The sequence below is a fragment of the Arachis hypogaea genome, chromosome 15, assembly GCF_003086295.3.
Source record: "Arachis hypogaea cultivar Tifrunner chromosome 15, arahy.Tifrunner.gnm2.J5K5, whole genome shotgun sequence".
Lineage (NCBI taxonomy): Eukaryota > Viridiplantae > Streptophyta > Magnoliopsida > Fabales > Fabaceae > Arachis > Arachis hypogaea.
The window spans coordinates 159,285,427-159,411,664 of NC_092050.1; the positions used below are offsets into that span (position 1 = coordinate 159,285,427).

Consider the following 126,238-nt stretch of genomic DNA (forward strand, 5'->3'; position numbering starts at 1 on the left):
AATAAAGAAAAAAAAGAAAAATAAAAGATAGGTTGTCCTAGAAAACAACCCGTTTAGAAGAAAGAATTTTCCCGAATTTAAGCTACTAATATAGTTTATAATATGGTGTAATTATTTGGTTATTGATGGCCTTTGATACAATAGCTTATTAAAATTATCAATTATATGAAAGCTTGAGTTATGGCTTGCATAATTGCATATCATAAACTAAACATTTAGTTTAATAAAAAGTGTTATCTATATATTAAAAATTAATTATTAAATCAACTATTAAATATTTATTATGTATATGTGTTACTTCAGATATTTTTAATATATATTTTATATAAATAAATAATTTAATAGTTAACTTTTTTATACACATATAGTATGATTGGACTTTGATATGTGCATTGCATATAGGAGTACATTATATCCAACAAACATATTGGATGCCTTTAAAAACTTTTTATCTTATTTTAATGGCTATTGTAAGATTCAACTAAAATAAATTTATACAACCATAATCAAAGGAATCAACCCAGATATTATTAGTTTATATTTTCAAGTGAAGACACATGAATTGCGTGGCTAAAAGTCTATGAAGCACGGAGACTTTGCTGAGTTGCCGTGTCTGCGTGTCGGACACATTTCGGACATGACACTCACCGACACTCGTTCGATACGCGTGTCTGTTGTGTCCAAACCGTGTCTCAATAAAAAATAAAAAATTCTTCTCCAGACACACTTGGACACACCTAAATACCATCACGTGTCAGCGTGTCCGGTCTTATTTTTAATATATATTCTTAAAATAAATTTAGATATAGTATATATTATTATTTATTAAAATAAAAAATATTTTAAATATTTGATATAATTAAAATAAGACATTAAAAATAATTTAAAAATTAATTTATATTTTAATATCAATAAAATATTAAAATATCATTACGGTTTATTTAAAAAATACTTTATATTTTATATATATGCGTGTCCCCGTGTCATGTAAGATTTTAAAATTTGCGTATCAGCGTGTCCCGTATCATATCGTGTCCCGTGTCCGTGTCAGTGTCCGTGCATCATAGCTAAAAGCATTTCATTCTAAAATCGTCATGGAATTCATTAGTTGGATAGAACTTATAAGAATCCACTAGGGGGCCAGGGATGCATTATGAATACAGAATTGAAAATTTGCAACTAGTTTAATTTTATCTTTGGGAATAGTTTAATTTTTAATGTATGGTGCTCCACACATACAATCATTATTTACCAGTCAATTTCTTTGGAGATATTATTATTCAGTGCACAGCAAGGGTACGGCGTAAGCAAGAAGCATAGTATGTGTGTGTCATGCATGTGTGTTTTTATCCAAATAAATAATGGAGCTAGCCTAAGGGGGCCACCGTGACACATTATTTAAATGAGAATCAAGATAATATAAATAATAACAACAGTAATAAAAAGTAATTTAACCAAATAATGAACCTATTTTCTTTGTTAAGAAAATGGCTATTGGCTATGGACTAGCTAGATATATATACTTTGTGAAAATGGTAGGTCACTGCAAGAAAACTGACAAAGCGACGGATTATTTGTGGCGACTTGTGAAACCATCGCTAAACGGTTTGCCAGCGGCCGTATAGACAGTAGGTTCTGATAAGTGATAAGGGTAGCAACAACAATCCTATATGCAAATATCTAATCCGGTCGGATAGGATTGAGTATAAAACAGGTTGATTTACGGGTCAAATAGGGTATGAATTGATACTTAATCCTATTTAGAGGCTAGAATATTAAATTAAAAATTTTTTGTTTATATAAAAAATCTTTAATCACTAAACCAGGATTTTTAATTAAAATTTTAACATTTTTGTATATATAAAAGCTAAATTTATTTAGTGATATATAAATATTAAATTATAACTCCAAAATCTCATCAAATTATTGAATATTATATTTTGTTTATGGCTTACAGATAGAGTCGAATAGAGTTAGGGCTAACATATAAATCCGTGAGTAAGGTACGATTGAGTTTTAGTACAATAATTAACTCACAGATGGGATTAAAATTGAGTCTAAACTCTTCTCTATCTTACTTATGCCATTCCTAATTTCTGCTGTCGCTGGACTTCCGCCACCAAATCCAAATAATTAATTAGTGTATCATAGGGTGAAAACTTAGGTACAGTTAACTTTATATGAAGTTGATAGTTGAGAGCCGTTAGATGACAATTTAGTCAAATCTATCAACTCATTTAACGATTCTCATTAATCAACTTCACATAAAGTTAACTGCACGTGAGTGTCCACAGTATGACATATGTGCGTATTAATAAATAAAAGTATCGATAAGTATACATTAATAATAATATATATAGCTGTATAGGACCTGATTTTTCCTTTTGTTTCTTTAAGTATTCTCTTTTTAATATCTTTATAAGTGATGTTCAAAAATATAATGATTACTCATGTGTGTACATTGATAAAGCTGTTCAGTGCATCAGTACTTTAGTGAATCAACCTAGTTTTGCATAATTTATAGCTCTTTAGAGTCCTCAAAAGACAAAGGATTTGTATAATTATATAAAATTCTAAGTTTAAACCTCATCCTATTGATATCCGCATAGAAGTGCAGGTGGTTTGTGCTATGAAGTGTTTGCATCACAAACACCACTTCGTCTTTGATAAGCCTAAGAAGTTATCATCTTTCCATTAGCTAAATAGGTGCAAGGTGCCTATGGCCCAATAAGTGGTCCTTTAGCATTTTATTTTTCTAATATTGTTTTTCTTTTGTCCATCTGAGTTGAAAGCTATTTTGATGATTCAATCATAATAGTGGGTTTGTTTGACCTAAATTTATATTTGTATGAATTGACCTTGTCCTATAACTATTATCATTGGGAAAATTTTCAGGTATACGGTGTTTCAGTAATTTTTAACCGTTGATTTTAATTATAAAAAGTATATATAATATATATAATTAAAATAACGATTAAAAATTACTGAAACACCAGTGTACCGGTATACTTGAAAACTTTCCTTATCATTGTCCCCCAAGGTTTTTTCTTTTTCTTTTTAAAGCTCATATAAGTTGTTATTAGGAATTTTAAATCACTCCTTTTTTAATTATTCTCTAAACAAATAAATTTTGTGTTTTCAAGAATAAAATATATATTCCAATTACATCCAAAAAAAGGGGAGAAATAAAAAATATACACATCTCTCCAAATATATCAGGCTTTTTTTTTTCTTTTTATATGTAGTAGTTGAGGTATATAGCATTTTTTTTTTGAAATTATATCCGTAATAGATAAATAATACATACATAAATTATTTGAATCATAGTGTACATGGGTTGGACCTCCAGAGGGGTTTGTTTCTGTAAATGGCATATATGCTGTTCTACTTTTGAATCATGTTCGTGAAGCTTATCTCTTAATAGATTCGCCTATAGATCTTCTTAATTACTAAATGATTTTATGTTTTTGGTTTTCCTTCTTAAAAATGTTAATCTCTTTACTTCAATTAGCATTTAGGATGGTGTTTAAGAATATGAGGATAATAAATATTATGTTCATGTTTAGAGTTTTGACCTTTGCTTGAGATATGCACAGTGGAGCCAAGCAAATGAATGAATGAGTATGAATGTATTCTAGTGAAACCTTCACAGATTCCAGATGCTAACAAAAAAGTCATAAGAAAAGAACAAGATCCTTATCCATATGGAGGTGGTGGTGTTCCTAAAAATGTCAAAATTTGACTCAGAAAACTCGACTGAAATTATTCCTAGTTCACTTTGTGAGAAAATTCAACACGCATACACACATATTTGGTCCATGAACTTATCTCCACCAAAGATATCTTCTCCTTTTGACAACATAGACTTGGTGTGCCCGATTTCAAACAAATTAGAAACAAACACCAAGGAAAGAGTTTTGCTCAACACACACACCAGATTGGTAGAGTGGTAGGCAAATCCAAACTGGGATCAAATGGTCATTGTAATCCTAGGCTAAAACTTAAATGATCTGAACAGCATTTCACACAATCTTAAACTTAAGCCTACTTTTAATGGAAACTTCATAATTAAAGCCTTTGATATTGCATACTAATTACATTTAAGAATGCAGATACAGTAATACATGTGTAATTTCAACAAAAACTAGTGAGCTTCAGTGCTATGTAGTTTTTTCATTATAATTCTGCAGCAAAATTCTTCATACACTCCTCAAACATTCACAATCTTATTTGGAAAGCTATCAAATAACAAGTTAAGACATATATTCTTTTCCCAGTAGCTCAAATTCTACACAAATTGCTTACAAAGCTGTACTGAGTACTAATAATAGTACAGGGTCATGAACTAATTTTCAAGAAGCAGTTCAAGGAATAGCATCCTATAATCCTATTTTCACATGTTAAAAGATAAATTAACATATCAGCTTATATCATATAACTAAGCTATCACAGGGCCAATTTGATTAGAATCAAGTCCATAGCCCATACTTAGCTTGAAGGTTAAGATTCATCAGCATGATCATAAAACACCAAACTGCTAGTTTTCTAAATTGTAAACATCTAAATCAAGCTTATCAGAGCAACATCAGCGAAAATCTTGCAAAGAGAAAAAGTAATAATAACATATAATGATACAATTTTCAAGTTTACAACACAGCAAAGAGTTCACAATTAACAAAAACAATAATAAAAGCTCATCATCATCATCATCATCAACATACATACCCTTGAAGCACAGAGAATGATCAAGGCACAGCATTGAGCCTCCCTTCAAACACGAAACCTCGGTACAGCCCTTCGCCGTTTCCCGGCAAGTGATCGATCCACCGCCACTCTCCTCCTACCTTTCTGCTGCTCCCGGACCGATCCCAAAGCGCCAATTTCTTCCCGATCCGCTTCGCCGAGAAGCAAACCCTGTCTCCGCCTCCAAAAACCTTGAACTTGCTGGACTCCCTGAAGCACCGGAACATCTCAGGCGGCATCCTCCCTGCCTCCTCCCAGTCCATCGTCGTCAAATCAAGCCGAAGAATCAAGATCGTCGAGCACGGCGCGTTCAGTGAGAACGACGACTTCAATCCCCCAACCATCAGCACTGTCGCGCGACCTCCATCGCCGCCGTTGTCTCGAACCAGTCTCGGCCTCTTCAATATATCAAACACGTCACCCCACTCGTGCCGCTCCAGCCTGCTCCACGTCTGAAACGCCGCGTGTGGCGGCGCAGCCGCCGCAAAGAGCTTCCACTGGTTCCGCCACGGCGAGCCGACGTCGCAGAGCGCAAGGACGCGGTCTCCGACGAGGACCGGACTCCGTGGCTTCGCGGGAAGATTGGAGGAGAATTTCATCCACTGGTGGTTGTTGTCGCCGGAGAAATAGAGGGCGGCGAGTTCGGTGAGGACCATAACGCGGTTAGAGGAGTCAACGAGGACGGAGCCATGGCGCGACCAAGCGGAGCCGAGGTGAGGGAGGAGGCGAAAGTGGCGCGTGAGTGGATTGCAGGCGATTAGGGATTTGGTGTTGTCGGAGGGGGAAAGAGCCCAGAGGTAGAGGAGGCCGTGGGAGGAGGCGACAGGGTTGGGGTTTCGGAAGGGGAGGAAGGTGAGGGGGAAGCGGAGCCAGCGGTTGAGGTCGGGGTCGAAGAGGTGGAGGGAGGAGGAAGGGTGGTGGTGGTGGTGCGGGTGGCGGAGGGCAAGGAGGTGGAGCGGAGGGAGGGTGGTGGAGAGGAGGGTGAGGAAGGAAGGCGTGGAGAGAAGGGCGTTAAAGAACTTGGAGAGTGTACGGCAGATTATGACCTGCCGGAGTGGGAGGCTGGAGAAGATCTGCTGCAGTGTGTCCTGTGGGAGGCGGTAGATCAGCGGGTCGTCTTCCTCCATGTCGTGGGGGCAAACAGGTAATTAAACTAGTGTCTCATGTCAACTACTACTATAAGCTAAATGCCTAAACCTAAGTTCTTTTTTTGTTATGGGTTAAAGTTTTCAAAGACGTGAGTGAGAATGTGTTATTTTGTTGTCCAGTTTTGGTGGATATATGGACTGACACATACCCACCTGTATCAGTTCCACTATCCAATAACTACATCACTACATCCATTTTGTACTTCCTCTCTAAAAGGGGTAATCATCAAATGAGGATGCCACCCAAAAAAAAAAGGGTTAATAGTTTTCCATACATAAATTTTAATTTTTAAGTTGAATTATATTATTGTTATTGTATTATTTAGATTATTTCTTAAAAACTTCTATTATTCTTTCATTTTTATTCATGGATAAATATAAATAAGATCCATAATGAAAGTAAAGTATGAACTTGGCATGTATACAAATAGATATGGGAATTGAAAATTATTTCCTCAACTACTTTTCTCTCAAATAATATTTTTAAGTATAATTAGACTAATGTACACATTTATTTTCTCAAAATATCTTACAACATATATAATTTATAAAAATTTTATTTTCTTAACTCCAAAAATTGAACTCATGACTTTTGAGATTTAGTATTATATATATTTATCATTTTAATTAATTTCTCAAAGTTGGATAATTATCATAGAAATCTCCTACTATTAGATGATAAATTAAAATATTACACAGTTGGGAAATTATAAATCTCATAAAAAAACGTGTTCAATACTTTATGCAATTAAAATTTTTCATATTATAAGTTATTTGGATAATCTAATAGGAAGAGATTTATTATATGATAATTTTTCATGGTCCGGCTTAGGTACATATATTCTTTCCTCTCTCTTTCCTTTGTTTACAAACACTAGTCTTTTAGTCACCAAAAAAAAAAAACACTTGTCTTTTGGAAATTTTTATTAACGCGTTATTAGTAGTAAAAAGTTTATTTTTTTAGTTCGCTGATTTTAAAATATCCACATTCAAGTTTACTAGTGGTGGTTAGTTGAACCCATTCATACTTTTCTCATTATTTATCTTATTTTTCTTGTTTAACAAAAATAAAATGTTTTGTTTCCATCAAACGCAAAAGGATGGAATTGTTGCACTAAAGGATGGATTTGAAAATATAAGTTATTGTATAAGATGTCATGTGTATTATTTTTGCCAAGATATCAAATATAAAAATGTTCTGATGTACATAAAAAAAGAAAAGTTTAGGGGTCAGCAGTTTTGTTGATTTTTGGCCAGCATGTAGCCAGCAGAGAAAGGTGAGTCATTAGATGAAATCTCACACCAATCTCACACCATTAGATCATCATTGATGACTATTTGATGGCTACCAATCACAAAAGTTATTGGCCCTAGCATTGCTCCATAAAAAATTCCAAACTCTGATTCTATTTGCTCTTATTTCTCAAGTGCTGGGTATATTGCTTCTACATTTAAGGTATAAACTCTTCAAATGTTATTTGTATATATATCCCCAATACATAAAGAAAAAGATAAATAAACCTCTAATTTTTTAATTTGAAGACATATAAATTTTTGACTAATTAAAAATATAAAAACGTTTTTTATTTTTTAAAATGTGAAATATTTAAGTTTTTTTTATCTAAAATATATAAGAATAAATAAATCCTTCAAAGAGATTTAGATATCTCGTGTTTTAAAAAATGAGAAACCTTTTTGTATTTTTTGTTAATCCAAAATTTATTTATCTTTAAAATAAACGATTAGGAACTTTTTTGTCATTTTCTTCTAAGAGAAAATCTCAAGGGATAGTCATTTTATTAAAATTTAGTTAACATTTAACTATCAAGAAAAGAATATGTAATTCTACACCATTAGATATAATTTCACACTATTAAAAATACTAATAATGATTAATTGATAGTTATAAATCACAAAATATGCTGGCCCTATCAGTACTGTTTTCTCTAATACATAAATTATAATTAAATACAAGAAAGGTGAGATTAACTTGAGTTATACTTTACATGAATACTAGATAGAGTTTATAATATATTAAACTAGTTAGTCACAGCATCTTAACAAAATTTTGCAAGTGATCTACCAATAATGCATGCTACATTTGTCAAATTTTTATACTGCTAAAAAATCCTGAATATCTCTCATGCAGCTATAAAGTAGAAATTCTTTTGCAGCATAAAATATTGCACACGTTTATGGTGCAATTTTATTACTAGTTTTTATCAACAAAAGCATTATTGATAGGATTTAGATCTTCTAAAGTTTGAATTTCACTTTAGAGAGTAAAGTGTGATCTCTCACCATTGATTTCATAGGTGGACCAATAATTGATGAGTACTCACTTTACATCAGAAATTTTCCCATGTTTTCCATGAAAATCTACAGTGTCTTAGTCAAAATTTTGATGTATAAGTACACGGTACTAACCTTCAAACTTTACCATCACACAGAAACAAAACACATTCTCATTATACAAATCCTAAGTTCCTAACATTACATAACAATGGCCAGGATTTCTTCATTTCTTGCACTCTTTTTCCTTCTCTTTGCATTTACCATAAAATTTAAGTGTGTCATTGCAGGTACTGTGTTTGATACAGATAATAGCCCTGTAAAAAATGGCGGCAACTACTATGTTCTTCCAGTTTCTGAGGGTGAGGGTGGTGGAGTTACCATTGCTAGCATTGGTTTGAAACTCCCTCTTGCTGTTGTCCAAAATCCCTCACAGAATATCCTTGGATTGCCGGTTACTATATCGAATTCGGACGGAACAATGGTCATCCAAACAGACGGATTTGTTTCTATCAAGTTCACCAATTTAGGTGACTCATCCACTTGGATTGTTGTCTTGGATGACTCTGCCAATATGTGGTATGTAGCCATTGGCAATGCTCAGGACTACTTGAGTGATCGAATTCGAACCGGGAGTTTCAAGATTAATTACTATAATGATGGTTACAAGTTTGTTTTCTGTAGTGATAGCAATACCTCAGATTGTGAAGATGTTGGGATATACACTGATGGTTATGGAAATAATCGTTTAGCTCTCAATGGAGCAGCATTTGCAATTCAGTTCCAGAGTGTGGAGAAAGGTCTTGCAGCCTATTAATTAGTATTTTCTTCTGTTATTATAGATTATGATCATGAATAAAGATTAAAAAAACCTTGTATTTGATGTAATGTTTATAAATCTTAGGTGCTCTGAGCTATAATCAAAGCCACTTCAGTTTGTTATCCCAAGTTTAAGAATTGTTATGTTTCACTTTTTATTCAATGTTAAATTATGTAGTGAATGTAAAATGTGTTGAGAAGAAGGGAAGCATATAAAGGTGTTGTATAATTTGAAGTGCACTATTTTATTGTTACTTTCTTTATTAGCTATCATCTGTTACATACTGCTATATATAATTATATACACTATGCAGCTATTTCTCTAAGGGTTGGTCTATTTCTTTGAAACTGATAAAGAATGAAAGAGAATGCACTAATCCTTAGAGAATAGTTGAATCTTGTGATTGGTTATCTTGCTCCATAGACAACTCTAGTTGTTCCTGATTTTCCTTTGCTGTGTAAGCTTCAATTGTTTGCTTTCTGGATACTAAGAGGAATAGGTTTTTTACAGTGGCTCCACCAACACAGGATACTTGTTCTTTGGCATCCTCACAAGTGTTGGTTGAACTGAATTATCTCTATCTAGAGGCTTCCACCTGTGACATCAACTTTGATTATATGCATAGTGTATATATAGAGAACATAAATAAACAAGGAAAAATGGTTAATATAGGTCTGAAATGAGATTATATTCTCCATTGCTTTGTGATCTTACTTGTATCTGGTAACAAGGTGGTGGATGAAGACACAGATTTCAATCTTGGCAAGGTTCATTCCAGGACACATACGTGGTCCACTACCAAATCCAAGAAAGCTGAAAGGCCTTAAGGGCTCCTGAAATTTTTAAAAAGATTAGTATTTTGTTTTTGTATATATTGATCCATGTGAACAGTCTCACTGTAGATATAATACATGATAAAATTCAATAGTGTCGTTTAATTCATGCAGCCGATTACATTGATCCAAGAATGCAGAAATTAGTGTAAGTAAGGGGTAATTAGGAGTGCCTTGAGAAGGAAGGAACTTACATCAAATCTTGAGGGGTCAAAGTTTTGAGGATCTGGAAACACTTCAGGGTCATGGTGTATAGAAACAACATCAAGATTAACTGACCAACCTTTCTTAATTTTATATCCTACACAATCCAACATCAACTTTGTATGTTGCAAAAATCACAACCATTTCAATAGGACACAAGAATCACAGATGTTTTGTATGTAATGTCATACCATCAACTTCAAAATCCTGGGATGCTTTTCTTGAATACCAAGGCAATACCGTCGCTCGTCGAAGGGTTTCGCTGATCACCTGGAATTCAAATTTGCCAATAACTAAGATCAATTGTGAAATCTTAGAAGCTAGAATGGAAGCTCATAGACTAATATGTATACATGTTATGCTCACTTTGGCTGTGTAAGGCATGTTATTAACTTCAGACCATGTAAGATCTGTTCCACTCTTTCTATTTGCAATGATTCCTCTATGTTCCTCCTGCAAAAGAAATCATGCATTTAACATATCGAAAACTATTCAAACCACAGAACAGGACACTGAGACAGAGACACGAAAATGTGTTTAGACCCTGAGTTGTTCAAGGACATGAGGATTTTCTTCAAGAAATTTGATGAGCCATGTTAGAGCAGCAGTTGTGGTATCATGTCCTGCAACCAACAATGTTAGGACATTGTCCTTCAACTGTTTGTCAGTGAGTTTGTTCTCATCATCTTCTCCTTCTGTTCCTCCTTTGCTATGCTTCATGATCAAGGACTCCAAGAAATCTTGCTGAAACTCCTGCCCACTTCTTCGCCTCGCAATTATAGAATCCAACATCTCATACATCCTATCTCGAGCCTGCGCATGAACATCAATGTCTCTGAATCAAATCAATGGAAATGCAGTCATCAGTGGCCAGTTACATAGATTTTGATACCTTGATACCGCGATGGAAAGCAGTTCCTGGAAGCTTGATAGGCATGGAGGAAAATGAAGAAGAGATAATCTTGAAATTTGACCGAAACTTCTCTTGTTCCTCACTTGTTGGCTCTAAGCTCATGATCATATGTCCAATCACTTTCAGAGTAAACTGTAATGTTCAAATCAAATTACTTAGTCCCTCTAATTTTACTAAATTTTTAATTAGGTCTCTATACTTTTTTTTCGATTGAGTCCGTATACCATATTAGATTTTGTAATTAAATCTCTGTCGTGATAAAACAGAATATTTTGTTAAATAAAACGAATATGACTAACATTTGATACTTGACTGAATATTCTATATAGTTTAACAGAATATTCTGTTAATTTCAACATTTTTGTCACAGTAGAGACTTAGTTACAAAATTTGATATGATATAGAGACCTAATTATAAAAAGTATAGAGACTTAATTGAAAATTCGGTAAAACTATAGAAATCAACAGAATAATTAAACTTTTATTATATCCAATTCAGTTAAACTTTAATTGAATCTTTAAAGTTTGAACCACTAACTCTATCTATTCAATGATCAATCGAGTTTTCAAAACCTTGGTAAAATATAATAAAGTTCTATTTTTTTTTTTCGCCAAATGATGAAAACAGAAAGCGATAATGTCACTCAACTGTGGAAGCTTCTTCAAGAACAAGGACTTTTCTTCCTTGCCAATGATCCAAGGTTTGCATTGCTTGAGTATTGATGAAATGGAAATATTTTTTAAGGCCATCAATTGACAAAGGTTCAGCAATAAGCCTCCTTAGCCTCTTGTGTGGATCTCCATTGGTTTGCAACAAGCTAGTGGGGCCAAGAACTTGTTGGCCAGTGTAGAACAAGTTCAAGCTCACAATCCCATCCTTGCCAGTTAGTAATATCTTGCTTGCTTCTCTCCCTGTCATGAACACTGTGAACCTCCCCAATACAAAGCTCTTGAATACCTTTCCATATCTATAACAAGATACAAATCAAAATGAAAATGTATATCAAACAAGCTCTAAAATTCTTTTCTTTTCTTTTCTTTTTTTTTTTCCATTTACTCTTAGGCAACTTAAAAAATATTAATTTTTATAACATTCTAAAAATATGAAAGAAAGTAAAAAGGATGTGATATTTTCAAAAAATTATACTAAAACCAAAAATGAAAACAAAATGTGATCGATGTCTACATCAATGTGAGGCTAATTTTTTTTATATGGAAAAAATATTAGTGTTTTCTTTAGAAATGACATTATTTGGTGTAATTACAGATGGGTAGATTTTGGAAGTGAAAAGTCAACATGTGAAGGGACGTGTTACAACACATGGAGGGGCGTGACAACATCCCAGCCAACATGTGGGGGCATGTTGAAATACGTAGGGGGAGTGTTGAATATTTCCACAATACTGTAATACACTTCAAATGTCAATATTTAAACAAAACACTATCACCACTTCCATATTAAAAATAATTTCTATCAATGTGAACCCACTTTTTTAGTACAAAATTTGAAAAAATAAAAAAACCTTTTATTTTATATTTCTTTTTCTCTTTGTTTCTCCTACTACATAATAATCATCAAGACAGAAAATAGGTACACATAACATTATGATTGGTATATATATAATGGTATAATGTTGTAAATTGTGATGCTATGTGTTATGACTCGATTAATATTGGGCTGCTTAATTAGTTGGTTAGCATATTAGAGTTAGGAATATAAATAAAAATATTGAGTCATTGTATGACCACAATGAATTAATGAATTGATATTGAACTGTTACCTTTGTTGTCTGTTGTGCATGAAGCTAAAGATACCGGATGGACTTGAAAAGTCAGAGATGAATGAGAGAGTCTCACCCAAAATTGGCCATCCAAGGTTTCCTGGGATGCCTTTCATTTCCTTAGGAGAACGTGTAACATACATCAACACCACAATTGATACTACAAACAATGAAAGGATCAAGAAGATAACCAAATTGATGACCCCCATTATTGTCATCATTGTGAATTTGATCAATGAAATGTTTCCAATGTCACTACACAAACATTGAACACTTTGCTCAATACCAAGTATTTGAATTTTACTTGTATATATGCCGCCGTCCAAGTACTGCAGGCCAATGTTAATAGTTTCAGAAAGGTGACGACATGCATGCATAGTGTTCCAATATTCCAATGTTCTTTATTGGTATCTCCACTATGAATCATAGAGAGTCTTTCATTGTTCTTGGTGGTGTCATATGATGTTGATTGCTAAGTTGACACAAGCTTGTTTGGTGGCAATTCATGACATCTTTGAAAAATGCAAATAATGTTCAATTTGCCGTCCTTGGGAAAGCTATATATTAGTATTATTTTTAAAATGGATATAACCAATCAATAATCATTTTTTCTTTTTATTGAAAAGAAAAAAATTTGACCTACACTAAGGGTCGAAAATATGATGACCTACTCAATTGAATTTCTTGATTTTCAAGAGGTTTATAAAACTTTACAACTATAGCCAACATAATGAATATTCCTCTAACAAAAAAAATGAAAATAAAAAATAATGAATAGTCAATGGTTTCGGCTCCATAGATAAGACCTTCACAATATCCTGAGTCAAATATATATATATAGTCTTGTGAGTCCAATAGTCAATCATGCTTTTCGCTATATCCAATGTACACAACAATGAACGTTATATTACTACATTATGCAACAAAGGAACTATGTAACTTTGAATCCTTATCTTTTATGTGCCTCACTCTTTTTCATATATAAAGAGTAGGGCGGCAACAGTCTCAGACTACAAGGAACAAGGTCCATATTTTGGAGTTATTATAAGGCCATCCTTGTCTTGATCTTAATAAATAATTATTATGATAATAACATTTGAACCAAATAATGACAACTCCTAGGTAGCGTTTGGTGGATAGACAGAGACGAAAAGACTGAGACTGACAAAGACTTACAGAGATTGAAATAAATCTTAGTATTCTGTTTGGTGCAAAGTGGAAGACAGAAATTGAAACAAGAATGAAACTCTAATTTAATTTGTACATAGGGTAAAATTAGAATTAATTAATTGAAACGAGAATATTTTAGATATAAAATGTTATTAAAGTTTCAGTCTCCATCTCTAAAAACTTTAGTCCCATGTGTTCCTACTTTTTAGAGGTACTGAAATACTAAAATTTTAGAGACAGGACAGAAATTTTAGTATCAATCTCTGAACCAACAAACATAATACTGAGTTTCAGTCTCTACCTCAAAACAAACGCTACCCTAGGAAATATCTTCAAAAGCAGTTATGATATTGTTAAATTTACATGACAAACTTGACCAGAATAATTCCTACAATTATTGGCATAAGACACAATCCTTATTGAGATATAATTAATCTTTTAATATTAGTTAGCTTTATCAAAAGTTTAAACTTTCATCTCCTCACCGACACTTGTTGATGTTGATTTAAATAACATCAATGTAGGTGGCTGATGTTGAACCATGTTTCATTTTTATAGATTTTATTATTCTTGCTAAATAATAATTTTCAATGAAAGTCTTAAACACTAGTAATAATGACTTTTTCCAAATACTGATTAAAGATATATATATATATATATATTATTTAATTATTTTCCCAGTAGAAATTACATAAAATCATGCACTTACCACAACCTGCTATGTAATTACCAGAAGCTGTTACACTTGATTCACCATCTACGATCATCTTGTCCTTCTACATCTCTATGTTAAATTGTGACTTCAACAACAAGGAATCATAAATCATATTTCACATGATATACTTCTAAGAAACTGAAATGTACAAGGATACCCTTCACAAGCTTCACATGTCATACATATATATATATATATATGTGTGTGTGTATATAATGTACAAGATACATTACTTGAGATGAATATTCCCTGTAACAACCTTTTTTACTTCATTCAACTATGAGCTACTTCTTCTGATTGAAGTCCATGAAGCTCGGGCGTCGCTGCCCGTGCTGCCCTTGGAAAGGCTGATCAGAGGGATGAGGAGGCACGCCGACCTGCTGCTGTTGCGGCGGAGGATGATTACTCAGCTGTTGCATGGCTAATTGAGAAGCCAATTGAGAGAACATACCACCAAAATTATGGTTACCACCACTCATAGCACCCAAGCGGTTACTCTGTTCTCTAAGGCGCTGCAATTCTTCCTTCAATGCCGAATTGAGATCTGCGAGCAAGCATACGAAAAGGCAACCGATGACTTCTTTTCCAAGAAACTGAAGATATTTTATGTTAGGATTCTCCAATTATAGTGCACAATTTTGGAAACTGATGAACTTGAAGTACATAAGATCATTGATATTAAAAAAAAACAGTGAAATGATTGAGATTTGTTATTTATTGAATTCAATATCCTATTATGATAAAGCACAAAACCATGAATATACCTTCTCTAAGCTGTGCTTCTTGTTCCATAGCCTCCAACCGCAGTTTGAGCTCCTTATTCTCCGCAGTTAAATCCGTCGTGTCTCTCTGCATCGCGCGAGATATTGTACAAGAATTGGAAATAACTAGAAATATCGAAAAAAGTAATGCTACAGGCTGAAAAATCCGACAAAATTCAGCTAGATTTCGCAGACTACACATCCATCTCAGAGTTAATGAGAATAACATCTTATTTTGCTGAAAATGTAGACAAAAATGCAGGGAACCATTTCACTTTCATAAATATAAATGCAGTTACAAGGCTTCAAGTTTATAACTGTTACTAAGTTCCTAAAATGCTAATTCTTTTTCCTAAGGACCTTTTTTTTTTGGGAAATAATTCACAACTGATTTCAGCAGTATCTGTTTGGTCCTTTACGAATAAATAAACATAAAAGATTTGTGTGCTAACTGCTAAGAGGAAAAATGCAAGAAAAACAGATATGTATTGAATAATTCTTGTCATTTCATGAAAGGAAAAAATGTTTAGAACCCCACAAAGGAAAAAGCAGAGTGAGATATTTTTGTAGGGTTTCCATAAATAGTTGTGACCACAAACCTAACAATCTGTATAGAAAGAATGTATATCTACATCACTGTTAAAGATAGATTAATGAGGGGGCCTCCATCATCATTGATCAATCAATCAATCAAACACTAGTAAGAACAAGTTACCAAATTTTGATGTTCATCTAAAAAGTTACACAAAGTGAGAATGAAAATAAAATGAAAGGACATGATAGATAGAATGATACAAACCTGGAGCATGGTAAGTTGAGCAGAGAGATTAGTTGCTTCAGTCTGAAGAGTCTGCACCTTCTTCTCAAGCTCACTTGTGTACCGAATCTTTCTCTCCTTTGATCTTGCAGCTGATTGTCTATTTGCAAGAATCCTACAAACACCAACAACCATTTTTCATTTACATTATTATCATTTTATTAATTAGCATCATAAATTCCGCTTAAACTATTAATAGCTTTTATTGAATTAATAATAATAATAATAACAAGAGGTGTTATGCAAATGCCAAGAAGCAATAGCTCGAATGACATAGTCTCCCCATACTCAATTAAGAGGTTGCGAGTTCGAGTGTCTATATCTTCGGTAAAAAAAAAAAAGGTGTTATGCAAATACTCGAATTCAGTTATGAATTCAGTTAAGAAATCAGTTACTACGTATTTGTAGACTCAAAAGATATGAAGAAGAAGAAGGAGGAGGAACCTCTTGGCTCGCTTGGGGTCAATAAGAGCAAGCTCAGCGAGCTTATCAGGTGCCATGGCTTTCTTCACACCATCCATCATCGATGACTCAGCTTCAAACGACGTCGTTGATGATCCATCCATCGAATTACTATGCCGGTGATGCCCAACTCTTCTCTCTCCTCCTCCACCGCCACTTTTCCCGCCTGACTTCTCCTCTCCGGAGCCGCCGAACCCGAAGCCATCGAAGAAGTCCGAGTCGACTGACAAGCTCCGTAGGTGCCCGATCGGAGCACCGCCACCGGCTCTTCCCATCCCGCTCTGACCGCTAGACTCATCGGAATCGATAGCCATGGGGATTCCGCCGCTTGCGGTGGCGGGGGTCGGAAGTGGAAGAGGAGAAGGGAGGTTGGAGATGTCGAGGTCGGAAGGGTCGAAGAGGAGGAGGTCGTCGAAGTTTCCGGCGAAGCGGAAAGAGGTGTCGGAGTGGGAGCGGCGGTGGTGGGAGCCTCGCTCCGGCATGCGTTCTATCTCTACGGTGGTGGCCGGAGGTGGCTTTCCCATGAACTTCGGGTCCATCTAAATAATTATTAGTAATAAAATAAAACAAAAAAAAATAGAAATAAGAAATAAGAAGTATATATATCTCTCTCTTCTTCTTTTTTTTTTTTTTTTTTTAATTTGTTGAGAAAGTGGAAAAAAGTGAGTGATAGAAGAAGAAAGGAAAGAAGAAGAATAAGAAGGAGGAGGTTGTGGTTGTTGTTGGGTTGGGTTGGGTTGGGTGGGTGGTTGTGTTTGTAATTTTGTATGTTAGAGGAAAACCAAGTAACAACAGCAGACATAACACATTTGACTTTCTTTTCTTTGTTGGATGCCAAAAGTTTAGGGGAAGTGTCCTTTCCTCACTGGGTCATCAAACTATGCATTATCTCACTTTAGAAATCAATCAAATTACTATTATCTGAATGTGAATGTGGCTATGCCCTTGTTCTTTTGGCTTCCCTTTCTTTTCATTACTTTTTTTCTCACTTTAATCACTACCCTCTTGAGGAAAATATACACCAATACTATACTTCTAGCTTTTAATCAACATTCCAATCCCTTAATTTATTTAATTCTATTACAACATATAAAGGTGACTATTTTTTTATTTATATTTATATTTGATCTTCTCAATCACTTTTTCCATCTTTTTATACCAAATTCGTAAACTTTAGAAAATTCCACTCGCTTTTCTTTCTCTCTCCCAAGGGAAAAAAAATGCAATTCCTCGTCTCCAAAGCCAAGATTCTTAGGTGTTGTATGATAGAGAATTCTCTCCATAGTGAAGTATGTGATAGATAATGCCACACAATGACATCAAGGGATAACCATCCCTAAAGGAGGCTTTTTTTTTTTTTGGGCTACCATAACCATGGCCATTCTTGATATCAGAAAGCATATTGGGTATAGTCCTTCATTGTGATATTTTGGGCTATAATGGTTTTTTCTGGTCAGTTAGTAGAGATGTTTAAATTTAGTCCATCTTATTATTGGGCTTCTCCATAATAAAGGTGTTGGAACCATTTATATCAAGCCCAATCCAATTCCAACTTTCAACCAAGAAAAAAATATATAATTACACTTGAGAGTTCCATTTGCTAGCACTACTCCCTTTTTTTTTAAAATATTATTTATATATTAAAATCGACCACTAAAATTAATTATCATATATTTTTATATAAATATATATATAATTTAATTTATTTTAAATATATATTTTATATTTTAATATGTGTTATATATTAGTCACTAAATTTGATTTTAGTATCAAATATGATTGTTTTTTTTTTTTTTGGAAGAGGAAAGTTGTTTAGTGTGTTAGCAGAGAAAATGCCGTGACCAAAGAAATTCAATAAAGTGTTAATACATATAATTAGATATAAATTTAATTTTCAGATATTTTACCGTCGGTATAAAAGAATTTTATATATGTAACTAATCGTATATTATCACTTATATATAGACTTATTCTTAAATATTTTTTATTAAATAAAGAGTGTTGCAATTTTTGTTAATTAAATAAATTTTATCTCTTTATTTATTATATTTTACATCAATAATTTAAATTTATAATTTTAAATTTATAGTTAAGATTTAATAATTCAGAGTTTAAGATTTACGATATAGATTTAGAATTTAGAATTTAGCATTTATAATTTACAATTCCGAATTTAAAAAGTGCTGTACTTTTTTTTTAATAATACATTAGCATTTGTCGTAAAAAGTAACTTATTTTAGAATTTATCGTCTAATTTATAGGATTATTCTGGGTTTATTGATTCTTTAGTGTTAAAAATTCGAGATATCATGTCTTGAAATAGCGTGGTGATTTTCGATTGATCTTAAGAGATGTAAATACAGTAGCAGACATCATGGCAAAAACTGCAATGAAGATCTTTTCTTTCCAAGTAAAACTTCTATTGCTTTGGAAAAAATTTGAGAATAGTATTAAATGAAACTGTCTTTCTTAAGCAGTTTTTTATTTATTTTTTCTTTCTTAGTTGTTGTTTATTTTCTTTTAAGTCATCCAAAAAAACATTACTAGTATGTATGTGTGTGTTATAGATGAAACGCATCTGATAACTTTGAACATGGATGGCATATTACAAATGGAATCCATTTATGATTCACCGTGGAATGCACTAAACTCTATCAAGCAGACAAAAGCATAAAATGTTAATTAACTATTTTGGCCTACTAATTAACCCGTACACGCATTTTATATATGTCGTCGTTATTTATTGACTTAATAATAAAAGTGTCCATCTATTTATCCATCTATCTTAATGTTCTGTCTATCACTCTATCTACAAATTCCAACAAACAAAATGTCATGGAATTCGATTTGGTCAACTCTAGACAAGATAAGACTCCATGGCTCCTTATCATTTGCCACAACATAAACTACTTTATTGCATTCTTTTGAAGGTTAATAATTAAAAAAACAAAACATTGTGATCATTCATCATTGCTAAGGGTACGACTCAACATTGTACCCTAATTAAGGGGCATGCAAATGGCCCAATACTGCTCACTCTCTCTTACAATACAATAACATAAATATATAATTATTTCTGCATTTTTTTTATTAATTTAAGTTTTTAAATTAAGTAATTGATGTCAAAAAATTATTTTATATATTTTTAGTGCCATATGACATTATAAAACCAATAATACTGATCAAGCTAAGGTTAGGGTTAACAATGGGTAGGGTAGGGTAGGGTTTGGATCCTATTTTAATTCTATCTGCGGGTTAAAAATTTTATTAAAACTCTACTCTACCTTATTCGTGGATTGAGAATCTCTTAACCCTAATCCTATCCGTACCCTAAAATTCTAAATCCTACCCTATCCTATCCTATCCGCAGAAATATCAAATTTTTTTAAAGTAAATATAAAATTCAATTATTTTAAATTTTATACATAGTAATAACATAAAAAATAAAAAAAACTAATGCTCTAAATTACTAAATTAACTAACTAGTTTTGTGATTGTTCATTTATTGTAAGTCATTACATAAGAGATGTTATGAGTTCAACTTTTACTTTCTTCACTATATACCTAATTTTTAAAAAATATGTATTATATATGAAGTGTGTATAGAGTAGGATAGGGTACACCCTAAACCCGTACCCGACCCGCAGCGAGTCGAGTAGCCTACCCTACTCGAACGGGTTGGACCGAATTGGGTACCCGTGGGTAAGGTATGAATTGCCAACCCTAATCAAGACATAGATTATATTGATAGTGGTATTTTCTATTTTATTAGTAAATTATTTATATATATGAAAGTCTGTAAAAAAAAATTGTATATATAAAATTAACATATATACTATAGAAATTAAAGTTATGTCTAAATACGGCCATTCGTTTATTTAATTATTTTTGTTCAAGCCAGAAAATAGAAGAAAGAATGAATATAGAATTATAGATACATAAATAATATACATTTTGGCATAGGTTCAAAACTATCTTTTCATTTTTATTAGTTTTCTATTTTAATTTGCAATTTATTCATCAAATAAAGTATATATGTATACTTCTTGATAAATGTTATTACTGGTTATTAACAGTTTAACACATCACTGAAATTGTAATTTATACAATTATTTTTTAAACGAAATACACAAATTAAAAAAGTTTGTACATGTAAAAAGCAGTAATTTAATAAAGTAAAACCTACATATATACATAAATGATTAAGGAATCTTGCTAAGTAGTTAGTGAAATTTCATCTTTTTTGCATGCTATAGAATAGGATCTTTTTCTTTTTTTCGTTTTGAGCCTTTCTTATCCAACTTTCTTGGTTCTTTTTTAAGAGTTGGACTAATATGGTAGGATTCCTTACCTTGTTCGTGTGATGTTCATGCATTTCTTTGACCACCCATAAAACAACAATATAATAAATTTAAAAATATTATTATTCGTACACTAAAATTAACTACTAAAATCAGTTATCAATATATTTATATATAAATACATATATATAATTTATTTTTAATATATATTTATATTTCAACATATATTTTATATTAAACTAACTTTAATGAGTGTTTTGATATACACGTAACATAATCGTCTCTATGGTTGTTAATTAATGCCATGCAATAATTGTCACCATGCATTATTATTCTTGAAAACCTCTCATTCACCTTTCTATCTTTCTTTCTTTCTTTATTTCTTTCTTTTCATTTTCTTTTCTTTTCTATTTGTTTATGTAATACAAGAATAATATGTAATAGTGTATCATACATATACCTTTAAATTTATGTCAAGATGTCTAATAAAAGATAGGAATCTCCAACTTTAAATTAATTGAAAATTGAAAGGCGCAAGGTCCTTATTGAAACAAATGTGCAAACTATATAGTTTAAAATTGCCTTATATATATATATATATATATATATTTAAAAAATGTTTTAACATTTAACGAAACATCATGCAACTTTAATTTATTCATTATTAGTCACATTCTCTTTATTCGAACTTGACTATCACAGTGTCTTCAATCAAGCTTAGCTTTTCTGCTTTAATTAATTTTGTTTACTTTTTGTTTTGCTTTATATAATAGTTGGAAAACCATTAATAAGATTCTTAATAATATTGTTTACGCCATTTATCTGATCAAATATATAGCTTATAGCTTATATGATGACATTTTGGGGGTAGTTAATAAAACTATTTTGAGGACCAATAAGCAAGCATCATAGCAGTCGTATGCTTTAATTAATTAATTTAAATCAAGCATCATACCAGTTGGGGGTAGTAATAGCAATGTGATTAAAGATCAAGATCAAGATGATGTGAATAGTTAGTGTTGTTTGTGAGGATTCTGTTTTAGGACTTACTGATATAATAAAATCGGAAATATTAGAAAAACAAAAAATAATCAATCTAAATAATTTAAATTTATTTTATTTAATATTTATTTATGGTAGAATTCATTAAATAAAAAAAAAGATAATAAGTTTAGAATTATGAATGGTTAGTTGCTATATATAGTAGGTTATAGCAGCAGCATGTAATTACCAATCATAATACTCAATACAATCACAATCATTCATTATTCTCTCTAATCTCATTACTCTCTTCTCTCAAAATCCTATTAATATGTATGGTATGAAATTTGTTCAAGTAGTTATTATATTTAAAATAAAAATATTTCTACTTAAAAAATCAGTTAACAAATTAGTCTTTATATTTTTATGTATAAATACATATATTATTTAATTTATTTTTAATATATATTTTATATTCTCACGTATATTTTATACAGATAGTTGATTTAATGACTTATGTTTTATATACATCTAACATAACTGTAGTTAAAATTTTTTATGTTTTAATGACTTATGTTTTCAGAGTATTAAAAGAAAGTGTTGAAATAAAAAAAAAAAAAGGGATCACAAGAACCTTTTGTTATATATATATATATATATATATATGCTACTAATTAAAGGGCTATTATAGAGTATATCTTCATTTGTTCATTCTTTCATTGTTAGTGCAAAATGACAATGAAATCACAACAATAAAATATGTTTAATGAATTTTATTTGGTAATTATTCGGTCATAAAATCACTTATTATAAATGATTAGGTTATTAAGAAGAGTTATATAAATAATTTAATCATATTAAGTGTACATACATCAAAATCAATTTTTAAAATTAATTACTAATATAAAATACATATTAAACATAACTTAAATTATAATATATTTATACATAAATATATAATAACTGATTTGATGTTAATTTTTAACATACACATAATATTTTTATAAATAATTATATTTTTATTAGCAATTATTGTTTATAAACACTTCTTATTTTAGTACCTCTATAGTTTAAACTTTAATTAGTTACGAGATTTAATTAATTAATATACAATGCCACAATTAGCATGTTCAATAAATCATTAAACAAATTAATCTATACAGAACTTTTTGACATTATAGGATATTTGCTTCCAATAATTCTTGAGTGGAAATTAAAAAATTAAAATACCAATGTACTATACTATGTGTATGCTACTATAATGTATTTTAAAGATGTATCTGATAATTATATTATTATAACAAGAAGTAATTAATCAACTTAGTTAATCACATACACCAATAAAATGTAAAGTTAATGGATGTCATTATTATTGTAGATAATAGAATCACCTTTACTTCTCTGGGGACTTGCTTTAGAATTATTGTGGAAATCAATAATATAATGAGACAAAGTTTGTGGACCTTAGCTTATTGAATTAATCCTCACCAGTCTCATCCATTGAGCACAAGTTGGTGTCACCAAAATAGTGGAAGTAATGTTTGAAGTGCAAATCAAAATCAATGAAAATTGAAAAGAAAAACTTTGGTTTATGTCTCTGATTGGAAGAGATATTGGTATTCGTGTGGAATGCACACTCCCTCCCATTATTTATTTAAATTATCTAATTTTCTATTCCAATCATGCAATTGTTTTTTTTTTTTTTTTCTTTTTTCCTCACAATGCTTTTAGTGCTTTCCTCTTCAGCACTCCATATAAATCTTGCTTAGCTATTGAGCGCTTTTCCCCCTTCATTAATTAATTACTTCTATTTTTCAAGTTAGATTAGGTTTTGATGGGCCATTAAAATAATTTAAACAACTTATATCAAGTTTGAAGGCACTATAAGAAAATTTCACTTGCTCTTCCTATATAGACTGTAATCATTATGAATATATATGTAGATGTGAAACGAGAAAGATTTTTTTTTTTTTTTTGTAATTTTAATTTTAAGGTGAAGAATGTTTGTTATAAATTTATAAATATTTTAGATACACGTTAAAATTAATTACTAATATAGAATAATATATTTTAAAATATAAAGAGTATATCAAAAATAAATTAAATTATATATTTTTGTTAAATATATAATAACTGATTTAATAATTAATTTTTAGTGTGTATATAATATTTTTATAAATTTATATAAGCAAATTTATTTTTAAGAATATTATATACATACTAAAAATTAATTATTAAATTATTTTATATTTATATATAAATATATGTATTATTTAATTTATTCTCAATATTTATATTATATTTTAATATATATTCTATACAAGTAATTAGTTTGTGGTGGACACGTAAAGTAATTGTTTATTTTATAGTCACACTACTTATATATATTTGAAGTATATATCCATGAACTTAATTACATTTGTTACGGCCTGAAGCTAATTAAGATACATGAAGTGAGTCAATATATATATTATTGACGGAATTTTTTTAATTTTAATATCTATTTATGAGACAATATTAGGTGCTTATGCACGATTACAATATCTAAAATTAATTCTACCAACAAATATAATCTGATATTTCACTAACAAATTGGTACAAGTCACAAATCATCATCAGTTCTTAGTAGTGGTTCAAGACTTCAAGATATGATTGGGTTGATTACCCTCTCGGTTTTCTCCAAATAAAATATCTTCAACTTGAAACACACTAAGAGTTGAATAGTAACCAACCATTATCTAGTATTTGGATATATATTGTTGCTAATATATCCATTGATCAATATCAAATAATTTTACAGCTGAGTATCAATATATAATTCGAAAAATCATACAGAGACATCAAACTGTAAACTTTACCTACATATATCAATACTAATGTCTAATAGATTGTCTAAATATTTTTTCTTAGAGTCTTTCCCCCTTATGGTAAAAATATAATTATCTTTTCTTGCACTATTTTATGTTCTTTCTATTATTCCTTTTCACCCGAAGTAACTAGATTCCAAGCCTACTATGGTCAATATTAATGAGTGTAGTGTTAGATACTAATTTGTCGCAGATTAAAATTTTATTTAAAAATTTATTATTGGCCAATAAATTATTATATGTATAGAGCCAAATTGAAATTATCTATACTTGATTAAGCGAACTAGTGAACTAATTACTAGATCAACCCAAATTAACTACTCACTAAGCACATATTAAATGAGTAGTATGGTTATATATTTTATTATCCCTTATAAATTTTTTGGTTTACCCAAACGGTATCTTTCAACCCGACAAGTTAAAGATTAATCTATCGCAGATCTGAGCTCTATTTAAAAGTTTGCTGCTGACCAATGAGTTACTACATGTACAAGGCGAAATTCGAACTTCCGACACTTGCTTAAGCGAACGAGTGAGCTGATCACTCGACCAACCCAAATTGGTTATCCCTTATAAATAATCATCATTTAAATAAGAACATTCCGGTAAGATTTTTGTTTGAATATTATTCTCATAAATATTTGAAGTTGTAGACTATAATTTGAAAGCTAATAATAAGGACTCATCATGAAAAGAATATTTATATATTAATTAGCATAATGTTCCTATAAATATTAAAAATTTAATAGAAAAAAACATCTTTTCTTATTAAGAGAGTTTAGTATTTCTTCAAAAATAAATAAACATTAAAATTTTAATAAATTAATTATTCCACCTATTAAAATACATATAAATTAGCAAAAAATTAACTACCGTACTTATCGATGGATACCCCAAAAAGATTTGATAATGGCAAATTAAAGTATGTACTATATTCCACTATGTGTTATCATGATGATGAAAATATTACATGCTAACTCATCAACAAATGCATATATATATATATAATCCAACAATAATATAAGCCCAAGAATCATTTCCAATATTTCAGCAATATATTATTATGAGTGAATCATTATTCATCGTGACATAAGTCGTTATAATAGCATATTACACGTTACATGCATACATAACATACATACCCTTTTATATGCTTAAGATTCGTTGCTTTCAACCGACCCATAAATTATATATATATTAGGAACAAAAACAAGCATTACTTTACACCTTAACTAAATAGGAATCACATGATTTTTGCTTTATTTACAAATGCAACACGAAATCCTGTTGTTCTTGCTGTATTGTAACTGAAGAAACAAGGATAATGCACCTTTTTTTTTATTCCCTTGTGTTAAGTTGCATTTGCATATGACATTATATGTATCAATATCATCAATATCTTTGTCCCTTGTGTGGTTCATGCCTTCTTTGTGACTCATCTCATGAACTTTGGGTTTGGTAAAACTTACCTTAATTAATTTTATTTGGAGATAAATTACATGACGTATATACTTTGATCTCTATTAATTCTCTTCTCTCTATGGCTATTATTTGTCTCTAGTTGAATTATTATTATTTTATATACTCTTTTTATTTATTCCTTCCCAATTGGAATGTATATAAATATAGCATATGTTATGTACTAAAACTATATTTAATAGTGCTTTGTTTTCTCTTCATCATTCTCTCACTAAATAAAATTATTGAATTGTTTCTGGGATTCAATATACTATTGATTGGTGTGTAAAGTTTTTTTATCTGATCAACATTGCCTCCCATTTATGATTTGTAACTTTAAAAAAGAGGTACTATACTACTACTCTTTCTTTTTCTTTTTTTTAGTGAACAAAAGCATTATTGATATCGGTCCCTCTATGTTACCAACAGTATTTCTGTCAATTTCTGCCAACTTTTATTTATAATTGTGTTTAATGAAAGTGTCTTCGTGGATGTGTCTAATAAAAATGTCTTTTTTATGACTGTGTTTAATAGAAATATCTTTATAGATATATTTTCTTGATGTATTTTTTATATATGTGTTTAAAATATAATAATTAATTATTATTGATAATAAGTTGGCAGATAATATGTTTGTACCCTATATTTTTTCTATTGATATATAGTAATTTTGACTTTTTTTTTTTTTTGGTTCCCTGTTATGAATTACATGCCTAAAGTTATTTTAGGGTTTATACAGCAAGAAAACCCTGTAAAGCAAAAGGTTCAATATTCAATTGTTTAATTTGCAGTAAACTAAACGCAGTTTCAGTAAATAAACTACCTAATCACATTCATATCCATTAATAATAACTATGTTAATACATGAGTAATAAACTTTGCCTTAAATAATCTTCAGTCTAGCTTTTTCAATTCTTTAATAAGTGAGGCAACATTTACTATATTATTATATACCAATTTTAGAATTATAGTTGGGTTAGTTGTGTTTGAAAAATATATTTAATTAGTTTGTATTGCTTTTTGATATATTTTAAAGTGTACCTTTTTTTAAAAAAATAATGCATTTTTATTATATTTGGTTTTTTTAACAAGATGTGTTCTTTTGATAATAAATGTATATTATTTTAGAAGAAAAAGTATAAACTTTAATTTGTACTAAACCTTAGGAATAATGTTTTTAAAAAAATCACAAATATTAAGAACAAAAAATCTACTTTATTCTATATTTTATATTTTAATATATATTTTATATAAATAATTAATTTTTTTATACATATAACATAATTACTTTTTTTACATTGCATTTATTATTATATCTAAAAGTAAATTGCATATAAATATCATTTAACAATAATACTAGAAAGACAATATCTAAAGTTACTTTATATAACATAATATTTATAATTTTATATATATACTATCCGTATTTATATATTTATTACGTCTAAAATTATATAATTATTCTAATAATAATTAATAAATAATAAAATAAAATTTGAGGAAATGACAAATAAGTCCCTAATTTTTTGTCCCGTAGACATTTTCGTCCCTAACCATTAAAAAATACTTTTAAGTCCCTGACATTCACAAAACTTAGACGGATCAATCCTCTCTGACGGAGGCATTTGGACGGATCAGTCCCTGACAGAGGCATTTGGACGGAGGGACTGATCCGTCCAAATTTTGTGAAGGTCAGAGACTTAAAAGTATTTTTCAATAGTTAAAGACAAAAATGTCCATAGAACAAAATGTTAGAGACCTATTTGTCTTTTTCTCTAATTTTTTACTATTTGAACTGATTTTATTATTATTATTATTATTGATGATTTAAATAGCAATTAAGAAATGGTGGTATGGAAAATGTTTTTGGCTTTTGATGAGTGGGTTTGTCCCACATTGGCCTGCAACATAGACAAAATTTTCTTCCATAAATACCCTTCTTCATAGCGTGTGTCAACCACACTACTCTCTCCACACACACACTCTTCATCTTCTTCTTCATTCATTATTTTCTATATTCATCAAGAGTTTAATTTCTTATTACTCTTTTCCATTTTCATGGCATCAAATCAGGCTTCCCTCAATCACACCAACAAACAAGTCTTTCATAGCAACAACAACAATGACCTTGAGCAACAAGCAACAACAACAACACCACTTGAGATCATTGAAACCAAGAAGGAGGAAGAAGAAGAAGAAGATTTCTTTGACTACTCAAGAAGATCTCAATGGCTACGTGCTGCTGTTCTTGGAGCCAATGATGGGTTGGTCTCAACAGCATCACTAATGATGGGTGTTGGAGCAGTGAAACAAGACATCAAAGCCATGATCCTCACCGGTTTTGCAGGCTTAGTTGCCGGCGCTTGCAGCATGGCCATAGGTGAGTTTGTGTCTGTCTACTCGCAACTCGACGTTGAACTCGCTCAAATGAAGAGGGACAAAGAAAGAGGAAACAACAACAACAACAGCAACAGCAACAATTCTGATAAAGAAGAAGAAGAAGAAGAAGAAAGATTGCCAAACCCTTTACAAGCAGCAGCAGCATCAGCTTTGGCATTTTCTATTGGTGCAATGGTGCCATTGCTTTCTGCTTCTTTCATAAGAGAATATAAGGTGAGGCTTGGTGTGGTTGTGGCTGCTGTAACCTTTGCTTTGGTTCTGTTTGGTTGGTTAGGTGCTGTTCTTGGTAAGGTTCCTGTTTTTAGGTCTTCTTTAAGGGTTCTTCTTGGTGGTTGGATGGCCATGACTATTACTTTTGCTCTTACCAAGTTGATAGGATCAAGTGCTCTTTAAGGCGGAAATTCAGGTTCAGTCGACTTCACCTGAAGTTGATATCCGAAAGCCGTTAGATAATTTGACTGATTTGACTAAATTTTCATCTAAGTACTCTCAGATATCAACTTCACGTGAAGTCGACTTCACTTGAGTTTTCACCGTTCTTTAATTATTACTTACTTAAGGACTTAATCTTTGTCATATTATGTTAATTATTCTATAAACACCCTTTGTTATTTACTACCTATTTGATATATATGTTATTTTGAAATTTTAAGATATTCTTAAATCAACAATGTATTAAAGGAAGGCACTCATTTCCTTGTCTTTAATTTTTACTAGAAATGATGAGATGAGAGCATATAAGTTGAAGAAAATTAAAGTTGTGTTGTTACTTAGCATAAAATGAGGGTAAGGCTTTGTAGTGTTTCAAAGCCTTTTGTAATTTGTATACAAGAAGTGCTTCTTTTCATGTATGATAATTATATTGGTAATGAACTAAAGCTTATTATTATTATTATTAAGTTTAATTACTTTGTTGTTCCTATAGTTTCGTGAAATTTTTAATTAGATCTCTATATTTTTTTTCTTTCTAATTGGGTCTTGTACTAAATTTTTTTTTTCAATTAAGTCCCTCTTAGTAGTAATTGACTTAATGTTATAGGGACCCAACTAAAAAAAAAAGAATTGGTATAGAAACTTAAATAAAAGGAAAAAAAAATGTAAGGACCCAATTAAAAAAAAAATTGGTGCAAGAACTCAATTAAAAGAAAAAAGTATAGGGACCTAATTAAAAATTTTGCAAAACTATAGGGACAAGCAGAATAATTAAACTTTATTATTATTATTTAAAAGGTAATTACTTAGGTGACTACATAAAATTAATAATTAAAAATTATTATATAATAATTTAATAAAAATACTAAATTATCTAAATATTTTTAATGATCATATTCACGTAAAGACTTTTATGTGAGTTGTTTCCATACACTAATAAATTAAAGCAACATCACAAAAGGGAGAAAGTTCCAATAGGAAGAACATGCCAATATATGCTATGGTCACTGGCCATGTTGAATTGCTTTGCATGTTGATAATGATACAACCTTTTTTGGCATATGCTATTTTCTTGAGAAATTATGTTTGCACACTTTTTTATATTTATATCTTTTCTGTACATTTTCTTTTCATTGTATACGGAACAAAGTTTATATTTTCTCTCGCTTCTTATCAATCACTTTTAATATCACAATTAAAAAATATAAAAGAGAAATATATACAAACATAATACAAATAATATTTTTCTTTCTTATTATGTTTAGAATACCGAACATGTGGATTCGGACAGGATAGGTGTTGAGTCAACTTTTTTCTCCAATTTTGGTTCAAGATATATATATATTTAGCTTGAAATATAGAAGGACAAGGGATGTAACTTTAGTTGTTAAGGTTTTGACAATAATCTTCTTATGTCATTGGACAATATAAGAGGAATTTTTTTCAAACCCATGATGTAGACGCCATATTCTTGTATCGATATATAAATAATTGAAACTTATGATAAAGAAGTTAAATCTTGGATGCAATATCATCTTACTAGATTTGCAAATAAGATATATTAAATCTCTCACTAAACACGATTTCCCTTTCAAAGTTGCAATTATTTGTGCTTCATCCCCTAAACTGTCTCAACAGTATTAAAAGGCCACTATCCAAATAAGAGTATTGATTATATTGTACGAAGATGAGAGGAGAGATGAAAACATTCACAATCCATTACTGCATAGAGGTTCACTAACTACATAATAAGCCATTCTATTTTTATTTGTTTCGAATTCTGAAGTTTGTACAGCAAGCCAATAAGGGGTATTTGATTTTTGGAATGAATTGGAAATAAAATTTCATCGTTTTCAATGAAATTTCCACCCACTTTTTACCATCATCTAGAGGCCTTGAGAGTTCAATTATCACCAGAGCAACGAGACCCTGACAAAACGAGCATTGCTTGATATATATATCATATATGCAAGCATTTTTAGTATAATACAAATATGAATATTAATATTCCCCTATTCATAAGCCAATAACGATAAAAATTTATAAAGAAAAAAATTAATATTACAACAACTTCAACGGTAACAAAGAGATACTCAAGTTTATTCAATAACCCCCAAGAACTAAATTCTTTCTAACTGAGACGGCCAAGTGTGCATTAAAAGGGACTTTACAACTTGGCTTAAACAACAAATATAACACCACTCTTCCTTCTAAACTTTTGAATGACATGACAAAATCTAAGGTTCTTGTCGGATACACTGCTCCACATTGGACAAGGGCCTTGCACATATTGGAGAAAATTTAAGATACCCGAACCAAATTAGGTGCCTTCAAGTGCGACACCAAAGTAAATGATGAAAACTTCAACTCTTTCTTTTCAATCTTGCGGCATAGCAGGTGTTGAACCATGTTTTTCTTACCCTCTTCTGCTTCTACAAAACCACAGGAAAACGGCCCCATATAAACCCCTCAGACTATACTAGGAGGATCCCCTGACCAACTGCATACGGCACGCGGCCAGCGAGTCCTTATGCAATCTACCAAAGGTGCATGCTGAGAAGGCTCGGGTTTTGATACTTCAGTGTCTTTCCCAGAAGATTCAGTTGCTGCGGAAGAAGATGAAACTGGCACATCTGCCATGTATTCCTCAGGCGTCCATCTTGGAGGAACCGAAACTCTCAATTTCGTGAGTCTGGGTCTTTGTAATGGAGTTTCACCCCTAAAGTTTAATTGACCGCCATTTAGATCTGACTTAGCAATCCCATTAAAATGGTAGAGATAAAAAACCTTCTTACCCATCAGTCCCGATGAATCCTTCAAACCTCCCAAACTCTTGTCAAGATCCAAAATTACTTGCCAAAACTCACTCCATACAATGAAGCCTGTACCACAAAGGTGCTCAAGCTTCTCTTGTGGGAGTTTGATATTTGTTTCTCTAAGAACTTGATGGAAACCCTCCACACTAATGAAACCACCACCTCCACTCTGATCTTGGGCATCAAATGCTTTGCGTATCTGCGATTCCCTCTCTTCTAGTTCATTCTCGTTTTGAACACTTGTGTCAAGGGCAAACAGTACTGTGTAGTGGGATTCACTCCCAACAACCCATATAGGCCACTTTGGGCATTTCAAATACTGACCCACCTTGCAGAAATTAAGGGATTCTAGCAGTGTGAGAAATCCAACTTCTACACACTGGGATATACCTTTAAGAAACATTCCTCCACCTAAATCCATCCTGCCATCAAAGACATTAGGGACAGCCTGTCCACACAGCAGTAAATTCACAATTTCCTACAACAAAAAATTCGACCAAAAAGAACAACCTTAAAATATGCTATATCAGAGAATTTCAAATACACAGTAGTAAAAAGGATAGCAGCATTTTTCAATTGCCTGTCTGCAAATACCTGTGACGCATGCCCAAAAGGAGCAGTAACTAGAGGTAGGCTAGGATCATCCCTGTCAGCTTGAACCAAGTCCTACAAGAAAGGAAAATATTGCAAGCGTTAACCGGTACACATTTTAAAAATAACAACAAAAGCAAATTCACAGTTATTATTCAATGGCATTTAATCACTTAATTGGCTACCATATTTCCCAAATCTGTAAGAAGTGTAAGCTCATCCTTTTTTTCTTTTTTCTGAAACTCTAAAAAATAAGAATTAAAAATTATTTAAGCATGAAGATTTCCTATGCATAGCTTTGAATATTCAAAGCTTTTAATTACAATCCCATTCAACATTACAATTAGCCAAGTCATGGAATTCTTAAGATGCAATTGCAACTAAAAGAACATACCAGTCCCCGGGAAAGTAAAGCAGATATCAGGAAAAGCAGTGCCCCCATACGGCTTTGGAATGATGGAATCATTGCTTCAAGTCTCTTCAATGCAGTTGCTTGCGACGTGTATGTTTCAATTCTAAGAACTTTTTGCAGATCCAAGCCGGATTCTATGGAAAGACCTTCGAGTGCTTTTGCAATTACCTATTCATCAAACAAGACCTGACTTAGCAATAAGAACATCGTAGCAGGAGTATAGAACTGCAAAAGAATATTGCAACATGCTGTTGCACTACCAATATCAACAGAAAATTCAAGCTACCTCATCCCTAGAAAGATTTTCAGAATGTTGAATGTCACTCCCTAGAATGCTCAGAGTTGCAACCACAGCCCTTTCATTATTTCCACACATGAACAATATTTCACTCATGCTTCTTACAAGGGCACTGTTAAAAAAAATATTAAATAATTAATAAAACAATTAATGAAGAAAGCGCATGTTACCATTAAAGGGTATACCTGTCAACATCAAAAACTAAAAAGCAATGAAGCATGTAGAAAGACATTTGATTTTCATAACCAATGCTAATTGAGATTAATAGATGAAACGAAATGGAAGGAAAAACAAAACTTATTTGAGGACACCTTATGGTAATCTTTGTTTGATGCTTATTTAATATGCCAATGCATAAAGGTCAACAAATAAATATTTTTTTTATGAATTATATATAATGGAAGGTATTTTAGGAAATACCAAACCCCCCTCATATCCCCATTAAAACCATTACATATAATAGATATTGACATAATTTAGTACAAAGGACAAGAACTAGATCTCTAAAATTAATGCATTTACCTAGTTAACAAAAATGACTGATCAGGAATAAGTTAATCACCTTACTTTTAGATCTTCAGTAAGTGAAGAAAAAACATTTGATGGAACAGATTGACTTTTAGAAGACGATCCCCTCAAGACCCGGTTCTGTGGCATGAATAATGCATCTTTCAACTCATTACGGAAGAAAAGAATGTATTTGAGCGCAAATGCCTGCAAAGTTAAAAGGAAAAACATGTTACTTCAGCACAAAAGAAAATGCTTCTAGAAATTATATGAGTATCAGTAGAAGAAACAAATGAAGAGGAAAGAGAAAAAAAATAATGCACATTAGCACATCTCAATACATGCTCACACAGAGCCAAGCAAAATAAAACTGATATTAATTTATTGGTTGGATGATTTGGGTCAAAGCTCAAGAAACCGAGAATAAGCAAAGCAGGGCATAATTAAAATCCATTTATTTAAACCTAAAATATATACACAGGGAACACAAAGAATTCATGAAAAAAGGGCAGCCCAGTGCACAAGCATCTCGCATTAATGCAGAGTAAAGGGGAGGGTCGCACCCAAAAGGTGTAATGTATGCAGCCTAACCTTGAGGTCACATGGAGATAACTCAACCGTTACTCCAAGGATCCCCTTCTAGTGGTGTACAACAAAATTAAAACAATAACAGTAGTACCCATCATATTCAAGTTACCAAACTTCAAACTTATTATCTGAGAATGTTGAACATTGTGATATTTGGGGTATTACATATTACAATTTCAGAATGACGACACACACACACACACAAATGATGTTTGTAGCACTGGATATTAATAGGACTCGGCTTTCAATAGATGGAAGACCGGATGTCAAAACGATATTGAACAGTTACAAACAGAATTCTACAGCTTCCAAAAAAAAAAAAAAAAAAAAAACTAAAAAACGGGGACCATTACTTGTATAGCTGCCAAAACGCCACATGGCCCACCTTCATGCTGCACTAGTCCCATTGATGTTTCTGGATCAGAGCTAAACCTATAGGAAAGTTTACATGGTAATAGCATCAAGAAGTAGGCAGATAAACGTATTATAATTTAAAAGTACATGAAAGAAAGAATTCAAAACCCTTCTAGAAAAGAATGACATGCATGGTATAATTTTTTTAGACAATTAAAAAAGTAATCTATTAATGAATTATACACCACGGTGAAATTACTTGCATTCATGTGGCGTTTCTCTATCTGCACATTGGTGGCATCTATGCAAAGATCCTATTGCAGTCATTAGTTCATGTTGTGCTTCAGTGAATTTAGTTGGAAAATCATGATGAGGCTATTTTAAATTTATAGTAATGAAGCTTCTCCTTTTTGTTTTTTCTTTTTTTTCCCAGTATGCTGCATTTGTATTTTGTCTCACATGGGAAACACAAAAAGGGTGTAAATAACAAGCCGTATAAATGAATTCCCCTTCAATTTTCTTCATTGACAGCTTAAAGAACAGACCAGTTCCCTTACCTTTCTTCCATGAAAATTCACAAACAAAGGGCACAACATTATCCTTTCCATTTTGTTGAATTCAGTAAAAGCACATGCAACAGATGATTTGATACATCGAAACATCCAAACATCAAGCTTTCATAAACCAAATAACCATCTCAAAATAACTTTCCTCGCACAATTTTGGATTAAAGTCATATTTTGAACTTTAGATATACACATTGTTCAACATAGAACAAAATTCAAATTAAGCATAAGAATGAGTCCTTCAATTATTCAACCTCACCATTGGACAATAATTAAGAACTTAATTCGTGATATAAGATTGGAATTTAAATCAATTCACATTTTCAGTAACCACAATGCAAATTAACTACAAAATTTCCATATTGGAGGAAAATATAAATAAATATTATCAACAAAACTTTAAAATAAAGAATTCACCACAGAATTTAGCCATGAGAATACCTTATTCCCTGATTGCACCATTGCGCTAGAATCCCCTTTGAGACCTCACTCCCAAACACAAGGGCAAACAACTCATTCGCTTCTTCTGCAGACAGCTCCTTACTCATCAACCTCTCACTCCCACCTTCCGAACGCACGGCTTTCCCCTTTTCCTCTGTCATCACCACATCACCACCGCCCTTCCCGCCTTTACCCGCTGCCGTTGCAGTCGGCAAATCGCTCTTATTCACCGTCGCCGTCGACGTCGCAGCCATCGCCATCATCCGCTTCTCAGCGGCCGCGGCCATGAGCTCTCGTTGCATCCGTCGGCTCTTTGCCTCCGGCGACTCCTCCGGCAAACCCGATACGGCCCCTGCGACGGCGTCCCTCGGCTTGCTCCGCTTCGGCTCTGGCGGCGAGTGCTGCTGCATGCTCATCCGAATCGCCATTTGCAAATCCTCTTCCTCGCGATCCGCCATTAAATCCTCAAAAGAATTCCCAAATCGAACGAAAAACCCTAACGATCGAAATCGAAGGTTTTTCGCTTTTTCAGGGTTTGTGGAATCGAATTTGAAAGCCCCGGGAAAGGGCAATTATGGAAATCGAATGGTGAGACGGTTCTCGGCGGCGCCGTTGGCCGGTGGCGAGGAGCTAATGCTGGTTGAAACGATGTCGTTGTGGAGAATAATCTGCAGTGTTGGTTTTTTGTAGAGGAACTTGGATGTGAATTGACTATGTAACCCTGAGCTAAAGGGCATAGTGCAGCGGCTGTGAAGTAGGTGAATTAAGGAAGAATGTGAGGGTATTTTGGAGAATTCGCTGTGGCTGGTTTTGATTTTTGCAGATTTTGTATGTTGAGTGCTTCACCAGGACGGGATATGGATTCTTCCCATTAATGCAGAGAGAAGCGTTTCATGCTTCCGTCCTCCGTTTATAGGAAACAAATTTTGCACATTAATCTAATTAAATTTATAGATAATTTTTAAAATAATTTATTCGAAAATTAGTTATTTACGTATGTGGATTGGTGAAAAATTAGTTATTTATGATTTGATAAATTTAACTAAATTAATGGTTAAATAATTTAATATGTTTAACTAAATTATTATCTAACGACTTTCAATTATCAACTTCACATAAATTTAACTTATTTAAATTTTTATCATATATAAATATATAGTAATTAATTTAGTAATTTATTTTTTATGTATGTATAATATTTTTATTTAAAAAAAATCTTTTAAAATGAAAAGAATTATAAAATATAAAGTAAGTAATTAATTAATACTAAATTAATAATTTCTATCATATGTGAATTAAATTATCTTAATTTAAAAATAATTAATTTTTATTTTTTTATTTATCTAATTTTTCCACCTTAGAAGTACTCGATCATTTTGTTTAAATATTATCTTGGTTTGTAATGGCTACTTAATTGACATATTTAATATTGTGTCTGATATTGTTTGATAGAATTTAATTAAATCAAACTCGATAGATATCAATTAATTACATGAATCAACTTTGAAATACGTGGATCATATTGACCGTAATTAAATGTATCACAGACATTTAAATTAATTTTCAAAAGATTTTAAATCCAACATTTTAGCCTTTTAATAAATTTTTTATTGGATAAATTATTTTTTTTGTTTTTAATTAAATTTTTAGGGTAAAGTATATTTAAAAGTTAAAGAACATATAAATTCATTCATTTAATTTTTGTTGACCAAAATAAATATTATCTGTAAATAAAAAATGAATATAATAGATTTAACCATTTTCAAATTTCAATTAATAATATCACTTTTTTATTATATTTTTTACATGAATAAAGTAAAAGAAAAAAGATAGGGAAGACAAATAATACACAACATTACACGTGCTTAATTATGAATATATCTAAAAAATTAGGGTTTTAATTTAACTCATACAATTGTAAATATTATAATTTTAATTAAATCAACTAGTTGATTATTTTATAAAATCATACGATTTCACTAATTATCTTATGATTTTATATTTAACGTTTTTAATTACTACTCTAATTTTATATAAAATTTTCATTCCAACTATATAACTTCTAATAGTGATAAATGGAGGTAGTTGCGTTTGGGGGCACTTGTCAAATTGGGCAAGCAATGTCGTAGGTTTCTTGATCCATCTTACACGACAGCAGATCATGATAATGCATGCATATATAAAATGTATCCTCTCAATTTTTTTTAACAATTAATAGAGTTAAATTATGAATATAATTTTTTATTATTAATTTTATAAATAAGACTAAAAATAAATATAAAAAGAGAACAATAAAGAGTTAAAAATCATATTTATTCTCAAATTTTTTAACAATCGAAAAGATTCATTCCCATGCATATATATATGTAGGCAAATTTTTTTTTTGGCCTATGAACATAGTTGTCATAATCAAATCGGTGATCGAACCGATCAAATTATTAATTTACTGATTTATTAATTTTTTTTTCTTTTTTGGTGACTTACTGATTTATTAATTTAATCGATAAATTACTAATTGAATCAGTAAAATCGATCTCATATAAATAAAAAATATAAAATAATTAAAAATTTAAAATTAAAATTTAAAATATATATATTCACTAATATTTTATGAAAAATCAAGTCTCAAATTCTAAAAATAACTAATATAAAAAAACATAAAATTTATCAATAATACTACAATAATATCTTAATTTGACACAATAAAAATAATAATTAATTCAAAAGGCCTATCATCTAACTATAATATCAGTAAATTTTAAGACTAACATCAAAACAAATAACTTTAATCACAATACTAGCATTGAAATAAATCAAGCAGATTAATAAATATTTAGTAAAATTTATATTTATATTAATAATGATATATAATTAAAATATAATCAATTTAAAAAATAGAGAATACAAATTTAATTTAATTGAATTATATATTTATAAAATTATGTAATTAAATGTATACTATATAATTAATATTTGTTACATATAATGTTAAGAACCATAATGGTTGAGTGGCAAGTGAAAACTGGAAACGGGTGGAAACTAGTGGAGACATTTTAAAAAATTTTTCAAATAGACTATTTCGGTTAGATCGATTTATACCGGTTTTTGTTAATTTTGACTAGTTTATTCTAATTTTTATCGGTTTATGTTGATTTTTTTTATACGGTTCAAAAAATAAATCAAACTAACTTAAGATTTGATTTATCCATTTTTCAGTCGAACCGGTTAATTTAATTTGATTTTTATAACTATACTTATGAGTTTGGTGTTAAATTTGTGGAACTTATTTTTTATGGTAAATTTTAAATATTTAAAAATTATTATTTTTTATATTTTTTAAATTATTTTTTTTTTCTTTGGTAAGTCAGGCAACTGTATATAGACACGTAGCAAACCCCATCTATATATAGCTGGTTTTGGGAACATAGAAGGGCAATGAGTTGATAGATACCTATCTTGCTTGCACCACTCATGAATAATGAAAGCTACAAAATTAGTATTTTAAATTTGTAGCAACCATCACATTAGCACTTCATAGTATTAGAAGTTTAGAACTCATTTTAAGATGATTATAATGGCGAGTATCCATTGATAGGTTTAATGGATATTATATGTTTGAATTATAGAGGTTAAATTAGAGATATTTTAATAAATTATTATATAATTTATATTGTACATAAAGACTACATGTTATAAAGAAAAATAGAAATGAAACATGAAAAAAATTATGAAATAAAATTTTAAATGTAATTATTAACTGATCAGATAAAAATCAATAAATAAGTATAATATAAATATTTAAATAAAAATATAAAATAATTTGAAATCATGACTCATTAGCACATATATATGTGAGATAATTTAAAAAATACATCATTTTGAATTGGGTAATATTAATTGTAAAAACACATTAACTATGAAAATTATATATATGAAATTATGAATGTTATGAGTATAAAATTATAAATGTTTATGTGTGTAGAATTAAATATTAAGTTAAAGATATTTTTACAAATTTCACTGTGCAACTTATATTTTTATAAACTGACTTTTATAAATATAAAATAGAATATAAAATATAAAAATATGAATCAATTTTTAAATAAGATGGTCAAATTCAAATGCTATAATATAGAAAAAATTAATAGGATGGTTCATACTTGACAAAGATTGTGATAAAAAGAAAAAAATTAAAAAATATAAAATAATAAATAAAACTAAGGCAATGCTTATAAAAAGTCTTATACAGTGAATAAGGATTGAACATTTACAAAATTGAGATGAGTGAAAATTTTTCCATTAAAAAAAACGGAAATATTTGGTAACCAAAGAAAATCAGCCAAAATAGCCATAACTTGCCTTATTTAGCATTCATTAATTGTTGCGACAATTAATTAATGCTAAATAAGATAAGTTCTGACTGTTTTTTTTTTTTTGTCTATCTAGCATTACCAAAAAAAAAATGCTTTGTGCTCTTTGGGAGTTTTAATGTTAAAAATTATTTTGGAGAAAACATGAAAAGTGAACAAATTATATACTATAAAATAAAATCAACATATACAATAAATATGGATATGATTTTATTACTGTTAATGTAAATTATATACCCAATATAGAAATAAATGTATGATAGTTTTTAAAGAAAAATAAAATATTATTAATACTAATTAAATGATATTGATCCAGTAGTCTTCAAGGCAATTATCATATTGATATATATTCATCCAATTAATGAAAATTAAGGTTGTATATGCGTGTAAGGTATATGTTATATGTATATATATTATGTATAATAATGTATGCAAGTGATATAAATGAAGTTTTAGGCTAAAAATTCGTGTCTCCCAAACATTTTCGTATTTTTTTTTTTACTTTATCTAGTAAGCGTGTTATTTACTTTCTAAAAAGCATAATTAATAAGTTGAATAAATTAATGATATTTATAAAATATGTTTTGATTTGAATTGAATCGGATGAGACTAAATAAAGTTAGAAAAGTATATGTAGAATTCGATTTAAATTTAATTCATCCTAAATACTTGTTGTTGCTATTGAAATCTTTCACATTAGTAATGAACTTTTGCAAGGATTTAACCTAATTAGCATGGAAAAATTAGTGTGCGACTTTCTTTTTTCAAATTCTAGTGATCGAAAATTTAATGGGGGATTTTATAGAAGTTGCTAATTGGCTGAAACAAAATGTTGCATTCCACCTATAATTAATTAGCAACGAATTTTAGATATATTCGTGACACTTAGGAATACCACTTCTATTGTCGGATATTATTCGTCGCTAACAATAGTATATATTAGTTCAGTGCAATTTTAAATATTATTTTTTATTAAATTTTTAGAAGAAAAAAAATAACTTTTTTAATGTTTTGAACAATTAAAATATAAAAGTAAATATTTGAATTAATTAAATAATAATAAATCTTTAAAAAATAGACCAAAAATTAAATTTTAAAAAACACGTAGTATTTTTCATATTAGTAACCTATTTCGTCGAAAAAATTTGTCGCTAATAATGTGAAAGATAGGTAGAATAGAGAAACAATTTTGATTGAATTATTTTAGATTTAATATCTCTGTTCAGGTACTATAATATATTTTGTGTGTAAGAGGAGGAGAATATTTGAAGGGATCATGTCTGGATTTGTATACAAAAAGAGCCATTGAAAATTCCGACACGTTTACCTCTATATCTTTCAATTCTTTCTTTAATATCTTTATTACATCAAATAGTGTGAGTTTTGTTTTTCCTCTTAATATGTTTGGCTGAATTGGCTCCAAGACATTAGTTACTCCTCCATTTTTCAAGAAGTAACCTAGCATTAGCAGAGAATTATACTCAGAATAAAAGAATGCACACCGTCTTATTATGATAGAAACTTAAATGTAGTTAATTTTATATAAAGTTAATAGTTGAAAGTCGTTAAATAATTTAATAGATTTGACTAATAGTCGTTAATAGTCCATGGACGAGAGTCCCCACAGACGGCGCTAATGTTCGGTGGATCGGTTACCAGACGGTTCAGGTCAGGATCAGGGGTGAAGGAAGGGGCTCGTCTGGTCACGGTCTTCTAGTCCGAGGGCGCGAGGTCCCGAGCACTTCGTGTGAGGGGGGTGCCATCTGCAAAGACACTCCGACGCTCTTGTCAGAACACGTGCAGGCAGAATGAAGGTGGTGTAGGGACGTGACGTACCTTGGGAGAAGAGTCAGTCTTCTCCTTATATACATGTCAGTATTGGGCCCCTCTGAAGGGCAGACCCATATTCCCAAGGACGCTGTCCCATAGCTGCGAGAGAGCCATACGGGACGCGTGTCCGGGTCGGTTGAGAGGCGTGTAGTCGGGCCGGTGGAGCTCGGGTCGGGTTGACCCGCGAGAACCCATGGCCGTAACAGTGTGTTTAGGTGTGTCTGGAAAAGAATTTTTTATTTTTTATTAAGACACGGTTGGACACAGCAGACATGCGTGTCGGACGAGTGTCAGTGAGTGTCGTGTCCGAAATGTGTCCGACATGCGGACACAACAACTCAGCGAAGTATCCGTGCTTCATAGCTTTTAACTATGACCTTGATCTTATATTTTTAGATAATGTTTGTATATGATTTCCTAAAACTAAAATATATTGTTTAACCATCATCTTATTTATTTTTCTTTTTCCGAAAATCTGAGTAAGAAGGAAGGGATACGGTGATAACGAAAGAACGCAAGGATGAGAGAATGCTGACAGTGAAAATTAATTTTAGTTTACATATATTAGTTTACATATATTTTAATTAATTTTTAAATAATATAATATTTATTAAAATATATCATTAATTTTTTTATTTTAGGGTCTCACTCTAGTATAGATACGCACACAAATAAATAATATTTAATTAAAATAATTAAATATATCTCACCATTATATATCAAACTTGTATGCTAATAATAAAAATAAGGCAAACATGCCCAGATCCAAAAGTACAAATAAAAAGTCCAGAAAAAAAAAATTAAGCTAGGGTAATATCCAAATAGGAGAACAAAAAAAATTAAGAGCTGATAATGCTCTTTTACAGCTACCATCTTCCAAATTGAATATGCCAATATCATGATGCCAAACACCATTCGATGGATTTAATCCATTATCATTAAAATAGATCTTATTTCCTTTGCAATTGCTTGCCAATATCTGAATTGAAGAACTGAGTCCAACTATTAATACGTAATTCTCTAAGTTATATATTTTTGACCATACTTTTGCATTTTTATTCAATTTATAAACATCGAATCCGATAGTCTCCGTATTCGGACGCAATGTTCGCTTCCTAGAAACAATATGTCGTACGAGCATCAATAATTTTCGAGTAGTGCTAGGGAGCCAATGGCCTAAGTGTACAATGGACTAAATCTTTGATTTATGAATAAAATGAACATCACCTATACTATGCAGAATAACCATCCGGATACCAGGGATAATAAACATCTCATGTTATAAAAAATTAATTTTGGATTCACCAAGGTTCGAACTCTTGACCTTCCAAATCTGGAACTCTAATACCATATCCTGAAACCACTCATCCCAAAAGCGTAACCTGACAGTACAATGTAACACTAATAATCATATCTCTAATACTTTCTAAACCTTCATTGTACACATTGTACGCTTAGCTCATTGGCTCCCTATACTTTCTCATAATCTTCCATCATCACAACCAATCAAATATTTATAATGGAAAATTAAGGGCTCATAGCCATGACGAGGTGTCCCTTCATAAATTCTTCTCACTGGCTCTAATTTTTCCTTTGTATCAAATTCATATATCTGGAAGTCATAGCCCACTGCATATATCTTCTCTTGAAAAAATATGACATCTACAATAGACCTATGATTTGTTGGAAACTTGATCCATCTCGGGTTATTGGGCTTGTAAAAGGCCAATTTTATACCACGTCCATATATGATCACGGCCATAAAATCATTGTAACGATCATTGTTAGGTGCTGAATTCGTAATAACCTTCCAAACAACATTCATTTTATGCATTGAAATCGTATCTAGAGTGTCAACCCTATCCTCAAAATTAAGAGTGCATTTGTCACCATGAATATCAATTACATTGGGAAGAGTTGAAATTGGAGGAAGATCGACGCAAACCTTTGTAAATGGATTTAACATTTGTATGGTGCCTTCGTATATTAATACGATTATTAACCATCCATGACAAGATCCACAAATTTTGTTGTTTTGCAGCTCTGGCATTGTAAGATAGTAAATCTCCTCCTCTTCAAGGATACGGGTTCGTCTCTCAGTTAATTTTGAAATGGTACCTTCGTGTATCTTAGGTTTTTTGGAAGATCTTTTAGCAGCAGCAGTATCAATAGGCAATAGCAGCCACGGAACTTTGTTGCCACTGGGGTTCTGTGGAAGATTGAAGTTCCATTGCTTGCAAACGAATCGAAATTGAAGGTATTCTTCGTATGAATAGAACCGCTTTGTAATTTGGTTCAACAAATCTTGATGTATGCTTGCCCATTGATCAACTCCAGCCATATCTCGCAATGCTAAATTCAGAATGCTCTGGTCTCCAGAGTTTTTAGTAGGGTTAAATGAGTGTGTTACTCTCCTTTATATAAAAAATAACGGGATCGCGCGCAGGGATTTAAATTTAAATTTGAAATGCCGTTAAAACCGTTTTTTCTTTTTAAATTAAATTCAAATTTCTAACTTTAATATTATATAATCGACTAAATTTCCATTGTTGCACTGAATTTGGTGGAAGGTCTGTGGGAAGCCAATGAAGCAAAGATTGAGAAACCTTTTAATCTAGCTTGAAGGTCATTTATTTTTTCAATTTTTTGGATCATTTTTCATTCTTCGGACAGGCAATTGTTTAAGTTACTCTTACACGATGCATTCAGAATTTGTTGAAATCCATATGTTGTTAGGGTTTTACTTGTTGATATGTTCCAACAGCTACGCTGCTGCAGCTGCAAAGTCTGCTAAAGACCCTAAGAAAGCTACTACCCAGGTCACTGCAACTGCTACTGGTACAGCTACTGCTACTGTTACAAACAATATTCTGACTGCAACCAATTTTGCTCCTATTGGTCAAGCTTCAGAGATTGAACTGTCACAACCAAGTTGTTTTGAACTAGACGATTCTCAAAAAGTTTAACATTAATTCTTTAATATACTTTTTTATTAATTCTTCACTAATAACTCTAAAAAAGGTTTAGTGGATGATGAGTTTGGATTTTCATTTGTTGTTTGTGTTTTGTGTAGTTCACTGAACTAAATGTTGAACCAGCCACAAGACCTGCAAAATTACCTACTAGAAAAAGATCACCACCGCTAACCCCTTCTACAAATTTTCTGAAGTTTGTACCGATTCCTGAATTTAAGCACCCACGGAAGAAATAAAACTTAACACCAAGACATTGCCATGTTCTCAGCCCTTTAATAGCACCATTGCTATAAAAACGACAACTACCAACAACCCAAACCCAAGAACTTGAGTAATGAATTTCAGATTTCTAATGTCTGCTTCCATCTTGTCCACCCGCCATGCAAAGTTCATTGTTTTTTCACCAACATCATTTTCTGGAACAACTTTTTCAGGCAGCTCCTATTGCACATAATCTGTCCAGACGAATAAATCATACAATTTTTTTCCACTTGTATGCAAACATCCCTCCATAAATTAATGTCACAGCAAAAAATCAAGGCATTGGATTACAAATTAGTTACCTTCACTCACATTATAGTTGGGACAACCAAAAAAGGACTTGTTAGAGTGTGTCTCCGTCGCTGACCACCTAAGCACCAGGCGACAACCACAACCGCACCAATCCGAAATCTGCCCATGCTTGCTTTGCGTTGTGCTTCTTGTTCAGTTCTCCGTCAACAATGACCGGTTCGAACTTTCTGCAACGTGACTCCCAATTTCTCTGATTGGGACGGCTATTAGTGTAGACAAGAGATGAAGAAGGAGATGTTGATTGAGAGAATCATATTGAGGGGAGGCAGACGAAGTTTTAGGGTTTAAAAAGAGGACATGAACTAAATTAGGAAATTTCAAAGAACTATCCACGTCATCCGTCCACAATGAGGTCCTACGTGGCAGTGACTGTGCCACATAAGTAAAGCTGTCACTGAGTCACACCAAAATTCTAGTAAAAGACCGTTATATAGTTTAGAATGCAACCTGGAGGATATAAACAGTGCAATTAGAATCTTAAGGACTAAATTAGTACACGAGCTGAATCCGGAGGACCATTATAGAGATTTAGTCTTATATAATCTTATAAGAATAAGATAAAAATATTTTAATGTTTCGAATTTTAAATTTAAATTTATAAAGACAAATGACATAAATAAAACAAACTAGCTTTAAAATATTACTCAGTTTTCCTAAATTAAATGATATTTAGTTACATTTTTTAATATTTTAATATTGTCAAGCTTTTTTAATACAAATAATAATAATAATGTATATTGGTAATTTTTTTTACTCTGATCTCTCTCTTTCTATATATATATATATATATGAAAGAAATCTAAATTTAAAATATTATATAAAATATATGTTTTTGTATTATTATTATTATTATTGCATAAGGATTTTTTTATGTGAGAGATTATTTTAAAATTTAACTTTAAAAAAATTTAAGAGGTCAATATTTTTATTAAAATTTAGTTAGTATTTAATCATTAAAAAAAAAGTGAATAATTCTATAATATTAGATAAAATTTATACTATTAAAAATATTAATAATAGCTAACTAATGGTTACAAATCACAAAACTTGTTAGCTTTCTAACACTATTCTCTAACTTCTCTTCCCTTATTCGTTAATTTTAGAAAACGTGACATCGTATACGTACTTCACTTAATTAATTCCTCTTATTTAATTTTTTTTTTCCCCAAAAATCTGAGTAGGAAGGAAGGGATATGATGATAACGAAGGAATGCAAGGATGAGAGAGTGCTGACAGTGGCACGCACATCGAAAAGAGTATAATGGAAGTTAGCGCGTGTTGCCACGTGTCAAAAGTGGGATCAGATAGATAAACCCCTCCTTTTCTTCTTCGTTGAATTTCCGTCACTTGAATTACTGAAAACTCAAAAAAACCCAACCGCAGCATCAAAATCTGAGTCACTAAGCTTGAAGAGAATGGACCACAGCGCAGATGCACACCGTACGGACCTGATGACCATAACACGATTCGTGCTTAACGAACAGTCAAAGCACCCTGAATCGCGCGGTGATTTCACCATCTTACTCAGTCACATTGTTCTTGCTTGCAAGTTCGTCTGCTCTTCTGTTAACAAGGTACCTTAATTCAATTCATTTCCTAATTCACTTTCATTTCATTTCATGTAATTTCACTTCATTTCATTCATCGCAGGCTGGTCTCGCCAAACTCATTGGACTTGCTGGAGAGACTAACGTTCAGGCAATATATATAAATTTGGCTGGATTTGCATTTCGTTTTCATTTCGATTTGAATTTCATTTCATTTCATTTATGTTCTTTTGGTGCTTTGAATTGAACATGAAAGGGTGAAGAGCAGAAGAAACTGGATGTGCTTTCCAATGAAGTCTTCATCAAGGCCTTGATTAGCAGTGGCCGAACTGTAAGATCCGTTCGTTCGTTCATTCATGTGATTTGATTTGATTTATTTGCCTCTCTGTTCATCATCGATTGTTCTTTTTTCTTCGTTAACAGAGCATATTGGTTTCGGAAGAAGACGAGGAAGCAACCTTCGTGGAGCCTTCTTTGCGTGGAAAGTACTGCGTCGTTTTTGATCCTTTGGATGGTTCCTCTAACATTGATTGTGGCGTTTCAATTGGCACCGTACCTATCATCTTCCTTTCTTACCTGCAATTCCACATATATAGATAGTGTTAATAACATTTGGCTAATAATTGATGAGTTTGATTTTTGATGCATTTACACGTAGATTCATGTATTTAAATTTTTTTTAAGTAATATATTTTTATATTAATTATTTTTATTAATATGGTAATACATAATTGGTTGTCTTCGACATAAAAATTAAAGTTATAATTGGTTAATATTGGTTAATATACTAGATTTTTCTATATTTTATCAATTTTATACGTATGAATTTAGTATACTTTGCATCCACACGGAATGTGTATGCTAATTGACAGAGGATATGCACACATGAATTATTATATTTTTTATTGTCTGAATGGTTTAGGCTTGTTACCATTTAATAAGGTGTCAAATAATTCAGATCTTATATAATTATATTCTTATCTTATAGATAGGAAACAAATATATCTTCATTTCTAAAGTCAACGTCTCAAATAAACCAGATAAGTTGGATGATTATTCCAATAAAGAATACATATTTTATGTTACTTATAAGGTGGTGGTCAACTTTGTATTTTCTTGATGTAGATATTTGGGATTTATATGGTGAACGATGTGAATGAACCAACACTAGAAGATGTTTTGCAACCTGGCAAGAACATGTTGGCTGCTGGTTATTGTATGTATGGAAGCTCTTGCACGGTATGATCATCATACACTTAATTCATCACTAATTAAACAACTCTTTGATTATTCTAAAATTTGAGATATGATGATGATTTTGACTTTTGCAGTTTGTGTTAACCACTGGTAGTGGTGTTAATGGTTTCACGCTTGACCCATCACTTGGTGAGTTCATACTAACTCACCCTGACATCAAGGTAGTACTACTATTTCTGCTCATTCATCGATGACAAATATGTTAACTTTTTTCTGTTGGTTACTTTTTTATAAATTCGTTAGTCAATGTATTTGGATACAAATTTCAATCTGTTCAAACTTCAAACACGTTATGCAATGCAAGCTAAGCTACTACTATTACTCTGCAGATCCCAAAGAAAGGCAAGATTTATTCAGTGAATGAAGGAAATGCTAAGAACTGGGATGGTCCTACTGCCTTGTACGTTTGAATTCTGTAATGTTTATAGTAAAAATGTTTTCCCCTTTCGGAAACTATGCTGCAACTTTTGACAATATTGCAAATCATGTTTTTCCTTAAGTTATGTGGAGAGATGCAAGTTCCCCAAAGATGGTTCATCACCAAAGTCTCTAAGATATATTGGAAGGTATCATGGTTTCTCAACATGTGTGATTATTCATTGCCACTCATCTTCTCTTCCAACATAGTTTTATATACATTAACAGTATGGTAGCTGATGTTCATCGAACATTGCTATATGGAGGTATCTTTTTGTACCCTGCTGATAAAAAGAGTCCTAATGGAAAACTACGGTATGTCAAGCCCTGCATTACTAAATTTTTTATTGGCCCTGCATTATTAATAATTTAATATTCTTACTTTTGTTCTATATATGGAGCCAAACGAAGAAGAAGAAGACCAAGATGAAGAAAGAACCTTAATTTAGCTTGTTTTGTGTGTAGTGTACTATACGAGGTATTTCCAATGTCATTTTTGATGGAACAGGCAGGGGGACAAGCATTCACTGGCAAACAACGGGTAATTTACTGGTTTTTAAGAACTTTTTCTTTTTTAAAAAATATTTTTTTTCTTCTCGCACCCACCACTTTTGCTGCATGGTTTTGTGAAGGAGTTAATTTGCAAAGAAGTAACATATTGGCTATGTATGTTAACAGGCACTTGATTTGATTCCTAAGAAGTTGCATGAGAGATCTCCCATATTCCTTGGAAGCTACGATGATGTTGAGGAAATCAAAGCTCTTTATGCTGCTGAGGCCAAGTAGGAATCACCCTAAAGAGTGTCCTTTCGCCATGCACTCAATCCATGCATCTTAGAACAAATTGTGAATAAAGAATAAATTGATTGAGATAACATGGATATTAATGAAAGAAGGATAACTGCATCCTTTTCTTTCAACTGGCTGTCATAGTTTCAATCTTATAGCATTAAGGCATACTAGTTTCTCTCATAATGGTATCAACTCTTTCAAGAAATGAGACTTATCAAGAATCATATCTATGGAGCAACTTAGAAGTAAAGACAACACTGACTGCCACCAAGAGTCTAGTCATGTACATGCTGTGATTCTCATGCTCAATAAAACTAAAATCTGTGTGTCTCAAACAGAAATGAACCACTAGCAAACACGGCAATTAAGGGCTAATCTAATCATAACCACTATCTTAACAAGTTAATACATTTTCAGCAAGATTGATAATCTTCATTAAAATGAATACAAAGATTCTCTCCATGTCAATTGTCATGCAGTCCTCAGCGGCGGGGAAACCAGTATTACTCCATCTCCCCTAACAAACAAGAAAGGAACAGTACGCCTTGTCGTCTGAAATCACAAGCAAAAACAACTCATTCAGAGGAAAGCATCTACCTCTTAATAAATAAATAAATAAATAAATAAAACATGCATTAGTTTGCTTATGTGAAATGAAATTGTGCATTCCCTATATATATGAACAAAATCCATAATAGCAAAACAAATTGGCTTTAGACAAATTGATGACATTTCTACATTCCAATAATGGTCCCAAAGCTAAACTTCATTCAACGAAGTTTCTGATGATATCTTAAATTTGTATAATATATAGTATAATGTTTTCTTACTAAGCAGTAGTATGTAATCAATCAAATTTTCCAGTAATGACGCACAGTTCTATGTTTTGTTTTGAGCTGATACAGACGATAACCTTGCTGATTACAACTTCTTACTTACCCTCACAATTTCTTCGTATGTTTCATCATCAATTTCAACAGTAGTAACAATTTCTTCAACATCACCAAGGATCATATTTAGATGCTGATCGTAAGCCTGAAAATTCATGTTTGCAACCCCAAAATGGACTAGTTAGAGAACGTGAACAATATCCAAAACGAGATATTTGAAATTTTAAATCACTAATTTAAAAGCCCTAAAAAGTTCCCCCTTTTTGTTGCGACTATCATTGTGAAGCTATTACTCAAGTAAAAGAATGAACGCAGTGAAAGCAAACAGAAAGCTACGAGCTTAAAATCGTAAAGAAGGCAAATTTGAAGTGAAGTAGGGCACGCGAAGAAGAAGCTAAGAAAAGAGGTGCGGAGAGTAATGGAATAGAAAACGAAGATACATGAAGTTTGCCGCGAAGTTCACGGTCGGAACGGAGCTTGACATAGATGCGCTCGTCGAGGCTCAGCCTTATCAGATCCAAAGGCTCCTTCACAGCGCTTTCTTCTTCTGCAGCAGCCATTGCTCTCTCTCTCTCTCTCTCTTCGAAGACAGAGAGACTCCCACACACACAGTCAATGGAGCGAGCGAGGGAGGACCATTACAATTGTGAATTCTAATGGGCCTATGTTATAACAGCCCATTTTCCATGGCCCAATCCACAAATAAATCATACATGTTCGCCTTGTGCTTTTTTAAGCTGCAATTGATCTTTTTTATGTTACAATTATGAGTATTGAGATTTTGTTTAGTTTGATTTTGATGTGTAAAGAGTTTAACAGTCTTCTGATGAGATTCATATGTTTAGATTACTTTTTAAGTAGTAAATATAAAAATTTAAAAATATTATCCGTATACAAAAAATTAATTATTGTATATTTATGTATAAATATGTATTGTTTATTTTATTTTTAATATATATTTTATATTTTAATATGTGTTTAATATTTTGTGTATATGTAATATAATTGATAAAAATTAATTATTTTTACTAAAGTGATAATACACAATTAGTTCTCTATAAAACTTTTATAATTCTTTGTTTTCAAGAAAAAAGAAGAAATCAAATGTTTGATCCAACATTCATTAATTTATTGATATACTTCAAAAAAAAACAATAAAACAAATTTCATACAATTCCTAACATTTGAAAATCACATTATGTTTTAAGCAAGTTTTAAATTTACAAATGAACATTATCAGATGAAGCAACTAAATTTCAATCAATTGTAAATATAAGAGGATGGGTTAAAGAACAGAACTCATGGTAAAAATGCATGTATAGTAAATAAAGTTACCTAGTTTCCAATAATCCTATTACAAGACTCAACAGAACATAAAATCTAAGGTTTTGGGTCCCTTCCATGCTGCATGGCACCATTTTCACCAATATGCACTTTCTTTACATCCAAAGGGAAGAGCTACCCAGCCCCACTCAAAGTAAAAAATTTGGGAGCCAAAAAAGCAAATAAAAGCCTCAAAACAACGACTCAACAAAGCTTCCATCAGCCGTCTTCTCCAAGTCTTCTTGAGACAACAGTGTCTTCCTGCCGGTACTGCCACCCGTCTTGTCGTAAGGTTGTGCCATTTTCCTAAGAAACTGCATATGGCGGATCAGAAGTTGTCAATGCGCAATCATATTATCGGATATTTACATCACTTGTGAGTATGATAACTCTAATTGTGAATCATGCTAAGATATACAAAGAACTTTTGTAAACTTTGGTGCAAAATCAGCTTGACTGCACAATTCAAAATACAAATTGACCATGAAAAGGAAGACATACCTCGCGTGCCGTATGCAAAGCCATGTCTGTGCTCAAGTTTAGGTGGGCATCATGTAGATGAGAGAGTATCCAACTAGGTAACTTGGAGCGTTTGTCATGACGACTATATCTGCAGACAATTATAACCAACAAGCATTTACTCGCGAAACTCTATCAAAGAGAAAATCAAAAGGAAGCCAAAACCATGTAAGTGATGCATTCATCACAGGTACTATGTTTAATCTGCAGAATAACCTACATGAACCCTCTCATTTTCTGCAAATGATCTCGTGTTGATGAAAGGATACTAACCTTTTGTCTGCAAAAATCATCATTCCATAATCAGCCTTTGAACGGATTACCCGACCCACACACTGAGCAGCTTGTCTCTGTTCATGCGCAAACAATGTTACCAAGGATCAGTTTTTCAATACGTTCAGTAAGCATCAACAATTATGAACGAGAGAGATAATATACCAAGGCATCAAAAGTAAGAAAATCTCCTTCCTTAATTTGAAAAGTATCACGCAGGTATTCCAGGCGTGCAAGCAAAATCCTGAAAGTTTAGTGCTCTAGTAAGTGAAACAAGCAATCTAAGCTCCATAATTTCCACAAGCAAAAAGAAAGGGTAAATCCGAGTGTTGTAAGCTACTCTTATTCAGAACCTTAAATAAACAGGACTCACTTGCTTAATGTATACTGAAAAGGAACACCAAACATGATTACTAGTCTCCCATAATGACGATCAAAATCTATACCTTCAGCAACTTTTCCCCTGAAACAAGCACTTACAGTCATAAGCACAGATGAACCAGATTTCGGAGTATGTTTTCAACAACTTACCTAGCAACGGAAAAAAATATAGCGCCTCTTCCACAATCACAGGCCTTGCGATAGTTGTCAAGAGCTAATGTGGTTTCGACTACATCTTGGGTTTCTATGAAGACAAGCTTATGCTGCATTATTTCCTGCCAACAAGATGCTTTTTAGAACGACGAATCGACGAAACAATTAAATGGACATTAATAGCAAGAGGACGGAGGAAATCAGGTAAATAAAGTAATCATGTACCTTCAGGATTCCAGTTTCATTCCAGGTATTGACTATCCCATCCATATATGAGTAGCTGACAAAGAAGCAAACGATCCCATCTGGAACAACTGAAGCCATCTCCAACAGGAGCCTTCCATAATTCCTTACTACACCCAGATCACTTCTCATATCAAATTTGGTACTGACTGGAAGCTGATCACTGAAACAACAACCAGATTAACAATTAAGAAGATAACAAAACAGGTGAAGGAACAAATGCATCAAGCTCCTCTTTAAATAGCGAAACTAGAATAACAGGAATACCTGCCACGGGTAAGAACCATGGGGCATATACAATCTCTTGTTAAGGACATTGTAAAACTTCGACTAACAACAGGGTTGAAATTCAGAAGCCGGGGATACAGATCTATAGGGCTAAGTGTGCCTGATGTAATCACAACTGACTGAAACCTCTCGAACACTGGCCTTATGGCAAGAGAAGCATCATGGCAACAGAGCTGAAACATCATAGATAAACAAAAGTATGAAAATGTGATTGATCCACATAAGAGCCAAATAAATCTCACGAAACATAGTACTAATTTTAATAGGTTTAAAAGGAGTAATTGGGTGAAAATATATCAGAACATTGCTAACCTGCAATACAGGATCCGGAATATGCGGCATTCTTTCATCAAATGGTTCAATTATGATGGAAAAACCACGAGCATATGTGCCCACAAGTGTGGCAAAATCACATATAGTTTGGATATGTAGGAACTCATCAGTATCTGTAATTTCCAATGTCATCATCAATGAATGCAGCCGGTCATAACAGAATTTCAGTGTTTTCTGGTCAATTCCAGCATGGTTAAGAATGGAGGTAACAAAGCCTACAGGGCCTTCCTTCTCCACATTCTCAGTTTCCAAGCGTCCTTCAAGATATTGAACTAATCTACGTAAAACTTGCATAAAATGTTCAGCACGGCGTATATTTCCAGGTACAGCTTCCTTTAGTATATCATCAGGCAGTGCCGGATTTGCAAGCCAAGCATCCGTGGCTATGCCAAGAAAAGAAGTTTCGTTTAGTGATGACTGGTGGCGACATTAAGACAGTGAAAATAAAAAGCCTCACATTCCTACATACCTGGAAGGTCTCCTCTTAGTGCTAATCCCTCAACAAGCCTGTTGTATTCAGCACGGAGTCTACCGGCGTCAGTGGCCTTGAACCTTCCTACCAGTTCAAATAGTTAAGTGAATCCATATCAAATGCCAGCTATGGTTAGATAAGGCAACTAAAGCAACAATGGCACAATAATGAAGGCAAGGGGTAGGGATTTCAAGCACCCATAGCAAAATTTAATGCATACAAAATACTTCACTTTTATGAATCAAGCCAGCAAATGAAAAGCAGAAAAATATTTTGGACACTGTACTATTATTCAGAAGTTGAACAATCACCAAAACAAAACCCTTCATCTTGTCATGTAAAAAAACAATGGAGCCATATAACAAGACAGCAGGAGAAACGTAGAAATTAGAAGCAGTACATACTTGTCAATTTCCTGGCTCATTCTATGGAGATTTCTTCTAGCACCTTCAATAGTCTGCCTCCTCACACTCACACTAAGTGCTTCAATACACACATTATCAATATTATGAGCCTCGTCAAATACAACAACTGACTCTTTCTGCATTTCCTTAGATATTATGCCAGCCACCTTAGGATCAAGCAAATACTGATAGCTATACACCACTACATTGGCAAACTGCACCATATGTCGTGCCAAAAAATAAGGACACCACCCCTTTTCCTTCCCAAATATTCTCAGATCCTACAACCGCACGGAAAAAATCCACAATTAATCACATCAGAAAGTCAATTAAGTAAAAAAAGCACAATATTGCAAAACAGCTGAAAATGCAAAAGATTGAAATCTTCACTAAACTCAGCCACCACTTAGATTCTGAACATTAATAAGAATAGGCAACACTAAAAATCAAATTCTTTTTAGCCAACGGATCAGTAAGCATCAAAACATGATCAAAGTTGAACTTAACAATCAAAATCACCTAGCACCCGAACATTTTAGAATCATTGAACACTCCATACCGATCAAAATCCAACTTTTCAGGCAACATAAAAAACTCAGCACCAGGTAATATCCAAAACCAATCAAAATTTAAATTTTTATCAGTTTACAAAAGGTTAGATAATAAAAATTTCAAAGAGGAAACAGCATCCCAAAACTGCTCAAAATCAATCATCTCACCCCACCAAACTTAAATTCCTCTAAGTACACTTCACAGTCATTTAACACCTAACACTTCAAAACACAAAACATCACAAACAAGCCAATCCAAAATCCAAAAATCAAACCTTTAAGGGGGAAAGAGAAAAGAACCTGCAATGTATAAACACCAGGCGGAAGCACCGCAGCAGAGCCAGCCCTCTCGTACTGCTCGAAGAACTCGCAGGTAGGCACGGAGGTGTTCTCAGCGGCAAGCGCCCTAACCCAGCTGGCGGTCAGTTTCCGGCAGCCAGCATCAACGGAATCCCTATTCTCCGCCGTAAGAACCCTCTGATTGACACAGAGGTTCTTCCTGGAGGACAATCCAAGCGCAAGAATCTTGGCGGCGGGACCAAGGTGGCGAATCTGGTAGTCATGGAGAAGCTTGAGTTCAGCAAGGGTCTTCTCCATCTCGTGAACGGTGCGCGTGCAATAGAGAAGCTTGAGAGGCGCGTGGGGCTTGGAGAGGACGTAGCTGGTGATTAGTGATAAGAGTGCGATGGTTTTGCCGGTGCCGGTGGGCATCTCGAGGAGGCAGTGTCCTTTTGCGTCGAGCGCTCTCTTGAGCTCAAGCATGTATGCGTATTGCTCCGGGTAGATGTTGTCGTAGGGGAAGTACACTGTTACGTCCTCTATTTGGAACTTCATCCTTCAAAGTTTCCGTTTTTGTGTCAATGTGAAGAAGAAGAAGAAATTGAAGAAATGAGAATGACGATGGGTTTTGAGGTTTTGAGCTTCTACAATCGCTGTTTTCTCATCTCCGGTGCAGTGCTGCAGGGTTCCTGCACGGTGCAGGCATTTGTTTTTATTTGGGTTACGGCCTTTTACGGTTGGGTTCGTCAAATGGGCCTATGCCCAAACATTGGGCCTATGAAAGGCCCAATGTTTTTGTTGATATTGGTAAAATGGTGCACGTCCATTTAGCACCTGTGACCCATTTAATTTAAAATATATAAAACTGTTTTACACGTGTATCTAATTACATAATATCACATTAATAAAAATAATTATTTTTTATTTTAATTTTATAAATAATTATATAAAAAAACGTTTGTAATTATATAATAGTATAAAATATTTTACAATAAAAATTAAACTCTTTTTATTTTAATTATATAAATAATTATCTAAAAAACATTTGTACTTATATGACAGTATAAAATATTTTATAATAAAAATTAAACTCTTTGACTTATTATGAAAGTAATACTAAAAGTTCTTGTATGCAAATGACACCTCTGGGAGCAATATGGTTTCTGCTATTGGAGAGTGGTGGCTACAACTTCTTGATAGTAATGAATAATGTTATGTGTATTATTTATGTAAATATTTTTTTAATATTAAAATTATTGATGTATCAATAAAAAATAAGAAGAAATAATAAATTTATCCATTATATTATAAAAACATATATACTTAATATATACTTAATGATTACCAAACAATAATGAAAAAATAATTTCTCTTTAATTATAATAATGAACATCATAATAGGCTACATTTATTGGACTTTTGAAAAATGGCTTAATTTTTTTAAAAAGATAAGTGTTGTGCTGTACATGATGTTTATGTAGCTAATTCTCTGTAGGAATTCATGTCATTTACTTCTTCATCTTAGCTTTTTTTTTTTTTTTTTTTTCAATTTCAGAATAAAGTTAAACTATTCCTTCTTATAGTATTTTACCTTTTAAGGTAATTGAGTATAAATTAAACTTTTTTAAAATGAGAATGTTAATAAAATAACAAATAAATTTAATTACTATTAAATTAAGTTAACAAAAGTCATAGTTTCATACATAAAAAAATTATAAAACTATTCATAAATTAATCCTTCCTTATTTACTTTACTAGTTTTTCATTTCACTTGCATAGTTACATACATATATAAATTAAGAAAGTTTTTAAATATATAGATACACACGGATGTTAATAATTTTTAACTGTTAATCGTAATTATGTATATTATATATATTTTTTATAATTAAAATTAGAATATCGTTAAGGAAGCTAACGAAATATTTGTATAATGTATACAATAGACTATGAGTTAAAAAATGAATATCACCCATACTATTTAGAATAATTTGAGTATCATGATAATAAACATCTCATATTATAAAACCACTCATCCAAAAAACTTAAGCTGATTTTGGAGTTCACTAAGGATCGAATTCTTAACTTTTTAAATCTAGAGCTGTGATACCATGTCATGAAACCATTCATCTCAAAAGCTTAAACTAATAGAAAAAAGTAACACTAATGATTATACCATGTCATGAAATCATTCATCTCAATTGTACACATTATACAGATATTCCATTTGGCTCCCTATATTTCTTCTTAAAATTAACGATTAAAAATGACTGAAATAGAAATATACCGCTATATTTGAAAATTTTTCTATAGATTAATAGATAGATAGTTCCAAGTTCCAACTTACAAAGTTACAAGGCATAGAACAGAACAGTTACCTAGGGAACTTGCTTGCTTACCACAAAACCCGTCTTTGTCTTGGGCTGCTTCTCTCTTGTCTCATATGCGTTTTCTAAACCCTTTTTCACTCACGTGCCTTCATTTTCACTTAAAAAGCTTCTGTCTTTGCTTCTGGGCATCTCAGATTCTCACCTGATTTTCCATTCCGTAACTAGTTACCTCGACTTCCACAGTCACATTCACTCTTCATCTTCTCAAAGGTTTTTGCACTATTTTTTTCCTTTTATTTTAATTTATTTGCTCTTGCTGTTGTTATTATTATTTTGTTCAGCATTTTCTTCTAGTTTTTGTTTCTGGGTGTTTGTGGAACTGGTGTTGGATTGTGAAATTTAAGTTCTTGTTGGCTGCAAATATTGGTATATGAAATGGTGTTTTGGAAAAGGGTTCCTTTTTTTTTTATGGGGGGTGGATTTTAGGTGGTGTGTTTTTAGCTGAAATTCTAGAAGATTGTAGGTGGGATTGAAAAGGGTTTGCTTGGACCTTGGTGGATTTCATTGAAATTGGATTGTTGATTTTAATCTGTAGGTTTGATGAACATCATTTATAGGATTTAAGGTGGAATGAGTTCATTGGTTTGATTCTGGTGGGTGGTTTCTTTGTGAAGCAATGGAAGGGAATTTGCCACAGGGTGGTACTGTTCAAGGTGGAGCTTCTTTTGGTGGTTTTGATTTGCCTGCTTCAATGCGGCTTCATCACCAATCACAGCATGCGCCGCATGCCATGACCCAGCATCAAAATCATCCTTGCCATGGGTCTTCGGGGAAGTCCTCGAATTTTCCACTTACAATGTGTGATCAGACTATGTCAATGGCTGAGTTTGGTAAGGGAGATAGAAACAAAAACTCATTAAGCGATGAAGAAGAGCCGAGTTTGACTGAAGATGGTGGTGAGGGTCATCATGAAGCAGGCAGAACGAAGAAGGGGTCGCCTTGGCAACGGATCAAGTGGACCGATAAGATGGTGAAGCTTATGATAACAGCTGTTTCATATATAGGCGAAGATTCGACTTCTGATGGTGCCGGAAGAAGAAAATTCATGGTCCTTCAAAAAAAGGGCAAATGGAAGACTATTTCCAAGGCCATGGCTGAAAGGGGTTATCATGTTTCCCCTCAGCAATGTGAGGATAAATTCAATGATCTCAATAAACGCTATAAAAGGCTTAATGAAATGCTTGGCAGGGGTACTTCTTGTCAGGTTGTTGAAAATCCGGCCCTGTTGGATGTAATTGACTATCTTTCTGAGAAAGAAAAGGATGATGTTCGGAAAATACTAAACTCAAAACAGCTTTTTTATGAGGAGATGTGTTCTTACCATAATAATAATAGATTGCATTTACCCCATGACATTGCATTGCAACGATCACTGCAGCTAGCTCTCCGAAGTAGAGATGATCATGACGAAGATGATCAAGATATGGAAACTGATGATCATGATGAATTTGAAGAGAATCATGCTTCCCATGGGGATTGCAGAGGAATCCACGGGGCATTAGTCGGACCTATGAAGAAATTAAAACAAGGACAAGACCAAGAAGATTCTTCTACTTTTGGGAATTCTCTAAATTGTCAAGAATATAACAAAAGTTTGCACACTCATGGACAGATGGTCCAATCAGATGTAAATCAAGCTTTACCTGAAAACTTGAGAGCAGCATGGTTACAGAAGCAATGGGTTGAGTCTCGCGCAATTCAGTTAGAAGAACAGAAATTACAGATACAGATCGAGATGTTGGAAGTAGAGAAGCAGAGATTCAAGTGGCAGAAGTTCAGTAAGAAGAAAGATCGGGAGTTGGAGAAGTTGAAGCTGGAGAATGAAAGGATGAAGCTTGAGAACGAACGTCTTGCTTTAGAGCTGAAGCGAAAGGAATTGGTTTCTGGTTTGAACTAGGTTAGCAAATTTTACTTACAAGCTTTTTGGCAATTACTTTACATGCAAGGTCCTTCCTTTCGAGTTTTTAGTTTAGTTATCTTTGGTTCGTTTTAGGCGAAAGTATACATTTTTGGTGGGGAAACTTAGGAAACAATTAATCATTCTCAGCCATTGGAATTAGATTTGGGAACTTCACAATTCGAGTCGGTGATGCACGATGATCTCTGCGGAGGCTTTGCCGACGATGGTCCTATATTTAAACATTGGTGGATCTAAGATCTCTTTTATTTTGGAATATTAATGAGTTAACTTAGCAGCTATATGTTTCCATATTCATGCCATTTCATTTTTAAATTCTTGAAATCATTGTTGTTCCGAACTGTCTTACCTGTCATCTCTTTAACAGCACAAGACTAAAAGAAGTTCAATAATTTTACCTAGTTTGAAGTTGCCAATCCCTCAGAATATCACTTGGGATGAAAAATGTTCCAAATCAAGCATGTTGGGTTGGTTTGATCAATGTCACATATATGAATGGATATTAGTTGTAATTCTTGTTCAGAATCAATCTTGCCCTTAGAGGATAGTATTGTTTAAACTATTACTGAACATTATGATCCTCATGAAGCTAAGCTTTTGAGATGGATTGTTGTTAATGGAGATGCTATGCTGAATAATTAATAATTCTAAGTCTAAACTTCAAGTTCGTTTCAGTGCAGTCCTTTATATATTAGTATCATTAGGATCCTCTCATATATGTTGTTTAAGAATTATGAGAGAGATAGAAACAAATACTTAAAATTATGGGAAAGTGGTTCCTATGTTGTTGATTCTATACTTCATGATCTGAGTAAGAATACTTCCACTAACTTGTAAATAATCCTATCACTCTGCATGTTTTCATGTTAAACAACTGAAATTTGTTACTCTTCTGGAACTCTTCTGAATTATTCAGATTGTGCACATAGATTTGCTTAGTAGAGTGAGTGTATTGTGGCTATAGTATAAATTCACTAGTTTACTTTCCAAGCGTTCTATTTTCGAGGCAAATACCAATTCGGTAATAGAAAGATTTAGACGCTGATAAAATGGTATCTAAAAAATGTTATCGACAAAAAACTCTTAAAAGAAAATTAATTTTCACAAAATGAAAATTAATTTTGACAAAATTGACCATCTGTCAATTGAGTTAGTTGGAGTTAAAGTTAAATGCTGACGTGTCAATTAACAATTATCATAATTATAAAAAGAGTAAAGTATCATGTTTGTCCCCAACGTTTGGGGTAAGTCCTATTTGTGTCCCTAACGTTTAAATCGTCCTATTTGTGTCCTTAACGTTTATAAAAGTGATTCAATGTTATCCTACTATCAATTATACTAACAAATCAGACTATATTTTTCAATTATTCTCACTTGGATGTATTCATTCTTAATTAGGTCTCATTTGTATGTGGTCGATTTTAATATTATACCCACTATTTGTGTTTAGATTCAAGAGTAAAGTATCGTTTTTGTCCTCAACGTTTGGGGTAAATTCTATTTGTGTCCCTAACGTTTAAATCGTTCTATTTGTATTCCTAACGTTTGTAAAAGTGATTCAATGTTATCCTGCCGTCAATTACACATCATGAGCGCTTTAGTTTGAGTTTTAAAAACCTCTTCTTGAAGTTAGAATATAAATGTTTGGGATAGAATCGATGATCTACTTCAAAAAATAGTTCATCAAATGTTGAAACTAATTCCTGCAACATTTACATAATTTACTTTTCTAAGGACATAATTGAATCTAAACACAAATAGTGGATATAATATTAAAATCGACCACATTCAAGTGAGACCTAATTGAGAATTAATGCATCCAAGTGAGAATAATTGAAAAATATAATCTGATTTGTTAGTATAATTGATAGTAGGATAACATTGAATCACTTTTATAAACGTTATGGATACAAATAGGACAATTTAAACGTTAGGGACACAAATAAGACTTACCCCAAATTTTGGGGACAAAAACGATACTTTACTCTAGATTCAATTATGTCCCTAGAAAAGTGAATTATGTAAATGTTGTAAGAATTAGTTTCAACATTTGATGAGCTATTTTTCGGAGTAGATCATCGATTCTGTCCCAAACATTTGTATTCTAACTTCAAGAAGAGATTTTTAAAATTCAAACTAAAGCGCTCATGATGTGTAATTGACAGCATGATAACATTTAATCACTTTTACAAACGTTAGGGATACAAATAGGACGATTTAAATGTTAGGGACACAAATAGGATTTACCCCAAACATTGGGGACAAAAACGATACTTTACTCTTATAAAAATTATCTATACTTTTAATTTTTATAATTTTAAAAATACCCTAATTTCAAGTTTATAAAAACTCTAGTCCCTTTTTTCTAAAATTCTCATCTCTTTCTCTTTTTCATTGTCATCCACCAATATTTTATCGAGATTTACCTCATTTTTCTTTTTTCTTTTTTGGGACTTTGGGGGCCCTAAACCCATAGTTCTATTGTTTTTTTATTGTATGGTTATGGTTTAACAATGTATGATACATGGGCTTTTCTGTTTTAGAACTCAAAGTCCAATTGATTTTCTTTGCAAAAGGTTGTACTTCAACTATTTAAGTCCAAAGAAGCCCAAAAAACATGTTCAAGTCCAACAAAAAAAAGAGGAGAATTATTTGCATGTTTAGTCTTACATCATATTTAATGTGTGTTTTAAAAACATTTATAATGTTAAAAATAGATAAGTAAAATTAAAATTGCTTATTTTATTTTATTGGAAATTAAGTTTACCATCTTTTAATTCTTTCATCATAATATTTACCTCTTTGATAATTAGAACACCATAAATTTTTTCCAAATTTTAGGAACTAATATTTTTAATGACACAAAAAAAGATGGTTAGTATTTACTTAAATATAATACTAATATAAAGGAAAATATTGATCATCTAATATTTTTCAAATAAACAAATTATTATAAAAATATTTTTAGAGCAAAATATTTCCCTAAGTTGACACCAAAACATATTTTGTCTTTTCTTAGGGGGTAGGGTTGGTATACATTATGAGAAAGTGGTTTTTACCAAATTGGGTGCCAAGAAAATGCTGCCATTTTAAAAGTTTGGTTTGTCACAGTCACTCGTTTTTGTTCTTATCTTTGGTTATTAGGTCTAAGGTGGGTGAAAACGTTGCTAAATTGTGGCAGGAAAAAAAAAAAAAAAAACATAATTCAATTCAATCAATGATGCTTGAAAGTTGAAATCATTACTAATCATGTTCCTACTTGTAGGATGAGAGTCACGGTTTTAACTTTTCAATTCACACCTTTTTTTTTTTTTTTAATTTATTTTGGTATTTGATAATTTTAATTTTTGCCTGCTTTATACTTTCTTAGGCATTTTACTGGTTAATAATGAAGTTATTTTCTAAATATGTAATTAAAAGAAGAAAGGTATCAAAACAAGTTCAAAGTATGAACTCGGATTCAATCAAGGTTGACTAATTTACTTAAAATTCGATTCAATAATTTTATATATTATTACACCAATCATTGATACATTGTTAGGTGTTGTTTTTCTTTAGCAACAAAACTGAAACTGTTTCAAACTAAGTACACTTGATTTTTTTAAAAAAACAAAAAAAAACAAAAAAGGAAAACAAAACATGTGAATGTTCTTTCTCATTGAAAAGTAAATTAGTGCCTAGTCATAGGAACAAAACTTAGGCCACTTAGAAAAGGTACTTAGGAAGTTTTAGCATTATCCTAGAAACAACTAACCTGACTTGTTTAAGTTTTCTTTCACGGAAGTTTATAGTAATTTAAATATCTAAAGTAGGGATATAATGAACAGTTGATCTGAAATTAAAGTTTTTACCAAAAGATGCTCGTTACCTTTAGCACATAACCTATATGATTATGCTGATGCTTAAAAGTAATTATTTATCAATTTATAATTGTATTATGATTAAAAATAATGCATGCATGTATATATACTTGAATTTGGGCGATGATAATATCCAAATTAAATTATAGTTCTCAAAACCAACTTGGGTTGGTCGAGTGGTCAGCTCACTCGTCCGCTTAAGCAAGCGTTGGGAATTTGAATTCCGCCTTATACATGCAGCAACCCATTGGCCAGCGTCAGATCCATAAATAAAGCTCCAATCTGCGGTGAATTAGTCATTGGCCTGTCGGGATGGGAGATGCCGTGGGCAACCAAAAAAAATTATGGTTCTGAAAACGTGATTGAACGGTCAATCAAGTTAATCAAGAATCAGCCATTAAATTAATTCGATTTAAATAAAAAATTGTTTGTGACGAATTGGTTAGAGAATTAAAAAATTAGTTAATTAATCAAATTAGTATAATTTTTAGTAGTTAATTAATTTAAAATAATAAATCACAAAAATATATCTTTTATATATAAATGTATTATTTATTATATTCAATTAAATTTTGATTGAATATTTAAATCTTTAAATTTTTAATTCTACTGATTAAGTTTTTTAAATCTTGATCCAAATTATTTCTTGAATTTATAATATTTACAATTTGATAACAACGGACAGAAAATATTTTTATGTAAATACAATAGATAAAATATAAATAGATATTATATTAAAAAATTTAATTAAATATATTAAATTATTTAATAATTCTTTAATTATAATTTTTACATAAAAATATTTTTACGTGAGTATTTATTACTTTATAATTTCGCATAACATGTTCATATTAATAATTTGCCTTTCTCTAAATTGATCAATAGTCTATTAATTTTCCTCATTGCTTTCTCATCAATTCATATTTAACAACTCAGTCGGTACCACTAATAAAATTCTTCTTCCATTCAAAATCAATGCAAAGTGAAAGATATACACATACAAATATATTTTAAAAAACGCATTCATAATTTTAATTTTACACCTCTAATTATTAATGGATATACTTATTTTGGCCTTCATTTTCTTGAGAAGCTGAAATTGCCACATATAGTGTGCACCGAATTGTTCTGTTTTTGTCCAAAAATGGAATTGAAACTTTCTGTGGCATGCATGCATGTTGATGTATTAATGTCACTGACGCCAGGTAATCGGAATCAATGAAGCCCCCATAACAAGACAATTTCCACCCTGTGAAAATGCACCATCTTCTTTCTCTTTTCTACTTATCAAAATGTGTGAAAAATGAACAAAGTAGACCCCAAATATTAAATAGAATTTAATTTTTATACACGGTGTAATATAAAATTATTTGCATACCAACGAGTTATAACTGAAATGTCATAATTTTTTCACTTTTAATCAAAAATTTCGAATTCGAGTCTTACTCATAACTTAAAAATATATATATAAAACTATTTCTATTTGCATTGGCAAAAATAACAAATTTTTAAACTTATTACTTAGAATTTTATTTAAATCTATAAATTTAATTAATTAAATATGTAATTTTTTTATCATCAATATATTAAAATTAAATTTATATTAAATAAATAAATAATTCAGTTATTTATACGAAAATTAATTTTTAAATAATTCTTTAGTTGATGTAATTCATCAAAATAATTAGCCAAAATGACGTACAGAAATATAAATTGGTCTAATTTTTGTAACTTATTAAAAAAAAGCATATTATTTTCGTAATTTACAAAAAATTTAGACACATATTCTAAAATTAACTTATATAACCCATTTTGAAAGAATTCACATTTTTTAAAATCACATACAAAAATTTTCAACCTTATCTATACTCTCTTTTGTTTTATATATTAAAAAAAATATTTTTTATCTTTAAATAATGCATATATATCTCATTCATGATTCATGAATAAAAGAGTGTATATATACAAAGTATTAAATTACCATAAATGAAAAAGATGCAGCTATGACGGCACTAAAGTGATACGTGGCGTAATAAGAGTTACATCTTTTGCTGCTTTTTAGTTATCTTTTATTTCAACTTTAATAAATTTTGCCAAGGCCCTTTTTACATTTTACCCTCTGATCTAATCAATACTTTAATTAAAACTATTCATCTTTATCTATCTGTTGTTGGTGCTGAGATTGATGGTCTATTTTTGCCTTTGTGGTCCTCTCTTCAACATGATAATTAAATAAATTATAGAAAATGAGTTATGAAACACTAACTTACTACAGTCCATTGATATTTGGCAATGCCACCAATAAGCTTATCCAATTATCCCTTTGAGTTTACATCACCGAAATAGATATAAGTGAAAATAAAAATTAAAAGAAAAAGGTGGTGGGGGACTGGTGGCAACTCAAAATAATTTAATTTAATTTATTATTTGAAACTAATAATAATAATAATAATAATAAAAAATAAATTTCTGAAGATTTATATTTCGATTTTTCTAAGAAAAAAATATCAATAAAATCTTTTAAAATAGCTGATGTGAACACACCATCTTTAAATTAATTCCTATAATTAGGGTAAAAAGTCTTAATTTAAACTAATTTATCTACATTTGTCATATTGAAGAATTTGATTGATATTTTATTTTTTTAGAGACTAATTTATTCAAAATGTAAATTTTTAAAGGTTTATTTGTTATTTATTCTAATAATAATAATAATAATAATAATAATAATAATAATAATAATAATAATAAAACTAAGAAGTAGACATGAGAGGAATGTGTGTGCTATTGTTTTGCATCGTCTCTCAAGTCTCAATTGTGAATTTTTCTTTATGAGTAACATGGGCTCCCCACCATCCCTTGCTAGATATGGGCTTTTTAAGTGTATTCTTTTCTTAGGGCCCACATTGGGGCCCATTTATTGTGCCCATCTCTAAATAAATGTGGTTCTAATTGAATCTTGAAAAATTAGGGTTGGCAAAAATCAAAATGGCATGTGGGATTTGATAAGTACATATATATAGCTTTGGTAATTGTGGTTGTTATAGTTTAGCATATGTTAAATCACCTATAAATGATAATAATGATAAAAACTATAGCCTTGGGATTGCTAAGGATTATTATTATTTTTATTTATTTACCTTGTGGTGTTTGCACATGCTTTCATGTTCCAATGAATCTACGGTACATACATAACTTGAAAGGAATATTTTTATCTTTTTTATTTTTTATTTTTTATTTTTTTATTATGGTAACTTATAAGTGAGAGATGTAATAATAATAAGCATATAAGCAGATTATTATTAAATATCAAATCTTTTGCACATGGTTGTGATTGCTTCCAATTTACACTCCACTACCTCTTTTCTTTAATGTTGTTTAATTACTCTATATATATATATACCACCATATATTATATGCAAATCAATAAGCTTTCTTAAAGTTATAACATAATGAACCAAAGGGGAATCATGGAAAGGAAGATGGTTGAACATTCCACTAAGGAACCTTCCATACAAAACAATCTTATGAAATGTATTTTCTTAAGAAAAATAAATTATATTGATCAATCAAATGAAAGATAAGAGCGCCCCCATTCACCCAAAACAAATAAATAAATTAAAATAAGTGACTTAATATTAAACTTGTAGGATTAATTATGAATTATAAAGCTTATTATGATGATAAAAAGAAAAAAGAGGCAAGGCAAGTGTCAAGCTTTTGAAGAAAAGTTAGGCATAATTGTAGCATAATTATATATTCATCATGCCAAGCTAGCTGCTCCAACTTGCATTTAAATTGATCACAAAAATGTTTGTTTATATTTAATTACTATCATCTTTAAAATTTGATAAAATGACTTGTAAGACCTTAATTAGTTTAAGATTTTAATTTCGATAATCAATAATATAAAATATTTTATATAATAATATAATTTGATTTTTATGTTTTTATCACTTTTTTAAATAATAAATTTAAAAATTAATTTTTTTCTAATATATAAATATATAATTGATCCTTATTAAATAAGTTTCACATTATCTAAATAAAATTAAAAAAAAAATTCTCAAAGATAGTAGGTTATATTTCATTAATTATTGAAAAATAAAATACAAAGATGTCCAAAAGTAGGACAGCATTTGCTTACCGTAACCCTCAATTGCGTGCCATCATTTGGTGGAACTGCTGGAAAGCTCACAACCAGTTGATTTTTGAAGGTTCTACTTCAATGACGTCTGCTATTCTAGCAAGCTCTGTCAAGTTGTTCCGTAAAATTTAAAGAACTCTCAGTTTAGGTTGTCATCTCTATAAGGTAAGCTCTTAGTTGCATTCAATTTGATTTATCATTCTTTCTTCTTTAAGAATTTTCTTCGTTTTTCGACCATACACTGTTAGATGAATACTTTCAGTGCAATATTTTTGAAAAATTCCCATCTTTCAATAAAATAAAAAATTTAGTAATCATTCTTTATAAATATAAAATAATTCTCACTTTTTGAACTAACTTTTGAAGTAAATTAGACTTACTTAATTTCTTATAATTGTGAATGTAAAAATGAAGATAATAATGAGAGTGATAGAGGGGGTAAGATATGGAAGATAAATGGAGGAGGGGGGGACAAAAAAAAGAATCAACTTGGTGGATTGCTTAGCTGGTGACAGAAAAATCTAAGGGTTAATCCACATGGTAGACAGAAAATGTAAGTGTACATTCACATCACATGCACAACCACACCCCCATGTGAAGTTAACCTTTTGTCTACATGTCAAAATATTATTATTATTATTATTATTATTTTCTTATCATATGCCTCTAGTAATTCTTAACTCATACCCACATCCACATATTATGTTACGTATCTAATGTCTACATATACGTATATCTATACGTTTTCTATCTTTCTTAATTATTATCATATATTTTTTTTTTAATTTTAGTCACATAACAACAAGGAGAGAAATATGATGACAACCGCTTCCTACATTTCCCCCCTATTTTCAGGAACTTCTTTTTCATAGGGTCGGTTTGCATTGCCTTTTTTTTTATTTTAAGGGAAAAATAGTTTTTTTTTTTTAAAATTAGCTTGAAAAAATATAAAATAAAAAAGTGGTGTATGAGGTATGTTCCTTCTGAATTATTCTCTTCATCACATACGTCATACCTTCAAAGCGTGTAATTTAATTAATTACCTTTGCGGTGTAGAACGCATTTTTCCTCTTCAATTCCGGGAAAAAAGACAAGTGATATTGACACTAATTAATAACGACTATGATATGATACATATATATTAAAATATAAATATATATTAAAAATAAATTAAATTATATATATTTATATATTAATAATTAATTTTAGTAATTAATTTTAATATATAAATTATATTTTTAAATTGATAATAATCAAATGATGAAACATATGTTTATTATTATTATTATTATTATTATTATTATTATTATTATTATTATTATTATTATTGTTGTTGTTAAGCTCCACAACTATAATAGTAGTAATCTCTCTCTTCTTAATTAGCTTATTTATATTTATTCCGTTTCAAAGTTTTCATCATCTATATATCATCCTGTTATGTAAAGTTGCAATTTGCAAGTTGCAGCCCCTATTATTTGTGTAACCGCCGTTTTAATATAAAGTTTTTTTTTTTTTTTTGTTATATGAGTGATATGACGACATACACTTGCAAATATTTTATATTTACATACTTATCTATTAGTTATTGATTAGATCATATCATTCGGTTAAATCAGAGTTATCATTTTTTAATATGGAAGTATGAGATAATTCTTTTTACATTGTAAGTGACTAACCTAGTTGCTCACATACTTATATATATGTCGGTTAAAATCTCTCCCACTAGTAAAATTTACATCATCACCAACTTGAATGTTAATTATATATATAACATAAGAAAAATTTTAAGTGTATCAAAAATACAGGTGTTTCAGTTGTTTTAACCGTTAATTTCAATTAATATATATTATATATATTTTTTATAATTTAAATTAACGGTTACACTTGAAATTCTTCTTATAACATAAACTATCATATTATATAAATCTTGCTATGTACTCATCATCTGAAAAGCTGGGTATGTACTATTAACAACCCTAATTAGTTTATTTTATACAATTATTACATTATTCGTTGTATGTAAGCCTTTTTCTTAATAGAGTATTTCTTAATTAATGGGATCGGGGCGATGTATATTAACTATAGCACCGATATTTATCTCACTTTTGTAGAGAAAAAAAAAAAACTCTTCTATTTTGTTTCGTCATATTTAGTTAGTTGGTTGAATATAATGCTTAAATAAATTAGAAAAATAAAAGAATTAATACTAGCTAGCTAGCTATAAGCACAAACTGAAAGATGTGATAAGTACATCATAATGGCCAACCTTTAAAAGATTATTCGTGATTCTTAGTTAGGTATATATTGTGTTGAGTATATAGAGATAAATAAAGTGTATTTTTATTTATAGTGTTTAAACTCCAGAAAAAAAAAATTTATAGCATTAGGTACTGTGTGTATTGGCAATGGTCGAATATTATTGATATAATTATTTATATTATCTTTTTTAGCGATTTAAATTTTTAGAATTGATGATATTATGATGGTATCAAAATTCGTAAGAAAAATAGTATAAGTCAAATAAAAAGAGAACGAAAAAATTAATAATGATATCTTCAAGGATTTCGACCTCATACTAGTTAACTTAGTCTTTGAAAAAAAATATTAATTAACTTTTATAATAATAAAATAATAAATAATAGACATATATGTTCTTCTATTAATAATGTAAAACGAAATAAAATTGTTTAGGTATTTTATTATTTATTGTGGTGCATATTCTATTGTTGTTACATGAATATGAAAATAATTTAATTTTAGACAATGAAATATTTATTATCTTTTGAGTTATTCAAACAAATAAAATTTTATTCTAAAAATTATTATATATAATAATTTTTTATAAATAAATACATTACAATAATTAACGGTATATATAAATATTACTAAATTTTATATAATAAATTAATAAAAAATATAATATGCTCATCGTTTACTATTTTAAAAAATTAAATTAATATTTTTAAAAAAATTAATTAATTCGAATTTAAAATTTTTAGATAAAAAAAAAAGAGAGGGATACAAAAATGATGACATTGGGCAACATATATATCCGAGGGTTTTAATTTGTCGGTGGTTCTCCTGAAATTGTTTTACTGGCAAACAAATGGTTAAGTATTGGGCTTCATTTTCAATATAATGGGATTGATGATGATGAATGTGCTTTAATATAAAATGTAAATGTGTAATAACTAGTCAACCTTTACCATGACACAACTTCGACAAAAATAAAATTACAGAATAATTAAGCTGCAAATTGGCATTTCATTATGTATGTGACATCACATGTAATCTAATTATATATTATTACACAGCATGCCGCATAGCAGATTAACATACCTAATTCTTCAGCCAATATAATATTTTGGTTGAAATTGCATGTATCTTTTTTATCAAAATTATTTTATTGAAGATTAAAAATTTTGAAGAAAAATATAATTTTTTGCACATTTATTATTTTTCATATTTAAAATTTGTGAATTTGGGACTACAACTTTTAAGCTGATTGAAAACAACTTTATAAATTTGAAACAAATTTCACCACTTCTGAAATAAATTTATTTAATTTTAATATAATATCCAATAAAAATAAAATAATGCTACATAATCAACAAATATTATTTGATCAATAATAATTTACATTTATATTTATAAAATTTTACACTAAAAAAACGTATAATTTATACCTTTATTTATCATAATTTATATATATAAATTAATATAATTTACATTATACTCATATTTTTTTAGTTTGAACATATAAATTAATAAAATTTATTTCTTAAAGATAATTTAATATTTATATTGGTGAAATAATAACAAAAAATACTAAAAATGACTGATTTTTAAAATTATTTTTATAAAAATAATAGTGTATATAACATTTTTATTTTTCTATTTAACTAAAGAGCACTCAATTATTATATGTAGTTATATATGTTCATGTGAGGGGACAAAGAGAGGTTGGAGAAAGATAATAATTACAGTTGTGGTATGGTATCTGTTAGGCTGTAAAATACCAAAATAGTGGGCATGCATAGTGGGTAGGGCATCTTCTTCTACATTACAAGGCATATGTCCTATCCAGCTAGACAAGAAGCTCTGCCAGCTAAGCAAATAGGACATTATATTCAACTAAATATACTTGTAAAAACCTAATTACATGTTTTGTATGACAAGTAATGTGTCTTACCAATAAGTTATTGTTGAGAAAAAGAAAAATAGTAACCAACTTGGATTGGTCGAGTGATCAGTTCACTCATCCGCTTAAACAAGTGTTGGGAGTTCGAATCCCGTCTTATGCATGCAGTAATCCATTAGCCAACGATAGACTCTTAAATGGAGTTCAGATTCGCGACAGATTAATCTTTGACCTGTCGGGTTGGGAGATACCGTGAAAAACAAAAAAAAATAGTGCCAAAGGGTAAAGAGAAATTAAAGGTATGCATGGCATGGCAAATGTTATGATCATGATGGCATGCCCACTTTTTTTTTTTTAATAATTTTTTTTCTGTTTTAACCATCATTAATATTGGTCAATCACATATTTATTCATTCCTTTTGCATATATTCAACATTATAAATTAATTTTTACATATTGTTAATTTATAATGTTCTTCAATTATATATGGATAGTAGAGGTAGTAATTATAAGAGTCAAATTAAACATTTATCACAAAAATTATAAGAGTCAAACATTTATATTAATTACATGATGATAACAGATAACTCAGTAATATCATCCATGTCATTTTCATTAATTAAAAATTGGTAGCAAAAATGTAATTAATTATTACTATGTAAATTGAAAATAATATTATTGTCTTATAAATAACAATAACCATGAAAATAGCAAATCAATATGCAGCCACAATAATAGATGTAGTCACGCCAGAAAATAGTTTTGACCAAACAACACTTTGGTGGTGGTCCTTTGTAGTTGTGGTGATCTCCATATATATTTCAGGTAATTAAGTGTTTTCAGAATACTTTTATTCTTCATTTTCTTTTTTCTTTCCCATGTGTTCACAAATAATAGAAATTTAGTATCTCTAAATAGTTTATTTTAATTATACCTAAAAATTCCAAAATTCATATTCAAAGGCTAGAGAGAAGACTAGTAGTGTATAAATAATTTAGTTTTAAAAGATTATATACATACATGGATCTTAATACACTATAACAAAAATAATTTTTATAAAAAATTTTATTGTCAATAACATAATAATTATTATATATCTTATTTATTATATTTGTGTGATAATTATATATTTTTTGTGGTCTTTAAAAAAGTTTTTACTGTCAATTGTATAATTTTTGCTAAATTTTTTTAGCTACAAAATATAAAACAATTAATGTCTAATTGTCGGTAATAAATATATTAGTGATTTTTTAATTATTGCTAAAAATAAAATAAATAACTAATAAAAATTATTTTTTTAGTAGCGATAATTTTTTAAATTTGGTTACCAAAAATTATTATCTTATATGTGCATTTCTCTAAATAAAATTTAATATAATAATAATGTACATATTTTATTTTAACAAGAGAAAAAATAAAGAGAAGAGCATGCATGCCTGCCTATTCCCATTTCTTATTATTGATGTTAACCTAACTGCTCCACCTCTCATAATCAATTTAGCATTATATTCATACAATTACTGACTGTCTTGTTTACCCCATGTTTTTCTTGGACCAAAATACCCTTCGTACATTGTTGTCATTAAATTTGTAAACATATGATTTGTATATACATAATGGTGGTAGATGTCTCTAAATAAACAGCTAATTATATTCAATTATTGATGATTTTTTTTTTGCATTAAATGTATGCTTACATTTCCACAATCTCTTCTTATTGTTTTTGACTCATCAATTTTTTACTTACTATCTTTTAAATATATTCCAGTATGAAGGAAAAAAATATTATTAATAATAAGACGAAAAAAAAAGAGGTTATATAATATTTAAGAAATGACATTATCGATGTAAAAGATAATTTATTACAGATAAATTTATCAGACGAATTTTATGTTACCAACATAATTTATTTATCGATAATAGACTCGTCGATAAATTTTTTTATAATAATTTTTTTATCGATAATAAAATTTATCGATAAATTTTCGAGCATGCTAGTAAAAATAATTCACGAAAATTCCGCTCTTTTGTTTATGACGGAAATCCGCTGCAAATTTCAACAATATCTGTTTGTAATTGCATATTTTTAAGTAGTGTGATGTTTATATAATTTTTTGTATATATATATTTTTTATTAAATGAAAGATATAAATTTTTTATATTCCCTGGTTTTTTTTCACTATCCCATTATTATTTTTTTTCTTAATCAAAGGCTGTTTCGCATCTCATTGACCATGGGAGTCTTCATATCAATCTTTCATGTTAAGTTCTTCTTTTTTTTTTTTTTTTTCCATTAAGAATGTCTATGACTTTGTATATAGTAGTTTAACTGAAATCTATAATTGACGAAAAGTTTGACATACATTAATAAGCCTACTTTTCGTAAATACCAATCCAAAAGAGTCAATTACCCGAAATGCATTATATTTAATCAACCATCTCATAAATAAGGATTTAGTTAATCTATATTACTTGTATAATGGTTATTGAAAAAACTAAACTGTATTATCATGGTTAACATTAACTATATCTTTTACCTTAGTTTTAATAACCAAATAAGTTAATTATAGTAAAATTTTTCTATAAATTATAAAAACTAAAAAAAAAAGGTCTTATTTTGCAATTTTTTTAACTTTTCTTTTTTCAATTTTTTTTTCTTTTTTTTTTTATTGGAACAGATTTTTTAAAAAATGGATCATTTGAAAAATTGAACTTACTTTTTTAAAAATCATGGTTGATTTATTTAGTTATTAAAACTAAGGTTAAAGATATAATTAATATTAACCATAATGACAACTCAATTCTTTCGATAACTATTAAACAAGTTATAGAGGATAATTAATTCTTTAATTATGAGAGGATATGTTAAAAATTACGATTATTTATTACGGTAGTAGTAATAATTACTCTAAATATTGTTTATCGTGGAGAAAACTTATACTATCTCATATTCTCATGTAATAACACCGGCTTCAAAATAGGATCCTAAAATAAAATAAATTAAAAACACACACAAAAATATTGGAAAACAAAAGTAGTAATATATATATATATATATATATATATATATATATATATATATATTGGAAAGGAAAAAACTTGAACCTTCAAGATTGAATAATAATCTTATCACAATAGAAAGTCACTTTCAATAGCATCAAGTGCCACAATCCTTAGGAGAAAGAGGGGTTTTGGAATTTAAAATTTGAAAGAGAAACGTAACGTTTGCATTGCATTGCGTAGCATATAGAGATGGTGCCATAATTGTATATGGGTAGGAGCTATTATCTTTGAAAAATATATACCATAATCATACCAATAATATTATTAATAATATAATATGTATATGGGTCCATCCATAAGCTTAAGTTCATATATATGATTTAAGTATCAGGAGATCCTTTTGGTCCCGCTAGATTTTTATTTTATTCTCCGCAAATTGTACTCTCAAACTTTTTATATACACAACAAAATAAAGTAGATAAAAAAAAAAAAAAAACCATCCATTGAATCACACCACTACCAACGGCTTTATAATGTCCAATTTTAGTTTCTTTATATATAAGTTGAAGTTAAACAATTTATTTGAATGAAATTATTTATTTTCATTAATACAAAATTAAGCTTCTTTTACTCAACTAATAAAGTCAGTCGAGTTTTGAGAGTTCGAATTTCGTCGTATGCATACAATAATACATTAGACAACAATAAATCTTAAAGTAGAGTTTAAGTTCACGGCAAATTAATTTTTGGACGGTTGGGTAAAAGATATAGTCAGAAATACAAAAAAAAATATATGTTTTTTAAAATTCTTTGCAATAGGTATATATAATTAGAAATTAGCAACACTACTACATACTCTTGAATTATTTATCATTTTTATTTTTCTTTCTCTCTATTTTTTTTTTCACAGTCCAATAATTATTCTCCTATTCATCCATGGTGGACACAGTCTTGGCCATCAAAATTTTGATGCCATTTATAACGGTAGGTATCACAAATCCAACAGAGTTGGCCACCATTTACTTCTGTTCATAAATAGCTTGGCCTAATAACATGGACCTGTTTTTAGTTATATACTTTATTTAACACTACTTTCTTTAAGTATATACACAAATAAATAAATAAATAAATAAATTATTAGGTGATTTTGTTTCAAACCATTTACATTCATACAATTGGTCACGAAACAATAATAATAATTTGTGTGAATATCATTATTTCAACTTTATTCTATAGGTATCATTGTTTTTCTTCTTTTATATATATAACAAGAGATATTTTTTTAAGTCCCTCTTTTTGTCAATTAACTATTAAGAGTGACGAATTGTCAAAATTGCAACGGTCACCATCAAAGTAGGACCCTTAAGGCCACATGTTGAGTAGTACCACAAAAATAGGGTTCCTTTTCTTATTCAAATTAAACATGCATTACCACAAAATTAGGGACATTTTGGGAATCACAAAGGTTATAACATTGTGAAAGTAAAATATGAAAGATTAGACCCCTCTTATTAAATACAATGCAAGAAGCACTGAAAGCACACATCACTAACCCGCTGAAATCTAAATAAAACCACACCATAGATTAAGCTCAATCATTAAAGGTCAATGCATATATAGATCCATTTCTAGGGGCATTTTCGTCATTTCTATGCAAATGATAATCTTCATCTTATTTCATCCTTGAAAAAAAATATATAATTTTTATTAAAAGAAAATAAAATTAAAAAGTAAAAAAAAAAAAAAAAAGCTGACCTAGATGGGCCGGCCTTTAACTAAATTTAGCTGCACAGACAAAAACCAACTTATATCTATATCGTCTCCTTGTGCAGCTGTTCAAAACACTCTGAAACTGGTTAATATAATTTAATAATAAATAAATAATTAACTATTACATTTTTCTCTGTACAAAATTAAATAAATAATTAATATTTCTCTGTATATATCTTTCTGTGCCACTTTATTATTATATGTGAGAGAGGGAAATCCCAGGTTCATGAATTTACATCTCACCCCCCTAGATGATACCTCTGAAAAAAACATTTTAATAAAATTTAGTAAACGATTCAAGATTCCCACCTTAATTTTTTTTTCTAAAAAGTAATAATGTAAAAATAAAAAAAAGGAAAAACAACCTTACCGTAATTGGTATGATTTAATAAGTATCTAAAAAATAAATGAATGAAATTAAATAAAATATAAAAAATGCAAATTATTATTACTACTTATTGAGATTGGCAATGCAAGCAGATCCCACCGAAATAATAAATAAAAATAAAAAAAATAAAATTCACCAAACACGCACACGTTCTCTCATACACAAACTACACAACACACATGATTATATATCATATGACAGTATAAGAGTATAACCCTATTTTCAAAAGAATTCACCACCCTTATTTTTTTTTCCTTCTTTTCTTTTTCTTTTCCGTTCCCACTTTTTTTCTTTTTAATTTTGCACCATGTATAAATTTTAATTTAATTTTAATTTTTGCTCCCCTCTGTAATTGCTTTGGTTCTGTGCTGTTTTCCGCAAAGGAGAGAGAGAAAGAGAGAGAGGGAGACTACAGAAGGAAACAACAAAGAGAAGAGTCCTATGCTGGGGGACTCAGCTGTTTTGGGAACAGGAGGAGGCAGCTCTGGAGGAGCAGATGCAGTAGTCGCAACAGCCGCTACTTCTTCTGTCGCGGCTGCTGTAGCTACTGCATCAGCACCACTACCACCACCACTACTATCAACAGCACCGCATCATCATCATGACGGTGCTGTTGAAATGGGTGGTGGTGGTGGTGGTGGAGGTGGAGGTGGAGGATCGACCTCCGGGGACGACGAGAAAGGAGAGAGGAGCTTCGGCGGGAACAGGTGGCCGAGACAAGAGACTTTGGCTTTGCTCAAAATACGGTCGGATATGGACGTGGCGTTTCGCGATGCCAGTGTTAAGGGTCCTTTGTGGGAAGAGGTTTCAAGGTATGTAACAAATAATAACTCATTCGATTCTGATTTTTATCTTCTTCTTCTTCTTTGCTCCTTGTCTTTTCATGTTTTATTAGCTTCTTCTCTGAGATCTGAAAATTCTTGTGATTTCATCTCCTTGTAATGTGTTTCGCTTTTCAATTTGCTCTTCTCTCTCTTCCTTATCACCTATTAATTGCAGTGTTTTCTAATTTTCTTTCAATTCTTTTTTAAATTAAGCCTCTCTTATTTCTTTTCTCCCTAGGTGTTTAATTTTATTCAAGCATAGGTAATAGGCGTGTTTATTAAAAATAATAATAATAATAATAATAATTTAGATGTGTATATATATGACTTATTGGATGCGGTGAGTGATTTTTGTTTTCTTTACTGACATTGATTTTATGGGATATGCTGTATTCTATTTTTCCCAATTAGTTACCAGCGTGAATTGAGTCTCCGAAAAGCAAGATTTTCTTAGTCGGGAAATTGAAAGTAATTAAGCTAATTAGATGGATTGCAAAGTGTTCCAACTTGGGTTCATGTGTTTTCCGTGGCAATCAAACATACATATATCATGTCTTGTGATTCAGTTACTCTCTAATCTCTAATGTTGTGTATGTTTATTCATTATCTTATGCTTCCATCCCATCTATCCTAGCCTAATTAGTGAATTTGGGGGGGTTAATTTAATTAATGAATGAATTAATCAGGAAGCTAGCAGAGCTTGGATACAAGAGAAACGCGAAGAAATGCAAAGAGAAATTTGAGAATGTGTACAAGTACCACAAGAGAACGAAAGATGGTAGAAGTGGAAAATCTGAAGGAAAAACATATAGGTTCTTTGATCAATTAGAGGCACTTGAAAACAACCCAATTATTCATTCCCCAGCATTACCTCAAAAATCAGCATTGCAAGCAACACCAGTTTCAATGGTAAAAACAACTGCATCATTGCCATCCCCTCCAATAATTACAACAATGCCACTGCCACAACAACAGTTAGTAGTAGCGAGTAGTGGCACCAACACAACATCAGCACCACCTATTAGTATTGCTACTGTTCCATCAATAGCTCCTGCTACTATTTCAATGCCTCAAATTCAACCCAATAATAGTAATAATAATAATAGTAATAATAATAATAATAATCCTGTATATTTTCCACCACCACCACCACCACCTGCTTCATCTTTTCCGAGTATTCCGGCGGAGCTACTCTCGAATTCGAGTTCTTCTTCGACTTCGTCGGAGGAGACGATCGAAGGAGGGAGTAGGCGGAACAAGAGGAAGAGAAGGTGGAAGGAGTTCTTTGAGAAGCTAATGAAGGAGGTGATAGAGAAGCAGGAGGATCTGCAGAAGAGGTTCCTTGAAGCAATAGAGAAGAGGGAGAAAGAGAGATCCGCTAGAGAAGAAGCATGGAGAGTTCAGGAATTACAAAGAATCAATAAAGAGAGAGAGATTCTCGCTCAAGAGAGGTCCATCGCCGCCGCCAAAGACCAAGCCGTCATGACCTTCTTGCACAAAATTGCCGACCAACAAAACCTTCCTACACCGCCATTCAACAATGTTTCTCAACCATCACCACCGCCACCACCGCCTCCTCCACCACCACCACCGCCACAACAAACACAACCTACGCCGCCGGTGGTGGTGCCGCCATTGCCCACACCGCCACGGCCGCCACCACCACCAAGCATGGAGATGGTGAAAGTTGTTGATAACAACAACAACAACATTGGAGAGAATAACAATAACAATAATAATAATAATTCGTCACCGCTGGCGGCGAGTTCTTCGCGGTGGCCGAAAGCTGAAGTTGAGGCGCTGATAAACCTGAGAACAAGCCTTGATGCGAAGTACCAAGAGAATGGACCAAAAGGACCATTGTGGGAAGAGATTTCAGCGTTGATGAAGAAGCATGGTTATAACAGGAACGCTAAGAGGTGCAAGGAGAAGTGGGAGAACATCAACAAGTACTTCAAGAAAGTCAAAGAGAGTAACAAGAAGAGGCCTCAAGATTCAAAGACCTGTCCCTATTTTCACCAGCTTGATGCTCTTTACAGGGAGAGGAATAGCAGCAAGCAAGACGCTGCTCCCGCCATTGTCACTACAACGCCGTTAATGGTAAGGCCGGAGCAGCAGTGGCCTCCTCAAACGGAGCAGCCGTCCTCGCAGCCGCGGGAAGTAACCATGGAAGACGCTCGGAAGGGAGGCAACGAAGAGGATGAGGACGAGGAGAAGGATAATATTGGTGATGAAGATGAAGACGAGGACGATGACGACGACGACGAAGGTGGTAGTAACTTTGAGATTGTGGCAAGCAAGCCAGTTTCTGCTGAGTGAGAAGGACCAAAAGAAGAAAAGTTGGACCAATGAGATTAAAGTTTTGTGGGGCAGGGGTTGTCGGGAATTAAAGGTGAGTGGTGGTGGTGGTGGCGGTGGCGGCGGCGGTGGTGGTGGTTGAGGAGAATTTGAATATGGAAATGCATGTGTAAGACACATGGGTATAGAATGTGGATTGGTGGGGGTTCTTGCTACCATAGCATATAGTCACTAAAAGATTATATGTTCTTTTTTCTTTAATTTTATTTATAGCAAGAGAATTATTTATTTTTTTGAGCTAAATAAATAAGGTAGACAGAAAAAGAGAGATGATTATTCAGGCTTATTAAGAAGCTTAAGGCTCCACAATAATAATATGAATAATGAGACCTTGATGAATGTTTGTTTGTTGTTGTACTATCTGTTTTTTCTTCTTAGCTTCTTTTTTTTTTTTTTTTTTTACTTCTATTATTCCTTCTTGTTTCATGTATCATGGTGATGTAAATGGGATAGGGGGATCTGTCTTTTTTTTTTTCTTTTCAAATTTTGTTATTACAATTACAATGTTGATGGTCAGTGATTTATATTCTCTTCTGATCTCTTTGTTTTGGTGAACTAATTGTTCTTTTTTCTGTTTCTATATCAATAATTTGCATGCACAAATTAAACACATTATTAGAAAAATGATGAGGAGATAAAAAACAAAAGGGAATGAGAAAGTGAGAATGAGAGCTTAAAATTGTAGGGACATAGAGTAAGGGAAAGGGCAGTGTATATATTGTAAGAATGCAAAGGGCCCTTAGAGTAGCAGAAAATGCCAGCATCACACATGGAGTCATAAAATCCTTGAAAGGAAGGAGGGTCCCATTAGGAATCTTGTGAGTTGTTGATAGATGCTGATGATCATGATATATATAAGAACCAACAACCTAGCTACTTAACACTTATACTAGCATTGCATATATAATACCATTTTGTAAATAAGGGTTTTGCTAAGGACACTTAATTAAACTCTTATATGATGTGCTTCTCTTAACATAAAACTTTATGTGCAGTCATGTAAGATTTATAGTTAAAAATTATTAAATAATTTAATAAATTTAACTAATTATTATTTAATAATTTTAGATAAAGTTAATTGTACTTAAATTTTTACCTTCTCTTAATTTTTATGATGATCAATATTCATGAGTATTAAGAAAAAGATGTATTAGGGTTAATCATCCCTCATCAGCCTCATAATCCATTAATCCAACATGTTGCTGACATTTTTTTATCTTTTAATTTGTCAAGCTTCCATGTCATCAGTCTCATCAGCTCCACTCATTATAATTAAAAGAAAGTATAGAGAGTTAATAGAGTATGTATATAATAGGAATTAAAGGATGTTCGATTCAGTAGGATATAAAATGTTTATTATCCCTAGTATATGAATGGTTATTCTGAATAGTATGGGTATATTGTATTTAAGAAATTAGTAATATTTTATCTTGAAAATTTATTTTCTAACTCATATTGAACCAAATAGATAGCCTATTATACATATTGTACAAATACTCTATTGACTCTATAGTAGAATTTATTAATTAATTATTATGTGTTTTTTTACATCAAAGTGATAAATTAACTCATTTTGTTAAGATAATTAAGGGTGACTCATAAGATAAATAATGACTAAAAATTACACTTCATCTTATAATCATGGAGTTTGAAATTAGGTATGTAGTACATATATACACTAAAATTTATAATACAAAATACAAATTAAACAATAATGGAGGAATTTTCATATGGAATATAATACATACCTAATTATAACACCTCTATAAATTGGTATTTGAAAGTATTGGAATATAATTGCGGAGATTATTTTGTTATGTTTTTGGTATATTTTATATGTAAATATGAGAAATGCAATAATTGAGGAATTTTCATATGGAATACTACAGCTCAGTATATTTTCCTTTAAGCTTACAGGCATAATGATTTGATGGGTTATGGCTGGGTATCCTATTCGGCGCTGTTTCCATTTTCTAATAATTCTCTAATATATATTTTTCAACTTTTTTCTTTGTTGGGATTTAATTTAATAATGTCACCAATAATGTAAATTATAATTCATAACCTTCAATCGCATATGCTTAAGTGTTCCCATAATAAGATTTTTTTTAAAAAAAAATATGCTTTGGTTTTGTTCATAGTTCAATATTTTGTGAAAATATTGAATACTTATTATGAATTAATGCAAGACTTTTTTTTTTTTAACTTTTATAACATTTAAGATTTTCTTAATTAACCACATTCAAATTATTCATTAAATTGCTGACAATATCAGTACTAGATACTTATCTCTTTTATATTTTTTTTAATCACACTTCGCTTTTCTCTTTAAAATATTTTTACTTTTCCTAAATCATCAGATACTTAAATTAAAAAAAAAACTATATATCTATACAAGTAGCTAGTGCTTATATATATATATATATATATATATATATATATATACTTTGACAATCTACTAATTTAAATAATAAGTACTTATATTTTTTCATTAATAAGATTTAATTACTTTGGTTCATATTTTACTTGTTTGCAAATTGTTCAAATTAAAATATGCAGATCATCACTTTTGGATTTGTGATGTATAAATATAATATACCCAAATCCCCCTCTATTATTTTTATTAATTAGTTTTGGCAGTAATAATGCAAAAAAGTTCCCGTTTTAAGAATAATTTACGTTTATTCTTACAATTATATAATACTTATATATTTTAATTATATAATTATATCTATTATCACAAATGTAATTATAATGTCATTTTCATGTGAAAAATTGCATAAAACATGTTCATTCATGTGTCTTTCTATCTTTTGAGGGGAAATAACATAACATAAGAAAAAAATGAATTTACAAATAATAAAAAAATCCATAGATAAAAGAAAATGTGTTTGTTATTATCTTGATATACTTAGCTTTAATTAAATTAAGAGAAAAGAATAAATATGTCCTTGAATTTTTAATCTGTAGACATTTAAATCATTGATTTTTTTAAAATTTAGACATATTAATCTCTCATATTTATTTGAGTTTGTCAGATTCAACGAAAAAATCAAACGTGACACCCGTTATACTGACCTGATTGATACGGATGTACACGTGAGAATTTTTAAAATTGAACAAATTAGACTCAATAATCGATATGTCCAGATTTTAAAGAGATAAAAGACTTAAATGTATTTTTAAATCCTCAGAGACTTAACTATTTGCGGACCAAAAAGTCAGGATCGATTTATCATTTTCTCTTAAATTAAAAAATAAAGTTTACTTTAATCAAATTGATAAGTTACAATTCTAGTGGAACACTCAACCGTACCGTATTTATTTAAAGGTTATCAATTATTAGTTTATGGAGGCGCATATATATATATATATATTTGAATTATTAGTACTTTTCGTAGACAGCACTTGAACTTATTCTTTCTTTCTTCTAGTATACTACCATTGAACCTAAACTTGTATTAATCTCATGCGTTAATCACTAAATAGATTCCTTAGCTTCTGGTTATGATATATCTCAAAACCGAAATTCCTCCACGCTTCTTCTTCTGATTTTTTTATTTTATGTGCTAATTAATTATGAGTTTTTGCTTGAAACCACTTTTTTTTTTTTAATTGATGAGTAAACAATTAAGAGAAGATAAAAAAAATGTTAAGAAAAAGAGACTCATTAGTCATTAATTAATTATTTTTTTATTTAAAAAATTGTACTAAAACCCAGACCAAAAAAAAAAAAAACTCATTAACTAATTCAATTAATTAGGAAAAACCCATAATGCATAAAAAGAGTGAAAAAGATAAAGAGAAAACAAAATAATTGCATATATGCTGTTTTGTTACCCACAAAAACTTAAAATATATTCGATATATATCAATCATTCTAACAAAATCTAGTGTATATTTTGATGATGTATATGAGTTTTTATATATACTTAAAAATTATTCTTAAAAATTGGAGATGGCAATGTTGGTGCATTTAACTTTGACTTGGGAGGAGTATGTCCTTGCATGTTGGTGGACCCCACTTAAAATAATAATAATTGAATGTCATTGCATGCATTTACCGCACCTACGGATTGGAATAAATATTCTGTTACATAGCAACAGTTTCAGTTGCAGTTGCATTTGCAGTTTCACAAAGAAAGTAAGAGAGAGATGGTACTACTCTTGAGTCTTAACTGTTAATCCATCAATCACTGTTCACTGTACATTCTCCATTCTTTCAATTCCATCCAACACAATTTCAAATTTAGTTATCTACCTATGCACTCAAAACTAGAGAATTTTACTTCAACAGCATCTTAACAACAAAATAAAAAGATTTATTATTGCATTGGGTTAATGTTTCTAGAGACTACTCACCTGAAAAGTTTTTTGGTTAAGAAAAAGTCCAGGGGTTCAATTATATTATAGGAAACATTTCAAGTGCACCGGCCAGTTGTTTTAACCGTTGATTTTAATTAATATATATTATATATATTTTTTATAATTCAGATCAACGGTTAAAATAATTGGTGCACCGGTACTCTCGATGCACTTGAAATGTTTCCTATATTATAAATCTAAATTGAGATCATATTCTATGTAACAGGAAAAAAATCAATGAAAGATTTTTCTACGAAATTTAATTGTAAAAAATTATAAATACTAAGAATAAGAATTTGGCTCATTTTTTTTATATGAAAAAAATATTGGTGTTTTTTTTTTAAAATGGGATTATTTAGTGTAATTACAAATAGGTGGATTTTGTAGGAGAGAAGTCAACACGTGGAGAGCGTGTTGCAACACATGAGAGGCGTGCTGGACATTTTTTTTATAGAGACATTTTTTTTTAAATTCTAATTCTTATATTTTTTGAATTTTAAAGTTACTGATTGGTTGAATCTTCACAAGTACACTATTTCTATTTGGTTTTAAAATAACAATTGACTGGTGACTCTCCATTTATCTTATTATTTACTATTGTGAGTAGTTTTTTATTAGAATAATTTTTATATAAAATTAATAATTAAGATAAAAATATGTATTATATTAAGTAATTTAGTCAAATATAATAAATTATATAACAAATTTTAAATATTATTTTGACATACATTTTTATATGAGCAGCTACACAATTTTTATTTTGGTTTCTATGAATGTAAATATGATTCAAATTTGTTGATCTTTTTAAGTTTATTTAAGAACTAATTTCATCCATCTTATTTGTTATCTCGAACTATTTTAGTTTATTAAAGTTTATAAAAACTAAATGACTCACATATGTATATATAAAGAGGAACGAAGATTAATCCAAAAATGTTACTTTACATAAAGGTGTAAAAAAAACGAGTCACATTAATTATTTGTTGTTGGATTTTATTATAGTGTCTTTAACTAATTACACATGGAATGTTTTGTGCTCATTTTTAGATTTGTTGTCAGCAATAGATGTGTTGATTTTCTCTCTGGTTTTTCTGTTCTATCTACATATTTATTAGTTTATTATTACTATGCAAATTTCTCATGATGATTTCAATTATCTTTTGCTATAATTTTTTTCTTTTATTCTTTTTTTTTATGGCTAATGTTATTTTTTTTAATCCAATTTAAGATAACTTTCTTTTATAATCCTTTTTTATGTTATGTTATTTACAATTAACTTTGATCAGAGTAACTTCACCAATCAAATAAATAGGGGTGTCCATCGGATCAGATCGTATCCGCAGATTCGCGGTAAATATCCGCATCCGATCCAAAAATTGCGGATACGATCTGATCCGCAAATTGATCGTATCCGATCCGATCCGATTCGCACATTTTACGGATCGGATCGCGGATATCTGCTCTACATCTGCGTATCCGATCCGCAGATCCGCACTATAATAATTAAAAAATAAATAAATATATATATGTTTGGTATTGTATTTACTTGTTTGTATGTTTTAGTTAGTAATTATTATTCATATATTGTATTATTTTATTTTTGTTATTTAGAGAGAGTTTGATTAAAAATATTTTAGGAATAAATAAGTTTAAAAGTATGAAAGAAATATTTTTATCGAATTCTTTTACATAGAAATCTGATTAAAAAGATAATATTTAATTATGCGGATATCATATCAGATCCGATCCGATAGAAATTGTGCGGATCGGATCGAATTTTTGGCCATATCCGATCCGATCCAATCCACGGACACCCCTACAAATAAATAATAAATAATAAATATTAGCAAAAATGATATTGTACATTATTAGTTACTCTGAAGGAACAGAGAAGACATTTATTTTGAAGTCAGAAGGGACTGAACCCAAATTTTCAATAAAACCTTCAAATCATCAAACAAATAATAAAGACACCTTTGTTCAATTGGAATCTTATTACTATTACTATTATTATTATTCAATATGTAATGTAACAAACATCATTGGAAACAGTGCTGATAAAATAGTAAATTTAGAAATTAAATCAGGGTCCTTACTTATTAATTATTATAGACCCATGCAATGTTGTTATAAATATAATGTAGCTACCTAGCTATAGACTATAGTCCTTGTTGCACATATTGTCCACTATATATATATATACACTCATATATCAAATCCATCACAAACCTGTTTTTATTTCCGACAAAAAGAATAAGTATTATTCACAATTTAATTATCAAAGTTTTTTTGTTTTCATTTTTAAATTAATGTGAGTGTAATCATTGCTTTTGGAGAGTGTATTCATATTGTATGGACCAAATATAAGAAAGTGCATCATCTGAAAAAGGTGGATGCCATTGAAGCAGGTGTTGTCCATGATGGTCCATGGGGATGCTCAATTTCATCACCTTTATATTCCATTTAGAGGCTACTCTTGATGCTTTAATTTTATATATTTAATTGAGGACAATTTACGTTAATAAACCAAACAAATCTTAAATTTATGTATATTCTTCAAAACAAAAAACATAATGTGAATCTTTCCATACACAAATATATAAATAGAATTAGTATAATTCGGTTTAGCATAAATAGTAAATCGAATGAGATTGAGTCAATTTATTATGAATTTTAGTGATTTAAATTGATCTAATTAAATTTAGTTAAAGATTGCACGTCAAATAAAGTAAATCGAAGTACACTGATTCAATTTATTAGGACATGATGTGTTGTATATAAATTAAATTATACATAAAATTAAAAAATTAAATATTGAATGCTCATAGTAAATCGAATAGGCATAAATCGATTTATTTAAAAATTTAAAAAGGTGGCTATGGTAAATGGAATTATTGTGTGCTAATTTACAATGGATTGAGCTATATATATAAATCGAATTTGAGTAATTTGATTTAGTGTGAAACTAACTTATATAAATATTACCTGTAGTTAAATTCCTTATGATAGTGAAATACAATGTCTAGTAAGAATAGTTTAATTCGATTTATATAGAAATATGGTTTGAGGGATCAACATAAAATTTGTTATTTATTTATAACAATAATTTTTTTAGTCTTCTACTAATTTAATATTTATAGAGAACTATTTTTAAATAATATATTTTTTAATTTTTGTATAATTATTTAAATATTAAAAAATTGTTGCTTAATAAAAAATTACTGTAATGGTTATAAAATCGTTCTTTAAAATAGTCAAAGAGAATGGTTTTATTTTATTGCTATAACTTAATGAAAAAATAAACTTCAATAGCAATACTATAAAAATCGTTGTCTAAAATCATCTAACAGAACGGTTTTAAAGTGTAACAACTTTGGCAACGATTTTTAAGCGTATCTTTTGTATAATAATTACTTAGACAACATTAAAAAATCGTTGTTTAAAAATAAATTCTAGTAACGGTTATAAACCCATTCTTTAAAACAGTCAAAGATAACATTTTATTTTGTTACTATAAAATAATAAAAACTAAACTTCGACAGTAAGACTGTAAAAAACCGTTGTTTAAAACCATCTAAGAGAACGGTTTTAAGACGTTGTAGATTTTGGCGTTGCTAAAACCCATATTTATTGTAGTGCCGCATTCAACTACACTCTTTTCTATGTCCCTCCTCCTATCTTCGATTTTGTCTCTATTTTCTTTAATCGTTGTCTAAAAAGAATTTCTAAGCGGAAGAATGAAACTTATGCAGAAGGAATTAGAAAGTGTTATTTTTTATTTCATTATTTTTACACTAGAGTAGGAGTATATATATACACGGAAGCTTCCACTACTAATCTAACTAACCCTACTCCTCATAACAGAATTATTTGAAAATATTATTTTAATTAATTTGAGAATTGCTCAACTAATCTTATTAGAAAGAATCTGTTTTTTTCCTTCTTTTTATAACAGATTATTTATATTCTTTATATATGTTAATACCCCCCCCCCCCACAAACTCATGATGGTCTGATTGCCAATCTAAGTTTGCTCTTGAACTTATCAAAATTGGCTAAGGATAAAGACTTAGTTAACACATCCGCTACTTGTTCTGTGGAGGAAATATGAGTAATAGCAATGGAGCCTTTTCTGATTTAAAGAATAACCAAGAAACAAATAAGGTTCAGATCTATATTCTAGCTTATGCACATTATATGGTCTAGTATGTAAAAAACATAAGCAACCAAACACTCTTAAAGAAGCATAATCAGGTTTGTTATGAAATAACAATTCAAAATGTGATTTATTCCCTGTTACATATGAAGACATACGATTAATTAAATAAACTGAAGTTGCAAAAGTCTCATTCCACAGAGTTAAAGGAAGGGAGGCAGTGGCTAAAAGAGCTAGAGTAGTTTCAACAATATGCCTGTTCTTCTTTTCGGCTATCCCATTTTGTTGTGGAGTATGAGAGCAGGTAAGCCTATGTATAATACCTTTTTGGGCTAAAAAAATCTGTAAAAATTTTAGACAAATACTCTCTAGCATTATCAGTTTGTAGAGCTTTTATAGAATGTCCAAGTTGCTTTTTTATTTGAACTTTATATAGTTTAAACACACTGAAAACTTGTGATTTATTGGTTAAGAAATATATAGTAGTGTGTCTTGAGTAAGTATCAATGAAAGATGCATAATATCTAACACCTATATGAGTAGTAATTGGGGCTGGTCCCAGATATCAGACACAACTAAAGATAAGGGGGAATCATATATAGTAGTAGATGGAGAGTAAAGAAGTCTGTGAAATTTAGCCAAACAACAGAAATCACACGTAACAGTATCAGATTCATTATTATTAATAGGTAGTGAACAACTTACTACAATAGATTTTACAATTTGCATTGTTGGGTGACCAAATCTCTTGTGATACATATCTAGAGATAAAGTCTTAGCTATAAGAATATGAGAATTAAATTGACTACAATCTGTTTTTATTTTTGGAATATAAATTTTTTGAAATTTATACATGCCATTAGTTGCTGTTCCTTGGAGAAGCACCTCCTTGGTAGCCTGAGATTTCACAAAACACACATCAGGCCAAAAAGAGAAATAAACTTGATTATCTCTTGCAAATTTTGATACGCTAACAAGATTATGAGCAATTGAAGAGACATGTAATAAATCATAAAGATAGTATCTCTTTTCAGTTGGTTTATGATGTAAAAAGGATTTTCCAACATGCTGAATCTTCATACATGAACCATTACCTATATACACCTGATCTTGACCATGGTATTCTTGTGATTGCTGTAAGTTGGACTGATCTGGAGTACAGTGATGAGAAGCTCCAGAATCAGCATACCATGAAGGGTCAGCCATAGTAGTGGGTGTAGCTAGCAATGTTCTGGGGTTATGAAAGGAGGGAGGTGGAGGTAGGGCAATGTGCATGAGGATGAACCTGAATTTTGTTGGGCATGCTGGAATTATTGATCAAATCGAAAATAACAGTAACTGACATGTCCCAGCTTGCCACAAATTTGGTATTGTGGGCGATTAGGATTGTTCCATGCACCCCTGCCTCCACGTTGCGATCTTCCTCCACGACCTCTTCTACCATATGTTCCTCTACTAGGCATGTTTGTTGTGTGTCTTCCAAAACTAGGATTAGAATTGTTTTGATTAACAGGTTGTGACTGAGTAAAATTTACCTGCACCATAGAAGAATTCGGTTTCTTGAATCTCTCGACAATGTCTTCTTGAGCCATCAAGAGAGCTTCAAGATCAAGAATGGAGTAGGGTGGATCTTTTGCTGTAACATAGGTGAGAAAAGATTGATAATCTTCATTTAAACCATCTAGAATGATATTGGTGTATTCTGCATCAGTTAAAAGAGCTCCAACAGTAGCAAGAGAATCAACCACTTTCTTGATTTCAAGAAGATAATCTGATGCTGATCCCACCTTTTTTATTGACTTCAATTGTAATTGGAGTTGTCTAATGCGAGCCTTGGTTTGGGATGTAAAATGTGTATGAAGGCGGCTCCAAAATTTATGAGCAAAGTGACAGCCAAGAACTCGATGCTTAAAGGAGGGGTCCATGGATGAAAATAACCATGAAGCAACATTGTAGTCATCAAGTCTCCATTCTCTATATGCCTTTGATTCTTTTTTAGCTTGACCTGAAATTGTAAGAATTGTAGAATGACGCCAGGTGAAAAAATTGTCATTGTTCAATTTCTCGGGTAAAGAAATGGATAGTGATTTTGTAATTGTTATCGTGGGTGTAGAAGATGCTTGAGAAATGGAACTGAAAGATAGTAGGTTGTTGATGATTTCTGGGGCCATGGATCTTTATCACTCTATAATACCATGTAAGAATAAGAAAGAAAAAGAATTTCTAAGCGGAAGAATGAAACTTATGCAGAAGGAATTAGAAAGTGTTATTTTTCATTTCATTATTTTTACACTAGAGTAGGAGTATATATATACACAGAAGCTTCCACTACTAATCTAACTAACCCTCCTCATAACAGAATTATTTGAAAACATTATTTTAATTAATTTGAGAATTGCTCAACTAATCTTATTAGATAAAATCTGTTTTTTTTTTCTTTCTTTTTATAACAGATTCTTTATATTCTTTATATATGTTAATATATTTTTTTCTCTCTTACTCCCTTTTGGTTTATCAAACTATAACATTATAGCTTGAACAGGGCATGAGATTTTCTTCAAACAATAAGAGTATATAAATCCAAATAATACTCACAAGAATATTGATAGGTATAACCAAAAGTTCAAAAAATTATCATTTATAAAAAAATATTTTTTTATTATTTTTATCATATTTTAAAATTTTTAAATATATTTTATTATTTTGATACATTTTTATTTGTGTCTAAAATCTAAATCTTGTGAGTGATTTATAGAATTATGATAGTCTACTACTCTACCCTATTAAAAAATATAATCTAAACTGAGTGGCCCATTTTTGTGCAAGAAACATAAAGTGAAAGCCAGCTTGAGCATAAACTCTCCAAAAAATTGAGAAAATTTACATGAATTTCTTTTTAAAATTGAAGTGTTCTCGAATTCAAATCACTGTTAACAGCAGATATGAGATTCGGCGCTGGAGTATTAAGAAAAAAATTCAGCAATAAGAATACATAAATCTAAATAATACTCACAGAAATAAAGATATGTATAACCAAGAGTTTATGATTAAATAGAAAGAGAAAAACAGGTAAGAATTAAAAGGAGAAAAAAAAAGCATTCCCAAAATTAGGAATTAAGAGTCATACTAGACATAATATCAACATATGTCTTTTGTCTTATAAATTTTAATCACGTAATCCCTCAATTAAGAATTGGCAATTTTTCGTCCATTGCTCTTTTTCTTCACCTATGTCACAGGTGAAATGACTTCAATAATCTTTGGTATCACATTACTCCTCTCTTTAAAAATAACCTTATCTTCAAGGTTACAAGGTTGACTTGAAGATAGTAAATTGTCAGCAAATCATAATTCTTTAAAAATAACCTTGTCTTCAAAGTTACAAGGTTGACTGGAGAATAGTAAATTGTTAGCAAATCATAATTCTTCCATATAATTTCAGATTCAGACATATCTTTTTATTAAATTAGTAATTGTATAACCTCATTTGAACTATTTTCAACCATTCTCTTATCTAATATAACAATTAGCAACTGACTATAAAGATTTGTATTGTGAAAAGAATTGGTAGAAAAATATATTGGACTGAGAATAATATAATTTTTTAGTATTATATAAAAATATGATTTTGAGAATTAACGTAACATTTTTTTATTTGGGTGAATCACGTAATATTGAGTTAATTTTGATTTATTTATATATTTTGTTCTTTAATTTAAAACGTTTAAATTATTTTATAGTTCTTAATTATATTGATTTTAATAATATTGTATTGTTCTTCTTTCAATTTATGTCAATGGGTCAAATAATCCACGACTAATAATTCAAAATGATTAATCTCAATATATAGAATTATTTATCCTGAGAAAAGAAATTGACCCTATTATAATTAGAGGTCAAATAATGTGCATATCCTAAGTAAGACCTATACATTATTCTTAGCATAACAATTTTCTTTAATTTTCTTTCGCAATCACAACTAACTCACATGATATAGAAAGAGTATGTATTTAAATAGATTTTTAAAAAAAATTGTATTGAATGCTTTTGTTTTTAAAATTTTTTTATTATTTTAGAATTTTTAAATTTTATAAGAATAAGACACAAATTATTACGTAATTTTTTTAGAATTTATTTATTTAAATAAAAACAATAAATCTGACTAAGATATAAATTATATATATATTTTTTATAAAATTTAAAAATCTTAATATAATAAAAAAAATTAAAAACAAAAATATCCATCACGAAATTTTTTTAGAGATCTATTTAAATATATACTCATATATAAATACCTAAGATGTATAGACACTGACACGGACACAGGACACGATATGATACGGGACACGCCGACACGCAAATTTTAAAATTTTACATGACACGGGGACACGTATACAAATAAAATATAAAGTATTTTTTAGATAAATCGTAATGATATTTTGATATTTTATTGATATTAAAATATAAATAAAAATTTTTAATGTTTTATTTTAATTATATCAAGTATTTAAAATATTTTTTGTTTTAATAAATAATAATATATACTATATCTAAATTTATTTTAAAAATATATGTTAAGAATAAGACAGGACACATTGACACGTGATGGTATTTAGGTGTGTCCAGGTGTGTCCAGAGAAGAAATTTTTATTTTTTATTAAGACACGGTCGGACACAGCAGACACGCGTGTCGGATGAGTGTCGGTGAGTATCGTGTCCAAAATGTGTCCGACATGCGGACACAACAACTCAACGAAGTGTCCGTGCTTCGTAGATAAATACTATATATATATACACATAACATACAGCACAACTTGGAGTAGATCCAAATTAAAGAAGCAGCATCAACCCCGAAATTAGATGCTCTTTAGAGCTATATATTAATGTATAACAATAAAAATTAATTTTGCAAATAGTTGTGGTCCAACTCCTTAATTAATTTGCTATTAATCTAAACAAAAGGGAACAGTGTGAGTTCTGTCCTGGTTCTGCTTGGCGGAATGTGTGTGATATATATCATTGGTTACTAAGTAATCCATTTTTCAAGACCATAAGATCATGGTTTTGTCAAGTTTCAAATAATAATTAAAATTTATAGAATATGATTGATGACTTTTGCGTGATGGGTCATATAAAGGTTAATCTAGAGACTTTGGGATATAATTAGCTGAAGTAAGCAATGATTAATTATATTATTATTTAGTAAAGCACATATATATAAGCTGAAAAGGACATGTGTTATGCTGTTGCGAACTCTCTGAAAGCAATTGCTAAATCATTACTACTATTCACTACTAATTAATACCTTAATCCAACTTAATTAAGCAATCATTAGTTTAATTGGTAAAATCTTGTTTTTATGTCTCACAACATAGAAACATATGCCAATTGTTGAGGACTTTGGCTTTTTTTTTTCTTTAATGGGCCAGCTTTGTTAATGGATCAAAAGGCATTTAACAGTTGAGCCCATTTACCTATATATCTGAATCGGAGCCCATTTACCAATAATGGAAAGCCCATTTACCAAGTTTTTTTACCCAACTTGGTAAATCAAAGTATTAGCTCACTCGTACACTTAAACAAATGTCATGATTTAGGGTTAGGGTTTTAATTTATTATTTTTTTTTATAAAATTTTAAAAAATAAAAAATATTAAAAATAAAAAATACAAACACAAACTTAATTAACCTTTTTTTTTTTTTTTATCTTTTTCTTGCAGCTACTATATAAATGTTCTTATTTGTCCTATGTAAGTGTCGTGCACTTGTTCTTGACGTGAAACATGTACCTTGCCATTCTTCAAGATGCCTTTTGTTTTGCCAATATATTGCATAAAATGGGACCACTCAGAAAAATAGACTTTATGATTTTGTTTTTTTCTTTTTATTTAATGGAAAAAATCTTTTCTTTTTTTAAATGAATTGCAACATCATCCGTCAAGTCATTCAGCCCGTATAAGACTTGTCAAAATAATGCAATTATTAAATCCCCTCTCCTAATACAATCTTTAATTTTTAACTTTTATTGATATGTGAATTTTCTTGTCACCCAAATAACACATTTTCAATTTTCAAACATAATGTTCCTATCATGAGACGCACTTTATTCACTTATTAACTAAATTTAGTAATTTCTCTAATAAAGTGGAGAAAAAATATTTTCTAAATTCTAATTAAGTGAAGTAATATGTCTGAACAATAAGAAAGTGATATGTAAATAATTTTTTTTTATGGTGGAAACTCAGGTGCAGTCGACTTCACGTGAAGTTGATAGTTGAGAGCTGTTAGATGGTTTGACTGATTTGACTAATTTTTCATCTAACGACTCTCAACTATCAACTTCACATGAAGTTGACTGCACCTGAGTTTTCACATTTTTTTATATACTCAAATTCAGTTTTATTTGTAAAAAAAAAAATAAGTGAATTAAAATTTGACTAAATGATAAAAATACAATTTTAAGATTTTTTTAAATTTAATTTCACATATCCGTCCCATGCTCATTGCTCCACCATATTATATTCTTCCCTCAAAAATTTTTTTTTTACTCCAACTCATCCTACCATTCACCTTTAAATTTTATTCCACAAAGTAAAGGAAAACTTAAAAGATTTGATTCATAGTAAAAGTTAAAAATTAAAAAATAAAAAATTTATTCCACCAAGTATATATATGTACGGAAGCAAGCAAATTAAAAATGCTGAAATAATTGGCCGTACCTGGCTGTATGTACAATCATTTTTTGTTTAGCTAACAAGCGATAAGGAAGGGACACAAATTGTTATTGTTATTGTATGTTGTACCTTGCATTATTATTTTATAGAATAAGGAGAAACAATACATATGACATTGGCAACAAGACAAGAGACCTATATACATTTATCAAGCAACAATAATTGTTTGAGAGTAGCAAATTAATTAAAGTAAATAATTCAGAGTGACTGAAGGGATTATATATCAAAACCAAAAACTTTGCAATTTAGGTATATGGTCAAAATCAAATAAAAGACATATAATTACACATGTATACAATAATTATATATATATATATAATTATATAATATTATATCAATAAAAATAACTATTTTTTATATTAATTATATAAATAATTATTCAAAAAAATAAATATAATTATACGGTTATATAAAATATTTTATACCATCAGTGTATCAAAATTAAACTCTAACCATATAAAATATTATCTACTTGATTCCATATCGCTATCTCATTGCGCCTTGTATTATGGTCAATTATTTGTTTATTTATGTTTTCTTTTTCTAAAACCTTCTCGGTGATTCTAATATATAATTATTATATTATAGTGTTGATCCAGAAATAATTGGTCTGAAAAAAAGTCAACACGGATGAACATACGATAGTATATAATATTGTAAATTTGTAATTACTAATGAAATGCATTTTTTTTTTTTTTTGTTACACACACATATAGTTGATGGTGGACCCAATAAATGGTGGTTCTAGTAAAGTTGTCATCTTGTGGCAATTGTAGCTCCCAAGAGCTTAAAAAATATAATACAAGAAAAGTGGATATTTAAAAAAAAAAATTGATTATAAGACTAAAATATGACATTTCAAATGTTAATAATAATTAATTGGAACAAAATTGTGACATTAGAAACTAATTAGTACTTTATCTTATAAATAATTAATTATAGTTGGTTCTCTTATCAACACCCCCATTACATGTAGTGATTATTTTTATCAGATAATGAAAAATTAGGGGTATATTAACAAAGGAAACGATAATATTGAATTTCTTTCTTATAAACGACTAAGGTATGACTTAAAAGCTTGTTTGGGTTTGTGAAAAGTTTTTGAATTTTGACTTTTAGTGCTTTCGTTTTTAGAATTTTATTTAAAAATAAAATAAAATCATTTTTTATTTTCTATAATAAAAATAGGTAATTTCTAAGCAATTCTTTCGTAAATAAAGAATAAAATATCTTTTATAATTTGTTCAATGGTTATCGAAAAAAATTCAATTGTATTATCATGATTAACATTAATCATTTCAAATAATAAATTTTGTTTAACAATATGTTCACAGTTCACACTAATTTCAATATAAAAAAAAAGATTCTGCTAAGGAGATAATGGACTATTTGTACAATGTGTATAATGGGCTATTGAATTATAAAATGAACATCTCCTATACTATCTAGAATAACTATCCGAGTACTAGTGATAATAAACATCTTCTCAAAAACTTAAACTAATTTTGAAATTCACCGTGATGAGAAAAAGTAACACTAATGATTATATCTCTAATATTCTCTAAATCTCTATTGTACATATTATATAAATATTCTATTGGCTTCTCATACTTTTCCTAAAAAAAATCAAATTAATTAACAATATCACCCACACAAGACACAACCACAGTACTTTCAAAAAATAAAAGGGAGGGGGAATAAAAGTACAAGAAAATGGTTTGAGTGGCATCTCCACCCCTTAACGGAGGTGGTGGAAACTTAGGTGCAGTCGATTTTACGTGAAGTTAATAGTTGAGAATCGTTAAATAAAAATTTAGTCAAATCAGTCAAATCATCTACCAACGCTTAGCTATCAACTTCAAGTGAAGTCGACTGAACCTGAGCTTTTACCAATCAAAGTACATATATAGAAGGAAAATAAAATTACAAGACTCTAACTGGCTTGCATGTGACTCTCATGGCCATGGCCATGGGACCTCTCTCATTTATTTACACTTTACAGTAACAAACATATATCATAAATTATTATTATAATTAAATAATCATAAGCCTGAAACCACTGAACATTGCTGCCACCATTAATTCTTTAGTTTGCCATGCCGGCCCATGTGACTGTTCCTTTTATTTTGATGGCGGCCGGAATATAATGTGTCCCACAACCCCCAATCATCACCTTTTCATGCTCCAACTAGTTTGTTTCAACTACCATTTCAATTTAATCAAACAACCATATATACATACTTTGATGCTATCAACTAAATACATCAAAATGTGGATTCTTTTTGTTATATTATTTATTTACAGTTACTACATTTTAATCATAAATATTTTAAGTTATGCATATTTCTACACATAATGACACTGAAAATCAGAAAAATTAAAATATAATTATAATCATATAATTATTATTATTTGATTAATAATGAATTGAATATTTTTCCTAGAGCAGGTGTTTGTGTCATGATTTATGCACAACAATCCCTCTATGACAATTTTTTTTTTGCCAGTAACATTCTTAATTATAATCCCTCCCTCCCCAGAAAAAAAAAATATTGAAATTGAAATTGAAATAAGGTGGAAACTCAGATGCAGTCGACTTCACGTGAAGTTGATAGTTGAATCAATCAAACCATCTAACAGCTCTCAGCTATCAACTTCATGTGAAGTCGACTGCACCTGGTTTTCACCTTAAAATAAAGAGTATATGAAATAAGTTACTATATGCCTCCACCATTCAGAAACTTCCTTATCTTGTCTCATTATTATTCAACTGTGTCCACTGATGAAACTTTATTTGTCACAATCTGATAACGGTTCAATCCTTCTTCTTCTTCTCCAACACTATCTTCTTCTTCTTCTTCAACACCATCATCATCGTACTCTTCTTCTTCTTCTTCTTCATTTGATTCATTATTGTTGTCCTTGTTGGATTCAGGTGGTGGCCTCCATTGTTGCTCAGGCTGAACCATCAAAGGCTCCATATTATTCTGGAAACTTCCAAAGGAGGTGTTGTTGCTAATCTTGTCTTTGTAAAGAGCTTCAAGCTCATGAAAATAGGGACAAGTCTTGCTATCTTCACGCCTTTGCTTGTTACTCTCCTTCACTTTCTTGAAGTACTTGTTTATATTCTCCCATTTCTCTTTGCATCTCTTCGCACTTCGGTTGTACCCTAATCTCTGCATTCCACCTGATATATCCTCCCATAATGGAGCTTTTGGTCCATTCTCCATGTACTTTGAATCAAGACTTGTTCTTAGCCTTATCAATGCATGAACTTCACCCTTTGGCCACCTTGAAGACGAAGAACAACTCATTCTTTCAACTATTTCTCTACTACTACTATTCTTTGCCTTAATTGTTTGTTGTTTCTGTATCTGTGTCTGTGTCTGTGGTGATTGTGTTTCGTGGCCGGATAACTTGTGCAAAAGAGCGATAACAGCTGCATCTTTGGCTGCAGCTGTTGACCTCTCTTGCACAAGTACGTCGTGTTCATTGGCGATTCTTGACATCTCTTGCAACCTCCAAGCTTCTTCTTGTGCTACTCTTTCTCTTTCCCTTCTATCTATGGCTTCCAAGAACCTATTTTGCATCTCCTCTTGCTTTGCAAGGACTTGCCTAGTCAGCTTCCTGAAGTAGTCCTTCCATTTCCTCTTCTTCTTGTACCTCTCTTCCAACCCTTCATCTGAAGCTGTTGACGACGATGGTGACGACGATGGTGATGAAAAAAGGTTCATGCTGTTGTTATTAGGAAAGGAATGTGGTGCAAAAGTAGTACTACTTATGTTGTTGGTTGTGACTGCTGCAGTCACAGTTGTTGACGGCAGTGCCGAAGAATTTACTAAAGTAGGGTTTGTTGGCAAAAGAGGTTGTGATGATTTTGGAGGAGGGTGTGTATTATTGAATTGATTGTGATTCTCAAGTGCTTGTAATTGATCAAAGAACTTGTAGGTTTTTCCTTCAGATTTTCCAGTTCTACCTTCTTTGGTTCTCTTGTGATACTTATACACATTCTCAAATTTTTCTTTGCATTTCTTTGCACTTCTCTTGTATCCAATTTCTCCTAATTTCCTGCATTATTATAATATTTGTATCACAAATATCTTTAGCCTTGGATTTTTGAGCCATACAAGAATTAAATTAAGTAAGAATATAAATAATTCAGCAATTATATATATTATATATTTAATTACTTATCTCAAAAAACAAAGTCTAATTGACTAGAAGGAATAAGCATTTGTGGTTCATAACTGATATGGGGTGTAACATATATATAAGACAAAAGATCAAAGAAATGAAACTATATATGAACATTGAAATATGAAATATCCAAGATAATGAGAAGAAGAATAGAGAAAATTGATCAAAAACAGTGAACCATATAATTTCAACCATACATCAATGCATTATATAGTCTTATCCTTATTGCGGTTATTAGATGGACATAAACGGCTCTCATAAAAACAAAATTCAATTAATTACAATTATTTGGATCTTCAAAATGAAATACATGGAAAAACAAAAAATATTGATAATTGAATTCTATAGTGTTAGTAATAATAATAATAATAATAAAAAAAATTAAGATCGAAGCTGCAATGAAATGATGTTGCAAATCTAGACCAACAATAGTTCATAGATCTCCATGCATGATCTATATATATAGTTCATTCAAAAGTCAAAAACCAAAACTAATTTCAAAAGAGAAAGAAGAGTAGAAGAGAAAGATGAACCGACAAAAAAAAAATAATAGTAATAATAATAATAATAACAATAATATTAATATTTGTTTACTAAGAATTATATATATTATGCTTTTATATACCTTGAAACTTCTTCCCATAGTGGACCTTTGAGAGTTGAATCACGAAACACTGAATCCATATCTGACCTTATCTTTAAGAGAGCCAAAGTTTCTTGCCGTGGCCACCGGTTTCCACCAAAGCTCATCTTATCGCCGCCGTCGTCGCGACCACCACCACCACCTTCTTCTTCTTCTCTTCCCTTATTATTACTATTATTCTCTTCACTTGAATTTGTTGCATTCACTACTTCTTCTTCTTCTTCTTCCATACCAACCACCACTTCACCACCACCACCCTTGACACCATCTTCATCCGGTGCCGCCACCGCCGTAACCGCCATAACTGGCTTATTATTGATGAGAGAGAGGATTGATGAGTCCTCAAGCTGCATATAGCTATATAGAGAAAAAATAATAATAATAATAATAATTAGAAGAGAGAGGGTGAATACTCTAAAGGCTTTTTATGCGCATGGAGTATGCTTATTGAGGGTAATAATTTTTTTTTATTTTTTTTTGGGTTGGGATCTTTCTGTCTATTTCATCATAGAAAATTAGACATTAATTGAGCTCAAGCAACTTTCTTCCCGTGTGATGTAAATTATAAGGTGAAAACTCAGGTGAACTCGGCTTCATGTGAAGTTGATATTTGAGAGTCGTTAGATAAAAATTTAGTCAAATCAATTAAATCATCTAACGGCTCTCAGGTATCAACTTCACGTGAAGTCGACAGGTATCAACTTCACGTGAAGTCGATTGCACGTGAGTTTTCACCAAATTATAATATACTTTTTAATATTTTTTTCATTAATTGTTAGGCTATAGAATCTTCTATTTTTTAAATATTATTTATTTATTTATTTGTGTTTTGTTCTTGTTTGATTGAAAATGAAAGACAAGCAAGAGTTACTTTGGCTTTCTATGTGTGTCTCGTACGTAAAGAATATAAGGTAAAAAATAAAAAATAAATAATCCATTTTAAGGAAAATTATGATAAGGGAGAAATAATTTTTGTTATTTTATTATATTTGGGAAAATTAAAATAATTGAAGAGTTGTTGTAGTGGGAACAGAGTGTAGATAGCGACGATGAAGATAATAAGTTGGCCCATTTGCTTGTTGGGGGATTTTGGATTTCAGTGACCGTTTGGCAAATTGGGATTATTGTTAGGCAAAAATTTAGGTGCAGTCGATTTCACGTGAAGTTGATATCTGAGAGTCGTTAGATGAAAATTTAGTCAAATCAGTCAAATTATCTAACGGCTCTCAAGTATCAACTTCACGTGAAGTCGAATACACCTGAATTTCTACTTTATTGCTATGTATTTTTTTTTTTTACTAAATTAATCCTTTTAAAAAGAATAATATCATTGACCTTAATTAATCATGGAATAATCTAGTCATAGCGGCATATAAACATACACCAACTCTACCTATACTAAAATCAATTATTAATATAAAATATATATTAAAAATAAATTAAATAATATATATTTATATATAAATATATAATAATTAATTTTTAATAATTAATTATAATATACAAACAATATTTTTGATATACATGTTATCAAACAGTAATAATTCAAGTGGCAATCATCAGAAAAAAAGAGATTAATTTAATTTTAATTGTAGCCAAATTTACTTTCTCAATTAATATTCAAGAATAAAATTAGGATTTTTTTTCTCTAAAATTATACAGATAAAACCAAATTAAATTCAAAGAATTTTAATGGCTGTTGAAAATGGCACTACAAAACTTAAATTTGAAATATTTTGAAGTTAAATATATTGAGTATAACATTTTATATTATTATTCTTTAATTTATACACACTCACACTTGACCAAAAATTTTTAGTTACAAATTTTTTGGTTAAAAATAATGATATAATATAACAATATATACATATATAGTCAAATTCAGAGATAATACTAATAATAATATGAAAGGGAAAAAACTTTTTTTTTTTTTACTTCACATTAATTGTTAAGTCAATTACAAACTGTCAAAGAAATCTGGCAGTTTTTTTTTTTTTTTGTAATAAATTGAAAGAAATTAATTAAGGTAATCATGCAACCACGTGGGCAGCTTCACTTAGATCACAATTTTGACGAAGTTTGAGTCTGAAGTTTGGTTAAGAAAAGTAATAACTTTAACCCAATTTGTTGATAATGATGAATTAATTGATGATTTTTTTTAGTTAGATAGATATAGGTCGCTATGTGTAAAGCAAAGACCATTTATGAAGTGGAAGTAACCGGTGGAAAATTCAGTTAGCCACGACCTAACATAATAAATAGAATGAATATTTTGATGGCAAAAAACAATCTTCTAAAAACTTCTAACTTTTCTTCACATATATGATTTATTTGCCAATTATTTTTTGCGATGGTGTATGTGATTATATATAGATAGATTTATTGAGTCAATATTCCTATTTTTTTTCTCTGTAAATAAATAAATAAATTAGTTTATTTTGTTATCTCTACTTTTTTGAATTGAAGAGTTTCCATTAATTTCCAATGACCCCACAACGTGCTTCAACGTGGTGGACTTTACGATCCAATAGTATTATATATGGCTTTTACTAAAGAAAAGAATATTATATGACTTCAATAGTATTATTACCCTCATAAATTAATTACCTCCTTTTCCTTTTTTTTTTTTAAATTCTCTCCTTTATTTCTTACTATCAAATAATATCACTAGTCCTTATATATAAGTGCAACGAATAATTTTGTTAGTAATGTTATTCAACAACATTTAATTTTTACATTCAAATTGTTAAATTAGAATGGATGGGATATTATAAAAAAATGCGTAAATAATATATAATTTTATTTTATAAATCAAGAAATAATCTATCACTAAAAAAGAAAAAGTTTATTATATAATTTATTATAACGGAATCTCACCAACTACCGCCACCAAATTCTGTTATAAAATAATGAAGATAAACGTTGAACGAAAGTTAATTTCTCCAATTGAGTGATCAAGAACAAGAGGTGTTAAATAATAAATATTAATATCTTTCTGTTATTTTTTTTTTTACATTTAAAATTTAATTTATTAGTCAAAGACAAATTATATATGGATACAATAATTTAAGAATGCATAAATAAATACACATATATAGACCAGAAAAATTAAATAAATCATAAAATTAATAATAATTAATGAGATAAAGCAAATAAATAATGTACATATCTAAACAAACTAATTATATATAAATATTACGGGAGATGCTTCTATAAAGACGTGTAAAACGTCTTTTTGTAAAGACGCTTATGTGTCATATTATTATTGGGCGTATTAATGAACTAGTTATTTTTGAATTTCTTAACAAATTAGAATAAAATTGATTTTTTTTATAACAATAATAATAAATTCAATTTCTTTTTGGGGATCTAATTGTACTTTTAAATTTTTAGATATTTAAATGTCTGCAAAATAAAAAGCCAGAGATATATTTATCTTTTTTTCAAAAAAATTAAAGATATTTGATTTAGATTGTGTAATTCGATCAGATCAAACCGGATCTAATAATTATAATACAAACGATTGGATTTATTATTGTTGTTATAATAAATCAATTTTGTTCTGATTTATTAAAAAATAAATTATTAATTGACTTAATAAAGATGTCCAATAATAAAATGACACATAAACATCTTAAAAAAAAAAAGACCTTTTTAGTCTCTTTATTAAAGTAGTCTCTAAATATTATATTTAACATATTATGCTATGATATTATTCTGTCAAATTAAATAATGGGTGGATTGTGTATGTCTTTCTTTTTTAAATGATCTTCATCTTTAATGTCCACTTTATATTACGTATAAGTCATATAGGTGCCTTTAAATATGCCTCCTCTTAAATATATGATGCCAATAATTATATCTCCTTTTTGTGTATAAAAAATATATAAAATCTATTTAAAAGAAGTAGTTGATCATATAGGATGGAAAATCCATCATAGCTTGACATATTTAAGTTTCATCATTTGCAGAACATAGCACTATATATTTGATTCTTGTGTTAATTGAAAAGATCTTATCCTGATAGATTTTGAAACTATTTTAATTTGTTTAGTTTGTACAAAATATGGTTTGTAGAAGTTATGATAATCAAATGAAATGTATAAAGAAAGCGATTATTCGTGATGGATAATAATAATAAATAACAAGATATTGTGAAGTAATATTATCCTATCTGATTACCAATTTTCCATATCTAATATAATAATTCAAACATGTGACTCTATATAATTATACGGGATGCTTCCATAAAAATGCGTAAAACGTCTTTCTGTAAAGATATTTACGTGTCGTATTATTATTGAATGTAGTAATGAACTGGTTAGTTTTAAATTTCTTAACAAATTAGAATAAAATTGATTTTTTTATAACAATAACAATAAATCCAATTTTTTTAAGGATTTAATTATATTTTTAAATTTTTAGGAATTTAATGTCCGAAAAATAAAAAATCAGGGATATAATTGTTTTTTTATCAAAAAATTTAAAAATATTCGATTTAGATGATATAATTCGATCGAATCAAATCGGGTCTAATAATTATAATAATACAGACAATTGAGTTTATTATTATTGCTATAATAAATTGATTTTGTTTAAATTTATAATAAAAATAAAATTATTAACCAATTTAATAAAAATATCTAATAATAACATAACGTATATAAATGTCTTTAAAAAAAAGATATTTTTAATATTTTTATTAAAGTGTTCTCCATAATTTATATATAGAACACCAATTGAACCTAATCATTCGGGGCTAGACGGCTAGTATTAATCCCAGCTAGTACCTAAATTATTTTTAAAAATTAGTATATTAGCATGCCTCTTACAATAGTTCTTTAAATATAAAATTAAATTCAAAATTGATAAATTTTTTGAAAAAATTTATTGACAACCAATACGTATAATTTAAAGTTTAAAATTTAAAAATTTAAGTTATAAAATTTAGAGTAAAAATATAATTTTTAAAAATTAATTAATATTAGCTGAAAATTTTATCTTTCTAATTAAACTTTTAACATAAATAGATGGCGGCTATGCACAATTCAGCTACTTTATATAACTATATAAGTAAAAAACCTAGAATAATATGGAGCCTTACAAAACACATTTACTTATAATAATATGTATGTTACACAGCTCATATATACATATGAATCTTATAAAGGTTTAATTATTTTGTTGGTCTCTATAGTTTTGTGAATTTTTTAATTAAATTTTTATATATTTTTTTAATTAGGTTTTTGTATTAATTTTTTTTAATTAGATTCCTTTTAGCAGTAATTGTCTTAATTTTATAAGGACCTAACTAAAAAAAAGATTGGTACAAGAATCCAAATAAAAGAAAAAAAGTGTAAAAACTTAATTAAAAAAAAATTAATACAAAGACTTAATTAAAAAAAATACAAAAATCTAATTAAATATTTTGTAAAACTATAGAGAGAAATAAAATAATTAAACCTCTTATAAATGATGTCAACTTAAGTTTGAAAAAGAGAGTTATATTTATTCATCTGTAATTTTCAGTAGTAATAATCTACATCCTTTTGTTAAAAAAAAATAATTAATATAATGATGTTTAATATGTAATGTAACTACCTGGATATAATGTTTCATTGTTTTGTTTAATGCATATATAACTAACGCTTGCTTCCAAACCCAACCTTGAAAAGACATTATAAATTATATATATCCCAATACATGTAGACAAAAAAGAGTTGCTTAACATGGAGGGCATGTGAATGAATGAATCCTACCAATCTTATCTCATCCATGTGGTTTTAATTTAACCCTAACATTATTTATATTTATATATCTCACTTTTTTTTTTTGTTTCATTCCCCTCCTTTTTACTACTCAATTATCCATCAGGTCTATTTTTCAAATAATTCATTATTAACAAAGTGTGTGAAGTAATTAACTAATTCGGTAGATTAATTATATTGATTATTCCACTTGCTAGAAGGCCATAAGAGAATTTGATGGTAGTTCAATCCCTTTCAAGATCATGGAAGAAATTAAATACTTCGATTGTGACCTATTAATAATAATAATGAAGAATTACATAAACAAACAAGTTTTTATTAACTAGCAGATATTTTTTTAGTGGTAGCTAGAAGATGTTAAGAGTAACAATAAGAAGATATTTAATTATACATATATATTATTCCATAATTATCTTTGGTGGGTGGCAACTTGCATTGTGTATGGGACAGGGTTTAAACTTTAAATGGTCAAATCCATGATTTGTTTTCTTTAGGCTGTAATTATTATACTTTGGATGCATTTTCCTCCACTGATGTAAGGATTTTTTTTTTTTTAACCAAAGATATGAGATTGGAACCACAACCTCTTAATTGAGTATAGAAAGACTATACTATTTGAGTTATAATTTATTGGCCTTCCACTGATTTAAGTTGTAACTGTAATATATAACAATTTAATATTTAAATTAAAAATAAAAAATATTATTGTATATACATAAAAAATTATTATCTATCAAATTAACCACTAAATCACCGGAATACTTATATTTGTATATATTTATCAATTATGTTATAGATGTGTATATAAAAATTAATTAATAAATTATATTTTTATATAAAATATATATTTAGATTACATAAAACAATTCGTATATATATATATACACAAATATACATGGCAGTTATTTTATTGTTAATTGTAATGTGTATATAATATTTTTAATGTATTTTATATTTTAATTTATATTTTTTAACTGATTTAATAATTTATTTTTAATTATAATTTGATCAAATCCCGAAGTAGTAGCTCTATCCTTTGGGAAACAAGAAGAATGACACGTAGGGGTTACGTTTAAAATTAGAAACTTCTTTTTAATGTTAACTTTGACATTTATACATATACTTGTATTGCGTACATCTAATAGTTTATGTTTCTGTCTATCTGCACTGAAATAACAAAATCAACAGATCATCATTATTCATATAAATAATGTGTTGTATAAGTATAAAATTATCATATATATTATCATCATTTAGAGTTAATTAGTCGTACTCTATTATATATTAGCTGATGATAGGTATTTATTAGCTGGATATATAGCCAACTAATTAATACTTTCAGTTATGCGAATGCCATCACTTAGACTGCGTTTGTTTTCGAGAACAAAATAGAATAAGACACTGAAAATAAAATAGAATAAGATATTAATAAATAGAGATATAAAATTTTGTATTTTTATATTTTATTTGATAATAAACTAAAACAAATTATAAAAATTTAATTTATTTTTATTTTTTTCATTTAAAAAATTTGAGATAAAAAATATAATAATAAAAAATATAATTATAAAAAATTAACAAAAATAATAAAAGAAAAAATAAAAAATAAATTGTGTTCTTTGTTAGTGTCTCCATATTTTTTCTGTCAGGATAGACGTAAAATACACTAATTCAGTGTCTCTGAATATATTATTTTTGTTTATGTCTCTTTTGTCAAACACAATTTTGTGTCTTTATGTCTCTGTTTCAGTGTCCTGTTTCTGTAAACAAACGCAGTCTTAATAATAATAATAATAATATTATTATTATTATTATTATTATTATTATTATTATTATTATTATGAGTGATGTTCAAGACAATAAAATTTGGGAATCTAACGAAACAGATAAATAATTTTCACGTTCAGATTAAATTAATAATAATTTCTAGAAAAGGTGAGTATGCTGTAAACATCAACTCATACAAGAAAAGAATTGAATGTTCAAGCCAGCCAATCACAATAGTTTTGTGCACGCAATTTCGTTGATACTAAGATAAATACTTTTGAAAAATTATTCATTCATTTTTATTAAAAAAATACTATGTATATATATACCACCTGGAGAATAAGAAAGTATTAAAGGGGGTGTCGGTCCAAGAAAGAAGAAAGTTAAAAAGATTATTGTTATTATTATCATGATCATATGGTGGGTGCACATGCATGCTGCATTTTCTTCTCTTGCATCCACCAACTGTTATGACTCCTATCATGAACATGTGAAAATGCTCATGCAAACGTTTAGCATGTAAATTTCACAATTCCCTTAGCTTCATCATTTATTATTTGCTCCTCTAATTTTTTTTTTCCCTCTCAGTTTATAGTAAAAAGTTAATCTCTTACGAATTTAAATTTTATTTAAAAATTTGTTATGTTAATAAGTAAATTACTGCATATAAATAACGATACACAAAAGTTTAATATTTATTTGAGTGGACACAAAAGTTTAATATTTAATAGAAGATTACGATAAATTTACAAAATAAATAATAAAAACTTTATCAATGTGAATGATAATTAACTAATTCATAGTTTTTTTTTTAACGAAAGATAGAGGAATTTGAACCCGCGACCTCTTAAATGAGTATAGAGATCTAGACATTACAATAATATAGACTATTTTTAAGGATTATTATGTGTCAAAAAAATTAAAATTCGTTAAAAAAATAAATTTTGACATTATTTTAATTATAAAAATATGTTAATAAAAGTTTTGTCAAAAATAGTATTTTTAACATATAAATAATTGTAAAAAAAGTTTAAATCTTATTTTGATAAATATTGGCCATCAAAAATAATTTGTTAGAAAAATTTGAAAATATATTTTTTGTGATACTTATTAACCGTCAAAAATACTATTTATTTTGACACTTATTGACCATAAAAAATTCTCAACAAAAAGTTTTTAACAAAGAATAAGATAAGATATTGAAAATGAAGAATAAACTGAGATTTTGAAAATGAAGAATGAGTAGTATGATACCAAACTGAGAGCAGTGTGATGTCAAAATTGATAGAGCTCAACGAAAAAAGAGAATAATGGAGTATGTTAAAAATAAATGAGTGTCAAAATTGAGAAATAATTTTCTACAATCAAATTATAAATAAAAAAAACATAAAAAATTTAATGTTTGTGATATTTGTCAAAAATATATATTAATTTTTATACTTAACTATGACTGTTAAAAAAAATCATATTAAAATAGCTCTCTTTTCTTGTAACGAGAGACTGTGTCATTTGAATTATAACTTATTGGCACTAATTCTTCGTTAAAATTAAAATATTTTGATGATTATATTATTATTGTCCTAGCAAGTGAGATATTGTCTAGCAAGTGTTTACACAAATGAAGAAGGACCTTTCCATTCCATGCATGTTGCTATTTACTTGCATAGAAAGGTATGATCAGAGATAGAAATTATTTAGGTCATAAACAGACTAAATCTCCATTTTGGTCTCTGAAATTCACGCGATTACTCATTTTGGTCCTTGAAATTCAAAATTACTTATACTGATCCTCCAGATTCAAGTTCCAGCACCAATGTGGTCCCTCGAATCTTTCCGGCGATGACTAGACAAACGAAATACTGAGATGGCATCCTTCCTGCTACGCTGGATGATGAGTAAACAACGTTGTTTACCCGTGTCATCCAAACAAGTCAGAAATATCGTCACTTTGTATATAAAGGGAGAAGAAATGATGAAGACCCAAAATAAGTTCTTCTTCTCCTCTACCTCCACTATTCTTCATTTCTGACTTGTTTGGGCACCAAAGGTAAACAACATCGTTTACTCATCATCCACCGTAATAGGGAGGGTGCTATATCAGCACTTCGTTTTCCTAGTCATCACCGGAAAGAGTCGAGGGACCATATAGGTGCCTGAATTTGAATCTGGAGGACTATTATAGGTAATTTTGAATTTCAGGGACCAAATTGAGTAATCGCGTGAATCTCAGGGACCAAAATGGGTATTTAGTCTCATAAACATGTTAATTAGCATGTGGAATTGGATATGGTTAAGGGGTAGATCAAGGGGAAGTGTCAAAGAATTAAAAGCTAGAAGGGACCATGGATGTTACTGTGCTTGGTTACCATTTGAGGGCAAACACCAACAACAAGAGCAAGGGTAGGTCATATTATAGGGTAGGACCCATCCACATGATAAGGTTATGGTGGTAGATGTGCCCTCTTCAACACCCATACATATACATATATCCTTTCTTCAACTTAACAAATAATAACAAATTAATAATCAATAATTGTGGGTATTCATTCACACGGATACCGGATTTAATGCATTCATTTAGGTGTAGCGATTGAGCAATTATACATTACCGCTAAATATTTTTATTTTTAATCGGTAGTTGATCAATAATAATTTATACTCATATTTACATAAATTTTATATATAAAAAATATATAGTTTATATTTATATATACTAAATTTTGTATATATAAATTAATATAGTTTATATCCACTTTTTTTAAAATTTACACATATAAATAAATAAAATATATTTATTAAAAATAATTAGTATTTAAACTAATCAAATAATGACAACAAATATTAAAAATTACTGATTTTCTAATACGAATTTGTATAAAAAATTAGAGAAAATTAAAGATAATAAGAGAGAATATAAAAGAAATTTTTAGAATTAGAGCCAAAGAAAAAAAAAATTCTATTATATCATATCATCTATATTATTATATCATACTCTTATTTATAGTATAATTCTCTAATTGAGCTAGCCTAATACTAATCCTATCACACCCTTTGTAAGGTTATCATCATCACACCAGAAAATGACGCTTTAGGTGTATGTCCTTAGTTTTTTTTTTTGGGTACTGATGCTTTTTGGATAAATAGTTCAGGCCTTTCCGGTCATATTTTGTTTGGTTGGAAGTTCAGTCATAGTAATAATGAAAAACTGGATTCAGCCCAAAAATAATAGATGGATTCGTTCAGCCACATAATAACCCAGAATGAAATAAGTCCATAAAAGGGTCATTGGGCTACCATAGGCCCAAATCGGATCCAATTAAATATTAATAACAACTATTGTTGATTGACCTAAATTTAGAAAGCAAAATGAAATAATGTGAATGTAGGCCTAGTAAACTTATTGGGCCTCAGTTTACCAAAAAAAAAGTGTTGGGTCTCTTAATTAAACGACAAGAATTCGAGTGTTCAAATCTCGTCTTAAAGTTTTAAAAAAAACTCTTTAGTATAGAAAATATAATTAATTTCACAAAAAATAAATAAATAAAAATATTATGTGATGGGAATATGTGATAACTATTCTTATCACCTAATAATTAAAGGATTTTTTTTAATAGAAAAAATTAATAGAATTAGTTAAAATTATAACTTTTGGCGATAACTATTTCTACTTCACAAGAGAACAAAGATGAAGTTGTTATTTTTTTTTAAATAAAATATTATGTGTGTAAAGAACCAAAAAAAGAAAACTAAAGAAAAAAATTAATTTAGATAATTTATATATATTTTGATACTCAAAATTTGCACCACCATCAATAATGGAATGCAAATATCATCATTAAGAATACGAAGACAGACCTTTTCTTTGAAAAAAAACCCTCTCAAATTTGTTTATTCAAATTGGTCATGCACATTGGACGGGAACATCATCATTAAAAAAATTAAAATGATATAGTTTAAATTGTTATATTTTATTTTCATTTGTGCTTTTGAAAAGAGATAAATCTTGCATGAAGATCCGAACTAGATTTATCTGAAAAGGAAAAGGGTGTTGAATATCTTGCATGTTTCCTGGAGATTGGGGACTATCCCACTAGAATCTTAGAAGGACCATACCGATTATCAGTTTCTATTAATGGACATTAAAGCTTGCACAACTTTTTCGATTTCCTTCTCCAATGTCCATGCATGCCCTCCTTCATACCAATTTCTCTACAAGCATCCCTAGTCCAGTAGTCCCCACATCATTCTTATATATCCTTTTTTTTTTCTCTCTCTTTCTATCTCTCTCGAGTGTTCAAAAGCAACGTTTATTTATTTTTTAATTTATAATATGATTTTAAATTTTTTTTTTATGACTATAAAATTTAGAATTTGATATTATTATACTTCTCATCAATACAAGACAAGCATTAAAAAAAATCTATATATATACAATCACCTTTTAAATTTAATTAAGGTTCGTGTAAAAAAACATATATGTTAGTAATTTATATATTTTATTATAGATAAATGATAATGTCATTTTTATTTTTTATAAGGTCACTTTATACATAATTTTTTTTTATATTATATGTATACATAGATTTAATAAAAAATGACATTATATATATATATATATATATATATATATATATATATATATATATATATAAGAGCACTGCTACATGTCTTGAAATTTCCACACAGGAAGAGAAGAAAACATGTGAGTGCTTTTTGAAAAAATTTAAACACCTGATGAAATCTTGATTTTGCAGGAAAAATTCAACACACTATTCTTATAATATAAGCTAACGAACTTTTAATACATAAAAACATAGTTTACTATTTAACTGAATTTTAATAGATAAGACATTTTTATACACATCCATGTATCCATGTATTTAAGTTGGCCCGAGTTTAAATCTACTCACGTGCATTAATAAAGTGTGATTACACGCGTCCAAAACCCCTCGTTACTCATTCGCGCTCATTATGAAAAAACGTTACTTCTTCCTCAACACGAAACCGCTCATTCTCTTCGAATCTCGTTCAAAATCACTCAAACTTCACTCACGTTCTCTGTAGAAACCACTACTGGAGAAGAATCGTGAAAAGATTTTGCAAGGAACAAGCAAAAACGAACGAAAACAGCAACAAAGACTGACAAAGGTATGAGAAAAACTACTGTTCATTTAAAATCTTGCAATGTAGTGTTTCTCCTAGTTGGATTTTAGGTTTACTAGAATGATTTGCTTCGTTCAGTTGACTTCTATTGCATGGACAAATACTATTATTGATGATTGAAAGTTTATAACGATTTATTCACCACATGAATTGTGTTCGGTTCGGTGGGCTTCGTGATTCTCATCCACTTGATATTTAGTGTGTTCAGGGTTTAGGATTATTCTAATTGTATTGTTACAGTGTAACTAGGGTTTTGAATGAAATTTGTTCTTATTTTTATTCAGTTCAGTGAATGGTGTATGTGAGTAGATAGTGTATGTTAATTTCAACTTGTTTGTTACTCTGTTGAGTTGACTTATTTTCCATGGAAAAATACTATTCTTGATGATTGAAAGTTTATAACGATTTATTCACCACATGAATATTGTTCGGTTCGGTAGCCTTGGTGATTTTCATTCACTTGATATTTAATGTGTTCAGGATTTAGGGTTATTCTGATTGCATGCAGCAATGCTTTTCTAACTGTTTCATTATTTATCATGCTTTATACAGTACATGAAGTGGGTTCGGTTCAGTGGGCTGGGACATTTATCATTTCAGTTCTTTCATTTATCATTTCAATTGGGTTTATTTCTTATGTAACTAATTCCTTTCAATTGAAATGTATGAAGAGATTGATGGCTTCAGACATGAATATGGTCCGAATATTCTGTTGCACGAAATGAACAACATCAGAGACCAAGTGATTCATACATCTGAAGCAATAACACTCCCGAAGCCATCTGCTACCCTCTCCAGTCCTTATTTATTGTAAATTCTCATCTGCGGATTTAGAGAGTAAATAGGATATACTATAATTCACTCATTGTAATTAACAATATTTTGTTTAATTTGTTTAAAAAAGCAAACAATACTTTTTTCAATGTATTCATGTGAATATTAATGTAAATGGTAATCTATATATCTAATCTTAATATCAATGTATATATCTAATGTTAATATTTATATCTGTTAAAATTATCTGGCTGTTGTTTTGTTCCAGGTTCACAATGAATGAAATTAGGGTATTTATCAAGACATTAAGAACCCAAAAAAATCCAGTAAACCGAAATTAATACACTCGATGAACCGAAAAGATGCATATATCTAGTAGAGAGCTAATTATAAAAAAAAAAATATATTTCTATCAATATTCAGAGAATAGTATTTTTTTTAAAGGATATCATTTTTTTTTCATACTACTAGGATAAAGGATTAGAAAATAAGAGAGCGAGAGGGTGAGAGAGTGAGAGTGTGGGTGGAAAACACGAAGGAGGGTAGACATAGAAATTAAGACAAAGATCCAAGAGTTTGGAATCGAGAAGAGTATCGAATATTAGAGAATGAGTCTTTCTCAACCTTTGTGAATAACGTTCCTGAAGATATTTCGAAGAGAAAATTATTTCATTTGTTCAATTGGACGGGACGCATAAATGATATATATTTATCACGAAAATAAAAAGTGGTAACATATATATCTTTACATTCGTACGATACACCACGAAGGGAGGCGCCTTGAATGCGGTAAGGGAAATGAATCGAATGAGATTGAGAGGAAAGATTGTGTTTGTGGGGGAAGCGAAGTACAGGCGAGTGTCCGGTACGAATGATATGAAGAGAGCTGAGATGGAAGAAGATGATCGGAACACTACTGATCGTCGGTTGCAACGTGAGGAGGTTCAGATCGAGGCTCGTAAGAATACAACAGAACTGAAAAAGGAGACATCAGTCAGAGATTCTCATGGAAATGGTTGGACAAAAAAGGTAAAAGTAGCTGTGGCAAAAGAAAAGGCGAAAGCAAGATGGAGCATACCTAAGAATAACAAAAAGGTGTATAATAATCCTTTAAAATGATCTTTAGTTCATGGAACGTTAGGGGGTTGAGGGGGGATGGGAAGATTAGAATGATTAAAAATCTTAAGAAAAGATATAGGATTCACATGTTAGGTTTGATTGAGACTAAAAGGCAAGTAATAACGAAGTTTGATGTAGCAAATATGTGGGGTGTGATAATGTTGGGTGAGAATATGTTGAGTCTGACGGTGCATCGGGTGAGTTGTTATTAATTTGGGATGAAATGGTGTTTAAATTGAGTAATTGTCATAAAGGAGAGAGATGGTTGTGTACAGAAGGGGTGAAATGGTGTTTAAATTGAGTAATTTTATTTAGGTGTAGCGATAGAATAATTATACATTTCTATTAAATATTATTATTTTTGTTTGATCAATAATAATTTGTACTCATGTTTATAGAAATTTTATATATAAAAAATATATAATTTATATCTATATATATTAAACTTTGTATATATAAATCAATACAGTCTACATTTATATTTTTTAAAATTTATAAATATAAAATTTATTTATTAAAAAATAATTAATATTTAAATTAGTTAAATGATGACAAATATTAAAAATTGCTGACCTTTTTTTTCTAAGGTTATCATCATCACAGTAGAAAATGACGCTTTAGGTGTATGTCCTTAGTTATTTGTTTTGGGGGTCATGTCTAAGGGGTTTTATTATTCTCCTAAGAATTTGGGTCTTTTGGTCCTTTTAGGTAATGAAGTTAATTCGGTACTGATGCTTTTTGGATAAATAGTTAAGGCCTTTCGGGTCATATTTGTTTGGTTGAAAGTTCAGTCATAGTAATAATGAAAACATGGATCCAGCCCAAAAATAATACATGGATTTGTTCAGCCACATAACCCAGAATAAGATAAGTCCATAAAAGGGTAATTGGGCTACCATAGGGCCCAAATCGGAGTCCAATTAAATACTAACAACAAACTATTGTTAATTGGCCTAAAATAAGAAAGCAAAATGAAATCATATGAATGTAGCCTAGTAAACTTATTGGGTCTCAGTTTGCCGAAAAAAATGATTGGGTCTCTTAATCAAACTACGAGTGTTCAAATGTCATCTTAAGATCCAAAAAGAAAAAAAAAAACCTTTCATCTTTAATATAGAAAATATAATCAATTCTAAAAAAAAAGAAAAATATTATGTTATCACCAAAAATAGCTTTTTTTTAATAGAAAGAATTAGTAGAATTAGTTAAAATTATAACTTTTGGCAATAGATATTTCTTCTCCACAAAAGAATAAAGATAAAGTCATAGTTTTTTTTAAATAAAATATGATGTAAAGAACCAAAAGAAGAAAACTTAAGAAAAAAATTAATTTAGATTATTTATATATTTGTTGATATTTAAAATTTGCTACACCATGACTAATGGAATGAAATATTATCGTTAAGAACGGAAGAAAGTAGGCACCGGATTCAATGGTCCAGAACGTTTAGACCATTAAATAGTCTCCTAACAAAACATATTTTTTAAGTTTTTCAATAACGGTTAAATAGTCCGTTTCTAATTTTAATTACAAATTAATCCCATATATTTTATTTAATTATAAAAATGATTTTTTATTTATAAATTATTACTTTATGATTCATTTATTATGTTTATTAATAATAAAAAAAAAACAATAACGAATTAGATCTTTCATTCATCGTAATAACTTTTTGACAATTTCAATCGATTAAAAGTTTATATTTGATCCATTACATCCGTCGAGAATTTTGAAATCATGTTTCTTAGAAAATCAATTGATTGGATTAACAAAACAATGGATTGAATTTTAGGTTCCTATAACTCAATCAATTTATAAACCATTAGTCACTACTCGATTCAAAATTTATAAAAACGATATGAAAATTGAGAACGGCGCGATTCAAAATTCAATCGATTGGATTATCCTACCAATCAATTGAATTAGAATATACCATTAGTCACGTACAAAATTCAATCGAGGTATTATCATACCAATCGATTAAACCTTCATATATCCTTTTAATAACGACCTTCAATCGATTGGGTAATATAAACAATCGATTGAATTATAAAAACTCACATTCTAGTCATCATTCAATCGATTAGGTAATATGACCAATCGATTGATTTTTGCGAAAAACCATACTGTCTTGCAACTTTTAATTGATTGTTTTGTGGTAACCTGAAGTCCAATCGATTGAATTATGGAAACTTGAAATTCAATCGATTGTTTTGTTAATCCAATCGATTGATTTTCTACGAAATACGATTTCAAAATCCTTGACGGATGTAATGGATCAAAGATAAACTTTTAATCGATTGAGATTGCCAAAAAATTATTACGATCAATGAAAGATCTAATTCGTTATCGTTTTTGTTTTTTATTATTAATAAACATAATAGATGAATGATAAAATAATAATTTATAAAATAAAAAATAATTTTTATGATTAAATAAAATATATAGAGTTAATTTGTAATTAAAATTAAAAACAGACCGTTATTGAAAAACTTAAAAAACATATTTTGTTATGGGACCATTTAATGGTCCAAACATTTTGGGACCATCAAATCTTTTGCCAAAAAAGTATATAGAAGTGTGTAGAAGATACTTTAATCTGATAGTTAATGATACTCTAATCAAGTTAAAATGCTGAACTGTTACACTTGCAACTGTACATATATACCCTATGTATTCTATCATGTATTTCATTATTATTCATTCTAAAAAACACAACAATACAGTTCAGATGCACATCTCAATTTTAGACTCTACTCTCTCTTTCCAATTATCACTTTCTCTATTTCTTTCACCAATTCTAGTTTCAACTATCTTCTGATATCTTTTAGAAATATAAAGACCGACCTTTTCTTTAAAAAAAATTTTAAATTTATTTATTCGCATATAAATATGTGATGCACATTATACGCGGAAACATCATCATCTAAAAATTAAAATAATATAATTTAAATGATTATATATTTTATTTGCATTAGGAGATTTGAAAAAGTTAAATCTTACATGAAGATTCGAAATAGTTTTATAATTGTAATAATATCTGAATTATATATCCTAATCAATGTTTAATAAAATTAAGAGAGTACCTAACAAAATGAAAGGAGTACGTAATAAAATTAAGAGAGTACATAAAAAAAATTATGTACTTTTTATTCAATTCAAAATATATAATTGTAAAAAAAATTATTTTAAATAATAAATATATATAACTTAACTTTTTTTTCTTTAATTTCATTATTTAAAAAATATGTCTTCTTCTTCTTTCTTTCAATAGCTCCTCTTACAACCTTTTTGGTGATCTCAGTGGTGCCAAACTTAGAAGGCAAGTACAAAATTATGTCAAGAATTTTATTGTATTAGTCGAACAGCAGCTGGTGGTGGATCAGCGGTAGCATCTGCAGCAATTGCAAGCCCAACAGCTTCAACCAAATAATTCCATGCAGACATTGTGTGATTCTATTCTCTACAAAATGAAGAAGGTTGCATGTTAGTACAAAGTAAAAAGGTGCATATTACCCTTACATTTATCTTCTCTGCATACTCTATTATGCTTATCCATTTGACTGCATCATAACAATAATGCTATTTTCAACAATTCAATCTCAGAAATATAAATTATATTGTACGTAGATCAAATAATACAAATTAACCTAACTCAAAATCAAAGCAAATAATGAAAATTATTACATTCATATCTAAAGAGAGCAGTAGTTTGACGTCTGGATGGAGCGCGGGTTGGTCGAAGAAGAGTGTAATTAATATTATATATGAAATAATATTTTATTTTTTTATTTAAGTACTCTCTAGGTACTCCTGAAGTTATATATTAAATAATATTTTATCTTATTATATATTAAGGTTATATATTAAACAAATTCAGTAAAGATGTTATCCAACCTAAAAATTTAAAATTTAAAACTGTAAAATAATTAATTATTCTTAATGATCATTTAACATTTTAAATTATCATAAAATTATTATATTATTGGTTCTAGCAAAAAATAACAATATTTTATTTAAATTAAAATAATTATTTATTTGATCAAATTAAAATAATAATTAAATAATTTAATAAAGATCTTAATATTTATTAGTGTGTGACTCTATAAATTCAATATTAAATGGATAGTATATTATTAAATTTACTAATAAAATTTGGTGTCTAGTAACATTCTTCGACATCTAACAGTATGAAGTAATATCTTTTTACTAATTAGAATAAGAGAAGAATAAAGTATAATTCTTTCCATAATTTTTGGCTCTCTGTTAATCTTTAGAGTAGGGTTTAATTATCAAACTCTAATTTATTAACATTATCATAATGAACCAACTAATAAATAACTCTAAAAACTCATTTCTTTATTCATTCAATTCGCTTGGATAAGATTTATTTAATTCAATCATTATAATCATATAACTCAAAATTTATCGAAAGTTAACAGATTATTAATTTTACAAATATTTAAATCATATCCAATATGTATTCAATTAGTATCTTAAGATATTATATGTCTGAAATCAAAATATAATAAATAATTAAATACTTTGTTAATTATCATGATAATCTCAGATTAAAAAAAAAAAAAAGATGTTGAATATCTTGCATGTTTCTTCGGAGATTGGGGACTATCCCAGTAGAATTATCTTAGAAGGACCATACCCTTTACCAGTTTACCATTAATGGATATTAAAGCTCGGATTACTTCTTCGATTTCCTTGTCCAAATCCATGTGCATGCCCTCATTCATAGATTTTATTATAGATAAATGATAACGTCATTCTTATTTTTATAATGTCATTTTATATACATAATTTTTTTTATATTATATATATTTATATATAAATTTGTTTAGACATTATCAAAATAGAAGTGACAATATTATTTTTTTAGAATATATATTCCTTCAAGCAAATGTATGTTAATTAATATATAAGGGAGCATATATATATATATATATATATATATATAGAACCTCACCTCACAATAAATATTCTCAATAGAAAAATTCAATTGACTAGATGTAAGAAACTAAGAATATGGGACCGTTACTTGTTAAGGTCTCTATCTTACCAATAAATGATAATAGAATAGAAATCCACACTTAACATCAATAATAAAACAAAGACTTCAAAAGTCTTTGAACTTTTGCCGTTAATAAATAAATAAATAAATAAACAGGTTGCTTGGGACTTTTATTTTATATATCTAAAGTAAACAGTACCAATAAGAACAGTGATTATGGTTAGTTGATATGGCCACATTGACACGTAGATGTTGATGTGCAATTTCATGGAGAATGTGGTGGTAGGGCTTTAGGGACACAAATGGATCCAACCCCTATCATGGAACAGTGTTGCACCAACAACACATGCTTAATTAACTAACTATATTCAATGTTTTTGTACGTGTACCATTGATGAGAGATTATAATGGATCAAGCTACTTTGTGTATGCAAGAATTTAATGGGTCTTCATTTTCATAATGACTATATGTCTATATGGTGCTCTTAGTTTTCTTTTATAAAATGGATATATTCAAATGATTATTACAATAATTAAGTTGCATGGTTGAGAGTTGAAAGATTTCAAATTGGATAAAAAAAACCCCCTCAATATTAAAAGGATATGGTTGAATGAATAGTCATTATATATTGATTAAGAATCAACTAACAATAATTCAATAATTTTCATTATTATTAGGCAACGAAGAAAAAAACCAGATATTTTAGGGGTTTTTTTACTCAAGATGGTCCTCATGATAATAATATATGCATGTCATTTGGAAGAAAAAAAATCAATGCATTATTCATGTGAATTGTGAAGTATATATATATATATATTCAATAGATTATTGCATGTACAAGAGGAGATTCAAATCCTCGACCACTTACTTAAGCGGATAAATGAACTAATGACTACTTGACCAACTCAAATTAATTTCTTTTATATATATATATATATATATATATGACGATAATATAATTCTTTATTTTTTGTTAATTTACTAAATTTTATAAATGTGAGACATCTTTTATATCACAAATCTTATGTTTACTTTGTCTAAATAGTCTATAAATATCAGATATATATTCCTTATTTTGTGAATTAGTTTTTGAGATTGAGTTAGACGCGTTACGCCTACTCAATATCAATTCTAATATGGTATCAAAATTTATCATTCAATATTATTAGGCTACCTACTTATAAATATTCACACTTTAGATAAATATTTTAGATGTGAAAAAAATGTCTTACAAATTTTACTATATTTCTCAAGAATAAAATCTCTAAATATTCTATAAATACGAGACACTCCTCACATTATGAACTAATTTTTAAAATTAATTTAAATTTATTCGATCTCGATTCTAATATAGAATCACTATTCAAGTTTAATCTCTATGTTATCATCTACGTAACCACACTCCTCACATTACAAACATGTTTTTTATGTGTGTTTCTTCCTTCTCAACTTCCATCCTTCTTTGCCTTGTCTTTTAAACTAGTATATGTATGATCAAATATATATTATTCTCAACATACAACAAGGGTAAACGTTTTTAATCTCAACATACATATAATATACATATTATTTTATCGAATTAAAGACGAATATATATAGTACATAACTGTATATGTTGGGGACATTATTCATTCCTAAAGCACACATGTTTAAAATGTGATGGCCAGAAGATGAACAAATGGACGACATATGGATAAGGAAATTCCTGTTTCAGCTGAACATCATGAAGAGAGCACATTATTATTATTATTATTAGAGTAAAAGATCATTTTTGTCCCCAACGTTTAAGATAAATCCTATTTGTATTCCTAACGTCGTCTTATTTGTATCCCTAACGTTTATAAAAGTGATTCAATGTATTCTGTCGCGTCAATTACACATCATGTGCTTTAGTTAGAGTTTTGAAAATCTCTTCTTCAAGTTAGAATACAAATGTTTGGGTCAGAATTGATGATCCACTCAGGATAATAACGAACTCATTAAAAGTTGAAACTAATCACTGTAATATTTACATAATTCACTTTTTTAGAGACATAATTGAATATAAATACAGATTTTGAGTACAATATTAAAATCGAACATATACAAGTGAGACCTAATTGAGAATGAATACATCTAAATGAGAATAATTGAAAAATACAATCTGATCTATTAGTATAACTGACGGTAGGATAACATTGAATCATTTTTATAAACGTTAAGGATACAAATAGGACGATTTAAACGTTAGGGATACAAATAGGACTTACCCTAAACGTGGGAGACAAAAACGATAGTTTACTCTTATTATTATTATTATTATTATTATTATTATTATTATTATTATTATTATTATTATTATTTGCGTCACCTCCAACTCTCATAGTGAGTTTATAAGATAATAGCCAACTCAAGAATGCTCTTCATTCCTGTTGGAGCATATATATTACGCATAAAAGACATAATAAAGATTACAAAAAATTAATTAAGCACGTGTATGTATAAACTAGTTCCATCTTTTGATAGACATGTTTCGATCTTTTAGCAAGGTATGTGCCCCCATGATAAGTGCTATGAATATGAAATAATTGTCTTAAGACTTAAGAGATGGACAATGGCTTAGTGCTGAACCCTATGTTATTTATGGATGGGCTTCCATTACAATTCGCAAGACATCAATTAACGAAGGATGGAAAAAAAATAAAAATAAATAATAAGTTCTTGATTTTCATATACCTCTTATCTTTTGTTTTTACATTTTTTTTTTTGTAAAACTTTGAAATAGAAGATATTGAAATAAGAACAGAAACCCGTTAATAGTCTCTAGTAAACTCCTTAGAATCATATAGTAGTATATATATAATTGAAGTTCTATAGAGAATGGCAATGTGGTAATTTGCTCTTATAATTAGTATAAACAATTTGCATAATATTTATTGATAATATAAAAATTTAAATACAGTTATTTTTATGTGAAGTTATTAATTAAAAATCGTTATATAATTTAGGGTAAAGTATATTTTTTGTTCTTGAAGTTTGACAAAAATTTTAAAAATACCCTTAAGTTTTATTTTGTTTCAATTTTGTTCCAAAAGTTTTCGATTTGCATCAAATATATCCTCGACGGCTAAATTTTCAAAAAATTTAAGACCAATCTAATAATAATGCATAAAAATTATGTTTGATTTACTTGTGTTGATGGTTGTTATTATGAAATTGTTGTTGAATCGGTTTTAAATTTTTTGAAAATTTAGCCGTCAAGGGTATATTTGATGCAAATCGAAAATTTTTGAGACAAAATTGAAACAAAATAAAACTTAGGAATATTTTTAAAATTTTTGTTAAACTTTAGAACAAAAAATATATTTTATCCTATAATTTTATATGTTTAACTAAATAATTATTTAATAATTTTCGACTATAAATTTTACATAAAAATAACTACACGTGAATATTCACAGTATAAAAAACTATATATTTGGATAGGATTTTGAATTTGGATTTGGTCAATTTCTGTGATTAAATAAATAAAATGCAGGACAGTGGAAACCATTTAAGCAATAATGATCATAGATATATATTAACATCATTATGGTTGTTATAGAAGTCATTTCAAACAACTATGTTTCATTTTTCAGGTCAATAATCCATTTTATTTATGGAAGCTTGAATGGATTATATTCTCCCTTATCTGATCGTCACTGCTATGCATCTAGTTTTTCAATAAACATCTCATTAATTATATAATTAATGAAACTGTATAAATGACTATAAGTGCTTAATTTTTGTATTATTTATTTTAGTTTTGTATTTTTCACTTTAATAACAGTTTTTAATAAACTATATTCTAATTTGCAGCAAATATTTGGCCACTCTCATGCGTAACATCATTATGGGGAGCGCACTATAAATGGATAATTTCACATCATAATGTGCATAATTAAGATCACATTTAATTTATAAATTCTAAATCTTAAAATATATTAGACAAATAAAAATATTTAAAAAAATAAAAAATAATCTAAAATAATTCAACATTATCTTATTATATATTTTTTAATTATCGGTTATATTATTGAATATTATTAAAAGTAATAAATGATATATAATAAAAAATGTTCAGAAGTTAATAAAATTTATTATTTTTTATTATCACTTTTAGTTATTAATTCAAATTTTTTTTAATTTAATAATTTAATAATATATTTTAAACCTATATTTTAAAATATTAATAATTAATTACTAATGAAAACAATAAATTTTATTAATCTTTTAATATTTTGTATATAATTATAATATTATATACATAAAATTATAAATATTAAGTTAAATAAAATAATTTAGATTAGGTTACGGACTACAAGTCCAATCCAATTAGCCGCTGGGTCGGGTCACTACCTCTGACTCAGGCCCAAGCCATTCCTCACCAGGAAAATCTAATGGGTTGGTCCCCAGCACTCGACCCAGTTGACGTTCGGCTTCACCACCTGCGCGAACCGGCACACCACTCCTAACAAATCGGTTGGATCAGCTTACTCGGGGCAACACCCGAAGCCCCGACCTAAAGTCCGGGACGACCAGCACTTCCCACGTGGACAGGGACAGCTCACGAGCATCCTGGCTAGTGGGCTATGTCATCTTTGGGCCAGCCCAACACAGTATATAAGGGGAGAGGTCAGCGCTCTCCCGAGGTACACATCACCTTTTCTAATTTGGTTATCATTTCGTACGGACACTGACTTGATCGTCGGAATGTCCTTGTAGGTGGCCACCCTCCCCTCTCTCGTCCGTCACGCCACCAACACCACCAATCTCCAACTAAGGGTCAAAAACCCGCTTTGTGCTACTCCAGAGTTTCGCTCCCCCATCCTTCCATCATCAACCGACCCGTCGAGCACCCGAGGTAACCAGGTGACGAACAGATTATCATGCATTTTTTCAGCATTATCGTTTGTAATATAATGATATGTTATAATGGCCACGAACAAAATATTATACATAATTGTACAATAATGCATGCAGTGCACTAAGCTACAATAACCTTCCCAATCAAATTTATACAAAAAAAAAAATGCATTATTATTACCATAGTACTGTGTTAGATGGATTTCCACCACACAATTTTTTAGTGATTCAGTACTTATTTGTTATTTCTTCTGTGTTTTCTATTATTAATTTATTACTATAAGCTGTGTTGATGGTGAAGCTTGCCAAAAATGTACTATAAATTAAAGGCATTGTAAGAAAGAAAATTTTCCGTAAAAGGTATTGAATAGCAAAAATATTAATAATAATTATTAAAGCTATATGTACTTGAATATTAAAGCAATCATGTATGTGCTATACAGGAAATAAAGTTGATGACAATATTTTTCTTAGAAATGAAGTTGAGTCATGAGTGTCACTACTCTTGGTTTGGATTCAAACCAAGGTGGGGAAAAAATATCATGTCGCTATGGATATTATTATATAGGGATTTAATTTGGAAAGGGATCTCATAACTTTTCAATTAGACCAAATATTATAACCATTTGAAAAATAAAATATATGTAACATATTATAAATTTTGTAGTAATAAAAAAGGCACACCATGTTACTTACCCTTTTCTCCTTTTAAGCTCCATGATCTAAACACATCTTATTGATTTGATAGTATACAGCTAATTTTTTTTATATATATTTCTACAAAATTATATATCTCAAGGTCTTTTCATTTTTTGGAAGTAACATATATCCTTATTATACTAAAGTGATACAAGCATCATATTATTATATGCTAACGTCAAAGAAGAGAAAATCGAGATTTTACGTGAAATCAAAAAAATAAATTAAATATATAAAATATAAAATTTTAATATAATTTAAATTATAAAATTATTATATTTAATATAAATTTTATAAATTAATTAATTTATTTAAAATTATAATATTAAAAAATTTTAAAAATTAAATTAAGATTTTAATTATTATGACTAATACCAAATAAATAAAATTCAATATTACTTTTTTTCTTTATTATTATTATTATTTTTTTTTTGATCCATTCATTGCCCCTATTTAACTTTTTTGAAGGAGCAAGAAGATCCTTTGATACTCCTAGTAAATCTTTGTGTATCTAACCTTTTCCTCTTCACTAGCTAGCTAGTACAAGCTAAGTTTTTTTTTTTTTCCTTTTTTTTTTTTATCTTTTTTTCACAGTAGATTGAATA

General features: G+C 29.6%; 13 protein-coding genes across 14 annotated transcripts; 5 read left to right on the plus strand and 8 right to left on the minus strand.

Annotated features, from left to right (window-relative positions):
• Positions 1 to 4,597: 4,597 nt before the first annotated feature.
• On the minus strand, positions 4,598 to 6,161 carry LOC112751910 (SKP1-interacting partner 15). The gene has a single exon (XM_025801238.3). The coding sequence runs from the start codon at positions 5,868 to 5,870 to the stop codon at positions 4,746 to 4,748; it is 1,125 nt and encodes a 374-aa protein (XP_025657023.1). The 5' UTR covers positions 5,871 to 6,161; the 3' UTR covers positions 4,598 to 4,745.
• Positions 6,162 to 8,305: 2,144 nt separating this feature from the next.
• On the plus strand, positions 8,306 to 9,237 carry LOC112751913 (trypsin inhibitor). The gene has a single exon (XM_025801241.2). The coding sequence runs from the start codon at positions 8,395 to 8,397 to the stop codon at positions 8,998 to 9,000; it is 606 nt and encodes a 201-aa protein (XP_025657026.1). The 5' UTR covers positions 8,306 to 8,394; the 3' UTR covers positions 9,001 to 9,237.
• On the minus strand, positions 9,222 to 14,434 carry LOC112751911 (abscisic acid 8'-hydroxylase 3). The gene is made up of 9 exons (XM_025801239.3): positions 12,735 to 14,434; positions 11,603 to 11,921; positions 10,933 to 11,085; positions 10,584 to 10,853; positions 10,407 to 10,493; positions 10,232 to 10,310; positions 10,031 to 10,137; positions 9,718 to 9,836; positions 9,222 to 9,598 (listed from the first exon to the last, which is right to left on the minus strand). Exons 1-9 carry the CDS (start codon positions 13,109 to 13,111, stop codon positions 9,508 to 9,510), a joined length of 1,602 nt encoding a protein of 533 aa, XP_025657024.1. The 5' UTR covers positions 13,112 to 14,434; the 3' UTR covers positions 9,222 to 9,507.
• Positions 14,435 to 14,534: 100 nt separating this feature from the next.
• On the minus strand, positions 14,535 to 17,957 carry LOC112751912 (transcription factor VIP1). Its single transcript, XM_025801240.3, has 4 exons — positions 16,642 to 17,957; positions 16,180 to 16,312; positions 15,384 to 15,468; positions 14,535 to 15,163 (listed from the first exon to the last, which is right to left on the minus strand). The coding sequence occupies exons 1-4, from the start codon at positions 17,196 to 17,198 to the stop codon at positions 14,904 to 14,906; spliced, it is 1,035 nt and encodes a 344-aa protein (XP_025657025.1). The 5' UTR covers positions 17,199 to 17,957; the 3' UTR covers positions 14,535 to 14,903.
• An 8,518-nt stretch (positions 17,958 to 26,475) lies between these two features.
• Positions 26,476 to 29,558, plus strand: LOC112751914 (vacuolar iron transporter homolog 4). Its single transcript, XM_025801242.3, has 2 exons — positions 26,476 to 26,613; positions 28,340 to 29,558. The coding sequence occupies exons 1-2, from the start codon at positions 26,590 to 26,592 to the stop codon at positions 29,057 to 29,059; spliced, it is 744 nt and encodes a 247-aa protein (XP_025657027.1). The 5' UTR covers positions 26,476 to 26,589; the 3' UTR covers positions 29,060 to 29,558.
• A 1,447-nt stretch (positions 29,559 to 31,005) lies between these two features.
• On the minus strand, positions 31,006 to 36,592 carry LOC112751915 (uncharacterized). The gene is made up of 7 exons (XM_025801243.2): positions 35,672 to 36,592; positions 34,664 to 34,742; positions 33,778 to 33,929; positions 33,204 to 33,327; positions 32,900 to 33,085; positions 32,509 to 32,580; positions 31,006 to 32,392 (listed from the first exon to the last, which is right to left on the minus strand). Exons 1-7 carry the CDS (start codon positions 36,127 to 36,129, stop codon positions 31,568 to 31,570), a joined length of 1,896 nt encoding a protein of 631 aa, XP_025657028.1. The 5' UTR covers positions 36,130 to 36,592; the 3' UTR covers positions 31,006 to 31,567.
• Positions 36,593 to 43,351: 6,759 nt separating this feature from the next.
• On the minus strand, positions 43,352 to 44,212 carry LOC112749447 (putative F-box protein At4g22660). The gene has a single exon (XM_025797697.1). The coding sequence runs from the start codon at positions 44,210 to 44,212 to the stop codon at positions 43,352 to 43,354; it is 861 nt and encodes a 286-aa protein (XP_025653482.1).
• A 2,323-nt stretch (positions 44,213 to 46,535) lies between these two features.
• On the plus strand, positions 46,536 to 49,656 carry LOC112751916 (fructose-1,6-bisphosphatase, cytosolic). Its single transcript, XM_025801245.2, has 11 exons — positions 46,536 to 46,993; positions 47,070 to 47,117; positions 47,223 to 47,297; positions 47,390 to 47,518; positions 48,092 to 48,205; positions 48,298 to 48,384; positions 48,553 to 48,623; positions 48,724 to 48,789; positions 48,869 to 48,955; positions 49,106 to 49,181; positions 49,319 to 49,656. Exons 1-11 carry the CDS (start codon positions 46,835 to 46,837, stop codon positions 49,424 to 49,426), a joined length of 1,020 nt encoding a protein of 339 aa, XP_025657030.1. The 5' UTR covers positions 46,536 to 46,834; the 3' UTR covers positions 49,427 to 49,656.
• LOC112751917 (sm-like protein LSM3A) lies at positions 49,520 to 50,996 on the minus strand. The gene is made up of 3 exons (XM_025801246.3): positions 50,763 to 50,996; positions 50,372 to 50,467; positions 49,520 to 49,984 (listed from the first exon to the last, which is right to left on the minus strand). The coding sequence occupies exons 1-3, from the start codon at positions 50,880 to 50,882 to the stop codon at positions 49,904 to 49,906; spliced, it is 297 nt and encodes a 98-aa protein (XP_025657031.1). The 5' UTR covers positions 50,883 to 50,996; the 3' UTR covers positions 49,520 to 49,903.
• Positions 50,997 to 51,607: 611 nt separating this feature from the next.
• On the minus strand, positions 51,608 to 56,225 carry LOC112751918 (general transcription and DNA repair factor IIH helicase subunit XPD). The gene is made up of 12 exons (XM_025801247.3): positions 55,563 to 56,225; positions 54,712 to 54,992; positions 54,305 to 54,387; positions 53,815 to 54,218; positions 53,482 to 53,675; positions 53,197 to 53,377; positions 52,969 to 53,093; positions 52,811 to 52,900; positions 52,603 to 52,681; positions 52,438 to 52,514; positions 52,147 to 52,255; positions 51,608 to 51,959 (listed from the first exon to the last, which is right to left on the minus strand). The coding sequence occupies exons 1-12, from the start codon at positions 56,094 to 56,096 to the stop codon at positions 51,837 to 51,839; spliced, it is 2,280 nt and encodes a 759-aa protein (XP_025657032.1). The 5' UTR covers positions 56,097 to 56,225; the 3' UTR covers positions 51,608 to 51,836.
• Positions 56,226 to 57,906: 1,681 nt separating this feature from the next.
• LOC112751919 (uncharacterized) lies at positions 57,907 to 60,500 on the plus strand. 2 transcript variants are annotated; one of them, XM_029292747.2, is made up of 3 exons: positions 57,907 to 58,141; positions 58,467 to 59,828; positions 60,217 to 60,500. In XM_029292747.2, exon 2 carries the CDS (start codon positions 58,548 to 58,550, stop codon positions 59,826 to 59,828), a length of 1,281 nt encoding a protein of 426 aa, XP_029148580.1. In that variant the 5' UTR covers positions 57,907 to 58,141; positions 58,467 to 58,547; the 3' UTR covers positions 60,217 to 60,500. The 2 variants fall into 2 exon arrangements, with proteins under 2 accessions (XP_029148580.1, XP_025657034.1); XM_025801249.3 differs by lacking the exon at positions 60,217 to 60,500 and adding an exon at positions 59,925 to 60,130.
• A 16,746-nt stretch (positions 60,501 to 77,246) lies between these two features.
• On the plus strand, positions 77,247 to 80,679 carry LOC112751920 (trihelix transcription factor GT-2). Its single transcript, XM_025801250.3, has 2 exons — positions 77,247 to 77,970; positions 78,669 to 80,679. Exons 1-2 carry the CDS (start codon positions 77,600 to 77,602, stop codon positions 80,299 to 80,301), a joined length of 2,004 nt encoding a protein of 667 aa, XP_025657035.1. The 5' UTR covers positions 77,247 to 77,599; the 3' UTR covers positions 80,302 to 80,679.
• A 17,300-nt stretch (positions 80,680 to 97,979) lies between these two features.
• On the minus strand, positions 97,980 to 101,543 carry LOC112751921 (trihelix transcription factor DF1). Its single transcript, XM_025801251.3, has 2 exons — positions 100,417 to 101,543; positions 97,980 to 99,662 (listed from the first exon to the last, which is right to left on the minus strand). The coding sequence occupies exons 1-2, from the start codon at positions 100,785 to 100,787 to the stop codon at positions 98,357 to 98,359; spliced, it is 1,677 nt and encodes a 558-aa protein (XP_025657036.2). The 5' UTR covers positions 100,788 to 101,543; the 3' UTR covers positions 97,980 to 98,356.
• Between the last annotated feature and the right edge of the window lie 24,695 nt (positions 101,544 to 126,238).

Excerpts from the sequence above, each read along its gene's own strand:
- LOC112751910 (XM_025801238.3), bottom strand. The coding sequence starts at position 5,870 with ATGGAGGAAGACGACCCGCTGATCTACCGCCTCCCACAGGACACACTG.
- LOC112751913 (XM_025801241.2), top strand. The coding sequence starts at position 8,395 with ATGGCCAGGATTTCTTCATTTCTTGCACTCTTTTTCCTTCTCTTTGCA.
- LOC112751911 (XM_025801239.3), bottom strand. The coding sequence starts at position 13,111 with ATGCATGCATGTCGTCACCTTTCTGAAACTATTAACATTGGCCTGCAG. Across the intron at positions 10,311-10,406 it reads ACATGCCTTACACAGCCAAA|GTGATCAGCGAAACCCTTCG; the intron begins GTGAGCATAACA and ends TTTGAATTCCAG. Across the intron at positions 9,837-10,030 it reads TTGACCCCTCAAGATTTGAT|GAGCCCTTAAGGCCTTTCAG; the intron begins GTAAGTTCCTTC and ends TAAAAATTTCAG.
- LOC112751912 (XM_025801240.3), bottom strand. The coding sequence starts at position 17,198 with ATGGACCCGAAGTTCATGGGAAAGCCACCTCCGGCCACCACCGTAGAG. Across the intron at positions 16,313-16,641 it reads GACCCCAAGCGAGCCAAGAG|GATTCTTGCAAATAGACAAT; the intron begins GTTCCTCCTCCT and ends TGGTGTTTGTAG. Across the intron at positions 15,164-15,383 it reads AGAAGCACAGCTTAGAGAAG|ATCTCAATTCGGCATTGAAG; the intron begins GTATATTCATGG and ends GCTTGCTCGCAG.
- LOC112751914 (XM_025801242.3), top strand. The coding sequence starts at position 26,590 with ATGATTTGTAACTTTAAAAAAGAG. Across the intron at positions 26,614-28,339 it reads TTTGTAACTTTAAAAAAGAG|GCTTCCCTCAATCACACCAA; the intron begins GTACTATACTAC and ends GCATCAAATCAG.
- LOC112751915 (XM_025801243.2), bottom strand. The coding sequence starts at position 36,129 with ATGGCGGATCGCGAGGAAGAGGATTTGCAAATGGCGATTCGGATGAGC. Across the intron at positions 34,743-35,671 it reads TGGTGCAATCAGGGAATAAG|GTTTAGCTCTGATCCAGAAA; the intron begins GTATTCTCATGG and ends ACTTTCCTATAG. Across the intron at positions 32,581-32,899 it reads CTTTACTTTCCCGGGGACTG|GACTTGGTTCAAGCTGACAG; the intron begins GTATGTTCTTTT and ends CCTTTCTTGTAG.
- LOC112749447 (XM_025797697.1), bottom strand. The coding sequence starts at position 44,212 with ATGGCTGGAGTTGATCAATGGGCAAGCATACATCAAGATTTGTTGAAC.
- LOC112751916 (XM_025801245.2), top strand. The coding sequence starts at position 46,835 with ATGGACCACAGCGCAGATGCACACCGTACGGACCTGATGACCATAACA. Across the intron at positions 47,519-48,091 it reads GTGGCGTTTCAATTGGCACC|ATATTTGGGATTTATATGGT; the intron begins GTACCTATCATC and ends TTCTTGATGTAG. Across the intron at positions 48,624-48,723 it reads TGGGATGGTCCTACTGCCTT|TTATGTGGAGAGATGCAAGT; the intron begins GTACGTTTGAAT and ends TTTTTCCTTAAG.
- LOC112751917 (XM_025801246.3), bottom strand. The coding sequence starts at position 50,882 with ATGGCTGCTGCAGAAGAAGAAAGCGCTGTGAAGGAGCCTTTGGATCTG. Across the intron at positions 50,468-50,762 it reads AACTTCGCGGCAAACTTCAT|GCTTACGATCAGCATCTAAA; the intron begins GTATCTTCGTTT and ends ATGAATTTTCAG. Across the intron at positions 49,985-50,371 it reads CATACGAAGAAATTGTGAGG|ACGACAAGGCGTACTGTTCC; the intron begins GTAAGTAAGAAG and ends TTGTGATTTCAG.
- LOC112751918 (XM_025801247.3), bottom strand. The coding sequence starts at position 56,096 with ATGAAGTTCCAAATAGAGGACGTAACAGTGTACTTCCCCTACGACAAC. Across the intron at positions 53,676-53,814 it reads TTCCGGATCCTGTATTGCAG|CTCTGTTGCCATGATGCTTC; the intron begins GTTAGCAATGTT and ends ATGATGTTTCAG. Across the intron at positions 51,960-52,146 it reads CTTTGCATACGGCACGCGAG|TTTCTTAGGAAAATGGCACA; the intron begins GTATGTCTTCCT and ends CGCCATATGCAG.
- LOC112751919 (XM_029292747.2), top strand. The coding sequence starts at position 58,548 with ATGGAAGGGAATTTGCCACAGGGTGGTACTGTTCAAGGTGGAGCTTCT.
- LOC112751920 (XM_025801250.3), top strand. The coding sequence starts at position 77,600 with ATGCTGGGGGACTCAGCTGTTTTGGGAACAGGAGGAGGCAGCTCTGGA. Across the intron at positions 77,971-78,668 it reads TTGTGGGAAGAGGTTTCAAG|GAAGCTAGCAGAGCTTGGAT; the intron begins GTATGTAACAAA and ends TGAATTAATCAG.
- LOC112751921 (XM_025801251.3), bottom strand. The coding sequence starts at position 100,787 with ATGCAGCTTGAGGACTCATCAATCCTCTCTCTCATCAATAATAAGCCA. Across the intron at positions 99,663-100,416 it reads CTATGGGAAGAAGTTTCAAG|GAAATTAGGAGAAATTGGAT; the intron begins GTATATAAAAGC and ends ATAATAATGCAG.